At 43.5% G+C, this 120,647-nt stretch overlaps 2 protein-coding genes across 3 annotated transcripts; one reads left to right on the forward strand and one right to left on the reverse strand.

The window, feature by feature from the left end:
* Positions 1-5,848: 5,848 nt before the first annotated feature.
* LOC137375772 (eukaryotic peptide chain release factor subunit 1) lies at positions 5,849-64,234 on the reverse strand. Of its 2 annotated transcripts, XM_068043179.1 has the most exons (11): positions 64,217-64,234; positions 63,896-64,005; positions 29,009-29,184; positions 24,851-24,990; positions 23,628-23,766; positions 17,599-17,789; positions 12,371-12,500; positions 11,423-11,578; positions 11,220-11,284; positions 9,866-10,013; positions 5,849-8,848 (listed from the first exon to the last, which is right to left on the reverse strand). In XM_068043179.1, exons 2-11 carry the CDS (start codon positions 63,979-63,981, stop codon positions 8,766-8,768), a joined length of 1,314 nt encoding a protein of 437 aa, XP_067899280.1. In that variant the 5' UTR covers positions 63,982-64,005; positions 64,217-64,234; the 3' UTR covers positions 5,849-8,765. The 2 variants fall into 2 exon arrangements, with proteins under 2 accessions (XP_067899280.1, XP_067899281.1); XM_068043180.1 differs by lacking the exon at positions 64,217-64,234 and having other exon boundaries at positions 11,220-11,281; positions 63,896-64,210.
* Positions 64,235-80,733: 16,499 nt separating this feature from the next.
* Positions 80,734-119,117, forward strand: lman2 (lectin, mannose-binding 2). The gene is made up of 8 exons (XM_068043181.1): positions 80,734-81,097; positions 88,110-88,228; positions 91,581-91,698; positions 96,338-96,417; positions 104,970-105,131; positions 110,734-110,848; positions 112,066-112,185; positions 117,327-119,117. The coding sequence occupies exons 1-8, from the start codon at positions 80,905-80,907 to the stop codon at positions 117,485-117,487; spliced, it is 1,068 nt and encodes a 355-aa protein (XP_067899282.1). The 5' UTR covers positions 80,734-80,904; the 3' UTR covers positions 117,488-119,117.
* Positions 119,118-120,647: the final 1,530 nt, after the last annotated feature.

Genomic DNA, 120,647 nt, shown 5'->3' on the forward strand with positions numbered 1-120,647 from the left:
TAATCCTCGCTGAGTGGGGATGGCAGCGAACACAATTTGAAGATCGCATTCTCGGAGCTCAATACGGGGTCCCGCGCCTCTGGAATACAATGCTATTTTTAAACTTCAGCCTGACAGGGAGGGAACAAGTCAGGCGCCCTTGTCCAATTAATTGCCTGTTGAGCTCATTATGAACAGGCAAATAAGGGGTAGGGAGCTATTTTTAAAGGCGTGGAATGGGAAAATTGCCATGGGGTGGGGGGTTAAACACAGCACGAGTGGACGTGAGCATTGTGCAGGAAAAGGAGGGCTATGAAAGTGGCTATTTTATTTAAAAGCAGAGGCAGCAAATAAAGCATAGCTGCCTCAGATGTGTCTCCATGTAGATATTAGTGAAACTGGAAGAGTTACATGTTATATTGGAGAGTGCCATGAGGCCAGATAGGGATGTGAGCCCACTGACGTCACTGTGGCACCTGGGATTGGCACGGGAAGGCCTGATGAGCATTCAAGGCCAAACTGATAGAGCTCAGATGGGAACAGGCGACTCTGAGGTTGGACAGAGCAGCCAGGATGAGTGGCGGCAGATGCAACGTCTTGGACAGCTGAAGGCCAGAGGAGCACAGCAGGGGGGCCTGCAAGGGGAAGAAGGTGCTACACAAGACATCGGGTGCACAGCTCAAGAGTCAACTACCTGAAAGTGACAGAGCACTCCAGTGCCTTAGAAGGCTGTGCTACCCAGGCAGATGGTCTCGATCCTGTCTGCTTGATCCACAATGGCCTGAGCCTCATGATCTCCATTGCAGTCCCCTACCTGCAACCAAGTTCTCAGGTGCTTTGAACTTCTATGCAACCAGGTTGTTCTCGGGATCAGCTGTGGACCTAGGTGGCATCTCATTAGGCCATGAGGCAGGTCACAGATGCCATTTCCAGGAGGGCAGGGGACTACACCCACTTTGACACAGATGGGTCTGTACTGACACAATGGGCATTGGGTTCGCCTCCATCGATGAAGTCCTTCAGGTGCAGGGCATCATCGATTGCACCTGTGTGATCATCAAGGCACCCAGCAACCAGCCAGTGAGATCCATCAACAGGAAAGGCACCACTCTCTCAATGTCCAACTGGGCTACAACCACAATAAAAGCTTCCTGCATGTGTGCACTCTCTTTCCTGGTAGACGCCATGACTCCTTCAGCCTCCACCAATCCTGGCTGCCCTCGGTCTTTCACTCCTTCCCCAAATTGCATGGCTAGCTCCAAGGGGACAAGGGAAAGGCCCCTGAAGAGATGGCGACTGACCCCTCGATAGGAGCCACAGAGGCACAGACGTGAAAGAACCAATGCCACCTGCCCAGCATGCCATTGGGTTTCTTAAAATGCGATGCTAGTGCATAGGTCAGTCGGATAGCAGCCTCCTGCAAGAGTTTCAGCCATTATGGTGGTCTGTGTCACTCTCCATAACATGGTCCTCCGCAGAAGTGTGGACAGTGAGGACAGCGAGGCCCTGGACTGAGAGAGATTATTGTGGGAAGGATTAGGAAGTAAGAGAGGAGGACAAGGGGGTAAAAGGAGATAATACTGAACAGAGAGGTGCCCTGCTGCCACCCTCTGGCAAGAGCACCTCCCTCCTCTCCCTCACAGCCTCAAGCATTAGATCCAGATGGGCATCAATGAAGCAATAGTGTGTCCTACCCCTAGTGTTGGGCCTCCAGCTCCCCTGTGACATCTCACTTCCCTTTGATGCAGTGAAAGGAAGATCTCTCCCACAGGACAGCCAGCAGCCTCACGATGGTTGCCACGGAAGTCTATATGAACTCCAAACTTGATCTGACCCACTGCCATTTTTCAATTGCACTGGCTCTAAAAATGACATGAAACCCGTCTCTATACCAATTAAGGCTTTTCCACTTCAAAATTGCAATCTGAATCAGCTCCTAGAGGAGACAGGTTTCAGACTAAAAGGCCAGAACAGGCTCCCATTTCCACCACCACTTTAAAAATGTTGGCAGCCCCTTGTATCCAGGAATATTTAGCACCCAGTTCTGCCCTTTTGAGCTCGATCTCCATTTTCAAATGACAGAACCTCTTTGGATTTCATCTTAAATGTTATTAACTTTGTAAACTAGAGACTCAAACCTTCAACCAGACAAACCACCAGTGAAGAACCAGATTACTTAAGCTATTATAAATATATAAAAATATATAAACTCCATTTGTCGCTCTACTTCCTAAACTGATGAGAAACATTTCTGCAGGAGTAAAGAGATCTGAGATTTCAAGTTCACAAATTATTAAAAGCTGATTAGCTTTTTTGATTGACACGTGAAAAGCAATGCAATGTTAGCCTTCATTGCTTGGGGCTGGAATACGAAGAAGTGAAGGTATGCTTTGGTTGTACACTCTTGGTCAGACCTCATCTGGAGTACTGCATTCAATTCAGGGCAGAACTCCTTGTTGGTTTGGGGCAGGTGGGGGCAAGGTGCAGTACAGATTCACCAGAATGATAACAGGGCTTACAGGATTAAATTATAACACGTTGAATAAACTTGGCTCACATTCCCTGAGTGGTAAAGCAATTGAGTATCTGATTTTAAAATTAAAATTTTGAAATACAAAGGATTGGTAGGGTAGATACAGAATAACTATTTCCTTTAGTGGGGTAATAAAGAAGGGGCATAATCTTAAAACTAGGGCAAGGCCTAGAGGCGGTGAATAGTCGATAGTATGCGTTCCGAGCCATTTGTAGGTGGTTCTATCATGCTGAGCAATGAGTTTCTGACAGCGAAACCCACTCCATGCCGTCTTGGTTCTTCTGGATCTCAACCCTGCCAGTAGGTGTAGTCTTGCTCCCTTAGTGATCCGCTCGCAGGGAGGCGTGTCTCCTGAAGGACTGCAATGTCCACATTGAGTGTACCAAGCTCGTCGTTAATGATGGCAGTCTTCCGAGAGTCGATTTGTGTAAGATCTTCCGACAGGCCAGGACATGTAATTCTGAAGTTCCAGCTTGCAAAACGAAGGGCTGGTACCTTCTTTCCTTTTTTGTCTTGCTGTTTGGTGCAGTATTACAGTCCACTTGTCAAACAATGATCTGAGCTCCAAGCACCCATTGAGGCAGGTAGACTGCGGCAGGACAGAACCTTTCTGACCGGGGCTGGCTGGTTTGAGGCAGGCGGTAGTCTTAAGAAGGAATTTTCCTCCACACAATAGCAGATGGCAGATTGGTCTTCGCTCGAAGACAAGCAAGCTTGAACAAAGTACAGAAAGTCCTCATCAGGGAACTCCTCTTTGCTGACGACGCTGCATTAACATGCCACACGGAAGAGAGTCTGCAGAGTCTCAGCGACAGCTTGCGGCTGCCTGCAATGAATTTGGCCTCACCATCAGTTTCAAGAAAACAAACATGGGACAGGATGTCAGAAATGCTCCATCCATCAATACCAGCGACCACGCTCTGGAAGTGGCTCAAGAGTTCACCGACCTAGCCTCAACCATCACCAGTAACCTATCTCTCAATGCAGAAATCAACATGCACATGGGAAAGCTGTCTGCTGCGATGTCCAGACAGGCCTAAGAGGGTGTGGGCAATTGGCACACTGACACGGAACACAAAAGTCCGAGTGTTTCAAGCCTGCGTCCTCAGTACCTTGCTCTATCGGCAGCGAGGCCTGGAATCCTCAGTACACCCTTGCCCTACAGCAGCAAGGCCTGGACGACGTATGTCAGCCGAGAGGGACGACTCAACACATTCCATCTTCGCTGTCTCTGGAGAATCCTTGGCATCAGGTGCAGGACCGTATCTCCAACGCAGAAGTCCTCGAGGCAGCCAACATACCCAGCATATATGCCCTACTGAGCCAACGGCGCTTGAAATGGCTTGGCCATGTGAGCCGCAAGGCAGAAGACACGATGCCCAAGGACGTATTGTACAGCGAGCTTGTCGCTGGTATCAGACCCACCGCGCCATCCGTCTCTGCTTTAAAGACATTTTCAAACACGACATGAAGTCCTACGACATTGACCAGTCGTAGGAGTCAGTTGCCAGCGATCGCCAGAGCTGCGGACAGCTATAAAGGCGGGGCTGAAGAGAGGTGAGTCGAAGAGACTCAGCAGTTGGCAGGAAAAGAGACAGAAGTATGAGCGTGCCAAATGTGTAATAGCCCCGACAACCAACTTTACCTGCAGCGCCTGTGGAAGAGTCTGTCACTCTAGAATTGGTCTTTATCGCCACTCCAGGCGCTGCTCCACAAACCACTGACCACCTCTAGGCGCTTATCCATGTCTCTCGAAACAAGGAGGCCAAAAAGGAAAAACAGCAAGGGTAATTAAGGAAATCAGGAAGCACTTTTTCCACACAAGGTGTCAGAAATCTGTAGCACTCCCCAAGAGGCTGTGGACACTGGCAGTGAATTGAAATTTAAGACTAAGATCAATAGCTGTTTTTTTTTTTTAATCCCCGCACCCCTCCTACAACCCACCAAGGGTATCAACCGCTATGGAGCGAAAGGTGGGACAGAAGTGAAAAGCATCATCAGCCATGATCTAATTGAATGACAGAGCAGCCTTGGGGAGGTTTCCAAACCCTCTTGTAATAACTGGGATTCTCCCAAAATGGGGCCTGGGTCTCTGGATTGCTGCCTCTAGCAGCCCAGATCATTGGCTTTACATTTTTATGGAGATTTACATGGAAACAGTTTTAGATTTCTTACTGCAGATTTCCGCTTGTGCTGTAATTTCTCAGCTTCCCCTTTGCCTGCTCACAGGTGACCTCTGATTCTTGGACCTGGTCGCACATCGCTGCTGGTGCTAAACCATGAGCAAATATTCTCAAGGACAGAAAACCCAACCTTTATAAAGTAAATGCAGTTACTGATCAGTAGTTACAAGATCAGAGCATCATGTGATCAAAGCCTCCAAGAATGCCTCAGTGTTGGCAGGCCGAGGCTCAAGGAGCTGAATGACCACCTGCTCCTAAATTTATAAATCAACAATTTAAAGTTTGTGCACATGAGCCAAACTGTTGGCCCACATTCCTTTCCCTTCTACCCTGTGACTGAAGTTCTGACAGCAAGCTGTAGGCCTCGCTATGTGAAGCTCCTTATCTTCTCATCTGATCCCCTCCATGAGAAAGCTGATACACATTTGTACATATTTGCATGCTGTATGTACACCATCCTAACCCAGAAACACATGTAAAAGGTGACCTCAGGTTTTTTTTTTTTAAATCCTGTTCTTGGGAGTGTGGGTGACAGTTCGTGCAACAAGGAGGGAGAAAGAAATTGTAAAGTCTCTTAGTAAACATATGTTGAATGGCTTTCCTCCTCCATCCTGATCCTGTGACATGTCAATACTGCCACATCCATTCATATAAATTGCACACAATGGGTAAAATTGATGAATGGGATCCCAATAAAGTTAGTACCAGTTATTTATTATTGGTCACTTTACTCCCTCCTCAGGCTGGGTACTATCCTGTACTTCACTCACTGCCTAATCCTCATGTACAATCCTACTCACTAAGTGTTGTCGTGCAATTTGACTTGGGACATCAGAGCTGAGTCGATGCTGTCCTCACCTAATAACCATGCCAACTCTGTCCAGTCAGGGTCATAGAACAAGCAGCCAGACAGCAGGGAACCTGGTTGGTTTGGCTCTCCTTCGCCTGGGGAAACTGTGACCAACTGTTACCAATACTGCCATGGCTGAGATCAGCAGACAATGCAGACCGATAATCAGACAGGATATCGTCTACTTAGTACAATCTAGTTACACACTGCCTTTGCCAACTGTTGCATCAGGGACAATCTTCAGCCCTCCTTAGAAATCAAGCTTTCTCTAACAGCCCAAAATAACAAGATGCAAACCAATGATATTCTTAAATATGGTTTTAATACTCTTCTCCATTTCTGTACATCACAACACCAAGTTGCTGCTTGGAATCTTTCTGCAGAGGCTGTAGTGCACGAAAGCTGAGATCGACCCCTTTCTCTGAATTCAACAGATCACTTCCATATCAGGAGAATACATTGGTCAAAGAAATACAAAAAAACACATTTTGGCATCATTTCCAAACTTAAATAGTAAACATTAAAACTACAAAAGGAGCTGCATACGTTCCAATGCATACTTCTTATACCAAGCAGTGGGCTATCTGAAAAAGTAAATATATATTTATTTATATATATATATATTCTTCTGGTTTATGTATCAAAATGGCCCCATTTACACAGTTTGAGCAACCCAGTGCTAAAAGCATGGTCCAGCACAAATCTCTCTTTTGGACAAGGGCTGAGGCGGATGAATAGCAGGACATCGCATTTTTGCGCTTATCAAACTCAGCGCAAGATCTACACAAATCCTTTTGAGTACTGAAAACTTCAAAGGCCAAAATGACAAAAACAGAATTGCAATCATTTCATGATCAGCACATTTTCTTAATTCTATTTTATATATTCAGCATCAGAAATTTACTCATTTAAAACAGAAAACTACTTTTGGATGTTTTGACAGAAAAGCACATTTCAAAAGCTGCAAATGGATTTCAGTACTCAGAGGGCTTTGAAAAATTAACATTCTAACCTTGATGGTGAACAGAAGCATGGTGGGAAACTGATTTTAAATTGACAACTTCCTACAATGTACAACTGTACTAAATTAAATACACATCTATTTAGAAATAGACATTGGGAACTGTGCATGAGTTACACGACAAAGTAGCACAGATCACTGCTGAAATGGAATAGGAGTAGGCTCTTGCTGATTAATGGCAATGGTGCTATGTATTGAATGGTTGTCAGATAGGAAACAAAATCCAATTTATGTTACTGGTCAGTGAATTGCACTATACAATGGAACTGAGTTAAGGAGTTTGAAGGAGGTGTGTGTTGCTGATTGCTCTAATCAGGACATACTCCCCCATTATTTGATAAATAAGACACAACATCTCAACACAATTACAGTCATGCTGATTAATAAGAAAAATCACTGCCTTCCTCTTACCGAATAAGACTCTACAGGTTAGCAAAAATGGGTTTGATTCCAACAAATTGTGCATGTTGCAAGCAGTCACTCAGAACAATATGCTGTGTGCAATGTAAACATGTACATTGATTTGTCGCACCTTTAACTTACATAAATAACTTCACAGCACTTATCAGCATTCATTATTGAAATATATGACAAGTGATGCAATGCAATTAACAATCCTAATGACCTTTCCTCAATTTTATTAACAAGTGACTGCTTCAGGCACCACATGGAATAGCAGATCCCATCCAAGAGATTTCAGTGAACAGGCTGTTCAACAAGACTTTCCTTTGACATTTTCTCCCCATCAATTCCCTAACCAATGCGCGTCCAACAATTCAGTACAGCTCCAGCTAAACGCCAATGTTCACAGACATTCCCTTTGTATTTATGTGGCCTCACTGCTCTGTGTGGTTTTAATGTTCTATTTCAACCAGTCTACAATTTGATTAAAACAATCAAGTTCCTGTTACTGCTTCGCAATTGCTGTGATTCAGTAACATTCCCTGCTCCCTGCATCTGTTCTGTTTACTGGATCGTTAACCCGGGGGATTAAATTTGAGCTTCCTTGCACTGCCTAAACACAAACCCAAATCCCAATAGAAATGTGATACCCACATTTGATGAGTGGATGATGGTGCCTGGATGCTTTTGCTAGACTTTAGGGCTGTTTCGAAGAAATACACAGACAGCAATTTTCCGATTTGCAATTTGTGCAGCAGAGGCTGTGTCCCGCAGCATGATACCAAGGCTACGCCCAGTTCAAATTCATACTGTACCAACAATAAACCCCAATATGGAGCAGATCCTAAGTTAATACACATACATCCCCAGATCAAAACCATCACATGTCCCAAAGTTAGAACTTGCTGGCTCTCGACTCACGAGCAGCCAAAGGAAACCCTTTGTTAATACAACAGAATGGGAACTCTTGTCTAAAACCGAGATCACCGCAGGTACAAAACTTGCTTGGGGATACAGTACCTTTTACCACCACTAGATATCACTAGCGTCCATCCTGGCAATACCTAACAGCAGGCAGAATGCTGTTTAAACCACCCCATATTTTTTTACATTTTTTTTTATATAAAAGGCTTGAGGGATTCTTTCCTACTCCCTCCGCAAAGGCGGAAGCCAAAAAATATTGGTCGCGAATCTGAAAATTCACTCCCCCCCCCTCCCCCCCCAGTTTATTTCAAAGTGATTACTTGTATGACAAAGGCCTTATTCTAGACCCTCCCCCTCACGTACAGCGATAGCTCAATAGTACCCATGTAAATGGGGTCATACACTGCACAAGTTACTCAAGTTGTCTTTTTTTTTAATATAGAAACTCTCTCCAAGGGGGAAAAACAGAGAGCTCATCTCCATTCAGCCTGCAGAAATGAAGTTTGATAGTATTTCATTTTTATTATTTGCCTCTACATATGGAGGTAAAAAAATCTGAATTTCATAAAATACAACAGCAACAAAAGTTCCATTGAAGTAAAAATTAAAAAAACAGAAATGAAATTTCTCAAAAGATTAGTCCAAACTGGCATTAGGAACACAGTAGTTTGGTGTTGCTGCTGTATTGACACTATGACAAATCGAAGAGTGTTATTTTTTTTTTAAATTCACCATCTCCAATGTATTTAGAGTATCACAAGTTGTGTAAATGTCTGTTCTAAGGCAGGGATTGATTATTCCGCTGTGGATCTTCACTCCTTGGGTTGGATGCTGGAGGGTTAGGCACCTGTAACCAGACCTGGTCCAAACTACCTAGTAGTCGTCCAGGTCATAAAAGTCATCCTCATCTCCCTGGTATTCCATACCTTGAAAGTCCACACGATACCGCAGGATACCTATTTAAAACAAAAGACTTCATTTACTTAGCGCTTTTCACAGCCTCAAGATGTCCTAAAGCCTTTTACAACCAATGAAATACTTTTTGAAGTGTAGTCACTGGAGAGATGGCATGAAACATGGCAGTCAATTCATGCACAAATTTTCCAAAGAAATAATTCTGGGGGTTTCATACATTTGATGAACAGTTATCACTTTTGTTAGTTCCAGTATTTATCCCCCTACAAGTATTAACATTCTTTGCCTAGCACCTGCGATCACATTAGATACAACTAAATCTGTATTGTTCCATTGTAAAATCTGCCTTTACATTGACGGAGCAATGGCAATTGTAAACCGGTGTCAACAAACATGACCGTGGGGGTGAAGGAGCAGTGGGGTTAATTAACAAAAAAAAAGAGTCTCTATTCATCCAGTTTCAACAAGACCCGTTGTTTGTTTTGCTTGGCAATTTGCCTGATCAAACTAAAGAGCTCAAATTTGAAGGCTAGGCTATGGTTTATTTAAAACGTTAACAGGCAGGGTTGCAGAGTAGAGGAAATGGGCCGAATTAGGCAGTTTTATCAGCTCTAACAGCCAACCTACTGGGGATGTCCTGAGCACGAGATAGTTAATGCTCAAAAATAACACCTGCAATATGAGATGCTTTTTTTGTTGTAACACTACTGTCCATTAACATTTAATATCTATTTTCCCCAGTCTGATTTAGTCCTGGACTGTATAAGAAACACTTCTAGAAGTTATTTTATATCTTTGTGCAGCAATTCTATCTTTGTTTTCCACATATATACCATCTTGTAATATATTCCTGCTTCTGTGATTATCTTACTTGCAAATAAACTCAACTATTAGTCTCAGCCTGAAGGCAATGGCCCAGCAATATGACTTTTGGGAATAGAAAGAAGTGTGTGGTGGGCATTGCACATAGCCTCTAGTACATTATACCATAATGTAACATCAACTGTCAGTCAGATGGCAGGCTATACAATTCACAGTTTAAAAGGCACAGCTCTTACCACCAATCCCACCAAAGCCTTTCACAAACTGGGATCCTTCTTGTGACTTGTCTGTGACGATCTCCAGTGTAGCTCCAAATTTTTTGTAATTGTTGGCGAACCATTCCAGAAGAGGCATGCTTTCTATCAGTTCATGTTCTTGTCCAGTCTAATTTTTTTTTTTTTTTTTTTAAAAAGAACCAAATCAATTTTACTTTATGTAACAGAATTTCAACAGGATCGTTCAGCTTTACACTATTTAACATAACTTCATCCAGTACTATGAATTCAACACTTGTGCAGTCCATCAAAAAATCATACACGAGATGAACAGTGCCAAGTCTACAATATCAGTTCTTACCCGAATACATCATTTCACTCAAACATGCAACATTTTAACCGTGAGAATTACAAGTGAGACTCAACCCAGACTGCCTTCATTTCAATCACGACATTGGTATTATTCCAAGCCAGTGGCAAAGCACAAAAAGGAACAGTAAATCTCATTTGATCTCCACACACAACCCAGGTTTGTTCAGACAAAACCTGTAGTGGTGCTTATGGCAGTTTCCTACAGTCCCCATAGTGAACAGAAAAAAAACCCAGGACAGCTGCTTAAGTATTTCACAGCCAGTGTAGCACTTCATTCACAAGGCTAATTTCCTATAGTCAGTGAACTGAGTAGATCCTCTGATCAAGAAGGTAGAAAACAAACTTTAGTCAGTGTTCCCTCTCAAAAAAAAAAGTGTGTAGCAGTTGACAAAGCTACTTGATTGTGATCTTCACAGTTCAACTGCCTGTCCGACGTTCCTGAGAACTTGCATTTCTCCAAATTTTGGCCTTTTGCGCATCCCCAACTCCCTTCACCCCACCATGGGTGGCCTCACCTTCAAACACTCGAGGCCTAAGCACCAGAATGCCCTCTCTAAACCTTGTCTCTCTGTAGTCCTCTGAAATTCACTCCCTAAACTACTTCACCTCTCTTTCCTCCTTTAAGATGCTCTATAAAACCTACCTCTGGCCAAACATTTAGTCACCTGTCCTAATGTCTTGTAATTATGCTCGGTGAAACACCTTGGATTATATGTTTAAAGGCACTACGCAGGTTGTCGTTGGCTAGGCTCACCCATGAGCTGGATGATGCACGAGCACCCATGAGACCACATCCCAATGTAAGCAAGTGCCATCTCAGAAGGGGAAAAATGAACACAAACTAGTGACTTTTCACATATGTTGCTGTTAAGAGATTCCAAGCGCTATATCCTTCCTATTCAAGCTCATCTAGTTTTAATCAAGATCAAACTTTAGAAAGTAAAGCCTCAAACAACTGCCTTTCAGCCCATTTGTGGCTGCTTTGTGTAGAATGAAAATGTACCTCTTTGTCCGTGAAATGGGATTTATCCTTCTCTTGCTCAGGTGTCAGGTACAAGATTTTCTCTTCTGGGAAAATAGAAAACAGTAAGTCTGCCTATTCTGACCCAAATACCACGTCATACATTAACTACATCCTGTCATTTAATTCATTCTATGGATGATCAATATGACATTGAAGAACTGAATGAAGAGATCTCCAACTACCTTCTGTGCCGTGACAGCGGAGTACATATCGCATTATATCCAGATTTTCATAAACTATCAGGATCTCAACTGCACCCATCTCTAGTGCTTTCAGTGTGTCATCCACTCCGAAGCAGTACTTCCCTGTATCCTGGCTGATTTCATCAAAGTATCGTCCTAAGTTTAAAAAAAAAACATTTTCTTATTTCAACCAGCGTTTCAAAAAAAGCCCCTTTTTTTTTAAAGAAAATTATAGACACTAGCACCAGTAACAGAACTCCCATAGTTCCTGCCCCCAGTCACGGTTCACTCAACATTACTCAAAAATGTCCATATAGAGAGAGCAGGTGAAGGCAGCAAAAGGTTCAGCTGTGGGTCTACAGCTACAGGAGGAACACCAACTGCAATGAGTCAGTGCAGGGCAACCAATACCTGGTCAATGACCAGAGAAACGGTCAACCTTTGTATAGCATAATTAAAATACATCAAGTTGCACCATTGCTAAACTGGTACAAAAATTAATGGAATGCTTCACCCTAAAGTGGCAGCACTTTCCCTTCAAAATCAGGTGGTCATGGGTTAAAGTCCCACTTCAGGCTGACACTGCAGTGCAGTCCTGACAGAGCACTGCACTGTCGGAAGTGCCATCTTTCTGGTAAAGTGAGGCCCAGTCTACCCTCTCCCTCAGACTACTGGAAGAGCAGGGCTCTCCCTGGTGACCTGGCAAATATTTATTCTAAAGGACATCTCTAAAACGGATTATTTGGTCATTATCTCATTGAGATTTATGGGAGCTTGCTGTGCACAACTCAGCTGCCATGTTTCCCACATTACAACAGTGACTACACTTCAGGAGGACTTCATTGGCTGTAAAGCATTTTGTGACATCCAGAAGTTGTGAAAGGTGCTATGTAAATGGAAGTTCTTTATCTAATCAAATTGCATTGAACCCCACCAGGGCTTTCTCACCTATTAGTTTCTTTTCCTGAATGAACTTCACACTGGACAGGACCTCAGCCGACAGTTCGATTGCTTGATTAAAACCATTCTCACCTCCGTAGGAGATGTCCACCAGTTTCAGTACTTTGCTCTGCAATCGCTGCGGACAAACACATGAACAAGAATTACAGTGAGATAACCATTTTCTATAATTAGCGGAGGGAAAACACATTTAACTCAAAACAGCACCAAAGAGAGGCTCATCCTTCTACTTCCAACCTACACTTGCATGACCTTTCACTGCCAAAAGCAACATAAGCAGCTCCCCTAAAGGAGGAGTGAGTAAAAGGAATTTGACCAGTAGTTAAGACCATGCAGACCAGGTAGTTCTGGTTTTCGATACCATGGGGTGTTCAAGCTCATCATACCCATGTCGCACATGGGTGCAGCTAAGAGTCTTCACAGCCACAGATAAATCTGACATTGTTTCCTTCATTTGCAGATATCTTAGGTTGCTGACAGCAGCAGATCTTGGTGTTACGATTCAGGATTTCTCCAGCAATCAGGCAACAGCAGCAAGAATGGTCTCAGAGCACAAACCACAATCAGGACAAACCAAAAAAGAATATAAATCAAATAGGACCGAGCTACCTGGGTTTGAGGGACAGAATGGCCATAGTCTGAGACTAAACATAACCTACAGGCTGCAGTACAGTTGGCAGAACCCAACCAGGGCAGCAGCTGGGGTGAGGGGAATACTACAACTGGCCCCGTACTGCTGGGCTAGAGGCAGCTGGGTTTCAAAAAAAAAAAATCAGGCAAGATTGCTGATCTCGATCAAAGGATATTGCTGAAAAATGATCAGGCATGAGAGGGGGCCGTGTGGGGGTGGGGGATGGAGGACAGCCTGGGTGATGGAGAAGGGAAGATAAAACTCAGGCTCAAATATCCTGCCAGCACTCAAAACTTGCATATGAAGGCTGGCCATGTGAGTAAGGTACTGGAAGCTGTTGGGCTGTAACTCAACTTGGTCTATTACCTGCTAAAGAACATCGGAAAAGGAGTAGACCATTCAACCCCTTAAACTTGTTCCACTGTTCACTGAGATCATGGCTGATCTGTAGCCTAACTATCCACCTGCCTCAGTTCCATATTCCCCAAATCCTTGGCTAGCAAAATTCTATCAATCTCAGATTTAGAATTAGTAATTGATTAGCATCTATCGCTTTTTGCGCGAGTGCATTCTACACTTCTACCACATTGTGTGTGAATGGCCTGGCTGATTTTTTACAGCTATTTCCCCTTGACCGAGAATACCCCGACAGTGGCAAATGTTTCTCTCTGCTCTGTCAATTCCTTTAAAAATCCTATAAAAAAAAATCTCAAATCATCCTTTACTTGTCTATATACCAGGGAATACATGCAATCTATCCTCATAATCTAACCCTTAGCCCTGGAAAAATTCTGAAGAATCTGCACTATACTCTTCAAAGGCCAATACATCTTTTTGAAGGTGTGGTGCCTAGAACTGTACACAGTACTCAGATGTGGCCTAACCTGGGCTTTGTGTAGCTGTAGCAAAACATTCTCCCTTTTTCTATATTCTCGCCCTCTCGTTATAAAGTCCAACATTCCATTACCATTTTTGAACCTACATTTTAGTGACCTGTTTAAATAGGCCACTAAATATTTGCAGGTCGCCACAGTTTCTAGCTTTGCACCATTTAAATAATACTTGCATCTATCCTTTGTTGGTCGAAAATCAATGACTTGGTAGAATCTGCCAAATTTTTGTCTATTCACTTTATTTAGCAATGTCGGTTTGTAATTTTGTGCTCCTGTCCACACTATTTACTCTGCCATCTATTTTGTGTCATTGGCAATCTTGGACATACGGCTCTCTATTTATTGATGACTTAAATAACATAATAATGATGACTAGTTCAGGCCCCAGCACGTGATCCTTGTGGGACACCACTACTCACTTCCTTCCAATTAGAGTACATATGCATTATCCCTATTCCCTCCACCACCTACCAATCTCCTGGTCAGGTCCATTATTTGCCTTCAGTTTCACAAGCTTTAATTTTAGCAATCGGTCTCATGTAAAAAATATATCAAAATGCCTTCTCAAAGTCCATATAAACTACATCCACAGACATCCCCCATTGACTACTTCAGTTACTTCCTCAAAAAATTAAATTAGGTTCGTTAAACAAGACCTACTCTTTACAAATCCATGTTGACTCTCAAAATCAACTCAAATTTCTCTAAGTGCCCAGTCACGTTATCCTTACAAATTCCAGTAACTTCACCACAGCAGATATTAGACTAGTAAATCTAATTTCCTGGCTTCTCTCACACCTATCAGAAACAATAATAAAGGGTCATTGCCTGAATGGAGCATGCTTTGGAAGGATGTGGCTCAAGCATCTGCAGTTTTCTCGCCTACTTCCTTTAAAACCCTAGGATGGAAACTATCAGGTCTGAGGGATTTTTCACCTTTAGTCCCTTTTTTTGCATAAAAAAACAAAGTCTGTTTTCTGGTTTACTTCAGTGGCTTCCAGTCCATAGTTTTATTAGTTTCCCTGAAATGTGCATACTATCCCCTTCCTCTGAACAGTCAAATTAGTTAACAAGTCAGTCATTTCCTTATTTTAATTTGCATACGTGTTTTTAAAAGGGCCCACATTACCCTTGACTAACCGTCTCATTGATTCTAGAACATACTGCTCCAGAAAACTAGCTTGAATGCACTTAACACTCCCACTTTCTTTGACTTGAGCGGTGTTCATCCCAACTCATATGAAAATCAAAAACTTCCATTAAAATAACATTGCTTTTGCAAAAAAAACCTTCTAATCTCTGAATTAATTCATTCTGCCACTTCAGTGCTCCTATCCGAAGGCCTGTAGAAAGCTCTTCAGTTTTAATCCCCCTCGCATTGTTCAGTTCTAACTATAGTCTACACTGACACCCTCTTACTAATGTTATATCATCTTTTATATTAATAAGGCTACCCTGCCTTCTTTCAGTTTCCTTATTCTTTATAAAGACTCCATAACCTAGAATACTTAACACTCAATCACCACCTCTGTGCAGCCAAGATTCAGTAATCGCGAACATGTCATGCCCTCCAAGTAGTATTTGAGTCTCTAGTTCACTCAGTTTATTTTTTTTATACTTTACGCATAATATAAAACTCTTATTTGGGCAACAAATCTTTGAACTATTATTTGTACTCTTTCTATCGAAGCCCCACCATTTTATCACCCTATTTATCCTTTCCACTAGGAAAGTAGTCCCAGCCCAGTTCAGGTGAAGTCCGACCCCAGGATACAGCTCCCTCCTGTCCCAGTATGCATGATATGGAACCTCTCCTTTTTACACCAATCCTTTAGCCAGGTGTTTACCTTCTTTTGCAAATTTTTATGTGGCTCAGGTAATACTCCCAAGATTACTACCCTTGAGGCCCTGCTTTTTAAATTTAGTTCCTCACTCCTGATACTGCCTTTACAGGTCCTCCTGCCTATTCTTTCCTATGCTGTTAGTCCTAAAATAGACCACCGCAATAGAATTCTGCCCACCCTTCCCAGAAACTTTTCCAGTCGCTTGGAGTTGTCCCTTATCCAGATATCAGGTAGGCAGCACACCATTTGGGACACTCTACCTTGACTGCAAAGATCTATCCCCTGAACATTTGCATCCCTACAACTACGACATCACTATTTCCCTCTTCCTACGCTAGGATGACCACCTGCGTTCATCCTTATTCACACAAGGAGGAGGAAAATGGAAATCAACCATTAAAAATTGGGTTTTGGGGGGGGGGGGGGGGTGGTAGTGGGAGAGGGGAATTATAATAAACAAGTAGACTTTATTATAAGATGCAAATTACTCTCAATCCACAAACTTTAACCCCCCCACCAAATCAATTGGTGGCTTATTTTGAATTGGGTGCGATCTGGATCCATCCACAGGCAAGAGAGTCTTTGAATTCCCCAAAACCAGTGTAATATCTGCTCCCAGTGTGACTGGAAACCCACTAGGGTTCCAGATTTCACAATCACTCACTGTCAAAATGTTGTGTAAGTTCAGGAGTTTATCCTACTGCAAATTCCACCTTTAAAAAGGTTAAGAAATTCAAATCAGTGAAAATCAAAAGGAAAAAAACACTCTTCTGAATGAAGGCTGCAGTGTTCCAGTAATGGTGCAACTTACCTAGTATAAAGATTTTAAAAAATAGATTTTTTAAATTTTCAAACCATGTTAAACACAGCCGAGTGTGCACTGACATTGTCCAGTTTAGTAACAGACCAGCAACATTACAGTTGATCGGTGCTGAGCTAGCTGTTTATAGGCTGTACAGAAAGGGACCGGGGAACCATTAGCTTCAGCGCTGCTGGGTTAAAAGAGTTTTAAAACGCACCCCAAGCAGGGGCTCCCCTCTCCTGATGGTTATCCAACGACTCCTGCTGGAAAGTACACACGTCTGGCTGCCCGATGAAGAAAAGGACCAAGTTCAATTACCATGCTCTCCACAGTAACCTAGCCCCACACATTAAGGGCCTACCAGGTGAACCGACTGGGGTGGGGGGGGGAAATTGGTGAATGAAATTGTGGGGTTTACTTTCTGATGCTGGAGAGGAGACGGAAGACGATGCTCTTGCTAGGACCCATCTCCAAGTGAGGTTGAAAGCAGCAAAACTCAAGCCTCTCAGAACTCTCAAGATGCCAAACAAAATTGGCAAATAGGTTAATTTCAAACCCGAGTTTGACAGATCTATGTTACCCAAAAGGTATTAAAGAATATGAGGATAAAGGCACATACATGGATTTAGGTCACAGGTCAGCCATGATCTTAATGAATGGCAGATCAAACTTGAGAAGCTACATGGCCTAACTCAAGTTCCTATGTTCCTAAATGCCAAATTTAGGTGAAAACTAAGATCAGTTAAAACCTTGATGTTTCAAATGCAGGTGCTTATATCAGGGTGAGGGAAGCAGGGGCCAAGTAAAGACACTTACTGCATGACTCACGGGGGAATCCAGTCTGCATGGATTCAAACTCAGATCAGAGATGAAAAGGGCAACTTTCCAAACCACTGCAGCAAATCCATTCCCCCACTGAACATTTACAGAAACTAATGGTGATTAGCTGACCAGGTCCTGTGTAAATAGCATTGTCTAGCGATTCAGGACTCGGCAGATCAATGTACTGACCTTTTCACTTAGTGTAGAGTTAGCATTCAGCTTACCGGATCGAACATGTCGGACTGGCTGAGTTCAGTTTTGAAATCAGCTGATCCAGCCAAGATGAGACCCGCCACGTTCACCTTGTCACTGCTGATGAAGAGCTGCACAGCTGTCTCTGCTACCTTCCGCACGTAGTTATGTCGCTTCTCCATTCGCAGGCGAGCAAAACGCAGGGCGGACTGACCTCCTCTGCCTTTAAACGGTAAAAAAATTTTGGATTTAAAAATCTACTTCAAGAAAAGCCGTATCCACAACTGCCAACAAGTCAAGGAGCATGAAGCAAACAGAAATGTGGGAAATGCAAGACTTCACCTATACAGTGCCTGACTGTGTCTCAACGTGCTTCATGTACAATGAATTACTGTGGAATGTGATAACTTGTCAAAAACAGCCACCACCTTGTACATGACAAGATCCCATAACCAACTAAACAAACAACCAATGTTATTTTACTGGCGTTGGCAGAGGAAAGGAATCAGAGCAGGATGGCAGGGCCTCAGTTTAATGCATCATCTGAGGGAAAGCATCATCAATGCAGCATCCCTACACACTGCCCAGGAGTGGCAGCTTGGATCATGAGTTCGAACTTCGAGCCCCGAAAAATTGCAAACTCTCTAGTCACAGAACAGAACGTGCTACCAACTGAGCTATACATAGACCAGTCAGAAGCTAAGCAATGTTTTGCATGAAATCCTTCGTCAGTTCTGCTGTGCTTTGCCAGCAATTTGTTTTCTTCAAGTATAGATCCTATTTTATCATTTAATCTCTCCTGCCTTTCACCCTATCGCAGACCTTCCCTGTTGCTCTTGCCTTCTCTCCACTTTCCCTGCCTCTGTACTTGCTTAAAACTCATTTCATCACTTAAACTTTTCCCAGTTCTGACATCTGTCATCAACCTAAAACGGTAACTGACTTTCTCCATAGTTGCTGCCTGATCTTCTGGGTATTTTAGATTTGTGTTCTTATTTCTGATTTTCAGCATCTACAGCATTTTGCTTTTGTTATTTTGTCAAAATACCCTCAACCTAAAAAGAAACACACAAAAAGGAATTTAATTGTAATTCCTGATGTTTTCTGGTCCCTTCCAGAGACTGAGCAATCAGAACAAATCACACCGTCAAGGAATATCCTTAAAAAAAACAGCTAGATACCCAAATAAAAATGATCTCCACCTTGTAGCACAAGAGGATAGGAAGCATTTCATAGGAACAAAAGTAGGCCATTCAGCCAGATCATGGCTGATCTGCATCTGAACTCAATCTACCTGCCTTGGTTCTGTAATGCTCAATACCCTTGCCAAACAAAATCTATCAAACTCAGTTTGAAACTTTTAATTACCCCCAGTCTCGACAGCTTGTTGGTGGGCCTGGGGGTTCAAAGTTCAGATTTCCACTACCCTCGTGTGAAGTGTTTCCTGACATCACACCGGCTCTAATTTGAAGGTTGCGTCCCCTTAATCTGGACTTCCCCAGAGGGAACAGCTCCTCATGATCTACCCCATCAACTCTTTTAAATCATCTTAAAGACGCCTATTCGTTTAATCTCAGTATCATTCTGGTAAATCTGTGCTGGACCACCCCCCCACCCCAAAGCCAATATATTGTTCCTAAGGTGCGATGCCCAAAACTGAACACAGTGCTCCAGATGTGCTCTAACCAGAACTTCAAACATTTGTAGCATAACTTCCACTGCTTTGAACACCAGCCCTCAAGATAAAGGCCAATACTATTAGCTTTTCAAATTATTTTTTGTACCTATGCATCAGCTGTTAATAAGTTCTGTACTCTGACCCCTAAATCCTACTGCTAGTCTACAGGTCCCAGCTTGTCACCATTTAGAAAATACTCAGATCAGTCTTAGGTCCAAAATGGAAAACCTCTCACTTTCCTGCCACAGTTTTGCCCACTCACTGAATTTATCAAATGTTCCATTGCAACTTTCTGTTCTCATATGCACTATTTGCTGTGCTACCTAACATAGCATCTTCAGCAAATATATAGCTCTCTATTCATTCATGTCATTCGGACACCATTAGCCACATCCTGCTAATTTGAGTACCTACCCATCATTCCAACTCTGCGACTCCCACCTCCTAAACAATTCCCTATCCTCCAATTCCATATGCGCTTTTTTAAAAAACATACATGGAACCTTGTTGAATGCCTTCTGGAAATCCATAAAAATATCCATTGACACTCTTGAATTTACTTTGTTTGCTACCTCCTCAAAAAAATCAACTTGGTTTGTTAGACATGGGTTGGCCTTTACAAATTCAGATCCCACTAATCAGCTCCATCACACCTATAATTTCCTACTTTCTCTCTCCTACCCTACTTACATAATTAAGTGACATCTTGATTTATTTACTTGGGCAGGTGAGTATTTGATATGATCTTTTTTGAAGTATGCAGTTTGTCTTTAAGACAGCAAAGGATCAGTACTGCTTTAACAAGCGAACCTCAGGAATTACCAAGATGCAGCATTTTGGTTGCCGTTGGATACATTCAGACATAGGGGGAACCAACCAGCTTCAAGGAATGCATCCCGGTTGCCTTGGATACAGCCACTCAGATTAAGGATTGATATACAATGTTGTGATTATCTTTTGAACTGTTTTTTTTTAGTGGAAACAGACTGTTCTGACAGACAGCTGGACCAACATGAACAGAACACAAATCTCTTGATAATTTAAACTGAAGGGAGGTTAGACAGTGACAATCTTTTATCCCTCAAAAATTCTAATGTCAAATTGATTCATTGAAAAGTGTTTGCGAGTGGTTGATCTACGGTGGTCATCGCTGGACCGACGAGTTGAAGCTTCAGATGTTGGACTTGTTTTTTTTATTCCCATCGGATGGCTGCGAGGACATTGGAAGATTCCACTGCGGCAGGACCGTAAATCTGCAAGACCTTTTTTTTTGATAAATGTTTTTTATATCTTAGTAGCGTTTAAGAGTTTAGTTTGTCTAATAAACAGTTAATTTGTTGATCTAAAGATACCTGGTTTAGTTCGCCTCATTCAAGGGTTAATAAATGGTTCAATTCAGCTGTGGATTTCTTTAATTTGGAAAGTTTAAGTTATATGCTAGGCGATCTGTGGAGTGGCGGGATTCAATTGACAGTGTTGCCCCCACTGCAATCAGAATTATATATTTTGATTGGGGGCTTTGTCTTGAGTAGTCGGTCTTAACAATATGCACTGAAACCAATCATGGGCAAACACTTTGCAAGCCAAACTGAGAAATCTACACAGGTATCTTATGTCGGCCTGATATAGACAGCACACCCTCTAACTGTAAGGGCACACTGCATTTACTCAAGTCCAGAGAGCTAGGAAAAGCCAGGCAAAACCAGCTTAATGTTGCCCAAGTGTGTGCAGGGATACTACTGGAAGTCAACCACAAGAACACAAGAATTAAGAGGAGTAGACCATTCGGCACCTCGAGCCTGCTCTGCCATTCGATAAGATCATGACCTCAACTCCACTTTCCTGTCTGCCCCCATAACCCTCGATTCACTTGCCAAATCAAAAAAAAATCTAACTCAACCTTGAATATATTCAATGACCAAGCCTCCAACCAATTAATGGTACATCTCACCAATAAAGCACTGGTATGAATACTGCTACTTGTCCAGCTGTGACCAACCTAACTATTAAGGCACTGATTGATGCAACATTATGGAACAAATGGGGAGAACACGAGCATTGAATAACCCATATCCACCAAAGTCCCATTAAAAATCAGGCTTATTAGACAATTATCAGTACCACAGAGAACTGCTGTGGTCAGAAAACAAATCAATTTAACCACCAACTGCTGGGCTGGTTACTTCTTAAACTAGGCCTGCCTGACACTGGAAGCTAACTCAAGCCCAAATACAACATATTTGTCTGGCCCGCCCAGGAGGATAATCACTAGCTAGTCTCAGGATACAGTTAAGCTTGGGCTTCAGCTTTTGCCGAGAAAACAGCAGATAACAGTAGCTCTGCGCGAGCATCACAGACAACAGGCAGAACTCACTATAATACGTGTGAGTGCATAGTGACAACAGTGTAGGGGAACATCACATCCACCAGCTGGGAGTAAGGGAGCTTAATTTCCTGCTCACCTCTGAAACACAGACTGTGGGGTAGTGGTAATGTCACTGGAGTAGTAATCTAAAAGGCCAAGACTAATGCCCTTGGATACATGGGTTCAAATCCCACCAATTAATAAAATCAATTGATAATTAAAATATCTGGAATTGAAAGCTAGTTTCAGTATTGGTTGTCTTAAAAAAACAATCTGGTTCACTAATGTCCTTGAGGGAAGGAAACCTACTGTTCTTACCTGGTCTGGCCAATAGGTGACTCCAGACCCACAGCAATGTGGTTGACTCTTAAATGCCCCAGCAAGACACTCATTAGGGAGGGGCAACAAATGCTAGTCTTGTCAGCATCAATATCCCATGAAAGAATGATCAGTTTTTTTTTAAAAACATTCTGATAGAACTATCTTTAGAGACATCAAGTCCATTGCCACATTAGCATGCTTATCAGGATTACTCTTCACCAAATGCTTAATCCAAGTCCTCAAGTAAGAGACTTTGATAAAGAGACACAGCTCCACAGGAATAACTTCTCCTTGCAGGATACCAAAAAGCTGAGCTGGACTAAACCCTCACCTGATGTCCACTCCACATCAGTGGCCTTGCACCTTCTGCTCACCTTTAACCATCTAAGTTTAACTGAACAAATCTTTCACTTTGTTCCTTGAGAATTTGTTTTTTGTTCATTCTTGGGATGTGGTGTCACTGGCATTACATTAGAATATATTAAAATAGAAGCCAGGCAACAAAAAACCAAGTGGATGCCAACATGGCAACAACACAAATAATCTGAGCAAAAAAGGCACCTTCTCAGCTCAAATTCTAACTGGGTTGCCCAAACATTTTGTCCTGCAGCCACTTAGGAGCACACAATCGAGAGCTGAAAGCCATCTCCCATTCGCTTCACGCTGCAGATTCTAATCCATTTTGGCTTTTCATTTAGGAAATATCTGCCAATGAAGCATCAACACTAAGAACAGCCCTTTCCAAACAATATTCCCACTAAACAACTCAGCAATAATATACAGAGATGCAAACAGCCCTGAGTGTACTGGGCTTCATTTGACTGGGTTGCTGGGGCGCATGGGAAACAATCTGACCCAAAACAAAATGAGTACAGAAAGCAAAGAGTTTCGGATTGACAAATTTTGCCCACATCAACAGGCCCTGTTCTGACACACAACTGTCTAGCAAAGCAGAAATATAGTAACGTCAGTGATTCCAGTCCTAAAAAGGGTTGAAATCAGTTCCATCTATCTGGTCCACACACCAAGTTCATGAAAACTCTGCCATCTTCAGATATGGTGCTGGCTTTTGCAACAATCCTGACTCATCAGCACAGCTTACAGAACACAAAAATCTCCCCAATGCCCTTCAGTAGATTTCTATAATCCAGTTTGGACCTAAATGTGTTTTATATTTTAAAATATATAACCATTAAAAACAGGACCAACCTACTCTCCTCACATCACCCCCATGGTTAAACTGGCTAATGTACTATGTGGAGAAGCCATGCAGATTGAAATTTTGTTGCTGTTACATTTGGTTAGCTGATCTCTGCAATAAAATTACTCGACTTTGGTCATAGGACCACAAATACATGGAGCAGGGGAAAATTGAGCCTGGAATCTTGCTCTCTATCACTATCCAATGACTCCAGCTAAAAACTGCATGTCTGAACACAAAATTGGGACAGGATTGGTTTGGCTGCATTGCCCCTCTCTTTCTCCCATGGTCAAAGATCCTGGTGATGCAGCGGAAGGTACTGACATACTTGGCTTCTGAGGAAGTTTCAATCATTGGTTAGTAGTATGCAAATTAAAAAAGGAAAACAATTCAAGTAACTTAAGATGCAAAGACACAAAAACAAACACTGGAATGGCTGAGGAACTGATACATATCTGAGGCGACAAACCGTAGAAACCAACAGCTTTGTCCTTACCGTGCTTCTTTGGTAGATCCACAGTGAACTTGTGTAGTACCTCCCGCGTATTTCCCTGGAGAGTACCAAACAAAGCTCCAGTACCGTCAATTACAATGAACCCAAACTTACTGTCATCTGACAGAAGCGCAGTGAGAGCCTTTCAAGAGAAGTACAGGGAATGTAAACAATTTCAATATCCAAAATATCCACTGGAGAATTTGCATAAGGGACAGAGCAAGTCCCAGCTAATACTGAACAAGTTAATCACCCAAGACCAGACAGCCTGCTGGCCCCAGTCAGCAAAATGAGCGACCCGTGGGCTGGGCACTCATGTCTCACCCAACAGGTGGTGTCTGCTGTGGCTCAGCAGTACGGCAGAAGGTTCAGAGTTCAAATCCCACCCAGCAACTTGAGCACATAATCTAGGTCAACACTTCCATTACAGTACTGAGGGAGTGCTGCACTCAGAGGTGACGTCTTTCAGATAACATGTTAAACTGAGAACTTTTCTGCCCTTTGAGCTGGACACAAAAGATTCCATGGCACTGTCATATGGCAGGTGAGTTCTCCTTAGTGTCCCATTTATCCTTCAACAGCTGAAAAAAAATGGTCACTGTCACATGACAGTGGGACCTTGCTGTGCGCAGATTGGCTCCCACTTTTACTACACTACAACCATGTTGACACTTCAAAATTACTTCATTGGTTGTAACGTGCTATGGGGCATTTTGACATCGTAAAAGGTATGATGTAAATATCTGTGTCTTCCTTTCCTCCAAGAGGTTGCTTACTTACTCTGAAAATCTAGAGCTTCACCAGAAAGAAATTCTGAAGAGGGGAATCAACCGGGGCAATGGGATGGAACAAAAATCAAATTAGGGAAATGAATCAGTGATATTTGGCGGGGGTGGGGAGGAAGACCATCAACCAGGGAGATGAGGAATAGGGAAAGACAAACTTCTGCTGAATGTTCCTGCTTAGTTCAGGATAAAGCCAATTGGAGTATCTCACTTGCCAGCCCATCTAACTCAGGACAAACCAGGAATCAGGCCAGGACCTTCTGGTCTGGACAACTCAACTATGTGCTGACATTTACAACTGGGTCCTGGAGATGGCTTAGAAATAAGCAGCAATGTATAGCAAATATACAGTGAGAGCTGGCACCATGAGGCAAACATATTGTAAGAACTGGCGTCACGAGGTAAATACACTACGTAACAAATATACCAGAAGTTACTTACCTCTGTGTGAAATTTATTGTCGCAGAGGTATAGTGATGTGTTAATTGGTTTAAAGGGCTCAAAATCAATGTTAACTTTCTTTTCTTTGCCTTCTTCTGTCACAATTGTTCCACAGTAGACAACCAAGCCATTAGGCGGTACTACAAAAACAGGAGATACAGCAAGGTCAAGTATTAGTGTTTACTTTAAAACAGTCCCACCCAAATGACATGCTCAATTGTTCAAAAAAAATTTTAAACGGAAAATATTCTGCTTCCCACTCTTTGGCCCTCATTCAATTACCAAGGCGGCCAAACTCTCCCTTCTATTCGAAACTATCCATGCTAAGATTGGCAAAGCACAGTACTTGCAGGGATGCATCAGAATGGAAATTAACTCTAGTCTGTTAAGTGCCCAACTGTCTTGATGATCTGATGCTAATACACTAGTTTAACATCAGTGCTAATACATTAAAAGAGAAACAGCTTCATGCTTTAAATTCACCGACTCATCACTCTACCAAACTGCCCCATTACCTGCAACGTCAAGTACTGTAGCCAAGTATCGAACAGCAAAAATATTTGCCACATACAACCTAAATTTAACAGGACCCAGAGCTAACTTGTGACTTTATCGCGAGAGAAAAGATTTCTCAATAAAAATAAACCTCTCTCAATCTCACGAGGGCTCTCAAGTCTTGATTTTTTCATAGGCTGCTATATCCTCAGAGAACATGAAGTTACCACGAATCATTAAATCCTTGATCCGCTTGGCTGACTTCAGCACAATCTCTGCACCTTTACACCAGGTTAGAACTGAAATGAAAATAGGCCAGTAGCTACTACCTCTCGTTTTCCAGCGTTTGCGTTTTGACTGCCGCTGGGTCAAACCGGGTTGCTGACCCTGTCTGAATAGCAAGGAGGTCACAGAAAGCAGCCCTGCAAGGCCCGAAAACTGCCTGACATTTTAAAAATATTACACTCAACTGCTTCTGACAAAACAGCTCTCACTTTAAAGAGTTAAGTACCCACCAATTGTTAAAGGCACAATACACACTAATTATATAAACTGTACCATTACAATCACTGAATAGTTTATAAGTTTTCCTACAGCCAACTTTTACTAAAGGATATAATGCGTACAGACAGACACTGACTCTAGGTCTAGATACCACTCACCGTACAGTGACAAATTTTGTCTCCTGATTTAGGTTAGGGTTGGCATTACTACAGGACGGACTCCATAGTTGCACTTTTGGGCATGTGTCTCCATTCAAGTGGACACAACATGAAAACATCGCATTCATTACTGTTCACTGAACTGTTTTTAAAAAACATGCTTGGACTGTGCCAGCATTAAAGTTTTGCAAACTGCCATTTGTGTCTGGAATTCAATACAGTCAACATTATCAGAAGAGATTTGACTGCTGGGGGCAGGTGCTCTGCTCAGAGGAAGTCAGTCAATAGTGATCGCTCTTCTTGAGAGGTGGAGATTGCAGGAGTTCACTGCAAATGGGTGACTGCGGTCTGTTATGGCAGCATAAAGTGAAAGGACAGGAATAAAAAAGTATGTTTGCTGGGAGAACAGCAAGTCATGGCTTAACAATTTGTGGAGTTACTTATCAGGTCACGCTCCATTTCAGCCTAGCACAATGTTAATGTTACAGATCTAACTGTTCAAATAAGCTCGAAATAGGGAGAGTTGGTGAATGTTAGAATAATCTCATTTTACCGTGTACCAGACAGAAAGCTAAGCTGGTTTTGCATATTTTTACATCAAAATGAATTTTATCTGCGCATTTGGCTATTACTAGGTTAGTTTATATCGATGGGAATGGAGTACCATTGATGGCATTTTCATTTGAGTGACCCACAGTCTGGAGACCTAGCTTATCCCAAGTCTTGACGCTATCAGGTTTCCATTTACAATAATATAAAAGCAAAATACTGCGGATGCTGGAAATCTGAAATAAAAACAAGAAATGCTGGAACCACTCAGCAGGTCTGGCAGCATCTGTGGAAAGAGAAGCAGAGTTAATGTTTTTGGTCAGTGACCCTAAAGTTCCGAAGAAGGGTCACTGACCCGAAACGTTAACTCTGCTTCTCTTTCCACAGATGCTGCCAGACCTGCTGAGTGGTTCCAGCATTTCTTGTTTTTATTCCATTTACAATAAACTTGCTTTTGTATTTGTGGTTCTTGTGATAGAGAGTGGGATGTGTACCTTGGTTTGTGCTTACGTTGTAAAATCTACTACTGTATCCCAGCAATAGAATCATGGGTGTTCAAAAATGAGTCTACAAATCAACTGATAGGATAAGGGAGACAGTTTTAGCAATGAAAACTTAGGGAATCAATGCACAGAATTCACTCTCCGATGATCAAAACAGAATATAAAAGCATGGAACGCTACTTCCTTCCTTATGGGAATGTTAATCAGCCTTGGATTGTAATGTAAGCAGGAAGAAAATTAAATGGGAAGAAGGGTGCATGGAGATCAAAGATCTTTGAGCATCACAGAGTTTGCTTTTCTAATCATGGGTAATCTACAGGTCTAAGTGTAGCTTCATACAAGAGATTAAATAAGCCACTAATGAGGTTTATAAAATGTAGATTGACAGTTAAAGAACAAAGAAAATTACAGCACAGGAACAGGCCCTTCGGCCCTCCAAGCCTACGCCGATCCAACTTCTCTATCTAAACCTGTCGCCTATTTTCTAAGGGTCTGTATCTCTTTACTTCCTGCCCATTCATGTATCTGTCTAGATACATCTTAAAAGACGCTATCGTGCCCGCGTCTACCACCTCCGCTGGTAATGCGTTCCATGCACCCACCACCCTCTGCGTAAAGAACTTTCCACGCATATCCCCCCTAAACTTTTCCCCTTTCACTTTGAACTCGTGTCCCCTTGTAATTGAATCCCCCACTCTGGGAAAAAGCTTCTTGCTATCCACCCTGTCTATACCTCTCATGATTTAGTACACCTCAATCAGGTCCCCCCTCAACCTCCGTCTTTCTAATGAAAATAATCCTAATCTACTCAACCTCTCGTCATAGCTAGTGCCCTCCATACCAGGCAACATCCTTGTGAACCTCCTCTGCACCCTCTCCAAAGCATCCACATCCTTTTGGTAATGTGGCGACCAGAACTGCACGCAGTATTCCAAATGTGGCCGAACCAAAGTCCTATACAACTGTAACATGACCTGCCAACTCTTGTACTCAATACCCCGTCCGATGAAGGAAAGCATGCCGTATGCCTTCTTGACCACTCTATTGACCTGCGTTGCCACCTTCAGGGAACAATGGACCTAAACACCCAAATCTCTCTGTACATCAATTTTCCCCAGGACTTTTCCAGTTGGTTTATGTTTGGGGAAAAAATGGCAACTTATGACTTTTATGCCAAATCCCTTATTTTTAAAAAGCTTGTCTCCTGCTTTACGAGACAAGACTGCAAGACTGAATCCATAGCTGTACTTTTGGGTATTTATCTCCATTCAAGTGCATGCAAAATGAAATCATCATTCATTATGTAAACTGAATTGTTTTTAAAAACATGCTTGGACCGTGTCAGCTTGAAATTTTCATGGCCTGCCCTAAGATCCTAATGGCATCATAATATAGTTGCATGCTTTGTGGGGCTTAGCCTGTGATGTACTTATCAGAAGCACAATCACTTTAAGGGTTTAAGACAGGACTGCACGAGTAAATACCTTCTCAAACACACCAGATTTTTTCTTAGATATAGTCAGCTGTTGCGTTAGGAAATAAGTCAATTGTCTTTGTCTAACTTCACCCATTCTTATTCTTCTAATCCCTCATATATGAATCATAAAAATGTTAGCATGCAGATACAGCAAGCAATTAGGAAGGCAAATGGAATGTTGGCCTTTATTGCAAGAGGGATGAAGTATCAGAGTCATTGTTTCTGCCCCAGTTGAAATGACACAAGGCCATGTGGGACTCGAGGTCAACCCATCAGGCCAATTACACTTTACCCACTAAACCATGGAATGGAGGCTTAAATAAGTCTCAACACAAGAAGTGACTTATATGTGAACACTTACTGGTAGCACTTGCTGGTGCTGACTGGAGCTACTGATTCTAGTGACCCTATCAACCCATCATAAAACACACCAACCCGGAGAAGAATAGTGTTTAATGTGGAAATGACTGACCTTTATTGTATAGTTTAAGACGCTGTTGCACAGACGTAATGGCCCCCAGCACAGACAGACGGTTCACTCGAGATTTGATGTTTGAAGCAGTGCCAAATTCATCTGCCAGCATCTTTGCTACTCGCGAGATCTGGTCTTTGGGAGGAATGATGAGCGAAATCATACTGGTGCCATTCCTAAAGAAACAAACAGCTGTCAGTAATATTGAAATGTCAGAAACATTTAACATAGAGGGGCCCAGTCTACTACTTCCTGGCATGAGTGTGGATTCGTGAGCACTGGCAATCCAACCCATGAAGCCCAGTAACTATTTGCACTTGTATTTCTGATTGTGTGTTTTGTACTGTTTGAACGTTGGGGGCCAGGTTGGAAAGCACTGTTGCCTTGTTGGTTGATCAACCTTAAACTCTAACATCTGCATCCAATAGTATCAGCAGCATTTAATGAGAACGTAGACCTAACTTTACATGTGCCTCTCGCCCCCATGGTCCAATAATGTGCACTCTAGCTACCCAATTAGACTAAAAGCTCAGACACAGACTTGAACACATGGAAAGCTGGTGTACACAGGACAAAACAATAAAACACTGTTAAGTGAGGCAACTGCACCGTAAAAAGGGTCAAGAGGTATAATGGGGGACAGGGAACTTTTGTTCAGAATATTCCTCATTGTGTCGTGACAAAAATCTGAGCTGTGACGTTCTCAGCTGATAACCCCCTGGTCCAGAGTGCTTCAGTGCAGAGGGATCTGGGTGTCCATGTACATGAATCGCAGAGAACTAGTATGCAGATACAGCAGGCAATAAAGGAAGGCAAATGGAATTATGGCATTTATTGCTAAAGGAAGAGTATAAAAGGAGAGAAGTGTTGCTGCAACTGTACAAGGCATTAGTGAGACCGCACCTGGAGTACTGCGTACAGTTTTGGTCCCCTTGAGGGATGTAGTTGCATTGGAGGTAGTTCAGAGGAGGTTCACCAGATTGATTCCAGAGATGAGGGGGTTTGTCTTATGAAGAGAGATTGAGCAGCTTAGGTCTTTACTCTCTAGTGTTTAGAAGAATGAGAGGAGATCTAATAGAGGTATACATGATGATTAAGGGGGATTGACAAAGTAGACGGAGCGAGGATGTTTTGTCTGGTGGGGCAATCGAGAACAAGGGGTCATAGTTTTAAGATAAGGGGTAGCAGATTTAAAACAGAGATGAGGAGAAATTACTTCTCTCAAAGGGTCGTGAGTCTGTGGAATTCACTAGCCCAGAGTGCAGTGGATGCCGGGACATTGAGTAAATTTGAGGAGACAGACGGATTTTTAATTAGTAAAGGGTTGAAGGATTATGGAGAACAGGCAGGAAAGTGGAGTTGAGGTCGAGATGAGATCAGCCATGATCGTATTGAATGGCAGAGCAGGCTCGAGGGGCTTAATTGTCTACTCCTGCTCCTAGTTCTTATGTTCTTATGTATATTCTATACCTCGGCTAATAAAGGAAAGGATTCCATATGCCTTAACCACCTTATCGACCTGTCCTGCTACCTTCAGAGATCTGTGAACATTCACGCCAAGGTCCCTCACTTCCTCTACACTTCTCAGTATTTTCCCATTAATCGTGTATTCCTTTGCCTTGTTTGACCTCCCCAAATGCATCACCTCACACTTCTCTGGGTTGAATTCCATTTGCCACTTCCCTGCCCATCTGACCAGACCATCAATATCTTCCTGCAGCCTACAGCTATCCTCCTCGCTTTCTACCACACAAACAATCTTTGGGTCATCTGCAAACTTCTTGATCATGCCCCCTACATTTACATCCAAATCGTTAATACATACCACAAAAAGCAGGGACCCAGTACTGAGCCCTGCGGAATGCCACTGGAAACAGCCCTCCAGTCGCTAAAACACCCGTCAATTACCTTTGGTTTCCTGCTACTGAGCCAATTTTGTATCCACCTTGCTGCATTTCCCTGGATCCCATGGGATTTTATTTTTTTTTTTAGTGAGTCTGCCATGTGGACCTTGTCAAAAACCTTGCTAAAATCCAGATAGACCACATCAACTGCACTAACCTCATCTATCTTCCTTGGTACTTCAAAAAATTCAATCAAGTTGGTCAAACAAGATCTTCCCTTAGCACATCCTGCCACATCTAGTCATGAATGGTGGTAGTCAATTAAACAGCCAACTGGAAGAGAATGGTCTATGAACATCACTATCCTCAGGGCAGCAGAACACAGTATGAGTGCAGAAGTCAAGGATTAAGTGGTTGCAACCATCTTCAGCCAGTAGGTGGATGATCCATCAGCCTCCTTCTGAGGTCCCCCAACACAGAAGCCTGTCTTCAGCCAATTTGATTCACTTCTCTTGATATCAAGATACATCTGAGAGCACTAGATACAGCAAAGGCTACGAGCCCCGACACAAAGAGCCAAATTCCAGAGGTGAGGCAAGAGTGACTGCTCATGACAGCAAGGCAGCATTTAACCAAGTGTGGCATCAAGGAGCCCTAGAAAAATTAAAGTCTATGGGAACTGGGAGGACAAGAAAAAAAAATTTCCACTGGCTGAGTCACAGCTAGCACAGAAAGGAAAGATGGTGGTGGTTGTTGGAGACCAATCATCTCAGCCTGAGGACATCACTACAGGAAGTTCCTCAGGGCAGTGTCCTAAGCCCTACCATCTTCAGCTGCTTCATCAATGACATCTTTCTCCACCTCCATCACAAACTCAGAAGTGAGAATGTATGCCTGTGATTGTTCAGTTCCATTCACAACTCCTCATAATTAAGCAGTCCACACCGGCATGCAGAAATACCTGGACGGCATTTTAGGCTTGGGCTGAAAAGTGGAAAATAGCATTTGCGCCACACAAGTGCTAAGCAATGAACATAATCTCTTAAATTACTTCTGGATTACATTCAATAGCATTACCATCAAATCCCCAACATCCTGGGAGTCACCACTGACCAAAAACTTGACTGGATCAGCCATAAATACAGTGACTACAAGAGGTCAGAGGCTAAATATTTTACGGCGAGTCACTAGCCTCCTAACTCCCAACAGCATATTAGCCATCTACAAGGCACAAGTCAGGAGTGTGATGGAATACTCTTCACTTGCCTGGATGAGTGCAGCTCCAACAAATGCTCAAGAAGCTTTACACAATCCACCACCTTAAGCATACACTCATTGGGGAGACGGTGTAGTTGTAATGTCACTGGACTAGTAACCCATAGGCTCAGGCTAATGCCCTGGAGACAGGTTCAAATCCCACCATGACAGCTGGTGGAATTTAAATTCAATTAATTAAAAATCTGAAATTGAAAGCCTCTCAGTAATGACACCATGAAACTATTGATTGTCGTAAAAACCCATCTGGTGCATCAATGTCCTGACCTGGTCTGGCCTACATGTGACTCCAGACCTACAGCAATGGAGTTTGACTTTTGTCCACCCTCTGAAATTGCCTAGCGAGCCACTCAATTCAAGAGCAATTAGGGATGGGCAACAAATGTTGGGCAGCCAGCCAGCCCACATCCCAGGAAAAAATTCATTCCTTCACCATTGATGCAACATGGCTGCAATGTGTACTAACAAAATGCACAACAACTCACCAAGGTTTCAACAGCACCTCCCAAACCCATGACCACCACTACCTAGAAGGACAAGGGCAGCAGGTGCATGGGAATACCACCTGCAAGTTCCCCTCCAAGTCACACATAATCCTGATTTGGAAATGTAGCTTTGTTCCATCATCGTTACCGAGTCAAAATTCTGGAACTCCCTACCCAGTAGCATTATTAGCGTACCTCTACCATATGGACTGCTGCAGTGCAAGAAAATGGCTCAACATCACCTTTTCCAGCGAAAAGGAAAAAAATTCATTTGGAACCCACCATACAGCTTCAACACAGCTCCTGCAGGATCTGTTATTTAGAACAAGAAACATCATAACTGAAGCATCCACCACTTCTCACCATGTCTATATGGCTAGTTATAAAGCAGTTCATAGAATGGACAATGTCATGTTCAAACCCATGAGAACCACCCCACAACTTGTTTTAAATAAATGAATACCAAATATAGAAATCATCAAGCACCATGGGTTACACTGGCATAAGTCAGAGTTCCTGCTACTGATTGCTGATCATATATGATAGGCAAGATAGACCCCTCCTACTCTTATAGGCCTCAGTTAGGTGACATCACACTGCCAGGTGCTGCAGAATATTGGAAAAGACCAACAGAGAAGCTGCTTAAAAAAAAAACTTATTGTACACTTACTTAGTGTCAGCTGTGGCACAGTTGGTAGCACTCTTGCCTTGAGTCAATTTATGGGTTCAGGTCCAACTCTAGGACTTAGCCTAGAAATCTAGGTACTGACGAAGTGCTGCACTGTTGGAGGTGCCATCTTTGGGATGAGATGTTAAGCCAAGGCTCCATCAGCCCTTTCAGGTGGATGTAGAAGATCCCATGACACTATTTCAAAGAGCAGGGGAGATATCTGCAGTATCCCTCAATCAACATTACAAAAACAGATTTTTTTTTTTTTAAATAACTAATTCACGGGTTGTGGCCAGCATTTATTGCCAATCTCTAATTGCCCTTGAGAAGGAGATGGTGAGCTGTCTTCTTGAACCGCTGCAGTCCATCTGGTGTGCGAACACCCACAGTGCCATTAGCGAGTTTCAGGGTTTTGACCCAGCGACAGTGAGGGAAAGGTGATATAGTTCCAAGCCAGGACGGTGTGTGGCTTGGAGAGGAACCTGCAGGTGGTGGTGTTCCCAAGCATCTGCTGCCCATGTCCTTCTAGTTGGTAGAAGTCGCAGATTTGGAAGTGTTGTCAAAGGTTTGGCGAGTTGCTGCAGTGCATCATGTAGCTGGTACACACTACTGCTATGGTGTGCTGGTGGTAGAGGGAGTGAGTGACTGAATGTTTTGTGGGATCTTGCAGCGAACAAATTGGCTATTGCATTTCCTACATTACAACAGTGACAGCACATCACGACATCCTGAGGTTGTAGTGCTTTTCACATAAATGCAAGACTTTTTTTCTGTGCACACAGCTTAGCATTTGCAGAGTAAGAGAATTTTCAATATATTTTCTAAAATTTAGCTAGAGTGGCTGGGGGGCAGGGGAAGAAATCAGGAAACTGAGAAAATGAAAGGCCTTCCTTATAATTCTGTGTTGTAGCCTCTATGCAGCTAGTATGTAGATCTTGCCTACAGACTTTTTACTTCACATTCTGTGCTCTGTGCAACAATTGAGCACTGCAGCTGGTACAGACAAGAGGTTGCAGATAGTTAAGACTTTTCAAATATTGCAGGCTACTGTCCAGAATGATGACTTAAATGTCAATCCCAACAACCACACCAGACTGAACATCTGCTCACAGCAAAAATCATCCAACCCAACAGTATTTTTGAAGCTTCTTGCAAAGGTGATAAACAACTTCAACAGCAAAAACACAGGCACAATCTTTCACCCCTAATTTTTCAACATTTCTCTTTTCCCACTGGTCCAGCACATATTCTCCTAACAAACGAAGGGCTGTATTATTTTGTGACGTCTCTATCCTTTATTTTTAAAAAAGGTAAAAACTAATGCTGTTGCTGCTCATCTAATAACTCAGTTGGTCAAGTCTGGGAAGGTGGGGGGGGGTGAAATTGAATTCTATGTTCCTGTCTCAGATTGTTATCCAGTTCGCTCCCACTGAAATCTTATTACATGGAAATTGCAAATTAAATAGGCTGTCCAGCCCAGCCAGTGCATGCTCACCCTCCTCTCAGCAGTATCCTAATTCCATGTGCCCACCTTGCTCCTATATCCCTTTACCCCCTTTTCCTAAAACAATCTGTCCAACTTATTTTTAAATGTCAATATGGTCTCTGCTTCAAACATTAGCTCTGGCATTGCATTTCACAGCCTCACAACTCTGTTAAAAGGTTTCTTCTGCTCTTTGTCCTCAATGTCACATTTAAGTTTGGTATCATGTCGCCTGATTCTAGATCCCTCTGCCACTGGAAACCGTTACTATCTATTCTAACATATGAGCATACGAATTAGGAGCAGGAGTAGGCCACTCGGCCCCTCGAGCCTGCTCCACCATTCAATAAGATCATGGCTGATCTGATTGTAACCTCAACTCCACATTCCCACCTACCCCCAATAACCTTTCACCCCTTTGCTGATCAAGAATCTATCCACCTCTGCCTTAAAAATATTCAGAGACTCTGCTTCCACCACCTTGAGAAAGAGTTCCAAAGACTCACGACCCTCACAGAAAAATCTCTATTCTGTCCCATCCCTTCATTTTAAATATCTCTAATAACTCATTTCAATCTCCTCTACTCTAACTGAAACAGCCTCAAATTTTCAAGCATTTTTGTATTTTTTTCCTCACAAACTGCACAGTATCCTCTCTACTGGGTTAACATTCTTTCCATAATGTGGAGCTCAAAATTGCACACGGTATCCAAATTGTGGTCTTACTAAGTATTGATAGAGACTGATACACAGATCACACTTGTAGCATTTGAGTGATCAAAATCATCTGTGACACCCGACAGTCGAATAATCTATCACTCACTGGCTAGACTGGCAGAAAGAAGAGCCGCTGAGGGAAAACTACAAGAGGGCAACCTTGAGATGCTGGATTTTTGGGAAAAACATTGGTTCATTTTACAAAAGGGATGTTTTTTGTTTAATAAAAGGCTGCAAATGCAGGTGGGATTTTTTTTTTTTTAAACTAACCACACAAATTCTCCTATTATAGTGTAATTCAAAAAGAAAATGCAAATCACATCTGCCAGAATCAGAGTTCAGCTCCAGTTCTGTACTCACTTTTGCATAGAATTGCATTGTACACTGCCACAATGCAACACACAGAAGGCATTTGACAAACAGCAGACAGTTGTTCTTTTAGATGATCCTAGATAACACACATACTCAAGCACTGTACTGTTATAAAGCTTTGGTGCGCAGTTAACCTTCAAAGGAAAGGGGAATGACAAGATCCAAATGCTCAAACACTATGGTCCTGACAAAACCTGGAAGTCAGCAATCTCATTTCAGATTTGAAGAGTCACAGATTAAACTGTGACATACATTCAAAAGCTGCCACAGAACAGTATCTCATAGCATTCCTTAAAATTCAAACTAATGATCAAAGCTCCTCAATGGTTTGATAGGCAAAAACATATACAGAGCAGCAAGTCACTGATTCATTCATTCGCCAACTTGTCACTTATCAGCCCAAACCTGAAAGTTGTCCAGGTCTTGTTCCATGCGGACATGAACTGCTTCTGTATCTGATGAGTCGTAAATGGTGAACATTACATAATGAACATCCTCACTTCTGACCTTATGATGGAGGGAAGGTCATAGATGAAACAACTGAAGATTGTTGGACCTAAAATACTACCCTGAGGAACTCCTGCCGTGATGTCCTGTGTCTGAGATGATTGGCCTCTGACAACCACAACCAACTTCCTTTTATACTAGGTATGACTCCAACCAACTGAGAGTTTTCCCCCTCTGATTCCCATTAACTTAAATTTTACTGCAGATCCTTGATGTCATACTCAAAACACCGCAGTCATTCTCACCTCACCGCTGGAATTCAGCTCTTCTGTCCATGTTTGGACCACAGCTGTATGATATCTGGAGCAGAGTGGCTCTGGTTGAATTCAAACAGAGCATCGGTGAGGAGTCGGTGAGGATGTTATTCCTAAGTGCAGCTTGATGGGACTGTTGACAACACCTTCCATCACTTTGCTGATGATTGAGAGCAGACTGTTGGGGCAATAATTGACTGGAATTGATTTGTCCTGCTTTTTGTGGACCAGACAGGCAGACTTAGCTTTTACCTGGATTCACAAAGCATCTGAATAAATCCCTGCACAGTGCTGGTTTACTTCTGGTACAATAGACTGCGAAAGGTTTACTGCATTTTGGTGTTCAAAGCAGCTTCAGTGCTTGGATTACAAAGCTGCCTCCATCAGGAAATTGGAGAACCCATGTAACACATTACACACAACTTCTTTACTCATTCATCAGACGTGGGCATTGCTGGCAAGGCCAGCATTTATTGACCTTCAGATGGAGATGGTAGTGAACCAGTGATGTCTGTGTGAAGGTACTCCCACAGTGCTGTTAGGGAGATACAGGATTTTGACCCAGTGATTGTGAAGTAACAGCGCTATATTTTTAAAGTCAGGATAGGATGAGACTTGGAGGGGAACTTGCAGGTGGTGGCGTTCCCATGTGCCTGCTGCCTTTGTTCTTCTAGGTGGTAGAGGTATGTTGTGAATTTTGTTGCTTGAATAGATTGCGGGACAATTCTCAATTTTAGCACGAGTCCCCAGATGTTAGTGAAGAGGTCTTTGCAGGTTGGGCTGGCTGTGCCTTTGCCATGCCTGATGCCTAAGTCAATGCCAAGTTTTGTTGTTTTTCGTAGCGGTTTGATACAACTGAGTAGCTTGCTGGGCTATTTCAGAGGGCAGTTAATTATTAACACTGCTGTGAGACTGGTGGCCCACTGAGGCCAAACTAGATACGGATGACAAATTTCCTTCCCTAAAAGATTAGTGAACCATGAATTTTTACAACAATGCAGTAGTTTCATGGTCACCATTAATGGTACTGGCTTTTTAAATTTAGAAATTTAACAACGTAAATTCCTCGCTCTCATGATGGGTTCTAAACTCATGTCTCCAGGTCATTAGTCCATGCCTCTGGATTACTAGCCCAGGAACATAACCATGATGCTACCATACCCACGCTTTTGGAGGTTATGAAACATTACTTGTGTCAAATGCACTGGGTGCTTTGCAAAATGTTCCATTCAGAAAGCTAAATGTCCCCCGCTAGCAGCGGTTGTCTGCTATTTGGGTACAACTGCAGGTGTACAGGGTAACAGTGCATTCTTTGTGTTTCTGGTTAACATGGTTTTTGAGCTCAGAGGTTTGGAAAATAGCAAATGCAATTTACCAAAAATCTTGTGCTGCTCCACCCAGTTTAAGGAGGAGAAACTCTAGCACCTGTGGGAGCTGGCCCAGTTAAAGAATTGAGATATAAATGAGCCTACATAAAAGGTGTTATTGGGGGATTGACTGCATCAGTTGCACAGATCCAATGCCTTTTTAACTGTTCTCTGTTCCTCAAAGATACAAATAGTAGGCCAAAATATATTGACTGCTTTCTCTGTAGGATTCAGTGGTCTAAAGTTGTATGCATTGAAATCCTATTGTGGTAGTGAGATTGCTAAATGGTCAGTCATTTTCATCTCACTTAGTTAAGATTTAATGAGATTTTGAGATATGTGGATGCAACATAATCCGACCCTAGTAGTGAGTTACAACCCTCGAGACCGTCAGGGATATAGGCCATTGTGCGGTTCTTAGTCTTATGGCGTCTCACTCTCAAGTGACTCCTGCTGCTGGAAAGTACACATTGGAAGAGAACAGGTTCTAGCTCAGCTGTGCTGTCCTCATTGCTGTTCTTCATACATGAACCCAGGAGACACTGAGTTGAGTTATACTTGGAGGCTGTGTGTGCACACATGGGACCAAGACTTCCGCCTTCAGATTCCTATGCTGCTGGAATCGTTGACTCTTCAGGAAAACAACCTATATTAAGCAAAGGTTCTTAACTCATACTGGGAGGGTAAAGCACCAGACAGCTTAACTCTCTGTTCAGTTTGCTGTGGGCATAGCATTCCACTGAGTTTACTACATAATAAAGCATTGAAATTCTCATCACCGGGGTCACTTTAGAAAGGCATTTAAAATAAATATAGTATCTTGTCTTGGTCAATCACTTGTTTGATTAAGGGCTCCATAGTGGCCATTTCCTAGAGCATTTGTATGACTCATCCAACCTGGTATTGACTATTTCCTCCTTCCTCTATCTGAAGACACTGATTCTTGATGGTGCTTTACCCTCCCAGTACCAGTAGAATTAAGAACCTCTGCTTAGTATAGGTTGTTTTCCTAAAGAGTCAACAATTCCAGCAACATAGCAATCTGAAGGAAGGAACTCTTGGCCCCATGTGTGCAGACACAGCGTCAGTATAACTCACCTAAATGCCGTTCTTCATACATGAACCCAGGAGACAATGAGGACAGCACAGCTGAGCGAGAACCTGTTCTCTTCCAAGATTGAAATGTGTACTTTCCAACAGCAGGAGTCACTCGAGAGAAAGACGCAATAAGACAAAAAACCACACAATGGCCTATATCTGTGTCACAGGGTCATAACTCTACTAGGGTCCAATCACATCGCATCCACATATTACAAAATCTCATTAAATCCTAACTAAGTGAGATAGGAAAATGATTGACCATTTAACAATCTCACTACCCACAATAGGATTGCAATGCATACAACTCTAGACCACTGAATCTTACAAAGAAAGCAAACAACACATTTTGGGATACTATTTGCATCTTTGAGGAACAGAGAACAGTAAAAAGGGCATTGGATCTGTGCAACAGATGCTGTCAATCCCCCAAGAACACCTTTATGTGGGCTCATTTATATCAATTCTGTAACTGGGCCAGCTCCCACTGGTGCCAGATTTTCTCCTCAAACTGGGTGCAGCAGTACAAGACTTTTGAAAAATTGCATTTGCTATTTTCCAAATCTCCCAGAGCTCGAAGAAAAGTTCCTGCAAGTCAGAAATGTAAAGAATGCACTGTTGCCCTGTACACCTGCAGCCAAACCCAAATAGACAACTGCTACCAGCAAAGGGGGGGGGGGTGGGTGGGGACATTTAGCTTTCTGAATGGAACATTTTGCAACGGCATCTAGTGCATTTGACACAAGTAATGTTTCACAACCTGCAAGAGTGCGAGTACGGTATCATGGCTATGTTCCTGGACTCAATCTGGAGACATGAGTTTAAAACCATCACGAGAGCTAGGAATTTAAATTAAATTAAATTTTGAATTTAAAAAACTAGTATCATTAATGGTGACCATGAAACTACTGCATCGTCATCAAAAGACCCACATGATGCACTAATCTCCTTTCGGGAAGGAAATTTGTCATCCATATCTGGTCTGGCCTGTGTGGAATGCCAGACTCACAGCAGTGTTGGCGATAATTAACTGCCCTTTGAAATAGCCCAGCAAGCTACTCAGTTGCATCAAACTGCTACCAAAAATTACAAAACCTAGCATTGACCTAGACATCAGACATGGCAAAGGCACATCCAGCCCAGCCAACCCCACAAAGATCTCTTCACTGACAGCTGGGGACTTGCTATAATTGACAGCACTGTCCCACAGTCTAGCCAAGCAGCAAAATGACAGTCAAACTCACCAGAATAGCTCCACCACCGAGAAGGACAAGGGCAGCAAGCACATGGGAACACCATCTCCAGTCTCTGGCTTGAAAATATAGCACTGTTACTTCACAGTCACTGGGTCAAAATCCTATATCTGTCCAACAGCACTATGTGAGTATCTTCACCACACAGAATTCACTGATTCACTACCATCTCCACCTCAAGGTCAATAAATGCTGGCCTTGCCAGCAATGCCCACATCTCATGAACAAATATGGAACATAGAAGCAGGAGTAGGCCATTCAATCCATCGAGCCTGCTCCACTATTCAATACAATCATGGCTGATCATCCACTTCAACGTCTTCCCCCCCACCCAACACTACCCACACGTTCCATGATGTCATTTGTATTTAGAAATCTGTCAGTCTCTGCTTTAAACATTGCTACCACCAGGTGTGACGGGGTCTAGGGATTCCCTCTCAGCCTTTGTCTGGTTTAACCGTAACGGGGTTTAATTTTAAAACCACCGTGTTTTGGCTCCCCCTCAGGTGAATCCTTGTTCACTGATTTCCAATTGTAAGGCAAAGAAACCAAATCAGACGGGTTTTCTTCGATTTAAACAAGAAAGGTGGAAGTTTATTAATCTTAAACTCTTATTCACTTAACGACTACAAATATGCAACGCGACCACTCGAGCGTGCAGACGCGATAAACATGCAGCAGATAGAGACAGAAAAAGTAGAAAGGCTAAAGGGGAAAGTTTGAGGTAATATCTGATAGTTATTTACGGTCCAGAGTTCAACGTGGAGTCTTTGGTTGCCGCTAAGTCTTGCGGTTAGTTGGGGCCCAGTGTACGCTTTAACTTGTTTCGATGTAGGAGTCTTTTCTCTCTTTAGATTTACATGTCTTCAGTGGGTCCGGAGGCCTGTCAGAGAGCGACAGCATGCCAGCCAGGAGAGAGGCTGCCGTGTTCCAGGTTCAGTTACAATCGTCAGTCTGTTGCCAAACTGTCCTGAGAGCACAATTCAAAACTCCAAGCTGGCCAGCAGATTGGTCATGCGGCTAACTGTTTAAACAAACTGCTGCATTTGTGGATTCCAAAGCTTTTGGTTTAGTGGTGGGGGGGGGGGGGGGCAGGAAAATGCGGTAAGTGCTGTCTCTTACAGGATGCAGATCTCCATCGCCCAGCCCCATCTCTTAATTGAATCAGTATGCAAATGTCCTCCAGCCAAGTGTCTGGTGATCTCTTTAAACAAGTCATTTCTTCACTCCAGCAACAGTTTAAAATTAATGTTCATATGATGAAATTAATATGCCTCATTCTTGGCAGGTGGGGGTCTTCATGACAATATATTCAATAACTGAGCTTCCACAGCCCTCTGGGGTAGAGAATTCCAAAGATTCACAACCCTCCAAGTAAAGAAATTTCTCCTCGTCTCTGTCCTAAGTTACTTCCCCCTTTTTTTGAAATGGTGTCCCCTGGTTCTGGACTCCCCAACCAGGGGAAACAACTTAGCTGCATCTACCCTGTCTATCCCTTTAAGTATTTTGTAGGTTTCAATGAGATCACCTCACATTCTTCGAAACTCTGGAGAATACACAACCAGCTTCCCCAAAGGGGCGGCACAGTGGCTAGCACCGCAGCCTCACAGCTCCAGCGACCCGGGTTCAGTTCTGGGTACTGCCTGTGCGGAGTTTGCAAGTTCTCCCTGTGACCGCGTGGGTTTCCGCCGGGTGCTCTGGTTTCCTCCCACAGCCAAAGACTTGCAGGTTGATAGGTAAATTGGCCATTGTAAATTGCCCCTAGTGTATGTAGGTGGTAGGAGAATTGAGGGAAGGTGGGGATGTGGTAGGGAATATGGGATCTATGTAGGATTAGTATAAATGGGTGGTTGGCACAGACTCGGCGGGCCGAAGGACCTGTTTCAGTGCTGTATCTCTCTCTCTCTAAATCTCTCTTGATAAGATTGTCCCGCGATCACAGGAACAAGTCTGGTGAACTTTCGTTGCACTTCTTCTATGTCAATAATATCCTTTCTAAGGCAAGGGAACCAAAACTGCACACAGTGCTCCAGATGCTATCTAACTGAGGTTCTATACAATTGAAGCAAGACTTCACTACTCCTGTACTCAAATCCTACTGTGATAGAGGTTAACATACCATTAGCCTTCTTAATTGCTTGCTGCACCTACATGTTAGCTTTCAGTGACTTATTGACAAGGACACCCAGGTCCCTTTGTACATCTACACTTTCTAATCTCTTACCATTTAAGAAATACTCTGCACATCTGTTCTTATCAAAGTGTATAACCTCACATTTTTCCACATTATATTCCATCTGCCACATTCTTGTCCACTCACGAAGTCTTTCCAAATTCCTTTGAAGCCGCTTTGCAACTTCCTGACAACACGCATTCCCACCTAGTTTTGGGTCATCTGCAAACTTGGAAATACTAAATTTGGTCCCCATATCCAAATCATTGATATATATTGCGAACAGCTGGGGCCCAAGCACTGATCCCTGCAGTACCCTACTAGTCACAGCCTGCCAATGCAAGAATGACACATTAATTCCTACCCTCTGTTTTCTGCCTATTAACCAATCCTTAATCCATGCCAGTATATTACCTCCAATCCCATGTGATTTATTTTTCTAACCAACCTCCTGTGGGGGACTTTATCAAAGACCTTTTGAAAATCCAAGTATACCACGTCCACCAACTACCCTTTATCAATTCTGTTACTAACATCCTCAAAAAACTCCGACAGGTTCAAACATAATTTCCCATTTATAAATCTATTTTGATGATGTCCAATCAGATCATCCAAGTGTCCATTTATCACATCCTTTAGAATCGATTCTAGCATTTTCCCAATGACCGATGCAAGGCTACCAGGTCTGTAATTCCCTGTTTTCTCTCTCCCTCCCTTCTTAAATAGTGGGGTGACATTTGCTCCCATCCAATCTGCAGGCCACTCCAGAATCTACAGAATTTTGCAAGATGACCAATGCATACAATATCTCCATAGTTCCCTCTTTCAACACTCTGGGATGTAGAATATCAGGTCCTGGGTACTTATCAACCTTCAGCCCCATTAATTTCTCCAATACAACTTTTCCTTCAATTCCTCATTCCCCCGAATCCCTTGGATCTCTAATTCTGGGAGATTTCTTGTATCTTCCTCAGTGAAGACAGACACAAAGTCATCATTTAACTTCTCTGCCATTTCTCTATCCCCCATTATAAATTCGCCTGACTCTGCCTGCAATGCACCCACATTTGTCTTAGCCAAACGTTTCCTTTTTACATACCTATAGAATCTTTTACAATCTGTTTTTATATTTTTTGCTAGCTTACAGTCATATTCTATTCTCCATCCGTTTCTTTGTCCTCCTTTGCTGTATTCTAAAATCCTCCCAATCCTTCGGTTTACTACTATTTCTGGCAACTTCATTGGCTTTTTCTTTTAATCTTATACAATCCTTAACATCCATTGTTATCCACGGTTGACTGCCTTTACTTGTGGCTTGAAGGAATGTATAGTTGCTGTAAGCTATGTAATATTTCTTTAAAGATTATCGTCTGCCTATGTACCATCATACCTTTTAATGTATTTTCCCAATTCACCTCATCCAATTTGCCCCTCATATCTTCATAATTTCCTTTGTTCAAATTTAACACACTGGCTTCAGATTGAACTACCTCACTTTCAAACATCACTCATGCCTAAAGGTTCTTTTACAACAAGATTAATTAGCCCTTTTTCATTACATAATAGATCTAAAATAGCCTGTTCTCTAGTCGGTTCCTCAACATACTGCTCTAGAAAACCATCCCCAACAGACTCCAGAAACTCGTCCTCCACAGCATTATTGCTCATTAGGTTTATCCAGTCTATATGCAGATTTAAGTCACCGATGATTACCACATGCTTTCCTAATCTCCTGATTAATGCCATGCCCCACACTTCCACTACTGTTTGGTGATCTGTAAACAACTAATGCTTCCTGCCCCTTGCTGTTCCTTAGCTCCACCCAAACAGATTCCACATTGTTATTCCAATCAGAGATCCTCCCTTACTAATGTACTGATCCCATCCCTTATCAGTGCACCACCACCTCCTTTTCCTTTTTGCCTGTCCTTCCTAAATGTCGCATGTCCTTGAATATTCAGTTCCCAGTCTTGGTCACCCTGTAGCCACGTTTGTGTTATGGCAATTAGTTCATACCCATTTACCTCTATTTGGGGCTCCAAGTCATCTACCTTGTTGCGAATGCTGCGTGTGTTCAGGTGGAGTGCCCTTAATCTAGACATTCTGCATTCTAGTTGATGCTCGCCTTTGTTTCACCCGCCTTCTAATGTCACTTGCTACTTTTCTACCTCCTGTCACCAGCTTTACTTCCTTCTAATTTGAGCTATGCCTCAGGTTCCCATCCCGACAAGCTCGTTTAAACCCTCCCCGACAGCACTAGCAAGTCTCCCTGCGTGGATGTTAGTTCCGCTCCTATTAAAAGGTGTAGTCCGTCCATCTTGTACAGGTTCCATCTGCCCCAGAACCGGTTCCAGTGCCTCAGAATTCAGATGCCCTCCCTCCTACATCATTTCTCCAGCCACTTGTTCAATCAATCCTCCTATTCCCATGCTCACTAGCACGTGGCACTGGGAATAATCCTGAGAATACTCTTTCCTTTGGGGGTCCTGCTTTTTAATTCCCTTCCTAGCTCTCTAAAATCTGCTTTCAGAACCTCATCCCTCTTCCTACCATGTCATTGGTATTTATGTTGACCACGACCTCTGGCTGTTCACCCTCCCCCCAGAAGGATGTCCTGCAGCCGCTCCGTGATGTCCTTGACCCTGGCATCAGGGAGGCAACACACCATCCTGTAGTCACGTTTACTGCTGTAGAAACACTTTTTATTCATCGCTGACCAGGCTAGCATTTATCGCCCATCTCCAATTGCCCTCGAGAAGGTGGTGGTGAGCTGCCTTCTTGAACCACTGCAGTCCATGTGGGGTAGGTACACCCACAGTGCTGTGAGGGAGGGAGTTCCAGGATTTTGACCCAGCGATATAGTTCCAAGTCAGGATGGTGTGTGACTTGTAGGGGAACTTGCAGGTGGTGTTCCCATGCATTTGTTGCCCTTATCCTTCTAGTTGGTAGGGGTCGCGGGCTTGGAAGGTGCTGTCCAAGGAGTCTTGGTGCATTGCATCACGTAGATGGTACACACTGCTGCCACTGTGCATCAGTGGTGGAGGGAGTGAATGTTTGTAGATGGGGTGCCAAACGGGCTGCTTTGTCCTGGATGGTGCAAAGCCTATTGATTGCTGTTGGAGCTGCACCCAAGTATTCCATCACACTCCTAACTTGTGCCTTGTAGATGGTGGACAGGCTTTGGGGAGTCAGGAGGTGAGTTACTCGCCGCAGGATTCCTAGCCTCTGACCTGCTCTTGTAGCCACGGTATTCATATGGCTACTCCAGTTCGATTTCTGGTCAATGGTAGCTCCTAGGATGCAGATAGTGGAGGGTGCAGCGATGGTAATGCCATTGAATGTCATGGGGAGATGGTTAGATTCTCTCTTGTTGGAGATGGTCATTGCCTGGCACTTGTATGGCACAAATGTTACTTGCCACTTTTCAGCCCAAGCCTGGATATTGTCCAGGTCTTGCTGCATTTCTACATGGACTGCTTCAGTATGAGGAGTCACGAATGGTGAAGATTGTTCGCTGACGATTACACATCCCCACTTCTGACCTTATGATTGAAGGAAGGTCATTGATGAAGCAGCTAAAGATGGTTGGGCCTAGGACACTACCCTGAGGAACTCCTGCAGTGATGTCCTGGAGCTCAGATAATTGACCTCCAACAACCACAACCATCTTCCTTTGCGCTAGGTACGACTCCAACCAGCGGAGAGTTTTCCCCGATTCCCATTGACCTCAGTTTTGCCAGGGCTCCTTGATGCCACGCTCGGTCAAATGCTGCCTTGATGTCAAGGGCAGTCACTCTCACCTCACCTCTCGCGTTCAGCTCTTTTGTCCCTGCTTGAACCAAGGCTGTAATGAGGTCAGGAGCTGAGTGGCCCTGACGGAACCCAAACTGAGTGTCACTGAGCAGGTTATTGCTAAGCAAGTGCCGTTTGATGGCACTGTTGATGACACCTTCCATCACTGTACTGATGATAGAGAGTAGGCTGATGGGGCGGTAAATGGCCAGGTTGGACTGGTCGTGCTTTATGTTGACATACCTGGGCAATTTTCCACATTGCCGGGTCGATGCCAGTGTTGTAGCTGTACTGCAACAGCTTGGCTCAGGGCACAGCAAGTTCTGAAGCACAGGTCTTCAGTACTATTGCCGGAAAATTGTTAGGGCCCACAGCATTTGCAGTATCCAGTGCCTTCAGTCGTTACTTGATATCACGCGGAGTGAATTGAATTGGCTGAAGTCTGGCATCTGTGATGCTGGGGACTTCAGGAGGAGGCAGAGATGGATCATCAACTCGGCACTTCTGGCTGAAGACTATTGCAAATGCTTCAGCCTTATCTTTCGTACTGATGTGTCGGGCTCCCCCATCATTGAGGATGGGGATATTTGTGGAGCCACCTCCTCCAGTCAGTCTGATTCCTGTCTGATCCCCTGACTATCAAATCTCCTATCATTATTGCTCTTCCACACTTCCTCCTCCCCTGTGCAGCTGAGCCACCCGTGGTGCCACGGACTTTGCTCCGGCTGCACGCTCCCAAGGATCCATTGCTCTCACCAGTACAAGTATCCAAAATAGGAAATTGATTAGCAAGCAAGATAGTGCAGGAATCTCCTGCTGCCCGATTCCTGCACTGCCCTCTCTGCCTACATGCTCCTCACCTGCAATGTGACTACCTCCCTAGACACGCTATCGACGTAGTCCTCGACCTCACAGATGGACAACAGAGACTCCAGCTACCACTCGAGTTCCGAAACCCGGAGCGCAAGTTTCTGCAGCTTGCGACACTTCCTGCAGATGTGATTGTCTAGGATATGTAGTGACTGCTCACAGACCACAGAACGTACATTCTGCGTGGCTGAGCTGACCTGCCATACCCAAGTTGTGTGTTGTGTTACATGGGTTCTCCAATTTCCTGTTGGAGGCAGCTCTGTAATCAAAGTACACCATCAGTGCTGAAGCTATTTGAACACCAAAATGCAGCAAAGCTTTCTCAATTCATGGTACCAGAAGTAAACCAGCACTGTGCAGAGATTTATTCAGGTGCTTTGTGAATCCAGCTAAAAGCTAAGTCTACCTGTCTGGTCCACAAAAAGTAGGACAGTCATTCCGGTCAATTATTGCCCCATCAGTCTACTCTCAATCATCAAAGTGATGGAAGGTGTTGTTGACAGCGCTATCAAGCAGCACATACACGGGAATAATCTTCTCGCCGATGCATCGTTTGAATTCCACCAGGGAACACTCTGCTCCAGATCTCATACAGCTGTGGTCCAAACATGAACAAAAGAGCTGAATTCCATCAGTGAGGCGAGAATGATTGCAGCATTTGAATATGACATCAAGGAGTCCCAGTAAAATTGAAGCTAATGGGAATTGGAGGGGGAAAACTCTCCACTGGTTGGAGTCATACCTAGTATAAAGTGGAAGCTTGTTGTGGTTGTTAGACACCAGTCATCTCAGACCCAGGACATCACTGCAGGAGTCAGTAGTGTTTAGGCCCAACTATCTTCAGCCGCTTCATCAATGACCTTCTCTCCATCACAAGCTCAGAAACTGAGATGTTCACTGTGCAACGTTCAGTACCATTCGCAACTCATCAAATACTGAAGCGCTCCGTGCCTGCATAGAGCAAGACCTGGACAACATTCAGGCTTGGGCTGATAAGTGGCAAGTTACATTCGCACCACACAAGTGTCAGGCAATGACCACCTCCAACAAGAGAGAATCTAACCATCTCCCCTTGATGTTCAATGGCATCATCATTGCTGAATCCCCCACTATCAACATCCTGGGGATTACCATTGACCAGAAACGGAACTGGATCAGCCATGTTCATACTGTGGCTGCAAGAGGCTGGGAAGTCTATGGTGAGCAACTCAGCTCCTGTCTCCCCAAAGCCTGTCCACCATCTACAAGGAACAAGTCAGGAGTGTGATGGAATACTCTCCACTTGCCTGGATGAGTGCAGCTCCAACAATACTCAAGAAACTTGACACCATCCAGGATGAAGCAGCCCGCTTGACCAGCACTCCACCCATCACTGGCGCACAGTGGATGCAGTGTATGCCATCTTCAAGATGTACTGCAGCAACTCACCAAGGTTCCTTCGATAGTACCTTCCAAACCCACAATTCCACTGAAAACACAAGGGTGCATAGGAACATCCCCTCCAAGCCACACACCATCCAGACTTGGAACTATATTGCCATTCCTTCACTGTTAGTGTCAGAATGCTGGAACTCCCTCCCTAACAGCACCGTGGGTGTACCTACACCACAAGGACTGCAGCAGTTCAAGAAGACAGTTCATCAAAGGCAATTAGGGATGAGCAATAAATGCTGGCCTTGCCAGTGATGCCCACATCCCATGAGTGAATGTAAAAGAAATCTCTGCAATGCACAGCATACAACATAGTGCAATGCAAGACAGAATTTAATTTGATTTTTTTTTATATAAACAGCAGAGGCGATACAACTACCCTGAACAACTGATTCTGCGACCAGCACCCAGAAGCGTTGTGAATACTTGAGAATTTGGAGCATTTCTCCCAACTCACACTCGCCCTCGGAACAGGTCAGACTCAAAGAAAACCAAAAGTGGTGAGTTCCGATATAAAGTTACCAGAAAAGGGCGAGAGTATCACAGAAGGCTGATGTCATTTCAACCTGTGCAGGAACTCCTGAAAGCATGGGAGTTTAATTGTTCAGCCTTCTCCACAAGACAGCTCTAGTTAGAATTACAGAAAAGCACAACCTTCACCATTGTACCAAGTTCTAAATCTTAGAAAGATGTGTCAACATGTAGTAGTTTCTTCCATTCCTGTTCTGCATCATTACTTGGTTTTTCAGAAAGAAAGACTTGCGTTAACATTACACCGTTCATGACCTCAGGACATCCCAAAGTACTTTACAGCCAGAGAAGTACTTTGAGGTGTACTTACTGTTGTAATGCAGAAAACGCGGCATCCAATTTGTGCACAGCAAGCTCCTACAATCAGCAATGTGATAAAGACCTGTTTTTGGTTTTTTTTGCTGTTAGTTGAGGGATAAATATTGGCCAGGACACCAGGGTAAAGCCCCTGCTCCTTTTCTAAAATGGTGCTTTGGGATCTTTTATGTTCACCTGAAGGCAGACAGGGCATCAGTTTAACATCTCACCCAAAAGACGGCACCTCTGACAGTGCAGTACTCCCCTCAGTACCGCGCTGGAGTGTCAGCCTAGATCTTTGTTAAGTCTGAAGTGGGACCTGGACACTCAACCTTCTATCTCAAGAGCCACAGCTGACACCAAAACTGCAATGCTGTGTGGCTGTAGTTTGAATGACAGAATTTCCTTCCACCAAATAAGGGTTTCAAATAAAATGCAAACAGTGGACAACAGCTTATATTCATATAGCAACTTTAACACAGTAGAAATCCAAAAGGTGTTAACAGCAGTCTTACCAAACAAAATTTGACACTGAAGAGTGGGAAGAGACAAAGGTTCAGGGAGGGAAATCCAGAGCTAAGATCAACAGCCAAAAGGCACACTTGCCAATAGTGGAGTGTTTAAAAATCAGTGATGCTGAAGAGGTCAAAATTAGAGAAGCGCAGATATTTTGGAGTATGGGGTTGGAGGAGATTAGAGAGATGGAGAGGGGCATGGCCATGGAGGGATTTAAAAACAAGCATAATTTTTAAATCGAGATGTTGCTTAACTGTGAACCAACATAGGTTAGCCAGCACAGGGGTGTTGGGTGAACGGAATTTGGTGAGAGTTAGGACATAGGCAGCAAGAGTTTTGGATGATCTCAAGTTTACAGAGTAGAATGTGGGAGGTCAACTGGGAGTGTTTGAATAGTCAGTCTACACGAACAAAGCCATGGATGAGGGTTTCAGCAGATAAGCAGAGTCAAGTGACATTAGAGGTAGAAATAGGTGATCTTAGTGATGCCCAAGATATATGGCTGAAAGCTCGTGAAGTCAAGTATGACACAAAGGTTGCCTGGTTCAGCCTCAAACTGTTGCTTTGGAGAGGGATGAGTCAGTGGCTAGCAAACAGAGTTTGTGGCAGAAACTAAAGTTCCTACGCAAGGACAGTTTTCCAATGCGTGACCCCTTTAGTGCGGCCGCACCTGCGGTATTTATCTTAGAACAAGGCCTGCACCATGCAGATTAGCAGGGACATTGGTGAGGATGAAAGACAATAACTTTGGTCTTCCCAATATTTAGTTGAAGGCAATTTCTGCTCATCCTGTACTGGATGTCAAACAAACAGTCTGACAATTGAGAGAGAGATGGATTGGAGATAAAGCTGGGTGTCATCACGTACGTGTGGAAACTGTTTTCGGCTGATGTCACCAAGGGGCAGCATGTGGATGAGAAATAGGAGAGGGGCAAGGATAGATCCTTGGGGACACGAGAGGCAACAGTGCAGGAAGCAAAGCCATTGCAGGCGTGAAGAACAGCAGCGTTTGAGGCAGCAATTGCGGGAGGCAGCAATTGCGGGAGGGAGCAGGCAGGCGGTGATCACAGCCATTGAGGGTGCTTTGGATCTTATTCACTTTTTTGTGTCTTTATTACTGGCAGCTGCCTGAGACATTGCAGGCACTGACGTTTCAGTCAATGAAGCTGCATTTGCACATGTGCCAGTACTACGCCACCAAGTGGTTGTGCTGTCAGCAAACACAGTCAACGTGGCAAAAAAACTCAGTAGTACAATTACAGGTTTCATCCTTGCAATCTTGTGGTTACTGGTTCAACCATAGCGGTGCAATCAATTTGAGATGACAAATTAAGATTGCACAAACAGACCGCATAACACAAACACAGAAGTAGTTTTTTCTAGTACTGTATGCTACCTTCCCAATAAATAAACTAGGCAACTCCTGTTGTGCTTTACTAGCAGCTGGATAGAGGCATCTGACAATGTGTGAAGTCCATAATATGGAATAATGAAATTCCTCTAATGCATAGAGATGGGGAGGAGACAATGCTTGAACGTCACTCCCCGTTTACTTTGTTACTGGAGACTAACTGCATGTTACAGTTTTAAACAAACTACTCCAGCCAGCAGCTGGCTCAGAGGTGAGGAGTATAGCCATCTAAAATTTCTCTCGCAGCTTTAGGATTGCAGGTTAAATTATTACAAATAAAAATATTTCACGTAAAGAAATCCCATCCACAGATGAGAACCAAAGAGTTGGCAAATACACAAAGCCCAGGAAATTCACAGGTTTGATCCATGGTCTTTGCCACATTGTCCGTATTGCTAACCTGACAAAGACCTACCACAGTATGGAGACTGTGGAGCCAGGTAACCCTGTTTCCTTAAGTAAATGTAAATTTAAATTTTACAGCAACTCACTGCACCCACCAGTTCAACTGAACTCGACACAACTGGTGAAAAACCTTATAGATTTATCTACAGTACACCCCCCACCTGTGTGTTAATGGAGGAGAGGCAGGGGAAGGGCACCAATCACCGCTCCTGCTCACAATGCAGTGACTTCGGCTCCAACATGTATGAATGTATACACATCAGTTGGGGACATGGTATTCAGCTGTGTGGACCCATGTATGAATACTGCATTGATTTTTGCTCAGAGTACTCTCTTGGAGAGAAGCACAGCCCACCCTCAACCAAATTTGTTAAAATTGTACAATAATTTGAATTAAGCAATTGAACTAATAAGGGGGAGGATAGTAAATCGAAGTCTGAAGAGAAAGGTCTGTACAGCAGACCTTTAGCTAAAATCAAGCAGGTTCTGCAGGGAAGAGACAAACTTAACAATGGTAAGGAGGACATCAGGAATGAAGTAAAATGTTAATAAAGATGCTACAGGAAGGCACAAAATATTCGTATCAAGATATATCAATTGATGGCACAAATAGCAATAATGAGTTTGATCCTGAAGCCATTCCTCAGACGTGTTTGGAAGGTAATCAAGGTTGGGAACTAAAAATTCCAGAGAGGACTTGATTTTTTTTTCTATGCAGAGAAAAAGATAGGCAAAATGGAAAAGGTTGTGAGTTAGTCTTGATAATAAAAGGATGAGATAAAGAAAGCAGTGAGAAAGGATCTTGGTCCAAAAAAAAAATGTAGAATTGGTGTGGGTGGAGCTAAGAAACTAAAAAAAAAAGGACAACACACTGGTGGGAGTAGTTTAGAAGGCCCCTAACAGCAAACCAAAGTATTGGACAGGGTATAAAATCAGAGAATGAGAATTTTTTTAATTTTTTTTTTATAAATATGACTAAATATTGGTATTCAGAGTGGGTGTCCTTCTACATGAATCACAGCAAGTTAACTCATAGGTACAGCAAGCAATTAGTAAGGCAAATACTATGTTGGCCTTTATGGAAGGGGGTTGCATGATAACAGCAAGGAAGTCTTGCTGTAAATATATATGGCCTTGGTGAGACCAAATGACAGAGTATTGTATACAGTTTTGGTCCACTTACCCAAGGAAAGATGTACTTGCCTTGGAAGGAGCGTAAGGAAGGTTCACTCGATTGATTCGTGGATGAAAGGGCTGCCCTATGAAGAGAGATTAAGTAGAATGCACCTATCTTCTCCGGATTTTTAGGCAGATAAAAGGTGATTTCATTGAAACATATAAAATTGTGAGAGGGCTTAACAGGGTAGCGGCTGAGAGGCTGTTTCCCCTGTCTGGAGGGTCTAGAACTACAGGGCTTAACGGGTCAGCCATTTAGGACTGAGATGAGATATTTCTTCACTCAAAGGTTTGCAGATCTTATTTTATTTAGAGATACAGCACTGAAACAGGCCCTTCAGCCCACAGAGTCTGTGCCGACCATCAACCACCCATTTATACTAATCCTACATTAATCCCATATTCCTACCACATCCCCACCTATACTAGGGGCAATTTATAATGGCCAATTTACCTATCAACCCGCAAGTCTTTGGCTGTGGGAGGAAACTGGAGCACCCGGCGGAAACCCACGCCGTCACAGGGAGAACATGCAAACTCCGCACAGGCAGTACCCATAATCGAACCCGGGTCGCTGGAGCTGTGAGGCTGCGGTGCTAACCACTGCGCCGCCCCTTGAGAAATCTCTACCCGAGGCCTGTGAATTCTCAGTTGATGAGTATATTCAAGACTGAGATTGATAGATAGATAGGGGTTTGGGATTCGGTGGGAAAGTGGAATTGATGCACAAGTTCAGCCATGTCCTTACTGAATGGCAGAGCAGGCTCAATGGGCATATGGTTTACTCCTGCTCCTATTTATGTTCTTATGCAACTTAAATAAAGCAAAGGGGAATTTTAAATAGAAAACAAACTGGATCCAGTAGCATTAACCTACAAGACTGTGTTGAAGAGTGGGCTCAAACCATGCCTATATAATTCAGTGCAGTCGAGAGTACAGGAAGGAAACAAGGAGGGGGAAATAAAAGAAAAGCACAGTTCTTGCGAATATTGCCAGACGGAATAGACTGCAGTCAAGTTTGGGGTGGTGGGTAGGGTGCATAAATCAGAGGATGTAAAAGGATCAGGGTTATGTTGGAACTAAGTATACAGAATGATATATGGTCTGAGGAAATAACACAAAGATTCAGATACTGCTCATTAACATCCAAATCAGAATGCATAACCAGAACATATCCCAAGATTACCCCAGTGCATCAAACACAAAGCAACCACAATGAGCCATTCCTCATCTGTGCTAAATCAATCTCAGCCAAGAAAACACAAATGTGTACCAGGGACACCTTGCAAGCACAAATGTCAAGATTAGGTTCAGACTCCACAGCTGAATATCCTATTAGCATGAACAACAGCTATTTGTGCAAGGTACAAGGCAGCTGCTACTGTCCATGAATTTTCACCTCAGGCAGAAAGTCAGTGACTTAAGAGGGGAGAAAACTGGATTAAAAAAATGTCGCTCAGGTCTTGGTAACAGACAGGTACAGCCCAAGGTTGCCACCTCTCAACCAAATCAAGTTATTGTCAATAACACCACACTACAACTCAAATTGCACCTACACGGAGGATCAGACACATGGATTTTTATACTTCGAAATAAAGGACAAGTGGATTTAAGCTGTAGACAGTAATTCAACTTCACAGCCTTACAATGCACACACACAGTACACGGTCGCCATTCAAAATCCCGTGAAGTGAATCCCTATACTACTGTTGTTTGAGTCAAAGGATTAGACTACATATATTTTGCCAGCAGCAAATTTCAACAATGGAATTCCACCTGTGTGTATTATATAAACCACAAGCTCCAATCCGTTTTTATACGGCACCTTTCACATTCTCAAGTCATGTGAAAGTGCACCATGGCCAAAGAATTGTTTTTGAATTACAGTCAGCATTCTCTAAGCAAATGCAGCAGACAATCTACACACAGCCAGATCCCAAACACAGCCAGGAAGTAATGACCAATTGAACATGAAAGTGCTTACTTAGCATTTTCTGAGAGTTGTGTGTTAAGGACAAATTTTGGCCAGGACACCCAGGAGAACTTACTGCTTTTCTCTGCAGTGCCATGGGTTCTTTAATGTCCACAGAAAGATCCAGACAGTACCCTGATTTATTATCTAATAAGATGGCACCTTCAATGCTGAAGCACTCCCTCAACACTGCAGTGAGGGGGTTTAAGCCCATGAGCTTCTGATCCAGACATGCAGGCTACCAACTGAGAAAGCCAACACTCAAAAAGGTTTGGCAGTTATTCTCAATATTAACTCACTTTTAAAATGGATATGCATATCCCAGACAAACCTGTGTGGCTGAGGGCAAATGCATCACTCGGTGCAGTAGAGCTTCAAGAACAAAGAAAATATTAGCTCCAGTCTGCACTGTGCTACAACTGGCCCCAGGATCACATAAGGACAAGCAAAGTAAAGGGAGATTCAAAAGGTGTTCCAAAGGTGGTTGGAGAAGATTCAATGGCAACTTTCAAATGAGGACTGGATATGTACTAGAAAAAGGAAGAAATTGCAAGGCTACAAGGAAAGAGGGAAGTGGGACTAACTGGATAGTTCTTTCAGAGATGGAACAGGCACAACGGACTAAGTGGCCACTTTCTGTACTGTAATCAGTTAGGATCGTTACATAAAGCAAGTTCTTGATTTGTCTTTTTCTCCAAATACCTATCCAGCGACTGTGCTGTAAAGTGCAAGTACGTGGATAATACAGTGCTCAGCTGTGATTCCAACCATCTCCCCGCACACCAGCCTCCCTTCCACCACCTCCCAGCTCGTTCAAGAGGTCTAAGTAGCAAGTGATAAATTTAGGATCGTCAGTAAGCTCATCACAGCAAGAGTGAGTGTGGAAATGGATTTCCATGTATGGCAAGAGATTTTTTTTAAAAACCTTTAGAGTTATCCGAAGGAGACTTGACGCAGTGAGTAAAGGGACAGGGAGAGAGATTGTGTCTGGATGAACAAGCTATCAACTGCGCACAGCCTTATCCATCTCAGCTCACAGAGTAGAGTTCCACCATCTGATAAAAACCAAGTAAGAAGCTGAGATGTCAAGAGTCTAACACATCCACAACCAGCCAAAAGGGCACAAACCCTTCAAAAATGAAGCTATCACATCTCCAATGACTATTTTCTTTTCCTCTTCAATGAAGTAGAAGATTGAAAGACAGCATGAAGTGGCCAGCAGCTCCACTACAGGATTATGAGCAGCAAGGGACTGGTGGCGCAAAATTATTTCTTGAAGCCTATGATTAAAACAGATTTTTTCGCTGGTGAATTAGGTGAGCAACAGTTGATCCACTGAAGGCTGTGACCAAGCCACACAATAAAACAAATTCACTTTTGACTCTAAGAAGCATTCCAAGCATAAGCTTTATGGAATGATAAAATTTCAAGCACCACAGAAATATGTAGTGATTTATTTTCAAAAGCACACAAGTGGGGGGAGGATGTTGAATGAATTTCTCACACAAGCAACGGAGGAGGAACACACACGGATTTTGACACTGCATCACCTGAACGTTTGAAACATCAAGGGAATTTCTTGACCAGGATTTTGGGTGAACAGGCAGATCTTTTGCCCTGTCTGCTGCTTTAATGCTTCCATGTCACTTGGTTTGAGAATCACTTCCAGGAAAAAAAAAAGACAGTTATCCATAAATATACTGAGAAATGCAGGTTGAGGCAAGAAAATGCTCCTTCAACTAAAGCTGGCGAAGCAGAAGCAACAGCCATTCACCAGTTGTTTACAATGTCACTTCAATAAGAACGGAGATGTTGTGGCTCCTCAGTATCTTGCTCCACTCCACACCTTTTAAAAATCCTACTGTGACAACAGACTCTGTTTAGCCCACCAGTGTTGCCATAACATAGCACGCTCAATATCCATGGGTTGCTGCACACCATAGGTGCCTCCCCAACTACCATTCCGAATTAAGTCTTGATATAAACCCCACTCTGTAAGGAAAATGTTTCATCGACTGAAAAGTGTCTTGGTTGTGATCCTCCCTTTGTGGTCGAATAGCTTGTTAACATTCATGGTCTAGGCTTACAGGAGGAACAGTCAGTGTGGAAAAAGCTGAACGGAAAACTATACTTAGCAAATTGCATTCCCATCCACTCAACAAGACAACAAGGACTAAAACAGATCCAACCTGTGTGCAACACTACTGGTGAGGAGCACTGAGGGAGGGAAAGGAAACCAGATAATACCAGCAAGTTTTTTGAGGAAAAAAAGGAACTTAAAGAACTGTAAGGTAAATCAAGTTGCCATCCAGCAATTCAGTTATAAAGCAACATGGACAAAACACTAGTACAAGCAGGACTAATCCTGGGTGCTGAAAACCAAGCGGTCAGAGGAAAGCTCTTATCAAATTCTGCAGATTCTGGAATGGTTCCTGCAGATTGGAAGGTCGCAAATATCAACCCACTATTTAAGAAGGGAGGGAGAGAGAAAACAGGGAACTACAGACCTGTTAACCTTACATCAGTCATTGGGAAAATGCTAGAATCTATGCTAAAGGATGTGATTAATGGGCACTTGTATAATATTGATCTAATTGGGCATAGTCAACATAGATTTATGAATGGGAAATCATTTTGACAAACCTGGAGTTTTTTTTGAGGATGTTACTAAGAATTGATAAAGGGGAGTCGGTGGATGTGACATACATGGATTTCAAAAGGTCTTGGGTAAAGACCCCACAGGAGATTGGTTAGCAAAATAAAGCACATAGGATAGGAGGTAATATACTAGCATGAATTAAGGATTGGTAAACAAGCAGAAAGCAGAGTAGAAATTAACGGGTCATTCTCGCATTGGCAGGCTGTGACTAGTGGGGTCACAGGGATCAGTGCTTGGGCCCCAGCTGTTCACAATATATATCAATGATTTGGATATGGGGACCAAATTTAGTATTTCCAAGTTTGCAGATGACCCAAAACTAGGTGGGAATGCGTGTTGTCAGGAAGTTGCAAAGCGGCTTCAAAGGAATTTGGAAAGACTTCGTGAGTGGACAAGAATGTGGCAGATGGAATATAATGTGGAAAAATGTGAGGTTATACACTTTGATAGGAGGAACAGATGTGCAAAGTATTTCTTAAATGGTAAGAAGTTAGAAAATGTAGATGTACAAAGGGACCTGGGTTGGGTGTCCTTGTCAATAAGTCACTGAAAGCTAATATGCAGGTGCAACAAGCAATTAAGGCTAATGGTATGTTAGCCTTTATCGCAAAAGGATGAGTACAGTAGTGAAATCTTGCTTCAATTGTATAGAAGCTGGGTTAGACAGCACCTGGAGTACTGTGTGCACTTATGGTCCCCTTACCTTAGGAAGGATATTATTGCCATAGAGGGAGTGCAACGAAGATTCAGCAGACGTTCCCATGATGGCGGAACTGTCCTATGAAGAGAGATTAGGGAAACTGGGCCTGCATTCTCTAGAATTCTTTAGAGTTGCAAAGAATGAGAAACCTACAAAATACTTAAAGGGATAGACAGGGTAGATGCAGCCAAGATGTTGCCCCCGGGTGGGGAGGCTAGAACCAGGAGACAATTTCAAAATCTGGGGGAAGCCATTTAGGACAGAGATGAGGAGAAATTTCTTTACTCAGTGTTGTGAATCTTTGGAATTCTTCACCCCAGAGGGCTGTGGAAGCTCAGTCATTGAGTATGTTTATAGCAGAGATTGACAGATTTCTGAATACAAATGACATAAGGGGATATGAGGATAATGTGGGAACAAGGCATTGAAGTGGATCAGCAGCCATGATCGTATTTAATGGCAGAGCAGGCTCGATTGCCTGAAAGGCCGACTCCTGCTCCTAGATCCCTCTCAAGCAATGATCGCACTCTTTCAAAGAGTTGCAGTGATTGTTAGAGCAACTCCAACTAAAAAATTCAATTCAGTGCAGCCTCACCCACAGCTCAGGGGCAAGTGCAGGTAATTCGACAGTGAAAGCATCTGGAGGCATGAGTGCAGTCCATTAGAACAATATTCTGGAAGTTGTCAGAGATCTAATGCACGTAGAATTGGATGGGTTTCTTGCATGCAATTTAACTACATTCTCTGCAACAGCAAGAACAATTCGAAGGGGATCTTGCTGGGAGTGCTGTAAGCATCACTTTTCATGCAAGTCACATGGTTGTTCAGAGCCTGGGCAACAGGAAGAAACTAATGTGATGAGATCAGCTAGTTTCAAATACTAATTTCAGCAAGCCACAGCTAAAGCTGCAAAGTCCACAGCTTCACATCTGTGAATGAAATACAATGATGTAGCACCAAACGAAGGAGGACGACTAAAGGACCCCAAATCAGCATACAATTAGGTTAAACAATACTGGGCAACGCCTGTACTCCATTTCACATACCCCATTCTTTGCTGTGCTGCTCAGAAGCAAGCACACTTCCTGCCCACAGAGGAAGAACTAGCATTTTTATAGAGTCCATTGGTGCTGTCCCAAAGCATACCACGGCAAATTAAACACTTTCTGAATTATAGTTAACGCTACAAGAGAAAGCAGCAGCCAATTTGCATAAAAGGTCCCACAAACTAATTAGATGAATGATCACATTTCTCTTTAAAAACGTGATGTTGATTGAAGAATAAATATTGACTACAATACCAGAATAATTCTCCTGCTCCTCCTCCAATAGCACCATAGGCTCCTTTACATCCACCTGAGGGGGCAGATGGGGCCTTGGTTTCACGTCTCATCTGCAAGACAGCACCTCTAACAGCATTCCCTCAGCACTGCGCTGAAGCGTTGGCCTTGATAGTGTTCTCCAGATCCTACAGTGGAATACGAACTCACGACCTCCTTACCCTCAAGGCAAGCATGCTACAACTGAACCAGGGCTAACCCATTCAGGGGGAGAGGGTGGCATGCAGAAAGAGGAGCCGTAAGAGTACAAGAAGTCACTATAGTTCTCTTGTACACCAGACGGATGTCACAGCAGAGACACAGAAGTAGGTCACCTAACTGGAAAATCCTCGAAGAAAATCCAGACACATTAGCAGGAGGTGAAGGAAGAGAAGAAACGAGAAAGCCTTGATTTTCACTTCTGACAACTAACTCAGGACCTGGAACTTGCCCATAAAGCGGAGACAATCAGTAATTTCAAAAGGAAATTGGATGGGCACTTGAAGGAAATAAACTTGCAGGGCTACGGGGATAGAGTGAGAGAGCAGAAATAACTGAATTCCTCTGCGGCGAGCCGACATGGACCTGATGAGCTGAATGGCCTTCTTCTGTGCCATGAATAACTATGACGATCAGACAAGGATAAGGACTGGCATTGGCTGCAATATCCCCACATAGCCCGCCAACACTCACCATCCAAACTTACACAAGAAATGCTACTGCAATTCCAGAGTTTTCCCTTCGCAACCCTATCCAATCCATTCCACACATTGAACTTCCTTACAAGAATGATAAATTTACTCCTTACTGCTGAGCTCAGCATTCCCTAATCCTCTACTGATTTAATGTGAATTAAGTGTTCAGAAGTTATCCTTTCTGTACCATTTACAATCATTCTACAGCCAGGAGATTCTTCAGAGCTCTTCTAGAAGTGCGAAGGAAAACCCATTTACAGTGAACGAGATTTCTGCCGCACCTTGGGCACAGCAGCAGTCCCAAGGCATTTACTGGCTGGTATAATTCTACTGGGAACAGGGTGGGAAAAGCTAATTATAGCAAGACATCACTCACGCAGAGCATAAACACCAGCATAGATCAATTGGATTGAATAACCTGTTTTTGTGCTGTAAATTGTGTGTAATACAAGGTCAGCTTCCATCCAAGGCCGAAAAGCCCAAGGTTTTTAAATCTCCTCTCAAAACTCAGTCATCTTATCAACACAAATCAATTTCTGGTCACTTCCCTGATCATGCCTCTGAAATCTGAACATCTCCTGTCTCTTACTGGCCAGAACTGGGAACACTCATGTTCTTGTTTAACCAGATCACTATGCAGTTGAAGCATTATTTCCTCCAGCTTGTACTTTTCTGTTTTGGCTACACAGTACAGTATTCTGTTTGCTTTGTTGATTGCTACTCCACAGTGATTGGATACAGTGAAGGTCAACTCCACCAGAAGTCCTATTAACAAGCCCAGGAGAAGTCAGCTGCCACACTGCCCAGAAGAAATTTGCAGCAGAAAATTAAGAGCAAACTATGTTATTGGATCAATATTTTTTAATCTAGAAAGAAATCTCCGTACTTGCACAGGATATCACACTATCTTTATAGTAATTGCCAAAACTCGTGGATTTTGTCACCCCAAACAAGGGACCAGTGTCCCCAAGCACAAGTTAAACTTGCTAACGGCATCACAAGAATACACAGACCAGAGGGTTCCCAGTTCAATTCCTAATCCACACCCACTTAGTTGATCAGTCACTGTAGACATGGGAATGAACCACACAGGGTTCTTGTTCTACTGGAAAATGTGTGCATGAGTGTGTCAGGAAAGAAAAGTAGGATGGTTGTGATACCTTTCATGGTTGAATCACCAGCTAACTCACCAAGGTCAAAAGGTGCTGTTACAGATTTACATTTAAACATGGGAATATTTTCTTCTTGTGCATGCCCATTGTAAATGAAAAAAGTTTGCTGATGTCCAGTACATTAAGTAATTGTGACCATATCTACTAGGACTTCAAAATTCACTTTAGCCTAAAACCCCATTGTCCAGTTGATGTCTGCAATGAAAACCACAACAATCTGATTAGAACAGAACGGTTACAAAAGCATTTACATCAATTGTACTGAATCCTGAAACACAGATTGAATGCATCTTGTTTCTATGGTTGATTACTCCACACATGGATATTGCCATCATATTTCTAAACTTATGGGAACGTCACCAGACTTTAGTTGAAGGTGCTAGCCTCGTATCAGCAGCAGCACTATAGCTTCCAACTTTGAAGGTTGCGGGTTCAAACCTTACTTCAGAGACTTAAGCATCTAATCCTAGTCTGATGCTTCTGTGCAGTACTGAGGGAAAACGATGCTATGCTTCGATTTTAAAATTCTCACCCTTATGTTCAAATCACTCCATGGCCTCCCTCCTTCCCATCTTCTCTACCCCCACAACTCTCCAAGCTCTATGTGCTCCTCCAATTCAGCTGCATAGGTTTAAACTCTACCTCTCCCTCGCTAAAGTCTTTTGTCAGCTGTTCTAATATTACTATGTGACTCCGTGTTATCAGACAAAATTGGACACGATTGTTTAATACTATCCCTCAACAATTTACCTCATTGCTGTTTGTGGGATTTCACTACGCATGAACTGGCACCCTCATTTCTCTAGAACTGTGGCTTCAATTCAAAAAGTATTTTGTTGGCTGTGCAGTGCTTTGGGATGTTACAAGTTACATGATGCAAATTCTTCTGAAAGTTAGTAAGTTTTTTTGTCCATCAAACTTGGGTCAAGACCAGGTCACGGGTCTGCGTGATGACAAATTACAGGCTTCACATAAAAGTGCATTTTGTCTTATAGTGTACTAAGACTAGGAACAATGGGCATGCAGGATACACATGTTAAACATAATGCTCTTATATAAAAAAAGGCGGGTGGCATGCAACAGTGGTGGTCCTGCGGCAAGTGTAGCAGAACCTGCATTACCATCTAACTTATTCCAAGAAAGGTCTAGTTTAGACCTGCTTTGGTCACAATTTATTACTTACTGGAGGGCCAAATCCAATCCCTGCCACAGGGCTATTGAGCCTGCAAAACCACCACCACCATCCATGCGGCCTCTCGTCTAATGGAGCGAATAAAATGAACACACAAACTCCGCGAATTTGCAGGGCATTTTGTCTGATGCGCTCCTATCTTCACCCAGCATTCACAAAGTACTGCCTATTTTTTTTTTCTGCCCTCTATCTTGGGGGCACTGAAGGTAATTTTAGCACCTCCACCACTGTTTCAAATGAATTGGCAATTGCACCACAGTCTAGAGATCCAACCAGACTTTTTGATCTGTATGCCTTACTCATTTGATTGTTGGGTAAGATATAAGAGAAAATATAATAAATAGCAACTTACTAGAAACAATATAAGCTCCCCCTGTTGGTTAATCCTATTGCTTTAAATAATCAGAAGTTGAACATTTATGTCACAGATTAACAGAGAACTATATCACCAAGAAACAAACACTAAATTCCATCAACATTCAGCCAAACCTGCGCTACTTCATGGACATTTTATTTAATAAGTTGTAATGTTGTACCAGTTTTACTGTTCCTTAGGCCTGCAAAAACCACCTTTGTGGCCAACTCGGGGAGTCAGTCACTGGGGCTATTGCTAACTAGCCATGGTCAGTGCGTACTCCCAATCATCGCCTTTAAAAAAAGCAGGGTTTGGGCCGTCATCTTGGCTGTGTCTAAGGCAGGCAATTAAAGCTGGCCTGCCACCTTTTCAATACAGTTTCAGACTATCCATGCTGCAACGCACAAACATTTCACAGGAGAGAAGATTCCCTGCACCCACACCCCGATGAATCTCAAATGAACATTTACTGATTTTTGTCCCAACCTTTCATCTTGAAACTCTTAATAGGCATACGTGTGTGTACATGTATATATACACACATATATAGTGTGCATATACACATTTTTATACCATAGTACTTCCACACACACACACGAATTAAATATCCATTATAAGACTTGAACTTTGCTTATATTTTAGTTTAAAAGCACAATTACAGACAGTGCTTTAAATAAAGCATATGCTTGACATGCAGATATAAAAATGTACAGTAATAGTTACAGTCAAGTCTGGAATTAAACTGTTACAAGGTGGTGGTGGTGGTGGTGGCCCCCACCCCCCACTCAGTCCCATTTTAAAGCAGCTCGATAGAAATATAAGGCCCTCCCTTCCTCGTCCATACCCCATGCTCCCTCGACTCAGACGTGTTTTGGGGACGGAAAACGTTTACTCACCCTCTGGCGGCCTCCAGGCTCTTGATGAGCTTCTTGATCTTCCAGATCTCCACGTTCCTGTCGGCTGCGGTCGGGTCGTCGGCCATTTTCTTCTCGTTGTGCTGCTACTGCTGCTCTCGGCGGGGGAAGAGGCAGAGACACAGAGACGGCCAGTGAGAGACACAGAGAGAGCGGCACGCACACACTCACTCACTCACTCCCGGGCGCGTTCACACCCCACCGCACGCAGCGCCGAGCCCCGGCTTCGCCGCTTATTAATCCGCCTTTTCCCCCCCTCCCCGCTCCCGCTGACGTCAGGCACCGGCTCGCATGTGTGCTAACCTCACATGGATCACTCGCCCTCTCCCTCTGACGTCATCGCCAGCAAAGCCGCTCTCCATTGGGTACACCCGCCACGCAGACACTAACTAAACCCCTATCCGATTGGCTCTACCTCGCCGCTCCCTAATATCCTTGCGCGGTAATGCCGCGGTGTGTTCTGGGAATTGTAGTTCCCCCTCCCATTTCCTCCTTCATCCTCTTCCTGGTTGTAATGGCCCGCAGGTTAAAATACCATCATTGTTACAAGTATTTCAAAGCACAACCATAACTTTATTCCAATGTCTTTTCCATTACTTACTGTCAGAAGTGCCAACAAAAGGATATTTTACATCAGTACTGTATAATTTTCCAGTTATATTGAAGATAATAGGAAATAATTGTTTTCACTGTTTAACTTAGCTGAGAAAAGCGACATCTTTATCCCCTATCCCCCCAAAAAAGCATCTATAAAGGTATTCTTGATTGCACCATCTCTGTTAGCAAGCCCCTTATGTGCCAAATTCTCTTAAGGAAAGTGTCGATCTGGAGTCATACAGACTATGGAAGTCCCAGGGTCATTCTGGGTTAAGTTTGCTGATCTCAACTGGGACTAGTAGGTGGACTACAGCTTGTCTCAGTGACCCGTGTTAAAATTGATCAACATTCTAAATTTTATCTGGTGACCCCAATTGCAAGTGTGGGGTGTTGATGTGGGTGAGGACAGGATGGGACTCAGCTCTGCTATCCTCCACAGTCAGATAGCCTGCACAAACTCTCTCGCTGTTGCGCCTCCAACATCAATAATGGTGACCTGAACAAAGTATCCAGTAGCAGACCGTCAGGAGTGCAACCATGCCCTTGGAGAGCAGGTCAACGCTTTCAAGGAGGGGAGGGGAGAAGACTGGGGATAGGGGAAAGAAAGCCTTGCAATGTGAAGAAAGTTTTATCAGGATGAAGACTCAGCAAAGTGCTAATGACATGAAGTGGAACAAAACTTGCTGAAGGTCTCCGACTTTGGATCATCATCAACCCTGTTCTGTTTGATAAATAAAAGTTAAGTAATAAGATAAGCATATTATACAACACATATTCTAGGCTGCCACTTCAGGACAGTACTGCAGGATGCTGTGTTTTCAGAAGTGCTGTCAGTTGGATGAGATGTTTTTGAAATTTCCTGTTTGTGCCATACTTTCAGTCTGCCAGTGAGTATGTTTCAAAAGTACTTCATTGGCTGTACTTTGGTAGGAGAGGGATAAAGGTTGTGAAAGGTGCTAGATAAATCCAAGTCTATCTTTATATATTGCAATTTGTTTGTCATGCTGTTGCTTATTTTCATCATAACTGAATGTCACACCAGTATATTATTTAAGCTGTAAGATCCATATATTTACCATTTTTATGCCTATCTTTCAGTTCTCCCAAAGATAGTTAAGGCTGTGGCAGCGTGCCCCATAGTGTCACCCACCTTGCTTTCCCTCCACAATCCTTCCCTGCAATTACATTCCCGTAATCACAACCCAGAAAATTGGCTTTTGCCCAATCCTTCTCCCTATATGCTCCTAATTTTATTTGGCAATTAGAAATTTAAGTTTAAAATGTGACTTATTTTAACATATGTCGCTATGAAAAATAAACTGTATTTACCAAACACTCTTAGATTAAGAAAGGGGACAGGAGGCAGTCTTGATTGTGATGCCTCTTGCAGTCGAGCAAACTGCTGTCTCTCTCTGGCATAGCTAGCAGATGAAGAATAACCAATTGACAAGGTGCCAGATGTTGAATGGCATACATCGGGCTGCACTGTGGCAAGAGAGGGATAGAACATTGGAGGCGGGGGGGGGGGGGGCGAAGAGAAATGTGTTTTCAATCACTTTCCCTTTTCTGACAATCTGAACACTTCCCCCAATGTTGACAGGTCCAGAAATTGGTTGAAGAAGGAACTGAATCATTAAAGAATCGCAGCAAAAATTACATAGGCATTACATTCTACTTTCATTTTTATTATTCTGTGTTAGTGTTTGCCTTTATGATACCAAATAGTCCTAATCACAGATAAAAACAGGCAATTAATTCTGGAAACACTCTGCAGGTCAGGCAGAATCTACTGAGGGAGAAACCAAGTTAACGTTTTAGATCAATAGATAATCTTTCATCAAAGGCCTCCTACAAAGTAGGACAGAGTATACATCAAGAAATAATGGGGGCTTGCAAGAGAGGTACGGCAATAATCATAGGTGATTTCAATATTCACATCAATTGGACAAATCAAACTGGCAAAGGTAGCCTGGAGGATGAGCTCAAACTGTAGTTGGGACAGTTTCTTAGAACAGTGCATTCTAGAATCCACCAAGGACCAGGCTATTTTGGACCTGGTAATGTGTAATGAGACAGGATTAATTAAAGACTTCATTATAAAGGGTCCTCTAGGCAAGAGCGATCATAACATGATAGAATTTCACATTCAGTTTGAGGGTGAGAAATGTGGGTCCATAACTTGCATCTTAAACTTAAATAAAGGAAGTTACAGACAAAGTTGGCCAAAGTGGACTGAGAAAATAAGTTAATAAGTAAGATGGTAGAGAAGCAGTGGCAGACATTTAAGGAGATATTTTATAACTCTCAACAATGATATATTCCACTGAGGAAGAAAGACTCTACCAGAAGGATGCACCATCTGTGGCTAACTAAGGAAGTTACAGGTGGTATCAAATTGACAGAAAAGGGGTACAATGCTGCGAAGATTAGTGGTAGGCCAGAAAAATTTAGAAACCAGCAAAGGGTGACTAAAAAAAAGGGAGAAATTGGAGTAAGAGAGAAAACGAGCAAGAAATATAAAAAGACAGTAAAAATTTCTACAAATATATAAAAAGGAGAAGAGTAGCTAAAGAAAGTGAGCATTGGTCTCTTAGAGGGTGAAAATGGGGAATTAATAACGGGAAACATGGAAATGGCAGAGGCTTTGAACAAGTATTTTGTATCCATCTTCACGGTAGAAGACACAAAAAGCATCCCAAGAATTGTAGAAAATCAGGAGGCAAAAGGGAAGGAGGAACTTAAAACAATCACTATCACTACCTAGAAGGACAAGGGCAGCAGATTCATGGGAACACCACCACCTTAAATTTCCCCGCCAAGCCACACACACCATCCTGGCTTGGAACTATTTTGCCGTTCCTTCACCATCGCTGGGTCAAAATCCTGGAACTCCCTTCGTCATAGCACTGTGTGTGTACCCACACCACATGGACTGCAGCGGTTCAAGAAAGCAGCTCACAACCACCGCGTCAAGGGCAATTAGAATTGGGCAATAAATGCTGGCCTAGCCAACAAGGCCCACATCCTGTGAAACAAAATAAAAACTACAGAAAAAGTAATGGGAATACTAATGGTACTAAAGGCTGACAAGCCCCCAGACCTGATGGCCTGCATCCGAGGGTCTTAAAGGAAGTGGCTGGGAAAATAGTGAATGCATTGGTTGTAATCTTCCAAAATTCCCTAGATTCTGGAAAGGTCCCAGCCATCTGGTAAACCACAAATGTAACAAGTCTGTTCAAGAAAGAAGGGGGACAGAAAGCTGGAAACTATAGGCCAGTTAGCCTAACGTCTGTCATTGGAAAAATGCTAGAATTAAAGAGGTAATAGTAGGACATCTAGAAAATCACAATACAATCAGGCAGAGTTAACATGGTCTTGTGAAAGGGAAATCATGTTTCACAAATTTATTAGAGTTCTTTGAGGATGTAACGAGCAGGGTGGATTAAGGGAAACCAGTAGATGTGGTGTATTTGGATTTCTGAAAGGCATTCGATAAGGTGCCACCATAAAAGGTTACTACACAACATAAGAGCTCATGGCGTTGGGGGTGATATATTAGCATGATAGAGGACTGGCTAACTGATAGGAAACAGAGTAGGGATAAATGGGTCATTTTCAGGATGGCAAACTGTTACTAGTGGAGTGCCACAGCGATCAGTGCTGGGGCCTCAACTACTTATGATCTATATTAATGACTTACACACAGATGCACAGAGAGATACAGCACTGAAACAGGCCCTTCGGCCCACCGAGTCTGTGCCGACCAACAACCACCCATTTATACTACACCTACATTAATCCCATATTCCCTGCCACATACCCACCTTCCCTCCATTCTCCTACCACCTACCTACACTAGGGGCAATTTACAGTGGCCAATTTACCTATCAACCTGCAAGTCTTTGGCTGTGGGAGGAAACCGGAGCACCCGGCGGAAACCCACGCGGTCACAGGGAGAACTTGCAAACTTCGCACTGGCAGTACCCAGAACTGAACCCGGGTCGCTGGAGCTGTGAAGCTGCGGTACTAACCACTGTGCCACCCCACAGCGGATGTGGATGAAGAGACCAAGTCTATTGTAGCCAAATTTGCTGAAATTATGAAAATAGGTAGGAAAGCAAGTTGTGAGGAGGATACAAAGAGTCTGCAAAGGAATATAGATATAGGGCTCACCACCACCTTCTCAAGTGCAATTAGGGATGAGAAATAAATGCTGGCCTAGCCAGCGATACCCACATCCCGTGAAAGAATTTTTAAAAAAGATTAGATTGAGTGAGTGGGCAAAAATTTGGTAGGTGGTGTACAATGTGGGAAAATGTAAGGTTGTATACTTTGGCAGGAAGAACAGAAAAGCAGATTATTTAAATGGAGAGAGACTTCAGAATGCTGTGGTACAGAGGGATCTGGGTGCCCTTGTACATAAATCACAAAATGTTAGTATGCAGGTACAGCGAGTAATTAGGAACGCTAATGGAATGTTGCCCTTTATTGCAAGGGGGATGGAGTATAAAAGTATGGAAGTCTTGCGACAGCTGTACAGGGCATTGGTGAAACTTAGAGTACAGTGTACAATTTTGGGCACCTTATTTAATGAGGGACATACTTGCATTGGAAGCAGTTCAGAAACGGTTTACTAGGCTGATTACTGGGATGAAGGGGTTGTCTTATGAGGAAAGGTTGAGCAGGTTGGGCCTATACCCTTTGGAGTTTAGAAGATTGAGAGGTGATCTTATGAGAGGTGAACGTATAAGAGTCCGAGGGGGCTCGACAGGGTAAATGCTGAGAGGATGTTTCCCCTCGTGGGGGAATCTAGAACTAGGGCGCACAGTTTCAAAATAAGGGGTCTCTGTTTTAAGATGGAGATGAGGAGAATTTCTTCTATCAGAAAGTCGCTAGTCTGGAATTCTCTTCCCCAGAGAACAATGGAGGCTGGATTGCTGAATATATTCAAGGCTGAGTTGGACAGATTTTTGATTGACAAGAGGGGGGTCAAGGTTATGAGGACAGGCAGGAAAGTGGAGTTAAGGCCACAATCAGATCAGCCATGATCTTACTGAATGGCGGAGCTATCCTGCTCCTTTTTCTTATGACCCATCAGAAATGGTCAAAGTTAGAGATGTAACAGGTTTTAAAAAGTACAGAGACGAGAAAAGAGGGGAGGGAGGAAAGAACAAAAGGGAAGGTCTGTGATAGGGTGAAAGGCAAAAAGATTAAATGACAAAACAGATGATGATGCAAAGCAAAGGAGGTGTTAATGGGTCAAGGAAAGAGACAAAGGATGGGTCTAGAGGAGATGTACATGGGAAAAGCAGAATCATTACCAACAGCTGCTGTCTAAAAAAATGGTAGCAGTAATTAATGATCTGAACTTGTTAAACTCAGTATTTGGAAGGCTAAGACCAAAGGATCAGATGCTGGTCTTTGAGCTTTACACTGAGTTTCATTGGAACAGTGTAATAGATGAGAGTGACTGCCCTTGACATCAAGGCAGCATTTGACCGAGTATGGCATCAAGGAGTCCTAGCAAATCTGGAGTCAATGAGAATCAGGGGGAAAACTCTCCGCTGGTTGGAGTCGTACCTAGTGCAAAGGAAGATGGTTGTGGTTGTTGGAGGTCGATAATCTTAGCTCCAGGACATCACTGCAGGAATTCCTTCGGGGAGTGTACCAGGCCCAACCATCTTCAGCTGCTTCATCAATGACCGTCCTTCAATCATAAGGTCAGAAGTGGGAATGTTTGCTGATGATTGCACAAATTTCAGCACCATTCGCGACTCCTCAGATACTGAAGCAGTCCGTGTAGAAATGCAGCAAGACCTGGCAATATCCAGGCTTAGGCCGGTAAATGGCAAGTAATATTTGTGCCATACAAGTGCCAGGCAATGACCATCTCCAACAAGACAGAATCTAATGATCTCCCCTTATCATTCAATGGCATTATGATCACTAAATCCCCCACTCTCAACATCCTGGGGGTTACCATTGACCAGAAACTGAACTGGAGTAGCCATATAAATACCATGGCTACAAGAGCAGGTTAGAGGCTAGGAATCCTGCGGCAAGTAACTCACCTCCTGACTCCCCAAAGTCTGTCCACAATCTACAAGACACAAGTCAGGAGTGTGATAGAATACTCTCCACTTGCCTGGATGGATACTGCTCCAACAACATTCAAGAAACTCGACACCATCCAGGACAAAGCAGCCCACTTGGTTGGCAGCACATCCACAAACATTCATTCCCTCCACCACCAACGTACAGTGGCAGCAGTGTGTACCATCTACAAGATACACTGCAGCAACGCACCAAGGCCCCTTCAACAGCAACTTCCAAACCCGCAACCTCTACCACCTAGAAGGACAAAGGCTGCATATGCATGGGAACACCACCACCTGCAAGTTCCCCTCCAAGCCACATACCATCCTGGCTTGGAACAATACTTCAGCGTTCCTTCAGTGTCGCTGGGTCAAAATTGTAAAACTCCCTTCCTAACAGCACTGTGGGTGTACCTACCCCACATGGACTGCAGCGGTTCAAGTAGGCAGCTCACCACCACTTTCTCATGGGCAATAAATGCTGACCTGGCCAGTGACGCCCACATCCCATAAAAACAAATTTTTTAAAAAGGCCAATTCTATTGATCCAGCCTGTTGCCATATTCCTTCACCCCATTTTCCTTCATCGACCTATGCAATACAATCTTGAATGTGACATAACTGAATGGATAGGTTGGAGGAAATGGGTGGACATAGTTTCAATATGAATGCAGCTGCAAAAATGGCCTTCAGGCGATGCTAGGGATAGGTAGGATATGCTAGTGTAGTTCTGATGAAAGGCCACAGACCTGAAATGTTAACTCTGCTTCTCTCTCCAGATGCTGCCAGACCTACTGAGTATTTCCAGCACTTTCTGTTTTTATTTCAGATTTCCAGCATCTGCAGTATTTTGCTTTTATGCTAATGTAGTTGTTCACCCAGCCCTCTGCTCAACGATTTACATTGGCTCCGAGTCTGGCAACACCTCAGTGTTAAAATTCTCAACCTTTTTTTCAAATCCCTTCATGTCCTCAACCTCCCGCTCTCTGTAACTTCCCCCAGCCCAACCACTCTCCAAAATATCTGCACCGCTTTACTTTGTGTGCATCTCTGATTTTTCACACTTCGCCATTGGTGGCCATGCCTTCAGCTGCAGGGACCACAGCTCGGGAATTCCCTCCCTAAACTTCTCTGCCTCTCTACCTCTCTCCCTCCTTTATGATGCCCCTTAAAACCTATTCCTTTGGCCAAACTTATACCTATCCTAAAATCTGTTTCTGTGGCTTAGTGTAATTTTCTGTCTGGTATTGCTTCTGTGAGGCATCTTTGGACATGTTTACTATGTCAAAGGCATTATATAAATGCAAGCTGTTGTTCTTTTAGCGGTCATGTTATTGGACTGGTAATCCAGAAGAATGTGAGTTCAAATCCCACCATGACATTTAGAGGGATTTGAGTTTGGTTTGGAAAATTTGGAAATAAAAAGCTGGTAACCTAATGTGACAAAGAATTTCAGAGATAGGTGGGCTGAGGCAGTGGTGGAGGTGGGCGATGTTACAGACATGGAAGTAAGTGAATTTTGTGATGGAATGGATATAGGTTCTAAGTTATGTCGCTGAGGTTGCGACAGTCAAGTTCAACCAAAGAATTTTTCATCCAGGGTGCTGGGAGTATTAGATTGCAGTTTGGTACAGCAACCCTGGCTGATTTCTCTCCTTCCTACTTCAAGGGTGCAGAGGGCAAGGGTAGGAGACAATTGAGATCAGCTAAGCAAGTAGGAAAATGAACCAGTGGCTGCCTGCTGTCAGTGTTACGACCTGGCCCTCTTTATCCAGTAGGGGATCTCACTGTTAGTCTTTTAATCGTAACCTCACAGTGGTCATTGTGATGCCATCACTCCACAATATTCTAAGCTCACCCATGAGTGACACAACAAGGTTGCCTTTTGTCACTGAGCTGGTACTCACCTCTTCAAAGCTGTTTTCTCACCAATTTGAAAATCTCTTATCAACTGAAATTGAACTTTGCCAGGTAACAAATCAGTTAGCAGTGAACTAGTTTAACTTGCTGCTTCGGTTGACTATGCTCGGTCAATCCACAGCTGGTCTCCTTCAAACATAAAAGTGGAACTTCGTAGAATGGCGTTGTCATTGATGATGTTTGCTGCTACTCACTACCAACCCTTATATTCATACCAGTAATGGGGGACATCCTGGTGTATACCTGTGTAAGCAGAAGTAATACAGGCTGTAAACTGTGACAGATTGTGATATCATCTCTACAGAATAATACTGTCGAATGACTGGCAGGATGAGTTTATTAAGAGGGAATTGTATACCTGCTTGGAAAAGTACAGGTTAATAGGAAAAGTCATAACAAATCCTATCTCATATGGTTAACTTCTTCATATTGTATTCATACCATAACAACCATAACGCTTTGCATTTATATAGTGTTCCTTATTGTAGAGAAATGTCGCAAGGCATTTCACAAGGGTGTAATCAAACAAAAATGGACACTGAAGCAAAGAAGGAGGTGTTAGTACAGGTGACCAAAAGTTTGGTCGAAAAGGGAGGTTTTAAGAATGAGAGCAGAGAGATGTGGAGAGGTCTAGGGAAGGAAAATCCAGGGGTGAGGCCTAGGTAGCCAATGGTGAGGCAAAGGGAAGGGGGAGTTGCACAAGAATTTGCAGTCAAAGTAACTGAGAGTTTATGGGGGACAGGAGGATGAAATCTTTAAATTGGGAGCAATGGAGGACTAGGAGCAATTAACAGGTTGTGGGTTAGGATACGAATAGCAGGGTTTTGGATGACATGATCATAGAATCATAGAATGATAGAAATTTACAGCAGAGAAGGAGGCCATTTGGCCCATCGTTTCCATGCCAGCTAACAATTAGCCATCCAGGCTAATCCTACTTTCCAGTTCTTGTTCTGTAGCCTTGTAGGTTAGGGTACTTCAAGTGCATGTCCAAGTACTTTTTAAATGTTATGAGAGTTTCTGCCCCTACCACCCTTTTCAGGCAGTGAATTCCAGATCCCCATCACCTTCTGGGTGAAAACTTTCCCCTCGAATCTCCTCTAAAACCTCCTAGCTCTTACCCTAAACCGATGTCCCCTGGTTATGGACCCTCAACCAAGGGGAATAGAACCTTCCTATCCACTCTATCTAGAACCTAATAAGTTTATACATTTCAATTAGGTCTCCTCTCAGCTTCCTCTGTTCCAAAAGAAGCAACCCTAGCCTGTCCAATCTTTCCCCATAACCAAAATTCTCCAGTCCAGGCAACATCTGTGCCTTCTCTAGTGAAATCACATCTTTCCTATTGTGCAGTGATCAGAACCGCACACAGTACTCCAGCTGTGGCCTAACTAGGGTTTTATACAGTTCCAGCATAACCTCAGAGCTTTTATATTCCATGCATTGGCTAATAAAGACAAGTATACGATGTGCCTTCTTGATCACCTTATCTACCATTCCAGCCACCTTCAGGGATCTGTGAACATGCTATTAAAGGTCCCTTTGTTCCTCTGCACTTGTCAGTATCCTACCATTAATTTTGTATTCTCTTGCCTTGTTGACCTTTCCCAAATGCATTACCTCACACTTCTCCACATTGAACTTCATTTGCCACTCTTCCACCCACCTGATCAGTCCACTGATATCTTCCTGCAGTCTACAGCTTTATTCTTCATTATCAACTGCACGGCCTATTTTTTGTACCATGTGCAAACTTCTTAATCATACCCCTATATTCAAATCCAAATCATTGATATATACCACAAAAAGTTAGGGACCTAGTACTGAGCCCTGCAAAACCCCAGTAGAAACAGCCTTCCAGCCACAAAAACACGCAATGACCATTACCCTATGCTTGCTGCCTCTGAGCCAATTTTGGATCCAATTTGTCAATTTGCTTTTGATCCCATGGGCTTTTATTTTTGTGAACAGTCTGCCATGTGGGACTTTATCAGAAGCCTTGCTAAAATCCATATAGACTACCCTCAAATGCACTACCTACATCGACCCTCCTTGTTACCTTCTCAAAAAATTGAAACTTTAGTCAAACATGGCCTTCCCTTAACAAATCTATGCTGTCTTTGATTAATCCCTGCTTTTCCAAATGAAAATTTATCCTGTCCCTCAGAATTTTTTCTAATAATTTTCCCACCTCTGAGGTTAGGCTGTCTGGTCTGTAATTGCTCAGTCTATCCTTTCTCCCTTTTTAAACAATGGTACATTAGCAATCCTCTAGTCCTCTGGCACCGCATCTGTAGCCAAAGAGGATTGGAAAATGATGGTCAAACCTCCGGTATTTCTTCTCTTGCTTCCCTTAACATCCTTGGATAAATTTTGCCTGGCCTGAGGACTTATCCACTTTCAAAGATGTTAAACCCCTTAATACTTCCTCTCCCACTGTGTTAATTTTATCTAATATTTCACATTCTTCCTCCCTGATTGTAATGTCTGTATTGTCCCTCTCTTTTGTGAAAGCAGAAACAAGTATTCATTAAGAACCAAACGAACATCCTCCACCTCCACACAGGTTACCCTCATGATCTGTAATAGGCCTTATTCTTTCTTTAGTAATACTCTTGCTCGTTAGGTATTTATTGAAAAATCTTTGTGTTTTCCTTGATTTTACTTGCCAATATATTTCATGTCATCTCTTTGCTTTCCTAATTTCATTTTTAATTTCGCCCCTACACTTTTTATACTGCTTTAGGTTTTCTGCACTATTGAGTCCTTGGTATTTGTCATAAGCTTCCCTTTTTTTTTTCTTTATCCTCTCCTTAAGCCCCTTGATATCCATGAGGCTCTGGATTTGTTGTCCCACTCTTTCTCTTTAAGGGAACATACTTGCACTGAGCTCTCACTATCTCTTCCTTGAGTGCCTCCCACTGATCTGGCACTGATTTACCTACAATTTTTCCCAATAATTTGATGTTTACAGAGCATGGAGAATAGGAGTAAAAACAAGAAATGCTGGAAATACTCAACAGCTCTGGCAGCATCTGTAGAGAGAGAAGCACAGTTAACGTTTCAGGTCAGTGACCCTTCATCAGAACGTTCTATTTTATATGGAGAATAGGAGCCTGGCTTTGAGAGAATTGGAATTATCAAGTGTGGAAGTGAGATGGGTGTGCTTGAGATGGACTGAGATAGAGCCAGAGGCAGATGTTGTTATGGAGGTGGAAATAGGTGGTCTCTGTGATGGAAAAGTTATGAGGTCAGAAGCTCAAGCTGAACAGGATGCAAGACAAGTTGGTACCAATTGTACATCAACTCTGTAGTCAATCATCTATCATCTATCTATAACATTGGGCAGTTAGATCCCATTGTTGCCTACATAACAGCATTTCAAAAGTAACTCATTGGATGTATACCACTTTGAGATGCCCTAAGGATGTGCTAAGGCCCTGTGTAAGTGTCAGCATTCATTCAGTGGTGGCACTCTCACCTCTAAGTCCAAAGGTTTAAGTCCCACTACAAAGACCTGAGCACATAATCCAGACTGACACTTCCAGGCAGTACTGAGGGAGCGCTGCACTGTTGGAAGTGCCCATTTTTGGATGAGATGCTAAGCCGAGGGTTTTGTCTGCTCATCCCATGGCACTATTCAAAAAAGAGCAGCAACATTCTCCTGATATTCTGGCCAACATTTTTTCCTCAGCCAACACCACAAAAAACAGATCATCTAGTCATTTATGTCATTGATGTTTGTGGGAGCTTGCTATGTGCAAATTGGCTGCCATATTTCCCTCCATTTCAACATTGACTATACTTCAAAAAGACTTAATTAGCTGTGAAGCACTTTGGAACAACCTGTGGAAATGCAAGTTTTTTGATAAAAATTAAAGATTTTTTTTTTGAAACAGGTTTTGTCCATGACAGTATGTAATGTTATTAACTTTATTGAATTCTTTAATCTTGTCACATTTGAGGATTGTTTGTCCATTTTTCCCCACAGAAGAATTTTGGGAAAATGTAACTTTTTAAGTATTTGGATTCAGAAACAAACTGGATTAGCACAGGCCTTAAAAGGAAGGTCACAGGCTGTAGGCATTGGGAAAATGTATATTAAGGTTCTACATTGACACTAATATCTGCAACAGCCTGAAGCACTAGGCACATTGTTATCTCAATACATGGGCTCCCAACAAACATTCACACTTGGAGAAGTTGACATGTTTCTTTTGTTTGAAGCAAGTTTCAAAGGAAGGGGGCATGGTAGAATTCTTGATTAGTAGCTTTTCTGGCCAAACTTTGGTCAGGAGGAGAGATCAGGAACCAAGTCCTAGCTTCCTGTGGGAGCAGGAAAGACATGAGCAAAGCCTCAAATGTAAGCTGTCAGATTTGATTAAAGAGATAGCTACAAAAGCTGGAGGCAGTGAACAGAAAAAGGTGCACTGAGAAGGATAAAATATTGGAGAGAGGAATTAAAGTTATCTTTAAATTGAGCAAGAGAACCCATGGAAGTGAGATATGGTAGAGTGTTCATTATTTGTATATCATTAAGGCAGAAATAAGATTTAGAGGTCAAATTAAGTGAACCATTATCTCTTTAAACTCTGCCAGCCCTACACCCGCTGAGATCTCAGCGCTCCTCCAATTCTGGGCTTTTGTACATTCCTGATTTCCATTGCTCCACTGTGGTGGCTGTGCCTGCAGCTGCCTGGGCCTTATACCCTGGAATTCCATCCTTAAACTTCTCTGCCTCTCCATCGCTCTCTCCTCCTTTAAGATGCTCTTTAAAACATACTTCTTTGACCAAGCTTTTGGTCACTTGTCCTAATATCACTTTATGTGGCTCGGTGTCAATTTATGTCTCAAAATGCTCTTGCAAAGCACCGTGGGATGTTTTACTACAGTAAAGATGTCCTTCGAAATGAAGTCAGTAGTTCGACTGAATGCTGGCAAGTCAAAGGCTAATTAAAACCATGAAGGTTTATATAAGCAAAACATCCTTTCCCACTGGTAGAAAACAAGCATCAAGAGCATAGACCTGGAGATAACTCATTAAGGGAAGTAAATATGCCAAACTTATCTGGCCCTGTGTGAGACCCTTTGTTACAGAGTGATTGAGGAGCAAGGGAACAAAATTGTGACCTGGCATATCTAGAGATGGATGCTGCATTGATTTGGAGGTCTTCAAGGGCATTAATGTGGCTGTTTAAAGTTTGAAGCAACCAAAAGAGATGAACTCTTCTGACACATTCCTTGGACTGGTCAAGTGAATGGGAAGGCGGTTCCTGTGAAAATCTGGAGTATATAAGTGGGTGTCTTGGCACATTTCTTCTTTGTTTTTTGTTTCTTACTTTTACTCTATTTTAATCAGCTTTATTTTGTGTCTCTAATGCCCATTAGGGATGAAAAGCTGCCTTCCTTCTCCCGTCTGGCCTATATATTACTCCAGTTCCTTTCGAATGCAGTTGACTCTTAGCTACCCACAGAAGTGGCCAAAAGATACTCAGGGACAACCAGGGAATGAGTAATGAATGATGGGCATTGCCAGTGATGCCTACAGCCCGAGAATGAATTAAAAAGAATGTAGAAAGTGGGCTCTGTCTGGAAAAACCAAATTGCGTCTCTGAAAGAGAAAGAGAAAGCAGAGAGATTGCAGAAGGCAGACTGCACTTCTATAATAGCCAAGTACAGTCATCAGAGTGTCCCTTAGATGTGCTAGTTTCCCTGAGATTAAGGGAGGTGATTTTAAGCCAGCAAGTAATGATACTGTTATTGGCAGTAAAGTGGACTAACTGAGAAGCAGAAGTGTCAATAGGAATGAATAATACCTCTGTCAAAGGAAGCTCATTATCTCAACTACCCAGCAGACTACACCATCATTCCAGGAAAGAAGGCAAGCGACTCACTCAACCACCCGGCTTGGAAAGACAAGGTGGCATAAATTGTGGAAACATTGCTCACTACAAGTCCTTTTTTTTTCCTTTTTGGCCTCCTTGTCTCAAGAGACAATGGGTAAGCGCCTAGAGGTGGTCAGTGGTTTGTGGAGCAGCGCCTGGAGTGGCTATAAAGGCCAATTCTAAAGTGACAGACTCCTCCACAGGCACTGCAGATAAAGCTGGTTGTCAAGGCTGTTACACAGTTGGCTCTCTCCTTACACTGCTGTCTCTTTTCCTACCAACTGCTGAGTCTCTTCGACTCGTCTCTCTTCAGCCCCACCTTTATAGCTGTCCGCCAGCTCTGGCGATCGCTGGCAACTGGGTCCCACGACTTGTGGCCAATGTCATAAGACTTCATGTTGCGTTTGCAAAGTCTTTAAAGCGGAGACATGGATGGCCGGTGGGTCTGATACCAGTGACGAGCTCGCTGTACAGTACATCCTTGGGGATCCTGCTACCTTCCATGTGGCCCACATAGCCAAGCCATCTCAAGTGCCGCTGGCTCAGTAGGGTGTATATGCTGGGGATGTTGGCCATCTCGAGGACTTCTGCGTTGGAGATACGGTCCTGCCACCTGATGCCAAGGATTCTCTGGAGACAGCTAAGATGAAATGCATTGAGACGTCGCTCTTGGCTGACATACGTTGTCCAGGCCTCGCTACCGTAGAGCAAGGTATTGAGGACACAGGCTTGAAACACTTGGACTTTTGTGTTCCGTGTCAGTGCGCCAATTTCCCACACCCTCTTGGCCAGTCTGGACATAGCAGCCGATGCCTTTCCCTTGCGCTTGTTGATTTCTGCATCGAGAGACAGGTTCTTAATATCTTTTGTTCCAATACATTTAAAAAGATTTTGAATGGGAGACGTTAAACTGATACTGTAGCCATTGCTCAGCCTTTTGGTTGTGCAAAGCTGGTCAGACACTCTGTGGTAGTATTTAGTCGCATAAGGAGTCAGTGACTGTGTGTTTCTGTTTTATGTTGAAGAGTCGTGCAAAAGTGTCTGCCATTTTGACATTTCAAGAATGCTATTCTTTGTACTTATAATTATACTGTTTGTACCAAGTAGAGTTCATTTACCTCTTTGTTAAATAAACTGATCCATTGGTTATAGCCTGAGTCTTGGTCTGGTACTGTATATTCAATCCACATGCTGAAATCGAAGAGATCACCTGGTGTCACATGATATATTCTAGCAAACCAAACTATAGTGGCAAGGGTCCTCTGTTTTGACCACTGGGACCACTATATTTCCCAGATTTTGAGCTGGTAAAAGCACACACTGGTTCATTGGAGAACATGAGGCCCACTTAGAAGGGTGACCAGTTACACTCAAAAGTGAGTTATCGTTAAAACCCAATATAAACCCAATAATAATGGCAAACCTTCCATGCAGTTTTTAAAGCAGGCAATCCTTTTTAAACTAATCTCCCCAATACAATATCATCGCTCTCTTCTGTTTCACATTGAACAATTTTATAAAGCATCTAATTTTACAGTTATTTTGTGGCAATAAGCACTGTATGGTGCAATATACATTCATTATAGAATGGCCAAGGTTCAATTCATTTGATATGCTGATTTCATCTTGGGTTCAATTTATGTCAGTCTGCTGTATAAATTGTCCCAGTACACTGCCCATGTACAGTGTGCTGTGGACACTGACACTCTCCCATGTACACTGCTGTACACACTGACATTCTCCCTCATGTACACTGTGCTGTACACACTGGCACTCTCCCTCATGTACACTGTGCTGTACACACTGACACGCTCCCTCATGTACACTGTGCTGTACACACTGGCACTCTCCCTCATGTACACTGTGCTGTACACACTGACACGCTCCCTCATGTACACTGTGCTGTACACAGACACTCTCCCTTATGGACATTGCTGTACACAGACACTCTCCCTCATATACACTGTGCTGTACAGACTGACACTCTATCCCATGGACACTGTGCTGTACACACTGACACTCTATCCCATGGACACTGCTGTACACACTGACTCTATCCCATGTACACAGTACTGTACACACTAGCACTCTATCCCATGGACACTGTGCTGTACACACTGACACTCTATCCCATGTACACTACTGGATACTCAATCTTGGGCACATTGGGAGAAGAGCCACAGATGCGACCTTTGAACTCAGCTCCGGACGTCAACAGCCACCCATGAGTTGCTCTTTGCTGATTGGCCGGCACTGGTGTAGCACTATTGAGTCTCCGGTTGCCACTACCGGATCTGTTAGTGGCGTCAATAACCCAGTGCAGCTTCTACCCATCCGGTCCCGATCCCAGTCCGGGTGAGAGGCCAGGCCCCGGCTCCGGCTCCAGGAAAGAGGAAGGGAATTATTTCAATCTCCTGCCTCCCCTGTTCTATGCTCCGGGTTTCCGGGCGGTGCCTGGAAACGGCGGACCGCCCGGAAGTGACTGAGGCAGAAGATGGCGGCGGTGTGGCGCGGCTCGGGGAGCGGGAGCAGGCGGGCAGAGCGGGCCTTGGCCTGGTCACGCACTGCACTCGGCTGCGCGCTGCTTCTAGTTCCCTGCCTGGGTGTCACACCAGCCGGCGCCGACATGACGGACGGGAACAACGAGTACCTGAAGCGGGAGCACAGTCTGATGAAACCTTACCAGGGTGAGTGGAGGAGGGACAGGGGCGGGTGGGACTTGACTGGGACTCTGGGGCTGGAGATCTGGGGTCATAGGCCATAAGGATGGCAGTCACGTGACCTCTAGTGTTGGCAACCCAAAAGCAAAATACTGCAGATGCTGGAAATCTGAAATACTCAACAGGTCTGGCAGTGTTTGTGGAGAGAGAAACTGACCTTTCATCAGAACTGGAGTTGGCAAGCCATCTGTGATGTGCGACCCCCATAGAGCAACACCCATGGATGACCCAAGGAGTTTAACAAATCTTCTCTGCTTTTGAATTCTATTCCTCTGCTTTTTATGGCAGTGTTAATCTGCGTTGGTTTCAACCATCCTGCCTTTTCAATGTTCAAGTACTTCAAAAGTACTTCATTGGCCTTAAAGTATTTTGGGACATCTGGCAATTAAAAAAGTTGCTCGGTGCATGCAAATCTGTTATTTAGGAATCTGTATCCCTTGATCATTTAGTATCTCTACCCCATTTAGACTGTTAATTTCTAAAGAATAAGTCATCCCCTTATTCCTCCCACCAAAGTGCGACACCTCATACTGATCTATATTGAAAATAATTTGCCATTAATGCCCATTTGTATTTTTCTGCAGTCCTCAGTCTTAATTGCACCCCACAATTTGGTGTCATTTGCAAATTTTGATATGCTTTTGATTCCTGACTCCAAATCAGTTATGTAAATAGTGTGCAACAGTAGTCCCAGCACTGATCCCTGTGGAAAACCATTTTCCGCATTCCACTAGCCTGAGTAACCAGCTTTTAACCCTGTTATGTCTTCTGTTTTTTATCCAGTTGGCTATCCATTCTCCTACTTGTCCCCTGACTTGTCATCAATCCATTTTCCAAACCTTATCAAAGGCTTTTTGAAAATCCAAATATCTGGTAATCACTGCATTACCCTTATCTACTCTTTTTTGTTATCTTCAAAGATTTAACAAAGTTGGTCAAGCATGACTTTCTCATTTTAAAGCTTATAGTTTATTTATATGTTCAATTTCTAGATGTTTTTCTATTAGTATCCTTGTGTAAAAAATTCCAATGTTTTTCCAATCTTCTTTCTCCTTCTTCTTCTTTGGCCTCCTTGTCTCGAGAGACAATGGGTAAGCACCTAGAGGTGGTCAGTGGTTTGTGGAGCAGCGCCTGGAATGGTTATAAAGGCCAATTCTAGAGTGACAGACTCCTCCACAGGCACTGCAGGTAAAGTTGGTTGTCGGTGCTGTTACACAGTTGGCTCTCTCCTTGCGCTTCTGGCTCTTTTCCTGCCAACTGCTAAGTCTCTTCGACTCGCCACTCTTTAGCCCCGCCTTTATGGCTGCCCGCCAGCTCTGGTGATCACTGGCAACTGGCTCTCACGACTTGTGGTCAATGTCACAGAACTTCATGTCATGTTTGCAGACGTTTTTAAAACTGAGACATGGACGGCCGGTGGGTCTGATACAGTGACGAGCTCGTTGTACAATGCATCCTTGGGGATCCTGCCATCTTACATGCGGCTCACATGGCCAAGCCATCTCAAGCGCTGCTGGCTCAGTGGGGTGTATATGCTGGGGATGTTTGCCACCTCGAGGACTTCTGCGTTGGAGATATGGTCCTGCCACCTGATGTCAAGGATTCTCCGGAGACAGCGAAGATGGAATGAGTTGAGACGCCGCTTTTGGCTGACATACGTTGTCCAGGCCTCGCTGCCGTAGAGCAAGGTACTGAGGACACAGGCTTGAAACACTCGGACTTTTGTGTTCCGTGTCAGTGCGCCAGTTTCCCACATTCTCTTGGCCAGTCTGGACATAGCAGTGGACACCTTTCCCATGCGCTTGTTAATTTCTGCATCAAGAGACAGGTTGCTGGTGATAGTTGATTAGGTAGGTGAACTCTTGAGCCACTTCCAGAGCGTGGTCGCCGATATTGATGGATGGAGCATTTCTGACGTCCTGTCCCATGATGTTCAATTTCTTGAGGCTGATGAATAGGCCAAATTTGTTGCAGGTAGCCGCAATCCTGTCGATGAGTCTCTGCAGACACTCTTCTGTGTGGGATGTTAATGCAACATCAGCAAAGAGGAGTTCCCTGATGAGGACTTTCCATACCTTGGTCTTCGCTCTAAGACGGGCAAGATTGAACAACCTGCCATCTGATCTTGTGTGGAGGAAAATTCCTCCTTCTGACGACTTGAATGCATGTGAGAGCAGCAGTGAGAAGAAGATCCCAAACAGTGTAGGTGCGAGAACACAGCCCTGTTTCACACCACTCAGGATAGGAAATGGGTCTGATGAGGCACCGCTATGCTGAACTGTGCCTTTCATATTGTCATGGAATGAGGTGATGATACTTAATAGCTTTGGTGGACATCCGATCTTTGCTAGTAGTCTGAAGAGACCACGTCTGCTGACGAGGTCAAAGTCTTTGGTGAGATCTATGAAAGCAACGTAGAGGGGCATCTGTTGTTCGTGGCATTTCTCCTGTAACTGGCGATGGGAGAACAGCATGTCAACATGTCAGCATCTCTGCTCGAAAGCCGCACTGTGCCTCAGGGTAGACACGGTCAGCCAGCTTCTGGAGTCTGTTTAAAACCACTCGAGCGAAGACTTTACCCACTATGCTGAGCAGGGAGATTCCACGGTAGTTGTTGCAGTCACCCTTCTTCTAGAGGGTGATGATATTGGCATCGCGCATGTCCTGTGGTACTGCTCCGTCGTCCCAGCACAGGCAAAGCAGTTCATGGAGTGCTGAGATTATAGCAGGCTTGGCACTCTTGATTATTTCAGGGGTAATGCAGTCCTTTCCAGGGGCTTTTCCACTGGCTAGAGAATCAATGCCATCAGTGAGTTCTGATTTTGTTGGCTGTTCGTCCAGCTCATCCATGACTGGCAGCTACATTGAGGGCGGTCTCAGTGACATTTTCTCTGGAGTACAGTTCTAGGTAGTGCTCCACCCAGCGTTCCATTTGCTTGCATTGGTCAGTGATCAATCCCCTGATTTAGACTTGAGAGGGACAATCTTCTTGATGGTTGGCCCAAAAGCTCTCCATGCCATCGTACATTCCTCTGATGTTTCCGGTGTCGGAGGCCAGCTGAATACGACTACATAGGTGTTGCCAGTAGTCATTTGCACAGCGCCTGGCTGTTCTTTGTGCAGCGCTTCTGGCAACTTTAAATGCTGCAGATGTTAACTCGCTGGGGGCTTTCTTGTAGTTCGACAGTGCAGTGCGCTTAGCGGCTATGACAGATTCCAGCTCTTCAAAGTGAGATTGAAACCAGTCTGCATTCTGTTTCTCACATTTGCCAAAGGTACTCATTGCTGAGTCATAGATGACGTCTCTGATTTGGGCCCACTTGGTCTATGCATCCTCTGCAGGAGTGTTTTGAAGGGCTTTTTCAAGTGAATTTGGCAACTTATGTAGCGGCTGTGGATAAGAATTCTGTTAGTGTTGATGTGCGGGTGGCCCTTCTGCTTGGAGTGATGCAACTTCCTTAGTTTGAGTCTAACTTTGCTGCACACCAGGGAGTGGTCGGTGTCGCAGTCCGCAGTGTAGAGCCTGCGTGTGATTTGGACACTGTTTATAGAGGCTCGCCTTGTGGCGATGAGGTCCAGCTGGTGCCAACGACGTGATCTTGGGTGTCTCCGTGAAACCTGGTGACAGGGTTTAGTATGAAAGAACGAGTTGGTGATGCAGAGGTTGTGCTAGGTACACAACTCCAGCAATCTCTATCCATTCTCATTCATCATTCCAATGCCATAGCGCCCAAGGCAGGAGGGCCATGAGTCATGGTCGGCCCCAACCCTGGCGTTAAAGTCCCCCAGCAGGAACAAATGTTCGGTATTGGGAATGCTACTAATGATATTATGGAGTTCCTCGTAGAACCGGTCTTTAACTTCAGGCGGGGAGCAGAGTGTTGGAACATAGATGCTGAGTAGGTGTACTGGACCAGAGGCGGTGAGCAGTCGGATGTCGGCATGCATTCCGAGCCATTTGAAGGTGGCTTTATCATGCTGAGCAAAGAGTTTCTGATGGCGAACCCACTCCATGCTGTCTTGGTTCTTCAGGATCCCTACCCTGCCAGTAGAAGGTGTAGTCTTGCTCTCTTAGAGATCCGCTCGCAGGGAGGCGTATCTCCTGAAGTTCTGCAATGTCCACATTGAGTCTACTGAGCTCGTTGTTACTAATCACTGATAAGGTAACTACCCTGACTTGGTTCTATCTTGCTTTATGAATATAGGAATAGCATTATTCATCCATATAGCCTCTGCTGTCTCTTCCCTAGCTTCTTTGAGTGTGTGATTGCAATCCATCTGGACCATTGGTTTTATCCTATTTAAGTTTGGCTAGTTTATCAATTCATCCTTTCTGTCTTAGATGTTTAGATATCCTTTTTGATCTCTTCTTCTGTCATGCCATCTTAATACTTTAAGATAGGTTTTAATTGTGTGTTAATTTTTGGGAAATTTCTTCCACAGGCCCAATATATGCAAAGGTTTGAGCAATTTATCTAGCATTGCCACTTCTTTTTCTTATGTTGTGTTCTATTGGTTCATGATTAAAGCTAAGAACAGTGACAGAGTGGTAGACAGGGCCGATATTGTGAAAAATGTGGTGGTGCACCATTGCACAAAATGTTTGTTCATCTTGATGGCAGTTGCAACAGAAGTTGTTAAACCAAATGATACAATGTATATTTACAGAGAGTTGTGGGAAAAGAAAGGACCGATGGGAACTAAATTGAATGGGAAGCAATATGGAAGTAAAACAGCAACACAACCTTGCATTACAACAGTGACTTTCTTTATTCATTTGTGGGATGCGGGCATTGCCATATCAGCCCTGTGTAATGCTCTGTCACTGTTCTTAGCTTTAATCACGAACCAACAGAACACAATGTAAGAAAAGGAACTGGCAATGCTGGATAAATTGCTCAAACCTTTGCATACATAGGGCCTGTGGAAGAAACTGCACAAAAAATAACATACAAACAATTAACCAAAAAAAAAGCACTTCATTGGCTGTAAAACTCCTTGAGACATCTGGTGGTCGTGAAAATTGCAATATAATTGCAGGTGCTTTTTTTCTTGTATCACTCCCTCTTATCCCAGTGTGTTTTCTAAAGAACAAAATTTATCTGAATTATTTTACCTTATAATTTGTCACATACCAACATAAATGAACTGGATAGAGCTTCAGAATTTTAGCCATTTATCAATTTACAATGTTACTAATGCTGGATGAGTTCCAATATACTCTACTTTTCAGCTACATTCGTAGATACTAGATGGTAAACCAGTTAATTACTCACTAAATTAGAAAGATATTCATTTCAAATTAATTGAAAGTTGTTTTTGATTTTAAAAAATAAAGACTCAGTAAATGAAGATGCAAACCATGGCAGGCAGGAAAAGACCCACAGCCCATTCTGCCTGTCCCACACAAATATGCGTTGTTTGTCACTATCTGTAATAAAAGCAAAATACTGCGGATGCTGGAAATCTGAAATAAAAACAAGAAACGCTGGAAGTACTCAGCAGGTCTGGCAGCATCTATGGAGAGAAAATCAGAGTTAATGTTTCAGGCCAGTGACCCTTCTTCAGAACTGCAGTTAGTAACATCAGTATAGAGTAGGGATTGAACCTTGGAGATCGAAGTCTGTTCTGCATTTAACCACTAGGACTGCCAATTTTATATACATTTTCAATGAAGATTGAATAAGAAACTTTGTAAAAGTTTGCTAAAGTTAGTGAGCTTTTAAATATACAGGCATTGCACAGTCTATGCATTAAATATTTCCATATGGTCAGTAGTAATTCAGTGAAGTGTACCACATGAGAAACACTTCACATCGTAATAAATATAGATCAGACCTTTTCTACCTGAGTTTCATCAGTGTGTGTATACTCGGAACATATCCCTTAATTTTCTAGGTTCAATCCCTATTCTGTACTGATGTTACTACGTGAAGCGAGCTAAAAGTGGGTTCAGTGCCCTCGTTTAGGAGTGGTGGAGATAAGCCAGGACCTAGCCCCTACCCTGGTTTTGTTTACAAAAATTAGGTATTAAAATTAATATAATAATTGAACCAGCACCAATTGCCATTTGCAGAAGGGAGTTCCAAACATCTATTGCCTGTTGTAAGTAGAAATGTTTCCTAATTACACTCCTGAAAGGTCTAGCTCTATTTTTAGGCTACACCCCTAGTCCTAGACTCTCCAACCAGCAAAATTTGTTTCTCTCTATCTATCCTATCAGTTTCCCTTTACTATCTTGAAAACTTTGATCAAATCACTCTTTAATTTTCTAAATTCCATGGAATACAACCCTAGTTGGGTGAAGTACTGGTGATTTAGAGGTCTGTTTACCGATGAGGGTTGCAATTTGATGACAGGACAGCATCACACAAGAAGCACATTGTACAATATTGTTAGCTTGCGTGTCATATTGCCCCTGGAGAATTCCTACCAGTGCACTAATGTGACAACATTTCATTCTGCTAGAGCTTTGCTGCTGAATTCCATTGAATTCAACATGGAATAGTAAAACCTATCTGAGTTTTGAAATTCGTTTGCTAAAATGAGACCAAGCATTAAAGTCTCGACACAGCTTTCTTCAAAAGATGTGCTAACATGGCATATGGGGTTTTCTCTCCTCAATCAATTTTCTCTCTCCTTTTTTCTTTTATTTTTCTCTTTTACGGTCCTTTTTTTTTCTCTCTTTCCACCACCACTTCTTCCACCCCAAAACACCCCAGGCACCACCACCATCAATCGCAAAGCTTTCAAACACCTCATAGACTTGCTGTTTCTCCATCTTCAAAAGCCTCCTCAAAACTGCTTCCTTGACCCTGATTTCAGCCACCTTTGTCTTCTCTCTCTGGTTCAGAAGTGCTGAAGGTCAATTATAGCACCCTTACAGCTGCCCCAGCCAAAGTCAGTCAATGGCGTATTCTTCTTTGTGAGAAACTTTGTGTTGTTTTCTTTGTCTAAGGCTCTTTGCTTCTTCCTGTAGGAGTGGGCTCGAGTTCGATGCCTCTGTGGGATTTTGGTGGGAGCACCATGTTGACGGGCCATTACGTTCGCCTAACGCCCGATGAGCGCAGTAAAAGCGGATCAATCTGGAACCGAGTGGTAAGTGTGTGCCAGTGATACCAGTAAACTGCTGTCCCTAGGTTGCTGATAAAGTGTAATGCTTGTGAAATTATTGCACTACGCTCACTTCAGCTGAAACTGAACACTTAGTACCATTACCTCTCCAGTAATCTGCCTTTCTGATGATGAAGCAGAATTTTCACCGGAAAACATCTTGAGCACATTATTGCCTTATTGCTTTTGCTTACTGGCATCATTTTTCCCATCTCTATAGAGTTGGAGAATTTTACAGCACCGAAACAGACCATTCAGCCCATCAGGTTCATGCTGGTGTTAATGCTCCACATCAGCCTCCTAACACTTCATCTCGCACTTTTAACGTATCTTATTCCTTTGTCCCACATATATTTATTTAGTTCCATTAAATACATCTATGCTATTTGCTACAACCTCTTATGGTCGCAAGTTCCACAATCTAACCACTGTCTGGGGAGAGAAGTTTCTACTGAATTCTATATTGGATTTATTAGTGACCATCTTATACCAATGGCCCCTAGTATTGGACTCCCCACAAGTGGAAACATATCTCTACATCTACCCTGTTGAGTCACTGCAGAATTTTAAAGACTTCTGTCAGGTCACCCCTCTGTCTTCTCTTTTCTAGAGAAAAGAACTGCAGCCTGTTCAGTCTTTCCTGATGGTTGTACTCTGTCATTACTGGTATCATCTGACAAAATTCAAACCCTAATTTGTGTTATGTTTGTCTTTATTTGTCCTAATGTGGATATAGTTTATCCACTGGAAGTGAGGAAATCTGGGTCACCTTCATTATAATGGATAATGGCAACTCTTTCCGAACTTGGATTGTGTCGAGTGCTGGGCGACAGGTTACAGTCTGTCACTGATGGTGGGAGCAACTTGCAGTAATGAAGAGCACTTGCCCTGGTCTATTGTGTGAAGATGCTATTCAGCTGGCTGCTCTGAAATGAGGCAGTGGCTGGGCTTTACACTTGACCTCAGTGCCTAAGCATTGGGGACTGATTTAAAAGAAAAAACAGGTTTTCTGTGTCTTACCTCCCGCTATTGACCCCTGCTTGAAGATGCAGGTGCCAACATCAGATGAGGATGGTAGGTTACTCCTGTTACGCTGATACTTGGCCACCTGACCAGGTCATAGAAATTTTTTTATGTTCCTTCACTAGATATGGGTATCACTGGCAAGGCCAGCATTTATTGTCCATCCCTAATTGCCCTTGAGCTGCATTCTTGAATTGCTGCATCCATGTGGTGTAGGTACACCCGCAGTGCTGTTAGGAAGGTGAGTACCAGGATTTTGACTCAGCCACAGTGAAGGAACAGCAATATAGTTTCAAGTCAGGATGTGTATGACTTAGAGGGGAACTTGCAGGTTGTGGTTTTCCCACATGTCTGCTGCTCTTGTCCTTCTAAGTGGTAGAGGTTGCGAGTTTGGAAGGTGCTGTCGAAGGAACCTTGCTGAATTGCTGCAGGACATCTTGTAGATGATACACACTGCTGCCACTGTGCACCAGTGATGGAGGGAGTGAATGTTTAAGGCAGTAGTTGGGGTGCCGATCAAATGGGCTGCTTTGTTTTGGTTGACCTTCTTGAGTATTGTTGGATCTGCACTAATCTTGGCAAGTGCAGAGTGTTCCATCATGACGTGAGCCTTGTAGATGGTGGGCGGGAGTTGGGAGGTGAGTTACTTGTAGAATTCCCAGGCTCTGACCAGCTCTTGTAGCCGTTGTATTTAAATGACTAGTCCAATTAAGTTTCTAGTGAGTGCTAACCCTCTCTGGATATTGATGTTGCCGAATCAGCTATGGTAATGTCATTGAACATCAAGAGGAGATGGTTAGATTCTCTCTTGTTGAAGATGGTCATTGCCTAGGACTTGTATGATGTGAATGTTGCTTGCCACTTATCAGCCCAAGCCTGAATGTTGTCCAGGTCTTGCTCCATGCCGGCACAGAGTGCTTCATTATCTGAGAAGTTGCTAATGGAACTGAACACTATGCAGTCATCCGTGAATATCTGCACTCATGATGGGAGGGAAGGTCATTGAAGAAGCCGCTGAAGCTGGTCCTGTGGAAACCTACCCAAGCAACAGTCAATGACTAGGAAAAGCAGAAAGAAGGCAGTTGCTTTAACAGAAGGATCCTTTATTGCATTTATTACACATGCAGTTGATGTACTGCTTCCATAACTGTAAAGTGGATTGTGTTTTGTTCCTTATAGATTATTGGTACCACTGAGAAAAGGGTATGGATCATATGGCCCGGTATTGACTTGTGTGTGTTCTCGTTAAGCTGTGTGTGCTAGTTTTAGCCATTTCACCCAAAGTAATTGATTCCTTATTCTGAATTTCATCGGGAGTATTTAAGAGAATTGATGGAGTTTCAGAAAAGATTCTTGCACCAGATTGTTCCCTGTTTCTCTCTAATTTCCGTTAAAAAAAATTATTTTCCACTATCCAATCTTCAAAGAAAGAAAGCTTGCCTTTATGTAGCACTTTATCATATTTTTCGGAATGTCTCAAAGCATCAAACTTGAATTGAATTACTTTGGAGCGCAGTGATCATTTGGACCCACAAACTGCAGGGAGATGAATTTACTACTAGTGGTTCTGGTTGAGGGGAGACTATTGACCATGATCCCAGGGGAGTGTTTCTTCCTCCTGCGAGTGGTGCCATGGACGTTTAAACAAGCCATCACGGCAGGCAGTGGGGGCTTTGGTTTGTCGTCTCACCCTAAAGATGAGTCCTCCAACAATGCAGTACTCCCTCAGCATGGTAGAGTAATCAGTCTTAAGCTGTGGTTCCCACTCCTAATCACAATCTGCTGACAGCTGCTTAAAGTGTATGTGCATGGACAAAAATGATGCTTGCCCCTGTGATGCTCCCCAACAGATGAATATCCTGGCTCATTCATTCTCTAGACTCTCACATGCAAATAGTCCCTTTGGACTGGAGGGCTGCATTTTTTTAGATCCATTCCCCCAGCAGAAATCAAAGCCTTCAGATTAAGAAGGAAGATGGGAGGAAACTGGGAATAGATGCACTGTCGTAGCATTACTAATTTAGTGCCAACAACCTGGGTTCAAACTAATGTGAGGGAGCTTATAAAAAGCAAAATCAAAACGTGCAGATACTGGAAACCTGAAACAAAAACAAAAAACGCTGTGCGGGCAGCATCTGAAAGAGAACAGTTTGAGTAAAGGTTTTAAGTGTAGACTTTTCCAGAATTCATCTGTTCTCTCCACCGATGCTGAATATTAGAGAGCTTGTGTATCTGTATAACTGACCATCCTTTGCTCTCTATATAGATTACTATTTCTTTAAAGCTTCAACCAGTGTCGTCTCTGTCTTTACAGCCGTGCTACTTGAAAGACTGGGAGCTCCACGTCCAGTTCAAAGTTCATGGAACTGGAAAAAAGAACCTTCACGGTGACGGGTTAGCCATCTGGTACACGAAGGACCGATTAAGCCCTGGTAGAGTATTGCACCTTCTGTTATCCTGTGATAGAAAGATAGAAATTGGAGTTTCCATTAATCTAAAATCTGCAATTTGTGTCTTTATTTGTATATTGGAAATGTGGGAATTAGAACACAGAAAATGCCTATAAAATTCCTATGTTAAACCAGTGGATAGAAAGTGTGTGCTGTACTAATGGCAGGGGTGATGCCCCTTCAACTTCAGAACCTGCTCATTGGGGTCACAGCCTTTGACAATCGCAGGAGAAATTAACTTGTCAGAAATCTGCCTTTAAAGAGTGTACTTTTAAAGAAATAACTTGCATTTCTGCATTACCTTTCATGACTTCAGGATGTCTCAACATGCTTCATAGCCAATGAAGTACTTTTTAAAATATAGTTGTCATGTAGAAACCACAGCAGTCAATTTGTGCAGAGCAAGCTCCCACAAACAGCAGTGTGATAATCACCAGAAAATCTGTTTCATTGATTGGTAGTTCTGATGAAAGGTCACAGACCTGAAGCATTAGCTCTGTGTCTCTCTCCACAAATGCTACCAGATCTGCTGAGTGTTTTTAGCATTTTCTGTTTTTATTTCAGATTTCCGGCATCCGCAGTATTTTGCTTTTGCATTGGGGTAATCTCCCCTGCAGTTGTCGAATAGTGCCGGAGAATCTTTTACAACCACCAGAGAGAGCAAATGGGAACTTGGTTTAACATTTCATTTGAAAAACGGCACATTCATTTCCTCAGAGCTGCACTGGAGTGTCAGCCTAGATTTCAGCTCTACAGATTTCTCTACAGATTTTTTGTTTGCTGCTCCTTGGTGCAAAATAGCAACTTCCCTGTTAATTGGTGTGCCTCATACTAGAGATAGCAATCTTGCCATGTTGATATTGTGCTGCACTTGAGTGCTGGTGCGAAGCCACCTTGGGTGCAGATGCAGTAATACAAGTGCCTTGTAATAGCGTGCTGTTGTGAAGCCATCTGGAACAGGTGGTTTTGCACCAATGGGCACAGCCTGCAGTCCAAAAGCAACTGATGTTAAGCACTGGCAAAAAAAACAACTCCCATATTTACGCACCCAGTTCTGCATCAATGAAACATTTTTTCTATTCTTGGTATGCGGGCGTCATTGTCAAGCATTTATTACCCATCCATGGTTGCTCTTGAGAAGGTGGTGAGCTTTCTTCGTGAACTGCTAATGTCTGTTGTGGCGCAGGTGCTCCTGCAGTGTTGTTCTATAGCGAGATCCACGATTTTGAGCCAGCGTCAATGAAGGAACGGTGATATATTTCCAAGCCGGGATGATGCGTAACTTAGAGGGGAACCTGGAGGTCGTGGTGTTCCCATGTGCTTGATGACCTGAAACTTGTAGGTGGTGGAAGTTGCAGGTTTGGAAGGTGCTGTCGAAGAAGCCATGTCGAGTTGCTGCAGTCTAACCTGTTTCACTTTTTATTAAATGTTACTTGTCAATTTGTTGCCCTCCGCTCTTTTCCAGAAGGAGTACATCAAAGGTTACTACACAAAATAAGAGCTCATGGTGTAGGGGGTAAGATATTAGCATGGATAGAGGATTGGTTAGCTAACAGGAAGCAGAGAGTAGGGATAAATGGGGGATTTTCGGGTTGGCAAGCTGTAACCAGTAGAGTGTTACAGGGATCAGTGCTGGGTCCTCAACTTTTTACAGTTCATATAAATGACTTGGATGAAAGGACCAAATGTATGGTTGCTAAATTTGCTGATGACATAAAGATAGGGAGGAAGGTAAGTTGTGTAGAGGACAATCTGCAGAGGGATGTGGATAGGTTAAATGAGTGAGCAAAGATTTGACAAATGGAGTGTAATGTGGGAAAATGTGAACTTGTCCACGTTGGCAGGAAAAGCAGTATATTTTAATGGAGAGAGATTGCAGAACTCTGGGTGCTGTTGCATGATTCACAAAAAGTTAGTATGCAGCTACAGCAAGTGATGAGGAATGCAGATGGAATATTATTTATTGCAAGAGGAATGGAAAACAAAAGTAGGGAGGTCTTGCTACAACTATACAGTACGTTGGTGAGACCACATCTGGTGTACAGTTTTGGTCTCCTTACTTAAAATAGGACATAATTGTATTTGAAGCAATTCAGAGAAGGTTCACTCGACTGATTCCTGTTCTGAACTAGTTCTTGTGAGGAGAGGTTGGGCCTGTATCTATTGGAGTTAAGAAGAATCAGTGATCTTATTGAAACATAAAAGATCCTGACAGGTTGGATGCTGAAAGGATGTTTCCCCTTATGGGAGAGACTAGAACTAGGGGACACAGTTTAAAAATAAGGGGTCTCCTATTTAAGATGGAGATGAGAATTTTTTTTTTTGAGGGCTATTAGTCTGAAGAATTCTCTTCCCCAGAGAGCAGTGGAGACAGGGTCATTGAATATTATTAAGGCTGTTGATTAGGTAGCTAGATTATTGAGAGACAAGGGCGTCAAAGGCTATAGCGTATCGACAGGAAAGTAGAGTTGAGGCCACAATCAGATCAGCCATGATCTTATCAAATGGCAGAGCAAGCTCGAAGGCCAAATGGCCTAGTCCTAATTTGTATGTTTGTGTATGTATGTATGTATGTAGGAACATAGGAGCAGGAGTAGGCCATTCAACCCATCGAGCCAGCTGCACCATTCAATACAATCATGGCTGATCATCCATTTCAATGCCATTTTCCCACACTATCCCCATGTCTCTTTGTCGTTGGTATTTAGAAATCTGTCAATCTCTGCTTTAAACATACTCAATGACTGAGGTTCCACAGCTCTCTGGGGTAGAGAATTCCAAAGATTCACAACCCTCTGAGTAAAGAAATTTCTCCTCATCTCTGTCCTAAGTGGCTTCCCCCTTATTTTGAAATTGTGTCCCCTGGTTCTAGACTCCTCAACCAGGGGAAACATCTTAGCTGCATCTACCCTGTCTATCCCTTTAAGTATTTTGTAGGTTTCAATGAGATCACCTCTCATTCTTCAAAACTCTGGAGAATACAGACCCAGTTTTCCCAATCTCTCTTCATAGGACAGTCCCACAATTCCGGGAACAAGTCTAGTGAACCTTCGTTGCACCACTTCTATGCCAATAATATCGTTCCTAAGGTAAGGGGACCAAAACTGCACACAGTACTCCAGGTGCGGTCTAACCGAGGTTCTATACTCTCTCTGTCCCCCCCACTCTCTCTGTCCCCCCCCACTCTCTCTGTCCCCCCCACTCTCTCTGTCCCCCCCACTCTCTCTGTCGCCCCCACTCTCTCTGTCCCCCCCCCCCCCCCCCCTCTGTCCCCCGATAGTTGCCGAGAGCAGGAACACTCGGGACAACAGCTTTGTCGTTGGTCCGTTTGTTTAAAAACATCGCACTGTCAGTTTCACAGCTGATAGCCGCTGAAGCAGGAAGGCATTTCCTAACTTCGGACAGAGTCGGGGTTTTGCAGCGTGCTGTTAAAAAAAAAAAAGCCGGAAAACCCCGAATCTATCCGAAGTTGGGAAGCGTTTTCCTGCTGCAGCAGCTGTCAGCTGTGAAACTGACAACACTATGTTTTTAAACAGTTGGGTCTGCAGAAAGATGACAGTGGAAACTTCTCATCTCCACTTACGGACCCCTGGCGAGGATGAAGAATGGCCCCGAATGTAGTTTCCATCCGCAGGCCGGATGGAAATGTCTGGCGGGCTGGATGCTGGCCCACAGGCTCTATATTGGACAACCCTGGGCTCCAAGAATAGCAGTGAGGAAATTGCGCAAAAAAATCCCTCAGCTGGAGGACAGAACAAGTCTAGCAGTTATTACTGATATTTGAAGTGGTGAGGCAGTGAAGTGGCTAACCTGGCAGGGTATATTAAGCCATGAAAATGAATCAGCATTTCTTTATCTCCCAATCCACTCATTGGATCAGCACATTAGTTTTGGATTCAATCAAATTATTTCATATTGTTGATATTTATTCATTCAATCGTTTTGCTCTCCCTCTCCCACCTTCTCAAAAAAACATTTTCTCTGCGTAAGTGCATAATATAGACTGTCTGCATATTGACTGCTTTCTGACTTGGTAATTTGTTTTGCCTTTTTTTCTGCCACCGTAACCTGATCCTGATCACTGGACTTGCGCACACGGCAGTTTTGAGTGAAGGTGAGGGAGGGGCACGGTCACTGGATAGTAATAGGGAGCTTGAGACCTGGCTGATATTGTTTTCCCTAAGGCGAGGTTTAGGTCCCAGCTGTTGCTCAGTTAGATCCTGTTTTTAAATGTTCCTCAGCTGTTGTTTTTGTTTGCTTTCTAGGTCTGGTCAGCATGCCCTTTAGTCACTTGACTGCCTGCGTTGCTAGGTCATCTTTATGTAAACTAGTTCTTGTGTAAAGCCTTCCTTCCACATGAAAGAATGAAGCTAATAGTCCAGGCGAGGCATCTTACACAAGAACCCAGTTACTTTCTATTGCTTGCTGCCATGTATGCGCACTTCTGTATGTCAAATATTTCCTGAGCCCCCCTACCGTGCTCATTTTTTGCTTTCCTTTGCAGGGCAGAGTATTTTGGAATGAAGACTAGTATTTTTATCGGCACTTATTATAATGGCACCCATTGTGAGGATATAATTGCATAATCATTAATGCCCATTTCACTATCTTTCACTTACAGGCACTGTGTTTGGAAGCAAAGATAAATTCCATGGTTTGGGACTCTTCATAGACACCTACCCAAATGATGAGAGTGCTGATGTGAGTGCCATGTGATAACCTGACTTTTTAATCCTATTCTGTGTTCTGCTCTTAATTCATATTCTCTTCGACTCATACAAGTTATGCCAAATCTTTACAAATCGCTGGTTAGGCCTCAGCTGGAGGATTGTGAACACCACATGGACCGCACACTTTAGGAAGGATGTCAAGGCTCATGGAAGAGCTTTTGGTAGAATGATACCAGTGATGGGGAACCTCAATTTTGTGGGTAGACTAGAGAAGTTGGGATTGTTCTCCTTAGAGCAGGGAAGGTTAAGTAGAGACTTAATAGAGGTGTTCAAGATAATAAAGGGTTTTGATGGAGTCAATGAGGAGAAGCTGTTTCCAGTGGTACAAGTGTCAGTGACCAGAGGACACAGACGTACAGTAATTGGCAAAAGAACCAGAGGTGAGAAGAGGAGAATTAACTCTTAAGTTATGATGATCTGGAATACACTGCTTGAAATGATGGTGGAAGAAGATTCGATGGTGACTTTCAAAAGGGTATATACCTGGAAAGGAGAAATTTGCAAGACTATGGGGAAAGAGCAGCATAGTGGGACTAATTGGATAGCACAACAGAAGAGCCAACACAGGCATAATATGCCGAATAGTCTCTTGTACCATATAATTGTACGATTTCTATGTAGCAGTAATGGTCTTGCACATTCGTACCACGAGTAAAAATAATCACCTGCTGCTTTTCAACAATCTCAATTCTCGCCTCCAGTTGTTGCTGCCAGTGCCAACACTAATGACCTCATTCATCCTACTGTTAGACACCTCTGTGGACTCGTGACATCCATTAAATCCAGAGAGGGCTGCTGGATTCAAGTGTTGCACCATTCAGGTGGACAGTCCTTGTAGTAACGGTGTTCCTTATTGCCGAACTTGATAGCAACATTTTCCTAACTGGATGGTTTTCTAGGCCACTTTTAGATGAATTAAGAGTCAATCACATTGTGCGGGATCGTTTTCGCACATATTAGACATTAGTGAACAGCTGCGTTTTGGAGTCACTAGTGGGCAGTCATAACTTCATGAGATTTTAACGTGGAAAATTTTCCACGCTATATCAGTTTTATTAGAGGTGCCATTTTTCTCTCCATGCTTGGAGGCATGTGACAGTGAACAGGAAAGGCTTGACTAGAAGATTTGTGAAGTGCAGCTGCTTTATTGATGATGTACCATCAACGGGATGGGTGGCGATTAGGAAATTAGTTTTGAATGTAGAGAAGATACCAAATTCCAGTCCATCACCACAAAGTTCTGGATGCAGAATGGGGTTTCCTCCCACAAACACTAATAGTGTCCTGACTCACTCAGTTTTCCCTCAGATTCCTCCAGCTTCTGGAGATGGTTCTGCAAAAACAACATCGTGATCACATGCCACAACCACCAGAACCTGTAATTTTGGTGGCGTGGTAATTCTTAGAAGTCCCGTAAAATTATCAAGACATGTGGGGAAAAAAAATAAAGAAAATAAAAGAGCAGAAAAACAGAGGGCCCTGAGGATGCATGTGCATTGGCCTTTGAAGGTGGCAGGACATGGAAAGAGTGGCCAGCAAAGCATTTTGGGATCTTGAGCTTCATGAATAGAGACTTTGAGTACAAAAGCATTGAAGTTATGCTGAACCTTTATAAAGTTCTGGTCAGGCACCAACTAGAGAATCGCATCCAGTTCTGGTCACCACACTTGATAGAGATATATAAGATTATGACAGGCTTAGAGATGAGTTAGACAAGGAAGAACTGTTCTCATTAACTAATGATACAAGGACCAGAGGATGCAAATTGAAGGTTTCGGGTAAGAAATGCAGGGGGAATGTGAAGAAGAACTTCTTTACACAGCAAGTAGTAATGACCTGGAACTCGCTGCCCACAAGGATGGTGGAAGTGGAGGCAACCAATGATTTCAAAAGGAAATTGGATGGGCACTGCAAGGAAATAAACTTTTGCAGGTCTACAGGGATCGAGTGGGGGAGTGGGACTGACTGGATTGCTCCACAGTGAGCCAGCATGGACTCGATGAGCCGAATGGCCACCTTTTGTGCAGTAAATGACTGCAATTCTATAAAAGGTGGGGGATGAAATCACACGCAAGGGGAAACGAAGGAGAAATCAGAAGCGTGATGAAAACATGCATACACAGAATGTTTCCCACTGATTCGGCACGTGTAATCTTATCACTGGGAAGCTTTGATTCACTCCCTCTCTCCCTCCTTTTTCTGGCACTGGTCCTCTGTGCTGTTTGCTGGGCAAAGATTCAGCGGCTTATCTCCTTGCCCTACTTCCCTCCCTTCCTCCTCCTGCATGCTGCATCCAACCAACGCTGCTGCCTCACGCGTGGAGCGTTTTGCTTTTTTCTCTCTCTCTCTCTGCACTTTAACCAAAACCAGTGCAAACACAGACCACAGCTCTGATTCAGTCTTATTGGACGGCATCCCTTGATTGACAGGCATCTCAGCCGACACTTGTACCGACTGCGATTCCGCTTGTCTTTTTTTTCTACACATTAGAGTCATAGAGTTGTACAGCATAGAAACAGGCCTTTCGGCCCACCGCGTCCATGCCGACCATAATGCCTATCTATACTAATCCCTTCTGCCCGCATTAATTCCATATCCCTCTATGCCTTGCTCATTCAGGTACCTGTCCAGATGCCTCTTAAATGTCGCTACTGTTCCTGCCTCCACCACCACCTCAGGCAGCTCATTCCAGATACCCACTATTCTTTGTGTGAAAAATCTACCCCTTTGATCCCCTTTAAACCTCCTCCCTCTCACCTTAAATCTATGCTGTCTAGTTTTAGTCACCCTTACCATGGGAAACAGACTCTGGCTATCTACCCTATCTATGCCTCTCATAATTTTATATACCTCTATCATGTCCCCTCTCAGCCTCCTTTGCTCCAGGGAAAACAGACCCAGCCTATCCAATCTCTCTTTATAACTCGAGCCCTCCAAACCAGGCAATATCCTTGTGAATCTTTTCTGCACCCTCTCTAGCTTAATCACATCTTTCCTGTGGTGCGGCGACCAGAACTGCACACAGTACTCCAAATGCGGCCTAACCAATGTCATGTACAACTGTAACATGACGTCCCAACTCTTGTACTCAGTGCCTCGGCCAATGAAGGCAAGCATGCCATACGCCTTCTTCAATACCCTGTCTACCTGTGTTGCCACTTTCAGGGAACTATGTATTTGCACCCCAAGGTCTCTCTGCTCAACAACACTTTCCAGGGCCCTGCCATTCACTGTATATGTCCTGCCCTGGTTTAACTTCCCAAAATGCATCACTTCACACTTGTCTGCGTTAAATTCCATTTGCCAATCCCTTGCCCACTTTCCCAGTTGATCTATATCCTGTTGTAACCTTAGACAACCTTCTTCACTGTCCACTATACCACCAATTTTGGTGTCATCTGCAAACTTACTAATCATGCCCCTTACATTCACATCCAAGTCATTAATACATATGACAAACAACAGAGGGCCCAGCACCGATTCTGCGGCACACCACTGGTCACCAGCCTCCAATCTGAAAAACAACCCTCCACTACCACTCTGCCTCCTGTCATCAAGCCAATTTTGTATCCAATTTGCTAGCTCACCCTGGATCCCATGTGTTCGAACCTTCTGGACCAGCCTAACATGCGGGACCTTGTCAAAGGTCTTGCTAAAGTCCATGTCGACAACGTCCATCGCCCTGCCCTCGTCAGTCCTCTTGGCCACCTCCTCGAAAAACTCAATCAAATTCATGAGACGTGATTTCCCACGCACAAAGCCATGCTGACTATCCCTAATGCGACCATGCCTTTCCAGATGCATATAAATCCTGTCTCTCAGAATCCCTTCCAATAACTTTCCCACCACTGATGTGAGTTCTCTGGCTTATCCCTGTTGCCTTTCTTAAATAAAGGCACAACATTAGCTATCCTCCAGTCTTCCGGTACCTCTCCCGTGGCTAACGATGATACAAAAATCTCTGCTTGGGCCCCAGCAATCTCCTCCCTTGCTTCCCAGAGCATCCTAGGGTACCCCTCAGGCCCTGGGGATTTATCCACCTTAATGCGCTTCAAAACCTCCAACACCTCCTCCTTTGTAATGTTGATATGCTCCAGGATATCTGTGTTTTCTTCCTTGAACTCACTAACTTCCATGACCTTCTCCACGGTAAATATGGACGAGAAATATTCATTTAAGACCTTGCCCATTTCCCGTGGCTCCACACATAGATTGCCACACTGATCCTTAAGGGGGCCTACTCTCTCCCTAGCTACCCTTTTACTCTTAATATACTTATGGAATCTTTTAGGATTCTCCTTTATCTTATCTGCTTGGGAAATCTCATGGCTCCTTTTTGCCCTCCTAATTTCCTCAAGTGTAGTCCTACATCCCCTATACTCCTCAAGGGACTCGCTCGATCCCAGCTGCCTATACCTGACATATGCCTCCTTCTTTGTCCTGACCAGACCCTCAATATCCCTCGTCAACCAAGGTTCCCTTTACTTGCCAGCCTTGCCCTTCCATCTAACAGGAACATGTCGGCCCTGAACTCTTCCTATCTCACTTTTAAAAGCCTCCCACTTGCCAGACGTCCCTTTACCTGTAAACAGCCTCTCCCATTCAACCTTTGAGAGTTCCTGTCTGATGCCATCGAAATTAGCCTTCCCCCAATTTAGGACTTCAACCTGAGGACCAGTCCTATCCTTTTCCATAACAATCTTGGAGCCAATAGAGTTATGGTCACTGGTCCCCAAATGCTCCCCCACTGACACATCAACCACCTGCCCATCCTCATTTCCGAAGAGGAGGTCGAGTCTAGCCCCTTCTGTAGTAGGGCTATCCACATACTGCTTCAGAAACTATCCTGGACGCACTTAACAAATTCTTCCCCATCTGATCCCTTAGCATTAAGGCAGTCCCAGTCAATATTAGGGAAGTTAAAATTACCTCCTATTACAACCTTATAATTCCTACACCTATCTGTGATTTCCCTACATATATGCTCCTCCACTTCCCTCTGACTATTGGGGGGCCAATAGTATATTCCCATCAAAGTGATCACCCCTTTCTTATTTCTAAGTTCTACCCATATGGCCTCGCTGGACTTTTCCCCTGGATATCCTCTCGTAAGTACTGCCGTGATGTCCTCCCTAATCATAGTGCAACTCCCCCTCCTCTCTTACCTCCACATCTGTCACGCCAGAAATATCGGTACCCCGGAACATTGAGCTGCCAATCCTGCCCATCCCTCAACCACGTTTCCGTAATCGCAATAATATCACAACCCCATGTACCGATCCATGCTCTGAGCTCATCTGCCTTACCTGTAAGGCTTCTTGCATTAAAGTAAATGCAGTTTAGCCTACCAGACCTTCCACGCTCCCTGTCCTGCCCCTGCAGGGCCTGCCTACTGGACTTGCTTGCTTTAACCTCTACATTTGCCTCAACTATCTCATCTGAGAGACTACTACTTTGGGTCCCACCCCCCTGCAAGACTAGTTTAAACCCTCCTGAGTAGTGCTAGCAAACCTCCCCGCAAGGATATTGGTCCCCCTCCAGTTTAGATGCAACCTGTCCTTCTTGTACAGGTCACAGATCCCAATGATCCAAGTAGCTGAAGCCCTCCTGCCTACACCAGCTCCTCAGCCACACATTCATTTGCCTAATCCTCCTATTCCTACCCTCACTAACACGTGGCATGGAGTAATCCTGAGATTACAACCCTAGAGGTCCTGCTTTTTAACTTTCTGCCTAACTCCCTATATTCACTTTGCAGGACCTCATCTCTTTTCCTGCCTATGTCGTTAGTACCAATATGGACCACGACCTCTGGCTGCTCACTCTCCCCTTTCAGAAAGTCCTGCAGCCGCTCTGAGACATCCTTGACCCGAGCACCAGGGAGGCAACATACCATCCTGGAGTCTCGTTTGTGGCCACAGAAACACCTATCTGCACCCCTTACGATAGAATCCCCTATCACTATAGCTCTTTCAACCCTTTTCCTTCCCTGCTGTGCAGCAGAGCCCTCCGTGGTGCCACAAACTTGGCTGTTGCTGCTTTCCCCTGGGAGGTCATTCCCCTCCACCCCCCCCCCCTCCCCCCCAAACAGTATCCAAAGCAGTAGATCTGTTTGAGAGGGGGATGGCCACAGGGGACTCCTGCACTACCTGCCTGCGCCTACTACTAGGTCTGGTGGTCACCCATCTCTTTTCTGCCTGTTCAGCCATTACCTGCGGTGTGACCACCTCACTAAACGGGCTATCCACGACGTCCTCAGCATCACGGATGCTCCACAGTGAATCCACCCGCAGTTCCAGCTCCGTAATGCGGGTAGTCAGTAGCTGCAGATGGATACACTTCCTGCACACATGGTCGTCAGGGACTCTGGAAGCGTCCCTGATTTCTCACATAGCGCAGGAGGAGCAGATCACGGGGCTGAGCTCTCCTGCCATGACTTACCCTTAGGTTAAATAGTTACTCTCTGAATTAAAAAATACTAGTTATTCTAGGGGCCTTGTTTTACCCACTTCAATCTAAAATTCTTTTTAAAAAAAACACTTTCGTCGTACTCACCTCTCCAGAGGTTTTATTTTCAACAAAAAAAACTTGCCCCTTATTTTTTAAGATATTCTAACAGCTGCTACTCACCAACCAATCGCCTTGTAGCTCTCCTGTGATGTCACTGTTGGCTTTCCCCTTTCAAAACTCAGGCACGCTGTCCCTGCTCTTTTTACACACCGCCTATCTCACGCAGTCTCCTCCTTTCCCGCTACCACTGCTCTTTTTAAAAACCGCTTGTCTCACTCAGTCTCGTTCTTTCCCACTGTCGCTGCACTTTTTAAACACCGCTGGTCTCACTCAGTCTCCTTTCCTGCTGCCACTGCACTTTTTAAAACCGCTGGTCTCACTCAGTTTCGTTCTTTCCCACTGTCACTGCTCTTTTTACACACCGCTGGTCTCACTTAGTCTCCTTTCCTGCTGCCGCTGCACTTTTTAAAACCGCTGGTCTCACTCAGTTTCGTTCTTTCCCACTGTCGCTGCTCTTTTTAAACACTGCTGGTCTCACTCACTCTCCTTTCTCGCTGCCGCTGCACTTTTTAAACACTGCTGGTCTCACTCAGTCTCCTTTCCTGCTGCCGCTGCACTTTTTAAAACCGCTGGTCTCACTCAGTTTCGTTCTTTCCCACTGTCGCTGCTCTTTTTACACACCGCTGGTCTCACTCACTCTCCTTTCTCGCTGTCGCTGCTCTTTTTAAACACCGCTGGTCTCACTCACTCTCCTTTTTCGCTGTCGCTGCTCTTTTTAAACACCGCTGGTCTCACTCACTCTCCTCCTTTCCCGCTGCTGCTGCTCTTTTTACACACCGCTGGTCTCACTCACTCTCCTTTCTCGCTGCTGCTGCACTTTTTAAACACCGCTGGTCTCACTCAGTCTCCTCCTTTCCCGCTACCCTATCCTCTACCCTATCAAAACCTTTCATAATTTTAAAGGCCTCCATCAGGTAACCTCACATTCGAATGAAAAGATCCCCAGCCTGTTCAGTCTTTAAGGATTAAGTTTTGGTAATTGAATTGGTGATATGTTTGTTATGACCTTCCATCTTCAACTTTCTGTAAACTTGAGCTTACCTAAATCTGCTGTCCACATTCTAACTCTTAAGTCTTGTTCATCTATCACCCATGTTCGTTGACCTACTTTGGCTCGTGGATCCAATAGTCCCTCGATTTTAAAATTCTCATCCTTGTTTTTAAATCCCTCCCTGGCCTTCCCTACCTCTCTGTCCTACCATCACCTCAATCTCTGTAACTTCCTCCTGCCCTGCAACACTCCAAGATCTCAGCATTCCTCCAATTCTGGCCTCTTGTGCTCTAATTTTAATCACTCACCGTTGGTGGCCTCAGCCCTAAGCTCTGGAGCTCCATCCTTAAACCTCTCCATCTCTCTCTCTCTCTCTCCTCCCTTAAGAGGCTTCTTAAAACCTACCTCTTTGACCAAGCTTTTGGTCACCTGTCTTAATACCTCCCAATGTGGCTTGGTGTCAAATTTTGGCTGATGTTGCTCCTGTGAAGTGACCTAGGACAGTTTTACTATATTGAAGGAACTATGTAAAGTGGAGCGTGGCTACCCGACCCGAACCCGACGGGACCCGACGACGTGTGTCTGGTCCGGGCCGGGTCACTCTTCCGGGTCCAGCATTCGGGGTTGGGCCGGCTTGGACACACTCTAACTGCCTTGCGTTACAATTGTGTAAGTGAAACGCTGGAAACCGCAGATCTTTTGAAGTGTGCTTCCGACTCTGCTTGGTATTTCAACTTACTGTGTACTAATCTATAAATGGTTCTTGCATACATTGTAACAATTTAAACAACCTTTCAAGTCCAGTTACAGTTTTTGTTGGTTATCTGCATATCGTGGTCGGGTCAGGTGCGAGTTGGGTGTGGTTCTGTCGGGCTTGGGTTGGGTTTCATTTGCAGACTCGAGCAGACCTCTAACATAAATGCAGGTTTTTTGTTTTAAATTTCCTGACTCTCTCACTGCAGCGGGTGTTTCCTTATGTCTCGGCGATGGTCAACAATGGGTCTCTGCCGTATGACCACAGCAAAGATGGACGCACCTCCGAGCTTTCTGGATGCCCTGCAGAACTCCGAAATGTAGACCACGACACATATTTGGCAATTCGTTACTCCAGGGGCAGATTAACAGTAAGTGACGTGATACTGGGAGCTTCAGTATTACTGGCAAGCAAGTTGGATACACCCGTGCTGTAGAATGATACTTCCGGAATTTAGAAGGTTAAGGGGTGATCTGATTGAAGTCTTCAAGATATTAACAGGAAAAGACAGGCTAGATAAAGATAAACTATTTCCATTGGTTGGAGATTCTAAAACTAGGGGGCATAGTCTAAATATTTGGACCAGACCATTCAGGAGAGATGTTAGGAAGCACTTCTTCACGCAAAGGGTGGTAGAGGTTTGGAACTCTCTCCCACAAACAGCAGTTGAAGCAAGAACAGTTGTTAATTTTAAATCTGAGATAAATAGATTTTTGTTAAGCAAAGATATTAAGGGATATGGGCCAAAGGCAGGTATATGGAGTTGGGCCGCGGATCAGCCATGATCTCATTGAATGGCGGGACAGACTCGAGGGGCTGAATGGCCTACTCCTGTTCCTATCTTCCTGTGTTCCGACAGAAGGAGGCCATTAGGCCCATCATTCCTGTGCTGGCTTTTTGAATAAGTCCCACCCCCTCGCTATTTTTCTATAGCCATGTGAAATTTTTCTTTTCAAATATATAACCAATTCCCTTTTGAAAGTTATTATTGAATCATCTTTCACTACCCTTTCAGGCAGTGCAATAGAGATCACAACAACTCACTACGTGAAAGCAAAAATTCTCCTAATTTTCCCCCTTGTTCTGTTGTCAATTATTTAAAGTCTGTAAACTCTGGTTAGTGACCCTACAGCCAGTGGGAACAGTTTCTCCCTGTTTGCTCTATCAAAATCCTTCATAATTCTGAACAACTCTACTAAATCTCCCTTAACTTTCTTTGCTCTAAGGAGAATAACCCCAGCTTCCTTAATCTCTCCATGTCACTGAAGTCCCTCATCTTTGATATCATTTTGGTAAATCTCCTCTGCGTCCTCTTTGTAAACTGATATTTCAGTGTTGTTTAGTGTACTTACATCCCAAGCCTGTATACATGCCAAGGGTTAACAGACCACTTCCTAGTCTCTGTTCTTAAAGGAACTGACTCGTCTTCACTGCAGGTTCTGTGGCAGCATCTCGAATACCTCCTTCAAATGACCATTATCGTGAGCCTGGTAGGTCAGTCTCCACATGGTATTTGATAGTTGGGAAGAGAAGGTGAAGGAAGAGTTATCATTACTGAGCTAGATTTTGTCTACATCCTACATCCATGTATTTTATTTTTCCAAGCAGGGATCACTGGTTAGTAGGTAAGAGAGGGAATCCTGAACTTTCTTTCCCTTCTCTGCTTATTTCCCAGTTGGTTAGCTGACCCAGATGGCAAGGAGTTGTCTTTATCGAGCTGCGAGCGGGTGAATTCCTTTTGATGGATGTGCTGCTTTGAAACTGGAGGCGAAATTCGCCCCGGCATGGCCCAACCCCCTCCACCATGCACCGCACCTGCAAATTCAGATGTTCAAAAGCTACAGCTGTCACAGTATCAAAATAACTCTGTTCAAAACAGGGAATGAATTTGACGTGTTTAACTTTCTGCCATTCCTCAAGGGATTCACTTGGGGTTGAGGGGGAGTGGTGAGCAGGCAGTGGTCTTTGAGTTGACTTTCTTGGAGGTGTGACTGTCCTTCTTCCCCCTCCCTGTGGAGGATTAGGCTGCTCTTTGATGCCTTGCTCATAATGTTTTGAGATCAGCAGTTTGTCTTGTGAGAAATTGCAGCACGCACTGCATAATATAACATCTGTGTCTGGCGTTGGGTTGAATTAACTCTGCTGCTGAATAGTTTCTTGGTGGCCAGCTGCTGTGAACCCTGTTCTGTGGTTTAATTCTGATGGCTTTGATCAGTGTCAGCGAATAGAATGGACAAATTAAATTGGCAAAGGTTGTCTAGAAGCTGAATTTGTAGAATGCTTTCGCAGTAGCTTTTTGGAACAATATGTTAAGGAACCAACTAGGGATAAAGCTATTTTAGATCTATTATTGTGTAATGAGGCAGGTTTAATTAGTAATCTCATAATAAAAGATCCTCTGGGAACAAGTGATCGCAATACAATTAATTCCATATTAAGCTTGAAAGCAACATACTCCAGTCCCAAACAAGAATCCTAAACTTAAAGCCAATTACACAGCTATGAGGTAAAGGCCTGCTCGGGCTGCAAGAATAAACCCAACCCGGCCCGAGTCCTTTCACTTTTTCCCGCACCCGACCTGACCATCAGATAACTTACCTTCCATTTTTCACTTTGTTGCTGATCTGCACAAGCTTAAAATAACTAAAAAAAAAAAAAACACCTTTCTAGTCCAAAGATTAAATTAACATTGGAGTCACTTACCTGTGATAGAGAATGTCTGATCCGGCCCAACCCGAGCCCGAATGCTGGACCCGGAAGTGCGACCCGACCCGAACCCGACACGTCGGATTCGGGTTGGGTAGCAGCCTTTACTATGAGGAGCGAGGTGGCTAAGGCTGATTGGGTAATTAGACTACAAGGTATGGCGGTAAGTAAACAGCGGGAAACATTTCAAGAAACTATTCAAAATATTCACCAACTATACATTCCATTAAAAAAACAAAAACTCAACAACTAAGATCCATCTGTGGCTTAGTAAGGAAGTTAAGGATAGTATTAGATTAAAAGAAGAGGCTTATAATGTGGCAATGAATAGCAGTAAGCCTGAGGATTGGGAGAGTTTTAGAAACCAGCTAAGGGACACCAAAAAGTTGATAAGGGGAAAAAATTAGAATGTGAGTAAACTAGCCAGAAATATAAAAACAGAATGTAAGGGCTTTTACAAGTATATAAAAAGGAAGAGAGTAGCTAAACATTGGTCCCTTCGAGGCAGAGACAGGAAAAAGTATCTTGGGGAACAAGGAAATGGCAGAGACGTTGAACAAATATTTGTGCCTGTCCTCACAGTAGAAGACACAAATTAAATACTTGAAAGAGAGGGTACCAGCAGATTGGAAGTTAGCAAAAGTAACCTGCAATTCAAGAAAGGAGGGAGAGAGAAAACAGGGCAGGCCAGTTAGCCTCACATCAGTTGTCAGGAAAATGCTGGAATCTTATTATGGAAGTCTTAATGCACTTTGTCTGATCATATTATGATTTCCAAAGTCAACGTGGTTTTACGAAAGGCAAATCATGTTTGACAAATTTATTAGAGTTTTTTGAGGATGTAACTAGTAGAGTAGATAAAGGGGAACCAGTAGATGTGCTATACTTGGATTTCCTAAAGACATTTGATAAGGTGCTAATGGAATTGCTATTGAATGGAAATGCACAAAAGGCTAATGGAATTGGTGGTAATATATTAGCATGGATATGGTTAATTGATAGGAAGCAGAGATTCGAGATAACGGGCATTTTCAAATTGGCAGGCAGTAGCTAATGGAGTGGCGTAAGAATCAGTCCTGGGGCTTCAGCTATTTACAATATATATTGACTTTGAAGAGACCGAGAGAAATGTATTTAAGTTTGCTGATGATCCAAAGCTCGGTGGGAATGTAAGCTGTGAGGAGGACAAGAGGCTGCAACGAGATATAAACAGGTTAAGTGAGTGGGCAACAAAGTGGCAGTTAGAGTATAATGTGGGGAAGTGTAAGGTTATTCACTTCGGTCATGAGAATAGAAAAGCAGAATATTTTTTAAAAGGTGCAAAACTTGTTGATCAGAGAGACTTGGGTGAACTTGTACAAGGAACACAAAGTTAGCATGCAGGTACAGCAAGCAATGAGAAAGGCAAATGGCATGTTGGCCTTTATTGTAAGGAGTTTGGAGTACAAGAATGAGGAAGTCTTGCTACAGTTGTATTGAATGGTGGAGCAGGCTCAAGGGGCTTCTTATGTTCTTAATCAGCTTTGTTTCTCCTCCCCTCCTCTCCTGAAGGTGTTGGTTGTTGTTGGGATGTGGCTATACAGACAGGGACAGTACTTTTAAAGTGGAGGTGAACATCACAACCAAAACATGTCCTGCCCTTAGATATACAAATACCTTCCAGCAGGCATCACTGGATAGCAGTCAAGTGGTAAAATCTGATTTTCTTTTTGTCCTTAGCCCTGGAATATTGTGGATAATCGTAGTGTTCCTTCCGCACTACAGTTGGCTAACTCAGCATGTAGGAATGTAGAACAGGAGCATGCCATTTTGCCCCTGGAACACAGTTTGAGTTTGGATTAGGATTGAATCTGCTTTGTATGGCTGAATATAACAATTTATAACCATCAATCGAGCACCATTGTTCCACGCATTGTATGTTGCTTCATATGGGTTAAAGCCATAATCTTTCTGCCTTGGCTCAATGGTAGCCCTCTTGCCCTGAGTCCAAGATTATGTGTTCAAGCCCCACTCTGAAGACTTGATCACATAATCTAAGCTGGCATTCCATTGCAGTACTGAAGGGGCACTGCACTGTCAGAGGTGCTGTCTTTCGAATGATATATTAAACTGAGGGCCCAGTTGCCCACTCAGATGGATTTAAAAGATTTCATGGCTTTATTTCAAAGAAGAGCCAGAGGAGTTCTTCCCAGTGTCCATGTCATTATTTATCCCTCGATCAAAATCGCTGAAACAGTTTATTTGGTCGTTATGACATTGTTGTTTGTGGGAGCTTGCTGTGCACAAATTGGCTGCGGCATTTCCCTACATTGCAACAGTGGCTAGACTTCTGAAGTGCTTAATTGGCTCGAAAGCTTTTGGGACATCCTGAAATTGTGAAAGATGCAAGTTCTTTCCTTCTATATTTACTCCTATTATCAGCTCACCCAAAAATCAGGTGAAAACGCCACATGGTGTAGACCTGAGCCACATAGATTAAGAGGTATCATGTTTAATGCTCTGTTGATCTCAGCTGCGGTTACGTTCATCACCTCTGTATTAGCCAGGTGTTCTGTTCCCGATCACTAGCCACTGATGTCTGTGCATATGGGAATGTACTTGGGCTCAGCTGTGATGCCTCCCTCCTCCGTTGAATAGCCTGGTCATAATTTATCTGGGTTCACAGGTGAAGAATGGTACTTGGGTTAGGTACTGGAAGGCTACCAGTGTGCCTGTGGGAAATGTCCCCTAGCAAGGAGCTGAAAGTTTTTGATACTCCTGAAACAGTTTCGCAATGGCTGTTTAGATACAGAGTCTTAATTCCAGACAGTTTCTAGGAGATGGCCAGTCATCTCGAATATACTGAAAGTAGCTGGTATGTCCAACAGAAGGAAACCAAATCCCAAGCTGGATAGAGCTGGGGTGAATGCACAGAAATGCCACGTTTGCATAAGGAGTTTTTACACAGCACAGTACAGTTCACGTCACCCGTCCAATGTAAGCACAGGAGGCGAGGCTGGTCCTGTTGACTGCACTCTCATGTTTTTGTATTGTACAGCGGAGCCCAGCAGCTCTACAGAAGCTGTGTAAACACTGCGTGTGATAAGGGGAAGAGGGGCAGGCAGCTTGCAATGTCTTGAAACAGAATCAAAAAAGGTGTAAATGTTCCTATGGAGTCTGTTGTACCAGTTAAAGACCCAACAGTAATTGACATTTTCTTCTGGCATGATAGAGGGTTTTGGTTAAAATTGTCTATTCCGTTTCTGTATTGTTGCCCATACTCTCAGGTGATGACAGATGTCGAAGACAAGAATGAGTGGAAAGAGTGTATCGATATCAGTGGAGTCCGACTGCCCACTGGTTATTTCTTTGGTGCGTCTGCAGCCACTGGAGACCTGTCAGGTAGGAGCGAAGATCCCTTTTATAACCTCATAATCCTGTGCTCAGTAGTAGCACTCTTGCCTGAGTCAGAAGGCTGTTGGTTCCCACCCCAGAGACCTAAGCATAAAATCTAGCCTAGAATCCAGTGTAATACGAAGGGACACTGCACTGTCGGAGGTGCTGTTTTTCAGGTGAGATGTTAAACTGAGCACAAGAAATTGGAGTAGAAGTGGACGATATGGTTCATCGAGCCTGCTCCGCCATTCAGTATGATCATAGCTGATCTTGGGCTTCAATTCCACTTTCCTGCCCGCTCCCTATATCCTTTAATTCCCTCCGAGACCAAAAATCTAATTATCCCAGCCCTAAATGTATTCAATGATTGAGCATTCACAACCGTCTGGGGTAAAGAATTCCAAAGCTTCACAGCCCATGAGTGAAGTAATTTCTCTTCATCTCAGTCCTGAGTGATTGACCCTTTATCCTGAGACTGTGCCCCCGTGTTCTAGATTCCCCAACCAGTAGGAACAATCTCTCAGCTTCTACCCTATCAAGCCCTTTCAGAATCTTGTATGTCTAAATTAGATCGCCCCTCATTCTTCGAAACTCCAGAGAATATAGGCCCAATTTACTCAGCCTCTCATCATAGGACAACCCCCTCATCCCAGGGACCAATTTAGTCAGTCTTCACTGCACTGCCTCCAGTGCAAGTATATCCTTTCTTAAATGTGGAGACCAAAACTGTACACAGTATTCCAGGTGCGGTCTCACCAAAGCCCTGTACAATTTTAGCAAGACTTCTTCATTCCTGTGTGTCCTCTCGGTGGGGGGCGTGGGGGGGGGGGGGGTGGTAGTGGGGAAGAACACGGGAGTTCTCCTCAGTCATAGTTGATACTTATCCCTCAACCACGCCATTGTAAAACAGATTATCTGGTCATTTATCTCACTCTTTGTGGAACTTGCTGTGCACAAATTGGCAGCCATGTTTCTGACATTAGAACGGAGAGTTTATTTCACTTGGGATGATAGATGTTATGTAAATTGTTCCCATCTTGCTGCCATCCTCACATTGACCCCACCCTCCCCGGTCCGCCCCTCGACCACCTACGTCAACCCTCCGCGTCCCCACCCCCCCCCCCCACTTTCGCTACCTTGCTCCCTTCACTTTTGTCATTATTCCAAAGCTAATTGCACACAGTCGATGCTTTGAAGTGCTTGAACTGTTCCTTCTCTTTCAGACAACCATGATGTTATTTCCATGAAACTTTACCAGTTAACCGTGGAACACTCTCCAGAGGACGAGAACATAGATTGGACGAAAATTGAGCCCAGCGTCAGTCTCTTGAAATCTCCTAAAGGTTCATAAGCTGCCCTGTTAATTTTTCTTTTGGAGGGGATTGGGGTAGTGAGCTAAAGATAATCATGAGAGAAAAGAACAAGGCTGTTCTGATCCTTGGACGTATAGAAGTTTGCAATGCGGATTCCTTTTGATAGCTCATTGGTTAAATACACCGTCTCGTGTGGTGCTCAGAGCAGAAACTGACTGGCTTGATTTCCCGTTAAAAGGGTTAATATAGTGAAACGTGTTATTCCTCAGGCTCATGGTCTGGCAACACCCCAATTTAAACTTAGGTTCATATCCCTGTATGGCCTCACCCCTCCCTAAATCTGTATCATCCTCCAGCCAATGAGATCTCTGCTGTTCTCCAATTCTGATATCTTGTGCATCCCCCACTTCCTTCACCCCACATTGGCAGCTGTGCCTTCAGCTGCCTAGGCCCTGAGCTCTGGAATTTCCTCCATCAACCTCTGTCTCTCTCTATCTCTCTCTCCTCCTTTAAGACATTTCTCAAAACTTGCCCTTTCAGTCAGCTTTTGGTCACCTGTCTTAATATCTACTTATCTGGCTTAGTATCAGATTTAATCTGATAAAACTGCTGTGAAGCACCTTGTAACATCTTACTACATCATTGGTACAACTGAGATTAGACAGTTACTGATGTATAACTGCTTCTTTTTATGGAAGAGCGTTAAATTTTTCTCATCAATATGGTTGACATGAGCGTGGAATGAAACACTGTTCCTCTATGTTTGTCTTCACCCACTATCAGCAGCAAGCTATCCCAGGATAGATACAATATTTTAAGTGCCCTCCACTCTGTTCCAATACTTTGTGCTGTGCTTCAGGATTTTTTGATCATGTTTTCTTGGAAAAGATTTGGGTATGCTAATGGTGTTGGCTTTAAGTTAGAACATTTGCCAAGGTTCCATAGAATTGCATAGAATCCTGCAACATAGAAACAGGCCATTCAGCCCAACAAGTCCTTGGCAGTATTTGCCTAGCTTCCTATTAAGTGCATCTTTGTTAATTGCCTTAACCACTCCATGTGATATAAGTTAGTTGGAGAACCTCCAGACTGCCCCGAATTGAGGTTGTTGGTACAAAGAGAAGATTGATATGATAATGAGCCAGGCATTGAAACTGCTGTCCATACTTACTGGGGAACTGTGGCAAAGTCATTGGCCTTGATATTAGTTCAGAGCAGGTCGTGCCATTTTGTGGTTGGGAAACTTGGCTCCTGTTGTAATTAATGGCAGAATCTGATTGCCAAGTTGAGAAGCTGATTGACTGCCAGGAGGGTGTGCCTTGGGCACCAGGCTGCATGCACTGGGGAGCAGAGGGAGGGAGAGACAGATCAGGAAGGACAGAGGCAGGAAAAATACAGGGTCTGCTTAAAAAAACTGATTGGTGTAGCCAAATTCAAAAGAGTACCTGAGGAAAATCTGAAGTTTCTACCAATATGCCTTGAACACAACTTCAGATATTAAATCCTAAGGTTTTAAAATAATCCTGGAATGAAAACAATGAGAAGCAAGCGGAAAGGAGAGTAAAATAGACAAAGCCTGTAGAAAAGGTGAAAGGAAAACCGATCAGATGCAGGACAGAATAAAATGAGCAGGGTCACCAAACAAACGCCGTGATTTGAGTTGTAGGTACATGAATTCCAAGTATTATGAATAAAAGTAGCACACTAGAAGTACAAATTCATTTGAGGCTGTGGGGGGAGAGTGGTGTTAATACAGCACTCATGAAGATGTGGCATAGGTTAGAGTAGGATTTGGAGCTAAACATTTATTTTTAAAGAAAAATCACTCGGGAGGGATCATTGGTCGCCTATCGCCGGAGCTGCTGTCACTCAGTTTGGAGACGGAGCTTGAACCCTGGTGTTTGGCGCCGGCCTCAGTCGCTTTCCATTGTCTGGGTCACTGTTCAATTGGCTAATTCAAGGATTAGCTTATCCATCTTTTGTCTGTCAAGGGTCCCACTCTCTCCAACCCCTCCTTCAAAGGCCATTGCTTCCTTCCGGTCATGGCTGGATCACTTAACCACTGCCCAGCACTCGGCATTGCCCAATCATAAGTAGCATTGTCTACTGTCATTGGCACCTGAACTGACATACTATGAACTAACAGAGGTGCAAATTTTAAAACTGACACTTCTGGAGATTGTGATGTAAAATTTCAGTGATTTCCCTCAGAGTGCCCACAGCCATTATCAATTTCCTGGGCTGTACAGTGAAATACCGTGATGTTGAAGTACTTGTGACAGTCCAGCTCCCCCTCCTCAAATTGAGCACTGACTCCAAAACTCTTTCTGATCATATGTCAGGGTTACTCCAAATCTCCTCTTCGTACCTGAGCTGCTACTGATCATTAGCAGCTAAACTGAGTTTAAATTCTTGATCAGCAAAGAAGCTAACTTCAGCTTGCTATCCTATTTTAAGATATTATAAACCACCTTAGGGACGATTTGTAGTCATGTCACAGTATTGAAATGGGAATTACTAAGTTGCAAATGACGTACTATCCTCTTCATCCTTCTTGACCTGTCTGCAGCCTTGAACACAGTTGACCCCATCAATCCCTTCCAGTGCTGCCTCTCCGTTGTCCTACTGGGTGGGACTGTCCTCACCTGCTTCCCTTTCTGTCTGTCCAGTAGTACCCAGAGAATCTACTGCAATTACTTCTCTTCCCTCTCCTGCACCATTACCTTGAGTCCCCAACAATCTATCCTAAGCCCACTCCTATTTCTCATAATGTTGCCCTTCGATGACATCATCTGAAAGTGCCATGTTAGATTCCAAACATACGCTGATAACACCTAACACTACCTCACCAACTCCTTTCTCAATGCCTCCGTTATTGGATGCGCAGAAATTTCCTCCAGCTAAATATTTGGAAGATCAAAGCCATTGTCTTCATTCCCTGCCAGTGACTCCATTCCCCCCCTCCCTGGTCATTGGCTGAAGCTTAATCAGACTATTTGCAGCCTTGACATTCGAATTGATCCCGGGCTGAGCTTCCAATTCAATATCCTCTCCATCGTCAAAACAGCTGGCTTCCATCTCTGCAATATTGCCCCATCTCTGCCTTGGCCTCAGTTCATCTGTTGCTGAAATTCTCATCCATGCCTTTGTTACCTCCAGATTCAACCGTTCCAGTGCTCTCCTGCCCGACTTCCTACCTTCACCCTGCATAAACTTCATCTCTCACAAAACTGCTGCACATATCCTAACTCGCATCCAGCCCCATTCACCCATTACCCCTGTGCTCAAAGATCTACATTGGCTCTCCATCCGGCAACGCCTCAAATTTGAAATTCTTATACTCAAATCCATTCATGGCATTGCCCCTCCCTATCTCTGTCTCCAGCCCTACAACCCTCAGATATCTGTGCTTCTCCAATTTGGCCTCTTGCTCATCCCCGATTTCCATCACCACACCGTTGGCAGGCATGCCTTCAGTTGCTTAGGCCTTAGTTCTGGAATTCTCTCCCTAAATTTCTCCACTTCCCTCCTTTAAGATGCTCCTGAAAGCCTACCTCTTTGACACAGTTTTTAGCCACTTGACCTAATATCTCTGCGGTTCGATGTCAAATTTTTGTTTGAAGTGCCTTGGGATATTTTACTGCAATAAAGAACAAAGAAAATTACAGCACAGGAACAGGCCCTTCGGCCCTCCAAGCCTGCGCTGATCCAGATCCTCTATCTAAACATGTCGCCTATTTTCTAAGGGTCTGTATCTCTTTGCTTCCTGCCCATTCATGTATCTGTCTAGATACATCTTAAAAGACGCTATCGTGCCCATGTCTATCACCTCCGCTGGCAACGTGTTCCAGGCACCCACCACCCTCTGCGTAAAGAACTTTCCACGCATATCCCCCCTAAACTTTTCCCCTATCTAATTGCAAGTTTTTGTGCAAAAATCACTAAATTCAACAGGAACGTAAGGAATGCTGAAAATGTGCCCGTGGGTCAGTTTAACATCTGAAGAAGAAAATAATAGACTTCAAGAGGACTCGGGCTGGTTGAATGAGTGGACACGTGACACATGAAATTTAACTGAAACTTGTGAGGTGATGCATTTTGGTAGGAAGAATGAAAAGAGACATTACAAGCTAAATGGTACAATTTTATAGGGGGTGCAAGAACAGAGAGACCTGGAGGTGTTTGTGCACAAATCTTTTGAAGGTGGCAGGACAGGTTAATAAAGCATATGGGTCCTCGGCTTTATAAATAGAGGCATAGAGTACAAAAGCCAAGAATAAAATTCTCACTCGGCCCAGATGGAGCATTGTGTGCAATTCTGGACACCACACTTTAGGAAGGACATGAAGGCTTTAGAGATGTACAAGAATGGTTTCAGAGATGAGGGATTGTGATTATGTGGACAGACTGGAGAAGTTGAGGTTCTCCTTGAAGCAGAGATGGCTAAGATTAGATTTGATAGAGGTGTCTAAAATCATGAAGAGTTTAGTTGGAGTAAATGAAGAGAAGCTGTTTTCACTGGCTGACGGGTCAATAACCAGAGGGAAGAGATTGACAAAAGAACCAGATGCAACAGGAGGAAAAACATTTTTAACAAGTGATTAGAATTTAGAATGCAAAACCTCATTGGGTGTTGGTTACAGGTCCCACAGTGACCTTCAGAAGAGAGGTGGATAACTACTTGAAACAGAAAAAATGCAGGGATATGGGGAAAAAGCTAGAGAATAGGACTAACTTGATTTGGTCTTCGAAAGAGCCAGCACGGACCTGATGGGATGAAGGGCTGATGTACCATTCTGTGATTCATTGATGGGTTTGTGTTTTGGCTTGAGGTCCTTCAGCATGAGTTCTGATGAATGGCCACAATCAGAGGGCGAACTGTAATATATCTTTCAAACCCTGACTGGTGCATTTATGCTTCCTCCTCCACTAGTACCACCTCTTCCTCCACATCCATGAACTATCACCACTTGCTCCTCCTCCACCAACTTAATAACCCACCCCTTCAAACCAAAGCTCAAGGGTCATGCACCGCACCCCTCGTGCCATCTAATATCTCCTGCCTTACTTAGGCGTCCATTATCATCCTATCGCATCTCTGAGTATTTTCCTGTGACAAAAGATGCTGCTGAAATATAAAAGTCGTGACATTTTTGCCTTTCTTTTCCCAGATAATATCGATGATCCAACGGGAAATTTTCGGAGTGGGCCACTGACAGGCTGGAAGGTCTTCCTACTCCTCCTCTGCGCTTTGCTCGGGATCGTTGTGTGTGGCATGGTGGGTGCTGTGGTCTTCCAGAAACGCCAAGAACGCAACAAGCGGTTCTACTGAATGGAAACTGCCACAGCAGGCCTTAAAATGTGAAGCGCTTTTTTTCTACATAGTGGTTTGTACGACACAAGGTGTTTATATCCGGAAAGGAGAATAGAGATCAAAAATATTTTCATATATTTCTATAACAGATGATGTGGGGCTTGTGATGACGATGAGTAAGGAGGGGAGTGAGTGGGTATCACACAGCTACCTGCCCCAGTCACTTTGTACCAGACAGGGGCCATGCTTCCTTTTTTTCTAAACAAACAAGTTTGTTGAAAATACATGTATGATTTTGTTATTTTGAAACTGTTCTTTTACTAAAGATGTTGAGTTTGTTCAAATTGGATCTTCTATCTACGGAACCCTTCCTGTTTTCAAATTTGTAGGATTCAGTCTGAGTGCACTTGAGTTGTACTACAAGTAATTGCTACATTCTTTGATACTGTGCAGTTGTATATTTCAATGGCTCCAGATTTCTCTCTCTTTTTCTCCTCCTCTCTGCTGGTCTTTCTTTGTATGTCTCTCCCTCTCTCTGCCTACAAGCTGCATCCCATTCTTTGGAGGGTGGGTGATGAAGTTTGTTAGACTTGATTTTGCAATCTCTCAGTTCCATTCTGTCTCACTTCGCTATGATTTGATTTGCCCATTGAAAACAGGCTGTCTCTCAGCATTTGTGAACCACATCTGCCAATCTGCAGGATGCTAAAATGGTGGCACCAGGTTGGCATTTTGGGTGCCGTAGCAGTTTCTTTCTGATTTTAGAGGTCTTGTGTGCATTTTTGTCACTGAGGGAAATGGGACAGGTGAGAGAGATGTACATGAGGCTGTAGTGTAGTTCCTGAACCTGTATTTTTTCCCCCTCTCTCTGTCTTTTTCTCTCTTTCTCTTTTTTCCCTCTCTTTCCCCTCTATCTATCTCATCAGTGGTCCTCCAAACATCCATCTATTTGCTTAAAGCCCCACATACTCTTCTGCCCCCCTCTTCTTCTTTGCTGCATTATCACTGTCTTCAAATCGAGGCTCATCACATCATCTCCTACTCTAAACTCTTTCTTTGCCTAGGACCTCAAAACTGTGGAACTCCTCACCTCCTGCAGTCTTCCGTCCAACAATTGCCAGGCCTTTAAAACTCACGTTTGGCATCGCCTAACCACTGCTTCCTGATTTACCTCATCTCTTTTTAGCCTCAGTGTGGGGTCATGCATTGTGGGCCTTGGTCTGTCACCTCAGTTTAAAAACAAAAGTGCAGAGCCTAACTCAACACAAGATGTTTGAAGGATATAAAATGGCCGACTCTGTTTACCTGGATCTACACAAGCTGCTTTATTTGTCTGTCAACTGCCGTCAATGACTGGTCAGCTTTTAAAGAACTAATATATGTGTTCTAATTTGCACTATTCTGTGGAGGGGGGTGGGGCCTTTTCGTTTAACCTGATGGCTCCCTCAGTGGTGGGTGGTTCACAATGCTTCTTCAAATTGGGCTGTGGATAGAAGGTTCTAAATAATGGAATCTGAAGATGTTTACTCATTGTGGGAGAACACAAGTTGTATTCACGTGACATAGTTACAATAATGTAAACTGGAATGTAAGGAGCAACTTTGTGTGGTGGGTACTGATAGAAATAAACAGCGTTAATTTATAACTACCTTTTGTCCAGAGCCTTTCCTCTTCCCTCTCCATCCCCGCAAAGCTATATTTCAATTTTATAAATTTGTTTTCTTGAGAACGTCGAACAGGGAAGAGGTTGGGACGCACAATGCGATTGTCTGTTTTGTTCCAGGTCCCTCAAGTCTTTCTCTCTCCAAGTGTTTATACATCTGTTGGATCCACAGCCAGGATTCCTGCTCCCAATTGCTGTCCGCTGGCTCCTGTGGGAAGGTCAGTGTTCGTGGAGACTGATTCCTCCACAGTCAGAGGGTCCGCTGGCACTTGCTGTTCTAGCTCGCTCTGCCAGGAGAGAGGTGGCTGAAGGGCAAAATTGTTTCCACAAATCTCTGTAATCTATAAGAGAAAGGGCAGGAGTACTGGAAGGCAGGGGAAATGGAAGATTCACGTGATATTGATACAAAATTCTGAAACTCTGCAAGGTTGAGACTAATGATTTATAACTGGGGACGGGCGTGATGCTGATTTGTTTGGAAATTGGAAATTCTATTCAACTTCATATTCCAAGCACCTCAACTGCGACTTACCATCATTTGGCAAATGCAGAATGCTTTCTAACTTTGAACAACATCATCTTGTGGTGCCATTAGTGTAATAAGCGCTTCACAGGAGCATCACAAAGCAAAGTTTGACACCAAGCCACATGAGATATTAGGGGAGATGACCAAAAGCTTGGTCAAAAAGGTGAGTTTTAAGGTGCATCTTAAAGGAGGAAAGGGAGGGAGAGAGGCAGAGGGATATAGGGAGGGAATTCTAGAGCTTCGGGGCTTGACAGCTGAAGGCACGGCCACCAATGGTGGAGCAATTAAAATCAGGGATGTTCAAGAGGCCAGAATTAGAGGAGCACAGATATCTGAGGGTTGTGGGGCTAGAGGAGATTATAGAGATAGGGAGAGGTGAGACCATGGAGGGATGTGAATTTTAAAATCAAGGCGTTTGACCAGGAGCTAATATAGGTCAGCAAGCACAGGGGTGATGGGTGAACAGGACCTGGTCTGAGTTAAGACATGGGCAGGAGAGTTTTGGATGACCTCAAGTTTACGGAGAGTAGAACGTGGGATACTGGCCAGGAGTGTGTTAGAATAGTCAAGTCGTGAGGTAACACAGACATGGATGAGGGTTTCAGCAGGGCAGGGGCGGAGACAGCCGATGTTACAGAGGTGGAAGTTGGCAGTGTTGATGGTGGTACATATATTTGGTTGAAAGCAAATATTACACCAAAGTTGCGAAAATTCTGGTTTAGCCTCAGATAGTTGGCAAAGGGATGGAGTCTGGCTAGGAAAGAGTTTGTGGTGGGGACTAAAGACAATGGCTTTAGTCTTCCAATATTTAATTGGAGGAATTTTGTACTTGTCCAGTACCAGATGTCGAACAAACAGTCTGAAAATTTAGAAAACTGGAAGGGTCAAGAGAGGCGGTGGTGAGGTAGAGCTGGGTGTCATCATGTGGAAATTGATGCTGTATCTTTGGATGATGTCGCTGAGGGGCAGCATGTATATGATAATGAGGA

This window comes from Heterodontus francisci, chromosome 12 (genome assembly GCF_036365525.1).
Source record: "Heterodontus francisci isolate sHetFra1 chromosome 12, sHetFra1.hap1, whole genome shotgun sequence".
NCBI classification, from domain to species: domain Eukaryota; kingdom Metazoa; phylum Chordata; class Chondrichthyes; order Heterodontiformes; family Heterodontidae; genus Heterodontus; species Heterodontus francisci.

Coding starts and splice junctions, on each gene's coding strand:
- LOC137375772 (XM_068043179.1), bottom strand. CDS start 63,981: ATGGCCGACGACCCGACCGCAGCCGACAGGAACGTGGAGATCTGGAAG. Junction 24,991..29,008: donor TCTTAAACTATACAATAAAG/GTCAGTCATTTC, acceptor CTGTTTTTGTAG/TACCGCCTAATGGCTTGGTT. Junction 23,767..24,850: donor ACAATAAATTTCACACAGAG/GTAAGTAACTTC, acceptor TTCTCTTGAAAG/GCTCTCACTGCGCTTCTGTC.
- lman2 (XM_068043181.1), top strand. CDS start 80,905: ATGGCGGCGGTGTGGCGCGGCTCGGGGAGCGGGAGCAGGCGGGCAGAG. Junction 88,229..91,580: donor GATCAATCTGGAACCGAGTG/GTAAGTGTGTGC, acceptor CTGTCTTTACAG/CCGTGCTACTTGAAAGACTG. Junction 112,186..117,326: donor TCTCTTGAAATCTCCTAAAG/GTTCATAAGCTG, acceptor TTCTTTTCCCAG/ATAATATCGATGATCCAACG.